General features: G+C 46.0%; 2 protein-coding genes and 1 long non-coding RNA gene across 4 annotated transcripts; 1 reads left to right on the forward strand and 2 right to left on the reverse strand.

Moving 5' to 3' along the window:
• Positions 1 to 35498: 35498 nt before the first annotated feature.
• Mfsd6 (major facilitator superfamily domain containing 6) lies at positions 35499 to 76400 on the forward strand. The gene is made up of 6 exons (XM_038315557.1): positions 35499 to 37093; positions 57638 to 57735; positions 69402 to 69563; positions 70354 to 70452; positions 71802 to 72082; positions 74351 to 76400. The coding sequence occupies exons 1-6, from the start codon at positions 35547 to 35549 to the stop codon at positions 74561 to 74563; spliced, it is 2400 nt and encodes a 799-aa protein (XP_038171485.1). The 5' UTR covers positions 35499 to 35546; the 3' UTR covers positions 74564 to 76400.
• A 2927-nt stretch (positions 76401 to 79327) lies between these two features.
• On the reverse strand, positions 79328 to 99837 carry Nemp2 (nuclear envelope integral membrane protein 2). 2 transcript variants are annotated; one of them, XM_038315383.1, is made up of 9 exons: positions 99711 to 99837; positions 92533 to 92645; positions 90262 to 90493; positions 90070 to 90142; positions 89000 to 89093; positions 87966 to 88080; positions 85924 to 86149; positions 81900 to 82076; positions 79328 to 81468 (listed from the first exon to the last, which is right to left on the reverse strand). In XM_038315383.1, the coding sequence occupies exons 1-9, from the start codon at positions 99805 to 99807 to the stop codon at positions 81330 to 81332; spliced, it is 1266 nt and encodes a 421-aa protein (XP_038171311.1). In that variant the 5' UTR covers positions 99808 to 99837; the 3' UTR covers positions 79328 to 81329. The 2 variants fall into 2 exon arrangements, with proteins under 2 accessions (XP_038171311.1, XP_038171310.1); XM_038315382.1 differs by having other exon boundaries at positions 90226 to 90493.
• Positions 99838 to 113902: 14065 nt separating this feature from the next.
• On the reverse strand, positions 113903 to 133828 carry LOC119803938. The gene is made up of 3 exons (XR_005283761.1): positions 133713 to 133828; positions 116535 to 116647; positions 113903 to 114300 (listed from the first exon to the last, which is right to left on the reverse strand). It is a non-coding gene; the product is annotated as an uncharacterized LOC119803938 (long non-coding RNA).
• Positions 133829 to 144179: the final 10351 nt, after the last annotated feature.

Here is a 144179-nt window from a genome sequence, read left to right on the forward strand (position 1 = left end):
ATACAAACAAGATACAAGCAGGGTAAGACGGTTTTGAAAATTTTCCTGCCTCTGAAAATGGTCTGTCAGTTACTCTAGGCATTAGCCAAAGTTGATTGCCCCAATAATGTAAATGAAACTTTGGGTGATTGCCCAGGTAGCCAGTTGTCTCTGTCATTTCTCGCACCTTTTGGAAGTTGCTTGATTGTGCTTTCCTGTTTACTCAAGTAATATTATTTCTCTTCTCAGGTCTTTGATGGGGTTGAAGACTAGACAGTTGTAGTTACTTTCCTCTCATGACTTAGCCAAGCTATTTTTATATAAGACTTAGACTCCTCAGGATAGGATAACTATTGAAACATTTCGCGTATGTTTCCTGCTTGATGTTGTTCATGCTGGTTGTAATTCTAATTCTAATACTTAATATTTGTTCTAATTGTATATAGTTTTGTATTAAGCTTATTTAGACACAAGGGGTGGTGCTGTGGGAACTCCTTCAGCCAATAGCCTTTAAGATACTGACCCACTTTGGGCATCATCTCATGTACTATAAGCATAAATGTAAAGTGTGTGCGGGCCCCTTTAGGCTGCTGGATTCGGTTCTAGGTCCCTGTGCACCCAGAGGACTGCAGAGCACTACTCTTTCTGTGAGTTTACCCCCTAATTAATAAACCTGTTATACTCCATTCTGGGCTAGTGTGGAACTCTTTTGTATAGCAACAGACCAACACACATATAATGGCATGTTCTATAACCAGTACAAGGGAAGAATTGGATCTAAATGCATTGGCAGGAAAAGGTTCTCATGGTACACAGTATTGCTAAGTGAAAAAAAGCAAGGAACAATCCAATTTAAATTATTTTAAAAGTAAATATTTTTAAAAGTATAATTATGACTACCATGGTAAATATACCAACATTAGGAATACAACGTTATCTTCATTGTTGCTATTGATAATCAAAGTTGAAGCGATTACTGGCAGTTAAGGGTGCATGCTGCCCTTGCAATGGACCTGAGTTTGGTTCCTAGCATCTACATTGGGTGACCTTCTTCATGACTACCTGTAACTCCATCTTCAGGGGATCTGATGCCCTCCTCTAGCCTCCAGAGACAACTGTGTAAACATTCGTGTGTGTGTGTGCAGTATGTGTGTGTGTGTGTGTGTGTACATACATAATTAAAAGAATTAAACATTTAAAAAAAGGAATTACTTTTATGGCTAGAGAATATAGTAACATGAGAGTTGATAAACATTTCATTAAATGTAGTAATGTTTGGGCTACAAGTTATACATATCCTCTGGACATAATTAGATGAGAGTAGAGACTTTGTCTATTTGAGACACGGCTGTGTTTATGGCACCTAGACCAGTGTGGTGGTTTGAATGAGAAGCATCCCCCAACAGGTGCAGACATTTGAACACTTGATCTCTAGCTGGTGGTACTGCTTGAGGAGATTAAGGGAGGTGTAGCTTTGCTGGAGGAAGTACATCACTGGGGGACAGGATTTAGAGGAAGTGCATCACTGGGGGGAGGTTTTAGAGAAAGTGCATCACGGGGAGGGCAAGCTTTAGAGGAAGTGCATCACTAGGGGGAGGTTTTAGAGAAAGTACATCACTGGGGGAGGTTTTAGAGAAAGTACATCACTGGGGGACAGGCTTTAGAGGAAATGCATCACTGGGGGGAGGTTTTAGAGGAAGTGCATCACTGGGGGAGATTTTAGAGGAAGTACAACACGGGGGGGGCAGGTTTTGGAGGAAGTACATCACTAGGGGAGCAGGTTTTAGAGGAAGTGCATCACTGGGAGAGGTTTTAGAGGAAGTGCATCACTGGGGGGAGGTTTTGGAGGAAGTGCATTACTGGCGGGGCAGGTTTTGGAGAAAGTACATCACTGGGGGGCCAGGCTTCAAGGGATCAAAGTTTCACGTCCATTTTCAGTTCTCTCTCTCCTTTGCGTTTGCAGGTTAAGATGTGAGTTCTCAGCTTCTTGTTCTGCTACCATCTCTGCTGCTTGCTGCCGCACTTCCATGCCACCATGGACTCTTCTTCCCCAGGAACCATAAGCCATGATAAATGCTTTCTTGCCTTGGTCACGGCGTTCCATCATAGCAGCAGAGGCGTGACTGATACATACTATGTGAGTTATAAAAATAGGTGCTTGGTAAATTCTGTATTGGTTGAATGAGTGAGTGACTGAATAAGTAAATCAGTCAGTGAACAAATGACTCCCATCCCAAAGTATCTGATAGAAACATTAAGACCTGGAGCTCGTTTCCATATCTAATTATCTCCAAAGACTTATTACGTGTGAAATTATGGCAGAATATTTTAAAGAGGACTGTTTGAATGTGGCCAAGTACTTCTCTTCAAGTAGGTTTCTGAACTGCACCTGAAACATTTGAGAGTATAAGTTCCTAACTACCACAGACAGTCCATCATGGCTGGTATCACCATGCATGAGAATGGACCACAAGATATACAACGAAGCCCACTTTAAGAGTGGGGGAAGGGAGCCGGGCAGTGGTGGCGCACGCCTTTAATCCCAGCACTCGGGAGGCAGAGGCAGGCGGATCTCTGTGAGTTCGAGGCCAGCCTGGTCTACAAGAGCTAGTTCCAGGACAGGCTCCAAAGCTACAGAGAAACCCTGTCTCGAAAAACCAAAAAAAGAAAAAAGAAAAAAAAAAGAGTGGGGGAAGGGAAAGGAGGGGTGCACAGACCTGTCTGGAAGAAACGTGTCTGGAGAGAGGGAGTGGGGCGGGTGGGTGTGTCCGCTTTTAAAAGTAGTTCAGCACATGCATATAGGGGCTTACACAGCCACGCCACGCGTGTGTATAAATTACATGGTCACGCTGTGCATGCACGTAGATTGCATAGGGCGTAAGGTGCTAGGGTGACTAGGCAGTTTGCCTGAATGCTGATGGCGCATGCGTGGCTGTGGGACCCTGGAAATGCTAACATCTGGGATAACTAGGCAATGCCTGAATGTGGATGGCCAGGGGATCCCGGATGTGGCGCAGACAATCACAACAGCCAGTTTCTTCCGTGTCCCGTGACACCAATCTTTCAAAAAGGGATGTACCAGAACTCTCAGCACCAACAAATATTACCTAAATAATTACTCAGTTATTGATATTTCATCATTTATTCACTGTCAATAATGAAAAGATTGCTTGTTATTTAAGGGTGAAAACTTTGTTTCTGTTTTATTTATTTTCCTCTAAAGCCAGGCCCTCTAGTGATCCTAAATTCAGTAGAGAGCTGTTTTTCCATCCTGCTGACTGAAGACAGAATAAAGATTTTTTTTTCATACTTTCTATGTGCTACTCCATAGAAGAATATTAGCATCCCAGCCAGGCTTCAACAATGCTAACACAATAATCTATTTTTGCTGTTGAATTATAAATGCTTTTATATTTTAGGTATAAGTCATATGCTGGATCTGTGTTGAAAATCCTTTCTCCAATCTTGCCTCTTCATTTTTATAATATTTTGTTTTGAAATGCAAAACTTTTTATTTTTTTTAATGGCCTGGTTTATTATTTTCTTCTGTGTTCTATATTTTTACAATCTATTTAAGAAAATTTACCACACTGGGCATGGTGATCCATGCCTTTGATCCCAGCATGTGGAAGGCAGGAGGCAGGTGGATCTCCATGCATTCTAGGCTAGCCTGGTCTATATAGTGAGTTCTCGGACAGCCAGAGCTATGGAGAGAGACCATCTCAACAAACAAACAAACAAAAAGAAAATGCATCAAATTAAAATATTTTTCTACAAGTTGTTATATTGGGACTAACTTTGAGTGAAATGCAGATGATACGGGGTGGGGTCAAATTTCACCTTTAAATGGGCTATCCAGTATGTCAGCATCTATCTTGAGAAGTTTCTCCTTTCTCTTCAGAATGGATCTGTGGATTAGACGATTGGTCTCTAGTGTGTAAATGTGGGAGGTAGTGTGGCCTTTAAGAGATGGGACCTAATACAAGCTAATAGTCACTGAGGGTGTTGCCTTCTGCAGGATGAACGCCACTCTTAGGGAAACCTAGTTAGTCCGCATGACTGCGGATTGCAATAGAAGATCAAGATCAGTCCCTACCCTGTTTGACTCCCTGTCTTCCCAGGTAACCTCTCCACACCCACTCTGTCATTGTGAGGTCTTTACCAGAACCATGCTGTTTACACTCCTAGCCCTACAATGGTTGTCTTCAAACTCTCAGAGACCCATCTGCCTCTGTCTCCTTACTGCTGGGATTAAAGGCATGGATGCCATATCCTGTTCAGCCCAAACTCTTATAGTTCTCTTATTTTTGTACCCCGACCACTCAGATTGCAGGTTATATATTACCATACCCAGCTGATTGTTCATGATAAACCAAACTTGCATTTGTGGCACAAACACAGTAGGTCATCGAGTGTTGTGCTTTTAGATGCATTGGCGAAGTATATTTTCTTTAAAAATTGTTTATAATTTGTATTTATGCTGTGGATATTGGCTTAAGATTTCCTTACTTAGGATAGCTTCACTGGGGTTGGGAGTTGTGAAAACAATGCTTGAAGCAAGATCTAAATTTGAAAGTGCCCCTCCTTCTCAATTGTCAGGAAGTGGTACTATTTCATAGTTGAGTATAGCAGAACTTGGCAGGGAGAGCGTGTGGGCTCGGTGTCTTGGGGAGCAAAGGTTTATGTGAACACAACCTCAGTAAGAAACACACCTGCTTTTATGATGTTCTGTGTTGTTACAGTAGCTTCCCCTTATGGTTTACATCTCTGAGAAAAAATGTGCTCATTACACCTAGTTTAATAAAGTTAGTTCTGCCAAATTATCCATGTACTTCTTAATGTTCTTCCAGAGGATCTGCAGAGATATTCTCCTTTATTTCCATTGACACTTTCTCTGTTTTCTGTCTTATCTAAGAAGTTTGCCAGATGTATTAATCCTTTCAAAATACAGTCTGTAAGTGGAAGTTTCTGTCTGCCTGGTCCCAAAGAAATACACAGAGGCTTATATTAATTATAAACTGTTTGAGCTATTAGCTCATGATTATTATTAACTAGCTCTTACAACTTAAATCAATCCATAATTCTTTTTTTAAAATATTTATTCTGTATACAATATTCTGTCTGTGTGTATGCCTGCAGGCCAAAAGAGGGCACCAGACCCCATTACAGATGGTTGTGAGCCACCATGTGGTTGCTGGGAATTGAACTCAGGACCTTTGGAAGAGCAGGCAATGCTCTTAACCTCTGAGCCATCTCTCCAGCCCTCAACCCATAATTCTTATCTATGTTTAGCCACAAGTCTTGGTCCCCTTTTCTCAGTGCAGCATTTTCATCTTGCTTCCCTGTATCTGGGTGGCGACTGCAGACTGAGCCTTTCCTCTTCCCAGAATTCTTCTAGACTGATCGTCCCACCTATACTTCCTGCCTGGCTACTGGCCAATCAGTGTTTTATTAAACCAATATGAGTGACAGATCTTCACAGGGCACAAGCAACAGCAATAGCCCCTCCCACAGCAACAGCCTCTAACTTGATTGACTTGGCAAAGAGTATGTGATATCAAAAGTATAATCTATGTACTTTTAAAGTTCGGATGAATTTTACGTAAGTTAAATAACTTGTACAGAAGAGATGGCTCCATAGTTAAGAGCACTGGCCTGCTCTTCCAGAGGGCCCACATCCCATTCTGAACCCCCTCATGGCAGCTTGCAACTAACTGTCTGTAACTCCAGTCCCAGAGGACCTGGCTCCCTCTTGTGGTCTCTGCAGGTACCAGACCTGCATGTGGTGCATGTAGGCAAATAGATAAACTAAAAACTTTAAAACTGAAACAGCTTTTCTCTGTCAAAGAGCCTCTTTTAAGAGAATGAAAATGCGGGGTGCAACGTGGGAACAGACGCCTGAATGACTGAGGCAGGAGAATTGTGACTCTAAGGCCAACCTGAACAGCATAGGCAACATGGAAGCATGGACTTTGAGTGGCAGAGGCAAAACCACATGGCTAGAAGAGGAATCACATCCAGAATGTCCAAAGACTGCTCAGCAACAATAAAACCACAAACACCCAAGCTGAGCGGTGGCGGCACGTGCCTTTAATCCCAGCACTCAGGAGGCAGAGGCAGGCGGATCTCTGTGAATTCGTGGCCAGACTGGTTCTACAAGAGCTAGTTCCAGGACAGGCTCCAAAGCTACAGAGAAACCCTGTCTCGAAAAACCAAGACAGACAAACAAACAACCACATAAGATGAATAAATATCTTAACAGGCACATTACCAAAGAAATTTGTGTCAGATAACATCTATGACAGATGTTCAGTGTTTTTAGTTTTTAGGGAAAAGCAATTAAAGCCACAAAGACAAGCCACGCTGTCCATTCAAAGTGCCAAAGTTAGAGCACAGTGTGTCACAAGCGCTGCCAAAGGTGGGAACTGGAACTGCCCTAGATTCCCCGAAGGATAAAAATACTACGGTCATTTTGCCAGGTGGTGGTGGTGCACACCTTTAAAGCCAGCATTCAGGAGGTAGAGGCAGGAGGATCTCTGTTTGTTAAAGGCCGGTGGTCTACACAGTGAGTTCCAGGACTGTTTAGAGAAAACCCATCGGAAAAAAAACCAACACCAAAACCAAACCAAAACAAAATCAACCAAGCAATCAAACAACAAAAACCCTACGGCCATTTGAAAGCGTCTCAGTGTTTCCCACAAGTTAAACGTAGATCACTACCTGTCCTCTTCATCAGTGCTGTCGTTAGGCATCTACCCACATAAATGGGAAACATTTTTTTTTTTCCCAATTGCAAATGTTTCCAGAAGTTTAAGCAATAGTGAAACACAGGGGCCCTTCGTGAAATGAAGGCACGGAGAAATGGACTCTATTCACACAAAAGAATATTATTGACCAATAAAGAGGAATGAGGGCTGAGTCCTACAATATTATGACATGTAATACATACATCCATGCCAATAAATCATAAACGGGTAATGCTAAGTGAAGACAGTCACACCCGTTCTGCCTGAGCCCATATATGTGTCTTTCTGGAAAAGGCGACCTACTGAAACCAAATGCCAGGAGTTGGTTGCCAGGGGTGGGGGTTGGCAAAAGATGCCTCCCTCGGAGAGAGTAGTATGACGGCACCCTGTAAAAGGCAGCCTTTGCACAGCAGAGAAGCAGGAGGGGTGGGAGGAGCCCTCTTGTAAGATATAATCACGCGCTGGAGGGTGGAGCCCCGGTTTGCTTAGTCACCGACTAGAACGCCTTCTCTTAATGCTGTTGCCTTGAGGATTGTTTCAACATGACATTGGGGAAGACAGACACAGCATTCAAAACGTGGTTGTGACTACAGTGGACACACTTAGGTCACAGACGCTTCATCTGGGGATCAAGATTAAGACTGAAAACTGAAAACATTAGGGGACTTGAAGTGCCTGTCTCTGACAATGACGCATCTGATTTGTGACGTGGCCTCCACTTACCAGTGAGAAGTAGCGTTTAACTTGAATTAAGGGTCACGCTACAAGCTGCCTGTCCAGGGTGTTTTATAAATACTAAGGCTACAAAAGTTGGGGATGACTGGGGTGCTGCTGCAGGTTCGCTGACTAAGGACGCTGCAGTGCTTTGTGGAAGCATGCTGGAGGACAGTCCTGTGCATCCAAATGGGGTCTGTCTGAGGGTTGCATTCGTTCTCAAAGACAGCTTGGAGAGTGCTTGGTACTTACTCATAATAGTGCAAACATGCAAGCCGGGTGGTGGTGGCGCACGCCTTTAATCCCAGCACTCGGGAGGCAGAGGCAGGCCGATCTCTGTGAGTTCGAGGCCAGCCTGGTCTATAAGAGCTAGTTCCAGGACAGGCTCTAAAAAAAAAAGCTACAGAGAAACCCTGTCTCGAAAAACCAAAAAAAGAAAAAAAAAAGAAAATAGTGCAAACATGCATGTCTGATAATTTTATAAATATACTAAATATACTGATATAGTATATTTACAGTATATACTGTATATATAGTATATATAGTATATAGTGCATTTATAGTATATGTATATAGTATATAACTATAGCAAATATACTGATAATTTAGTAAATATACTTGCAGGTATATTTGACACAAATTGATATACAGGTACAAAAGATACAGATAAGGATTCACAGCAATATTACTTGTGATTGCCAAAGTATGAAAATAATCTAAGCATTCATCAGCAGAAACTGATGGTGTGCAATCGTGTGTATTGGGAACTAAAAGAAAACACACCCGAGAGAGAGAGAGAGAGAGAGAGAGAGAGAGAGAGAGAGAGAGAGAGAGCATTGTATTTTTGAATAAAACACCTCAAGGACTCAAATGTGTCCATATTCTTTGATTCTGCTTATACAGTGCTCCCACACCAGCAGGGCAGATCCATGAGGTTAGAAATCAAGAAATCAAGATGATCATTGTCTTGGAACAGCCCCAAAGGGATGGTTTTGGATGCTGATAATGTTAGATATTTTGCTATTGTGGAAAGCATGTGATTTTATTATAGCTCCCTGAACTATAATAATCTTTTTTTTTTGTTTTGTTTTTTTGAGACAGGGTTTCCCTGCATAACAGTCCTAGCTGTCCTGGATCTAGCTCTTGTAGACCAGGCTGGCCTCGAACTCACAGGGATTCACCTGCCTCTGCCTCCCAAGTGCTGGGATTAAAGGCGTGCGCCACCACGGCCTGGCTGAATTGTACTCTTATCTGTGCTTTTCTGAATGTTTTCTAGAATCTAATAAAATTTTAAAGAAATAAATATAAACAACATATTAAATGACACGAATATATAACAGTATATTCATATATTATAGAGATATTAAATGTAAATAAATAAAAACTGTAGCTGAAATATTTCTGGTTGTCTTTAGTTTTGTGTGTATACCTGCGAATATACATTAGAGCATACCTGTATATATACATGAGAGTACACGTGTGCACACACATGAGAGTGCATCTGTGCATTTACATGGGAGGACACCTGTGCACAAACACCTGCACATGTACAAGGGAGTGCACATACATGAGAGTGCACCTGTGTATATGCCTAAGAGTACACCTGTGCATTTACATGGGAATACACATGTGAACATACATGAGAGTACATGTGTGCATATACATGAGAGCACACACACATATATTTATATCTATATCTATATCTATGTCTTTATCTATCTATCTATATATATATCTGAGAGTACACATGTACATACACATGGAGGTACACATGTGAACATACATGAGAGTACATGTGTGCACATACATGAGAGTACACCTGTGCATATACATGGGAGTACACATGTGAACACACATGAGAGTACATGTGTATATATATGAGAGTACACATGTACATACACATGGGAGTACACATGCACTTAGAAGTCCAAGATCAGCTTCAAGTGTCTTTCTTCCATCACTCACCCGGTTTTTTGAGTGTTTCTCACTGAACCTGAAAATCATTGATTTAGCTAGTCTGGCTGGTCACTGAGCTTCGGGGTCCTTCTGTCTCCCTCAGCACTGGGTTATAGTTGTGTGACATCATGCCCAGCATTTAGAATGGGTTCTGGGGATTTGAATTCAGGCCCTCATTCTTGTGGCTATCAACCTACTGGGTGAATCATCTCTTCAGCCCCTCTTCTTTTCCCTTTCTCTTTCTGTCTTTTTTAAAAAAATCTACTTTAGTCTTGGTCTGCATTGGATAAATGTAAGACTGGGAATAAGGTAGCCATCATGAAGAGGGTTGCATTGGGCCTGGAGTCAGACAGATGCATATTTGTGTATGTATGAATGACCACGAGCAAGCACTAAACATGATTGATGATTTTATACATCATATTCTAGCCACAAGGGTCAAATAGCTTTTCTTAGGAAGGAGAAGAAAGTGCTGGAAGTGCTATTTTAAGAAGTGGATGTGTGTACATATCTCAACATATGCTACCTTCTGTCATATTAGTTAGAATTAACTTAGGGATAGTCACGTTCCTGGTAGTAAGTGCCAAACCTGTATACAGAAGTAACATTATTTTATATTTCCTTCTGTCTTCACGGTTAACCCTCTACCCCATTACAGTAGATTAATTATTACTTATGGGGACCACGGCGAGAAGACAATAAGTGCCGTATGATATGGAAACGGACTAGAAGTAAATGAGAAAAAATGTTCTAGAAAATATATAAAGAGAATTATACCGTCAACCTGTTATTCGTTTTAAAATCTCTTATTAAACCCACACACAAGGTATTTTATTAGTCCAATGAAAACTCTCCATGTCAAAGCAATCGCCAGTCTTATAGTCAGTGGTAATGAGCACACCAGCAATGACAAGGTACAAGGAGTAAATATTGACCGCCTTGTACGTTTACAATGGAGTTTTTAATTTAAGAAGACTTCCTAAAACAGATACGAGTATTGAGAAGTACCAAGTTATTTTCTGTTTCGTGATACAACCGCCTTTCTAGAGACTCAATACAACGAAGCAGAAATAAATCGAAATAAAAGATTAAAACAAATTAGTCTTTCCCCTCCTGTTCACATCTAATGTTGCCTTTAGAATCCATCCAAGTCCTCGAACCCAGTGGCGAGGAGGATGCAGCTCACACTCTGGGGCCACAGGGAACAGCCTCATATTGCCAGTCACTGGATTTATGAATTTATTTACCCATCACTCAAACGATGCTCATATATCTGCCACCATGCCCCCAGCCCCTCCCTCCAAAAGCAACCAGTGTCCTGAGTTTGCTGTTTGTCTGTCCATACCCTTCTATGCAGCTATAGGAGCACACTCCAATACTCAGACTCTGAAGCCAAACACTGTGAAGCCAGAGAGCCTCAGCCACACTTGCAATCCAGTGCACACGGGGGTGCTCACCACACCGAGTGCCTGTTCCCCTCTCCTTCCATAGTACAGGAGTCTTAGCCCTGTTCATGGCTACTCACTTAAAAGCTTTATTTCACCATCTTCCTTGCAGATAGATGTGTAACATGAGGTCCTGCTTGTTGGGGGTTTCTGTCCTGCCCAGTTCCCACAGCCGGTAAATCCCAAAGAAAATCACACAGAAGTCTACATAAGTTATAAACTGATTGACCCATTAGCTCGGGCTTCATATTAGCTCTTATAACTTATATTAATTACCCCATTATTCTTATCTATGTAGCCACGTGGCTCAGTACCTTTTCCAGCAGGGCAGGTCACATCCTGCTTCTTCGGTGTCTGGACAGGACTACGGAAAGAGCTTCCTTCTTCCCAGAATACTCCTGTTCTCATAGCCCTGCCTCTACTTCCTGTCTGGCTGTTCCACCTATACTTCCTGCCTGGCTACTGGCCAATCAGCGTTTATTTAAAACATAGTTGACAGAATACAGATTTGTCCCGCACCATAGATGTGACCATACAACAAAGCCTTGGAATTTAAACCAGCAATACACAACGTTTGCTCATGCTCTTCCCACACTCCCTGAACATGTCAGGAACAGGCAAACAGTGGTATCAGTTTGCTCCTGGGTTTCGGGGATATCATGGTAGATTTTGAGGTGGAAATTTTACACTAAAGATTCACCAAAGCAGCATAAATCCCTGTACCATCTACCTATCTCTAATCTCATGTAAAGGAGAAGTATTCTTTATCCTAATTAAACCACTGTATACATGCTCTACTGGGCTACCTGAAAAATGTTGAACAACTTTGAAATGCTCACGGCTCAGCTTGGAAGTGAAGTGATTACAACATGACATTTGACATGAGCCATGAATTTGAGAACACAAAGCAGATGACGCCACTGAGGGACAACAAGGGGAGTGAGTGTCGCGCTTCATCTGGGATCCGAAGCAGGCACGGACTGAGAAGCACCAGTTCTCAAAGTACCTCTTCTCCGGGCTTCCACGGCAACATCCTCCCAAGTGTCCTCCTGCTTCCTGGCTGATTATTTTTGGTTTCTTCTTCTGTGCCAACTGACGAATGCTGACCTTCCTCAAGCTCTCTTAGTACAGTCTCTCTAAATGCTTCTCTTCACAGATGTGAATGGCGCCTCAGCACCAGTGACGGCCAAGGCTAGCCCTCTCTTCTGCGCTCTGGACTCACGGGTTCATTTCCTTCTTCCCTGCTCCACCTGCATTTCAAACTGCTTATGTCAATTGTGCGTTCTCTCACAGTAAAGGTTATCATCATCTACGCAGTCGTTCCAGCCAGAAACTTGAGTCATACCTGACAGCTCCCACACCCGGCTTGTCACCAAGCCTGTCCATGGACTCCTGAGACACTAGGTCTCAGATCCAACGTCTTCTCTCCATCCCTGTGCTAGCTCTGTAGACCACGAGTCTCTAAACCCCTCTCTATTCCTCCACTACACTGTAGACCACGAGTCTATGAACTCCCTCCATCCTTCCACTCGCTCTGCAGACCATGCCTCTGTGGACCTCTCTCCTTACCACTGGATACTTTCTAATTGTATCGCAGTCGGGGAGCACCCTGCCCGCAGCAACAGCAGCTATGTGAGCTCCTCAGCAGCACACCCCGCCTCCTAAGCATCTTTTACCAGATTGATTTGAATTAAAAACTTTCCAATGTTTAGTGGGAGGCATTCATGTCTGCTCATTCCAGCCACTGCCTTACCCCCCCCCCCCCACTCATCTCTGCAGTCTATTTCTCATGTGACCCCGGCTCTTTTCACTTCCAGTCTGTTTTTTTTTTTTCTATGAAGAAAGGTCTTTGCAGAACTCTTCCTGATCACCTCTGTCTTTGTTTCAGATCTCAACCTAATGTCACTTCCTCATGACGGCTTTCTTTTTCCTCGAATCCAGATTATATCCCTCTGTTTTCTCCTGGGTAGCTCCAGCTTGATTGTTTTTCTAACTGTTGGTGACTTCTGGTTGATTCTTAAAATTCATTCTCCCTCTCTTGGGTCTCAGTAGCTTTCTCTTAGGCACCCAGTCACTCCGATAAAGCTGGTTTGTCTTTAGCTCCAAGATGTGGCCATGTGCCTGAATCCCAGCCAACGGGAAATGAATGAGCACAACGGAACACATCAGGAGTTTCCCATTAAGGGATGGGAATTACAGTCTTTATACTCCATGGGTTGGAAATGTGATCCTAAAGGCCAGAGATGGAAATTTAGGTTTGTTATGGGGATTGGAGGATGGCATTGGGAGCAGTTCCTCTATAGGAGAAAACTACTCAAACCTATTTAACTAATAGATTTTATAGATGTTTGTTACAGTAGAGAAGGTCGTTGATGGGTTTTAAGAGGACCAGAGTCTCATGGTAGCATAGGCAAAGCCAAGGGTGCCCTGTTGGTGGTATGCAACCTCTAGGGGCTATAGCCCTGAAGGACAAAGGTTTTTAAGTACCTTTTGCTTGCAAAATAGAATGGTCACTACCAAGAGAACACAACCAGCCTACAAAATCCGAGGAAATAAAACATAAATGAGGTATATGCAAAGGGGTGAGACCAGAGAGGAAGAGGAAGACCCAAGGCTTGTTAGTGACAGGCCTTGGAGGAGGAGAGCCGTGAGAGGGTGGGTGGGTGGGAAGAGGAGCAAGAGAACAAGGAGGGAAAGACATCAGGGGCCAGTCACCCAGCTACACAGCAGCCACAAAGAAAGAAGGAAAGTAAGATATACAGAAATAGAGAAAGATACAAGTCCAGGGAAATAAGCTCCACTGGAAGCAGAAGCCAAGAGCAAACCCAGCCCCGGGAGCTAACCCAGTCCTGGCACTGGCTTTCCGCCAGGAGATTTAAACATTTGGTTTTCCCGAGTCTTTCTGGGGAATGGTCTGTGGGTCAGCCGAACTGGTTATGTGTTGTATGAGGCTAATTTCTCACACCCCACAGACTGGTTACCCCACAGGAGGTAAGAACGTCTGTGTGACAGGGTTTGCAGAGGCACATCACTTTTGCTTCACGCATTTTGTGGTTTTTAATTGATTTTATTTATCTTACTAAATGATTAAGAATATTATTATGTTTATATATAAATACATATTCATATATTAATATATGTTATCTAAAAATTAAGAAATTTAAATATGACCCAGGAGACACACCGTAAAAACTGGTAAAAAAAAAAAAAAAAAAAAAAGCATTGTGGCTGCCAGGAAAAACAAAAACCAAACTTCTGCTCTTACAAGGCCGATTCAACAGTACTTTCTCCGGTGGAGGCCCTCAAGACTCATCCTACTGAAAGGGAGATGGCGGCTTTCCTTTCAGGGCGGCTGGATTTCACTCTTCAGTCTGGGGCTGCTCTTGTGGATCCGGCACACGCCCTTTCTCCTTTCTACTCCCTGCCTTTCTGTTCACACAACAGAGGACCGGCTGCAGTCAGATCTGTGGCCAGGGTGCTTGCCTGCTTACCTTCTTGCTCTCTCTCTCTTCCTCCCTCCCTACCCCCTTCCCTTCCTGTCTTCCTAGTTGCTTCTTTAATGGCTGGACAGATCAGGAGACTGATAAGTCTCACGTGACAGTCCACCTGGGTACCTGATGGTATCCACTTCCACATAGTGCCCAGGGGCCCAGGTGTCTCCAGGCCACATGAGAGCAGATCTGCTGTACCGAGTCCCATAAACACCTTATTATCATCTTATAATTTTCCTCTGAAACCCTAGCAGGCACCACCTTCGTTAAACTTCCGTGTCTCAGCGTTTCAAGTGGTTTTACCATGAGGCTGGTGTGCTGACCATAGGAGCTGTCCCTGGACAATGGAGCCAGGGCGGGCATCCAGCAACCGTGTATTTATAGTTTTTCCTAAAGAGGACTCCACATTTGAAGCACCAGGGCCTATGAAAATCTCTTCAGCCACATCTCAGGACCACAGAGCCTGGATTTTCTTCCTCTTGTTAGTAATTTTGAATCCAGTTATGTTAACTTTTTTAGCCTCATTTTGTTGTTTAACATCAGATTAACATGGCTTACATCTATAGGATTAGATGGTATGTGAACATTGCTTCACATATAAGAAATCAACGTTTCTAAATGTGAGCTGCCATCAGTACTGGCTTTGTGTGAGCAGGCTCTGGAATGTTCTAAACCCCATCACAGGCAGGCATATACACCTACCAAATGAAACCTGTATACAACCCGTTCTACTAGCTTCCCGTGTTTAACCAATGATACAACTTAATTCTGAGCGTGACACCTGCGGTTAGGTCACCTCTTCAGCAAGGTGCCACGTGTTCAGCTGCTGGCAAAGGGTGCCTTAGCTGTGCCCGGGTTCCAGGAGCTCTTGGAGCCTCACCTGCCTTCCTTCCCAACCCTTCTCTGCAGGGTCAGCAGAGGACAGTCCACCTAGGCTGTGCCTAGACCCAGGGACCATGCATCTCATCGGTGGTGATAGCTTTGAGTGGGGCCCCTATTAAATGCTTGCGAACTGACAGCCGTCACCATTCCTAGGCCATGTGGTCATGTACTTTGGGCCTCAAGTCCCCTCCAACACCCCGTGCCGATCCAATGATTGGGGAGCAGAACGCGGCTCAGCAGGAGCTGTTGGGTGTGGTGGGATGGGGATGGAGAGGGATGGGACATCGCCCACTTTCCTCTTTCCCCCTTCGGGGACGTGCCACCTTAGCGGGCTGGATCCTGGGTCCCTCAGGGCGGCCCCAGAGGGCGGGAGGCCGGGGAGGAGGCGGCCGACGCATCCGCCGCCGCAGGAGGCGGAGCGCTGCACCTGGCGCCCGGTCCTCCAGCTCAGCCCTGAAACGGGTCCAGCCGGTCGTGAGCGAAGGCAGCGGCGGCGGCGAGGCCGGGCCCTGGACCCGAGCGGGAGGAGGAGCGGACAGAAGGTCGCGCGGCGGCTGCGCCAGGCCACCGCCGTCGCTCGCCCCACCTGACTCGCATCCAGCCGCCGCGCCTGCCCGCCCGCCCGCCGCCGCTGCAGCCCCGGGACAGGAGCGAGCCGCCCGACCGACATGCTGCGCTCTGGCCCGCCCGCCGCCGCCCCGGAGCCCCGAGCCGCCGCCCCGCACCCCGGGGACAGGGCTCCCCGCGCCCCGCGCAGCTGAGCGCCGCCAGGTGAGTGGGCCGGCGCCACCCGGGCTCCCGAGCCTCTGCCGTGCACCTGCTGTGGGGTGGGCGCCGCCCGGCTCCCGAGCCTCCGCCCGCTGCCCGGGCGCCGCCTGTCATCCTCGGGGTGCAGGGCAGCGGCGCGGCGTCCCCCGCGCTGGCAGCACTTCCGCAAACGTAATTGGAGTCAGGAAAACAAAGGCGCTGCCCGGGAGCCCTTGCCCGCCGCCCCAGCTGCTGCAGAAGGTGGGGGCGCGGGTGGGCCTCTCGGGTCCCCAGGCTCGTCTCAGCCCGGCCCCACTGTCGCCCTGAAGGTAAACATCCCCAGGAGAGGGGGGAGGCGACAGCGTCCCCACGGCCGGTGACAGGGACCTGGCCCCTGAGTGGCAGGCAGGAGGAAACTGACATTGTCTGCCTCCCACGGGAACAGACACCTCTTCCCGGGGCTGCTACCTTCCTAGGAGAAATGCCCGCGTTGTGCGTGCTGCCTATTTTAGGCTTGGGCATAAGTCCCTTCCTAAACGGAGGTTACCTGGTACATTTCCGTCTTAGGAGGGTGAAGAATTCAGATGTGGCCCCTCCCCCTCTCTATACCCCATCTACGTGGTCTTGCCCGTGGGTTGTTACCCTTGAGTCTGACTCGCTGTGCATTTTGCTTTTCCCACATGCCTGAAAAACCACAACCATTTCCTTTCATCCTAAAACATTTAATAATACTTCTACATCCACCGGAACATACCTGCCTATCCGTCGTAGAAATAACCTTGCCTGGAGTTGAAGTTCAACTCCCAACTGGTGTCTACATAGTTTTGTGTTCTTGGGTTGTTACATCATTCCGGGCCGCAGGTTTCTCCCATGTAGAAAGAAGATGGATGGATAGTGTAGCAGCCGCATTTCCTTTTACTTTTCTGAAAGTTCACGATGTTATAGTGTGATGTTAGATGTGGTTGGAAGCAGGTAGCCTCCAGTTTATGTGTGAAAGGAGGGGAACATTTGGCAGGTCCGTGTACTGCGCAGAACATCGCTTCCTTCAGCTGCGCAGAACATCGCTTCCTTCAGAGCCTTCGCTAGCCAGCTAAAGGCGTATGCATTATTGATGGTCTTGTGAAGAAAGCCGGGAGGATAGGATCCTCTGCCTTGGGAGGCTTGGCTCTGACACTCAAAGCTGCTTGTCGTTAGTATCTGTGGAAGATTTCTCAGTTAGTGATGAGGAAGGGCGAATGGCCCTTTTCACAGGTTACTTAGGAAAAAGTTGAAACATTGTTAATGAGCTCAGTGTAAGACACACTTGGGGAGTGAAGAGAGTCTTATTTCTATAATGAATTAAAACTATTAAGTATTTTACAGTTACTTATTTCCCAGGCCGTCTCTCTATAAAGGTAAATATAAAACAAGAAGGCTGATTAAAACAGAGACTAAACAGGACCAAATAGCACATGTTTGGTGGTGTGGATATTGAATCACCAACTCTGTCCACCATACACACAGACACACATACACACATAGACACACACACACTCATATATATATATATATATATATATTCTGCATTATCAATAGTTATTCTTTTAAAAGCTACCACCCTGAAGAGTTAATTTCCAAATCTCTGTACTGGTGTCTGATCCCTAATTTTTATGCACCATGAAAGGGAAGCTCAGAGAAGTTATGCAACTTAGACCAACCACATACTCAATAAGAGGTGGAGTTAGATTTGGCCCGTGCTTCTGGCCCCAAAGCATAGGAAATTTCCACATGGTGTCCCTCCCTGATCAGGATCTACTAAGTGTCACCATCTACCTAGATGCTTTCCTTTGCTTCTTGTCTTTCAACACACGTGTATTAAGCATGGTACCATTTACCCATACAGAACAATCTATGTATTGATAACGGATATAAATTAGTAACTTTATAGCGTTTTCCCCATTTATTCCTACCGCTTTTGAATTAATTACAGGAAGTGGTAAACCTTATTGCCAAAGATGAATTGAGTATTAGATCAATAGGTTCTTAAAGTTTAGTTCTGATCTTCAGCAAAACTTTAGAGCTCATCCAGCAGGGAAATCGAGAAATGCGACGCCTGCGTCTGCTAGCTGCACTGGTGTGTTGGCGTAAGAAAACTGGAAGCATATCAAGTGAAAAGGCAGATTGCAGACCAGATTTATATTAATTTACTGAAACATCAGTATTGGTATATATGGGATTCCTTGTCCTCAAACTGTTGAGTGTAGTTACCTTAAAGTGGCGGGGGTAGAGATATAGTGGTACTTTTTCTTTTGACCTTAGGAAGTGAAATATGGGGTAACAATTGGGAAAAGCACACGTTCTTTTGTTATATAAACAAAAAGGGGGAAAGAAGAAGGGAAATAATTCACTTAAGAGAAGACTGGATGCATCTAACCGCAGACTGGATGCATCTAACCGTCACATACAGTGGTTTTAGGAAAGAAAGATGATGTCAGGGGCAGAGATGTTCTGAGGGTGGCCAACTGCCCCTTCCCAACATTGGCTGTGGCATAGTCTACAGCTTGCTGGCTTTCGTGCAAGGAGAATGCTTTGGTGCATCACACTGGCATGTCAGAATTCCTTTCTGCCAGGTCTTGCTTGTGACTACAATTTTGTTTTCTCTCTTGGTGGAGTGAATAGGTTGATGGGAAGTGTCAGCTTGCCTGCTGTGTCACCTCAGGAAAGTATGGCATGAGAGAGGCCCTCATAAAGTGCCGTTTCAGGAACAGCAAGTCACCGTCCAGTTTAGCCTGACGCACGCTGTGTATTTGCTAACACTAATGCAGCCCCACAATTCTCCCTGCTCTTGTATTAACTAGTGTGTAGAATTCTGAAAAGCCAAAGCATTTTCCTGCTCAGAATTAGAAATCCAAAGCAAGACACATTCACTCTTCAGATACAAGAAGACATATCACTCTCTCGCGTTTTCTGTGTGAAGAGGATCTGAATGATCTTGGTTCGTTAGGATGCAATGTTGCTATAATGCAGTCTGGCAGAGGAGTTCCTTGTAAAATTGCTTTGTACAGGAGCTGTGCTGGCTGTTTTAGGCATCATGTAGCATTTCATTTCAGGTTTTCATTGTGTTTCAGGCAGAAAGAAGTCTGCCAGATGTCGGGGTGACCAAGCGCAAAGAACCACCCTGGTTAAGGCCAGTTTGGGTAAAACTTTCTTCCTTAGGTGGACCGTTCATGGCATTTCCTCGGGCACAGTACTTTTAGGTTGCAATGTGAACTTGGGGCAGTAAACACGCCCCAGGGGCTCCACCTGGGACATTCCCTTTGGGTTTGTAACTCCTCCATGTTTTGTTACCCAGAGTTGGCTGTCTGGGTATTCAGTGTCCTGGCCTTCAGTGTGTGAATATGGCTTTTGTGCATCTTGCCCGTTTCCTTGACTCCTGACTAGCAGGTTATCAGATATTTAGACTCATTGATGCTCTGCCCTTTCTTTGGGGCTGATTGGGTCTCTGTATCTGAAAGATGTGCATTATTTTGGAAAATGGCATAGTCTCAATCCATTCCACTTTTGGAAACTAGCAGGGTCCTTTGCTGTGGCAAATGATGTTTGATTTGTTGGTGCAAAGGCCAAAAAAAGAAAACGAAAATAAATATTTAAAATGTAGAACCCAAGCCTTGAGTTTGTGTCTGCTATAGATATTATACTTCTAGTTACTACTTTGTATCTCTAAAGTCTCTCTCTCCTAGTTACTACTTTGTATCTCTAAAGTCTCTCTCTCCTAGTTACTACTTTGTATCTCTAAAGTCTCTCTCTCTCTCTCTCTCTCTCTCTGTGTGTGTGTGTGTGTGTGTGTGTGTGTGTGATGTGTGTGTATGCGCGCGCGCGTGCGCACATCCCTGTCTTCGCCCAATAAGAACTAAACCTGCATAGCCTGCTGTGAGTCGTCCACAAAGCCTTCTGCTTTGGTTCAGTAAAATGTAGGCGTGGCTGAGCTGTAGGTGGTGCTGATGGAGCTAAGAGCATGTCCAGCTTTGGCAGTAAGGAAAAGAGCGCGCTGTTGCTTACAGCTGCTGGCTCTGCCACATTTTAGGATGGGGTGGGGTAGGATGAAATAATGGAGCAAAGATGGAAGATGCAATCTACTAGAAGAGCCATGTTCAGGAGATGTGAAAGGGAGTGAATTAGGATAGTTTTCTTGCCATTTCCTCTGAGTGTGTTTCAGAAGCGGGGAGAATAATTCCGGGAATATCTGTAATTAGAAAACAGGGGAATCCAACTCTGAATGGTGGAAGAAATGCATAAAAGTATTTTGAGCTGTCTGAGCTGCAGAGCGAGACAGGAGAATGGGAGGGAAGCTGGGAACCCCATGAGTCAGCTGTGGCCAGAGAGAGGCTGCTGTGGCTTTGATGGGGAGACAAACGAGAACTAGAAAGAGGAACTGTTGCTGCCTGGACTAGCCTGATTTGTGGGTGAGCCAAGCCAAGGGAAAGTGAGTGGCGAGTCTGGACTGGTTCCCTCCTGTGTGGGAAGCTTCGGTTGGGTCCCTTCAGCTCTTCATGTGTTCAGTTCAGCACCCTAGGCTGGGCCCAGGACAGAGAAGCTTTGCTCACACACAGCAAAACACAAATTCCCTACACTGAACACAGAAATCCAGAGCGAATAACGTGGCAACGCTACTGTCTATGACTCTAAAGAGTTCCCTGTTCTTGGCAAACATGGTTTGATCCTGAGGCTCAAGCACCTAGGGCTGTTGGACAGTGAGTGACTCTTCAGGTTGTCCACGGTGATGTCTGCACTGTGTTAGTGGGCAGATGTAGATGTGCCTGAACGTCGCCTTTGTTATGGGAGTTTAATGACTAGACTTCATTTTCATACTTGAAAAAAGAATATATATATACATATATATTACTATTTTCCAAGTTATGATGCTTCATATTAATGGTGTAAGATCTCCAAGTGCAAAGCCCTTGGGACGGGCCCTTTGAATGTTTTTTTTTTCAGGTGGCATAAGGCATCTCTGAGCAATAGACATCAGTTTGGCAAGTCCCTATGATTGTCTGCCATCTCTAGAATTAGGGGTACCCCGGGTGTCACTTAGATGCCTTGTGTTTAAAGCAAAGCAAATGTATTTGAAAAGTGGTAAATGTTCATTAAAGAATAATCTAGCCACTCTAAGGGGAAGCAGTCCTTTGAAGGCTGATTTCATCACCCACAGATAACCCTTATAACAGTTCCGTGTTTCTTCTTCAAGTGTCATCCTAAAATACATCTTATCTGAAGACTACAGATTTATAGATTAAAAGTGACATGGTACATAGGGTTTGTTCTGGTTTTTTTTTGTTTGTTTGTATATGTTATGCTTTGAGTTATGTTTTCCCATGATACGGATATATGATTCTAATTTTTCTTTTTCTTTTTTGTTTTTCGAGACAGGGTTTCCCTGTAGTTTCTAGAGCCTATCCTGGAACTAGCTCTTGTAGACCAGGCTGGCCTCGAACTCAGAGATCCGCCTGCCTCTGCCTCCCGAGTGCTGGATTCTAATTTTTCTTATACCCTAATTTATTCCTGCTTTCCATTGCTTACTGTGCAAACCGTTGCATTGTCTACACTGAAATTGTTGCTTTCCAGAAAATTCTACGCTTCTGTTTATGGTGAATGAGAATGCTTGCCAATCCTCATCTTCACCAGCATTTCACAAGGTACCGCTAGGATTATATATTCAAACTTCTTCTCTTTAGCACGCTAAGTAATAAGCTTTTGCTGAAGGTTATTGGATCATTAGAGTTGATAGCATGCGATCCTTCTTAGTGATCTGAACTTGAACAGCACAAGAAGCAGCTAGACAATTTTAAACGGCATGTGGAGTGTGCTCAGGGCACACACATTTCTTTTAGACTATATAAATATACTATACTTAATATATAAATAAATATATATTAATAATAATATATTATATATAAATAAGTATATATACTTAATATATAAATAAATTGACTATACTAATAATGTATTTAGTAGACTCAACTAAAAAGGATTGGTAATAAGTTCATGGGCATAGAAAAATTTAAATCTTAATATCTATAATCTGGTTAAATTATAATTTTCCGCCGGGAGGTGGTGGCGCACGCCTTTAATCCCAGCACTCGGGAGGCAGAGGCAGGCAGATCTCTGAGTTCGAGGCCAGCCTGGTCTACAAGAGCTAGTTCCAGAACAGGCTCTAGAAACTACAGGGAAACCCTGTCTCGAAAAACCAAAAAAAAAAAAAATTATAATTTTCCCAAAGGTGTATCCGAAGCAAGTGCTTCTGGTATCAAGTCTGTTCCTGTGGAGAGACGTGCTTTCTTTAACCCTTCACATTCTGATACCAGTAGCCACATGATGACACCAGCCTTTTAAAGAATAATCACTTATTAAGAATCCAGTGTAAATATACTATTAGTCTATGTCTAACATAGTTCTGTGAGTGGTTATGTGACTGTACCTGAACTTGTTTTTACTTTCTAGTGTTGATAGTTTGTGTGTGTGTATGTGTGTGTGTGTGTGTGTGTGTGTGTGTATGTGTGTATGTGTGTATGCTCTTGGATCCATATTTCTACCATATTTATATTGACTTTTTCCTTTTCTGAGAATATTGGGCCAGGAATTCCTTGTGCAACTCTGGCTGAAAGAATTCCTTTAGCTAGCTTTCCAAAGCAACCTGTCAGTCACTCAAACTGGACAGTACTTGGTCTTTTTCAAAACTTATTTTCATTTTATGTAAATTATCTCAGCGGTATAATCAACAATTATTTATTAAAGGAAAATATTCTGTAAAGCATTAAACAATTGCCTCAATTCTAACTCCTAAAAATTCCTTTTCGATTTCCATAAAAGATTTTTAAGGTCATTTTTATTTTCAGTTTACTGACAACCAAACTTATAGTCAGTCACTGGGACTGTAGTGTGAGGAGACAACTGTCAAAGGAGCGAGCGGTTAGCCCTTGACTGGGGATGGGGGTCAAGCTCATCCTCCCGGTCCTCCCCTCCCCCTCCCCCTCCCCGCCTACCAGTTCTGTTGCTAAGAGGAAATGGGAGGGGGGACTGAAGCCACCAAATTCCCTGAACTCCCCCCCACCACCAGCACCATTACCACCAGAGTGTGACACATTTGTTTAAGTCTTTCAGAGACCTCTGATCATAACAGTGGTATTTGGAGGAGGCGAGGGTCCCTGGGGCCCTGCTGAGGGGCTAAGTAGAATCCCTGCTGAGGGGCTAAGTAGAATCCCGAGTCTGGGAGCTTGCCTTGGTGAGATGCATTGCTGGCACCTTGGCATATAAAAGGGAAAGGGTTTCCCTTTAAACGCCTTTAAACACTGCGTGCTCTATCATCTTGGTCCTTTGCACTGTTAGCTGAGTAACCTAGGCACTCCTATTTGTAATGTTATTTCCTTGAGGAAATGGTTTCTAAGCGCCAGGGCAGTGGCTATTGCCACCCCTGCCTATTCGCTTGGGTGGCACAGCACAAACAATGCCATTGCCACCTGGCTGGTGATTGTGGTTGAGGAAGAGATCAATACAATTTGCTTCTCCTTTATAAAAGCCCTGGAATTCCTCTAAGTCGCTACATTGTATTTCTTATTAACAAATAAACACACAGGCTCAGCCACCCGTGATTTCTCTGGAGCCCCTATTGCATTTTTCCATCTGAGAAATGGGAAAAACAGAAATATGTTTTCTTTAAAAGGCTCTTCATCTCTCATGTGATCGTCTCTTTTCCTTTCTGCCAGGCTTGTTTTACAAGGAGACATTTATTTGAAAGAAGGTGATGAGATTCCAGCTTCAAATTTATATTCCAAATTATCCTAAGATACCTACACGCAGACTCAGCCAGACGCCTAAAATGCGTAGTCAGGGATCCGTTTGACGATCTGAAGGACGTGAACTATAATTTCTTTTTAATTGATATTTGTTTCTCCCCATAAAGCAAAAATTATGTGGCTGTTTGTTGCTCCCGTTGTCCTCTTAGCAGATGGGAGAGAACTGTTAGAGATTTAAAGCCCTTGCTTTCAGATTTGTGATGTCACAAATATGCCAGGTGCTTCTTTTTGAATGAGCAGCTATTTTTGGCCTGAAGACATGTCTTCTTCCAGTCTGTAATTCAAGGGTGTTCTCTGAGAGCTAGAACCCCATTGCCACCTTCTAGGCAGTGGATGAGGAGGCTGATGGAGCAGTCAGTGAGCATCATGGGTAAAATACCAGCCTAGTTCACAGGGAATGCCAGGTAGATCTAGAATGTCCACTTGAGAAGACTACGTTTAGAGTAACTGGGAAGTCGATAGAATATCATGGGCTAAAACTGCAGTGGCCACTCCACCACTGAATGAAAAAAATTGCTGTTTCCACGCTTAGCTTCAGTTACGCCCTAAAACCCTCTGGTTGGCTTGGGTTGGTGTTTTCATCCTCATCTTACCAAGAAGCAAAGGAGGGTTAAAGAGACTTCATCTTATCAAAGCCGGAATAGCTGGGATTCTCCTGTGCTGTTTTCTAAGCTTAATCTCCGATCACAAACCTTAAGGAACACTAAGAGCATCTATCGCCACTGGGAATAGCCAAGTGACAGACGTAAAGGACAGTATGTGACGTAGGAGGTCCCTTTCTTCTGGGTCTGTAGTCTTGTGGGTAGGGAGGAGAGCCGTGGAAAGACAGCAAGTGGGATTGCCGGTAAATCATGTATTAGCTCAGGCGTGAGAACTGCATGTGTGGAAATTAAACGGAGGAAGGTGAGAGACGGCGTCCCAGTATAAATCCGTTTCCTTGCGCTAACAACGGCTGCATCAGACACAGTTTACAAACAACCCTTAGTCCTAAAACATCCTAGCATATCCTTTAGATCCTACTCAGTCATAAGACCCTGCTGAAATAACAGTTCAGACGGTAGAATGTTTGCAAAGTCCCAGTGTGGCCTTTCTACTCCTTGCCTCACTCCAGCTGAGGCTCGCCCTTGCTCTCTGCATAGGGAAGCCCCGCATGTTCTTGCGGATCCCAGGCACAGGGCTAAGGTCTATCTCACTCTCCCGGCTTCCCCGGGGCAAAACCCTTTGTTCCCTTGTAGCGGGAGAGACTGAAACTTTGGAAAGTTAAAGCTTTCCTGGGGGCTTTGGCGGCTGTGATTTTAGTCCCTGCCCATCTCAGGCCCCGGTATCAGCATCCCTGCCCTCCTCCGGAATGAGTTCGCGCCTGTTTCAGCTTCATGGAGAAGCTCCCTCACGGGGCTTCACCTCTGGGCCTGCACCTGCCTTAGCATTTGAAGCAGTGTGTTGGGACAGGGAGTGCTCCGTGTCTCTCTCCACTGGACTGGAAAGCAGGGACTATACGACTTCCACTGTGTAAACCGTGGGCCCCAAAGTGCCTGTCCACTTGTCCATCTGCTGGTTGGTGCTCTGTGTATATCGGTTAGGTTGAGAGAAAAGAAAGGATGTCCATCTTTTCCGTCTTTAGTACTGTGTTTTGTGTTGTATTGCCCTTCAGTCTGGTATTCAAGCGTTCTGTAATCTGTCCTGGTTGGCAGCCGCACCATACTCCGTAGCCCTGCTGTAAATTCTATAAGGAACCTGGGTTTCCTTTCGGTTCCTATCCGGGAACTTTTCTCTCTCACCTTTGCCTGAGATAAGCCTTAACTATCGTTCAAGGTTCAGTCTTAGTCTCACCTCTGCCTGAGATAATCCCTGTCTTTCAAGGTTCCATTTAAGTCTCTTGTTTTCTTTCTTTTTCTCCATTTGATATGCTCCTTTGTTGTGTGTGTGTGTGTGTGCGCGCGCGCGCTTGAGTGGGTGTATACATGTGTGCATGTGTGTGTACGCATATGTATATGAGTTTGTATGTGTAATTTTATGTGTGCATGTGTGTGCACATGTGTATTGTATGTGCACATGTGTGTGCATGCGTATTGTATGTGCATATGCGTGTGTATGTAGATGTATGTGTGGATGTTCATGTGCTTATGTGTGTGTAGTCATTGAGCATGGTCCTGTATCACATGGGATATTTTATGTAAATATTACACATAATGTATTTTGACCATGCCCCCTCCGAAACCCTTGTGCCTTCCCTTCTTGCTTCTTTCCCCTGCCACATGCTACTCTCTTCCCCCTGACACTTCAGTTAATGCTTTTATGTCATATGCACGCATACAATTTTACGTATCTATATATAATGTAGGAGCCCCAAAGAGAAGACGTGGTAGTTGTCTCTCAGTGACTGACTTAATTTACGTAATATGCTTATCTCTGCTGAGCCCATTTTTCTGCAAAGGATGTAACTCCATCCTCCATTATGACCGAATACCTTTTCCTTGGGTATTAATCCCGTACGTTTTCCGTCCCTTCCTCTGGGATGGACACCTCAGTGGGTTCCACTGCTTAGCTATTGCAAACGATGCTGCAGTGCACCTTGCTGTGCGGGTGTCTCTGTGACGGCTGACCGGGAGTCCTTTGGGAGTGGTATATATAGTTAGGCCATGTGGTAGAGCTAGCTACGGTTTTATGGTGAACTTCCATACTGATTACCGCTGTAGCTGACTAGTTTATACCCCACCAGCAGTATGCATGGCTTCCCTTTTGCTCATTTCCTACCTAGCATTTGCTGTTTGTTTTTGGAGGCAGGCTGTCCTGAAACTTTGTATGCAGAGCAGACCGGCCTTGACTCACAGAAGTCTGCCTGTGTCTGCCTTCTGTGTGCTGGGGTTAAAGGTGTGTGCCACCGCCCCTTGCCTCTCTTAGTTTGTTTTCTTAATGACTGCCATGCTGGATAGGGGAAAATGGACTCATAACTGGTTTTAATTTACATGTCATCTCATCAATAAATATTTTTCATTATTTATTGGTCATACTATTTACTCTTTTCATTTGCCTGTTTATTGATCGGATTGCTGGAGTTCTTGTTTAGGATTTTGAGTTGTTTCTAGATCCAGGTTTTGGTGTCAGAACTATAATAGAGAAGACCGTCCCACGGGTAGCCTTTTACACCTCGTGCTTGTTCTGCGGTGCAGAAGCTTTGCAATTCCACAACTCCATTTACTAATTGGTGGTAGTAACTACGATCCAATCTAGAAAGTCCTCTTTTGCACCTCTAGCTTGTGCTGTTTTCCCTCCAGCAGTTAAGTTTCAGGTCCTTTGCTCCTCTTGTAGCTGATTTTCGTTTACAGCGAGGGAAGGATCCAGCTCAATTCTTGTGGGTGTAGGTATTCCGTGTGCTCAGCACTATCCTGTGTCTTTGTCAACACTCAGGTGACTGTAGTTGTGTGGATAGTCCCCGAGTCCTACATTCCATTCCATTGCTCTGCGTGTCTGGTTGTGTGTGTTCGTGTATGTGTGTTTGTGTGTACAAGTGACAGTACCATGCTGTTTTTGATATTATAATTCTGCAGTATAACAAAATTAGGTAAGTTGATGCCTCCAGGATGGTTCTTTTAGTCCAGGATTACTTTGGTTTTTGGGCATTTGTGCTTCCATCTTAGTTTTTAAGAAATCTTCCTATTTCTATGAAGAATGGCCTTGGGGTTTTTGTAGGGATTGCATTGACAGTTTACACTGCCTTACGTAGCCTTAGCGCCTTGACAATGTTAATTCTTCCAGTCCGTAATCATGAGAGGGCCTTATAGTATCTTTAGTTTCTTTCTCCAGTGTTTCAAAGTTTTCAGTTGTAAATATGGTTGTTTCCCCGATTTCTTCCTTTTATGCCTCCCTTTGTTTTTTTTTTTAATTTTATCTATTTATTATGTATACAATATTCTGACTGCATGTGTGCCTGAAGGCCGGAAGAGGGCACCAGACCTCATTACAGATGGTTGTGAGCCACCATGTGGTTGCTGGGAATTGAACTCAGGACCTTTGGAAGAGCAGGCAATGCTCTTAACCTCTGAGCCATCTCTCCAGCCTTCCTTTTAATTCTTAAAAACATTTATTTGTGGGGCTAGAGAGATGGCTCAGCAGTTAAAAACTGGGCACTATTCCAGAAGGCAAGAGTTCAAGTCCTAGCACCAACATTGGCGCTCCAATCGCAGGAGATCTGGTACTGGCTTCTGACTTTGATGTGCACTGCATGAATGTGCATCTATCCAGGCAGACACTTATACACACACAATGAAAATAAATGAAATCTTAAAACGATATTAAAAAAAAACCTGTGTGTGCTTGATGTAGGAGTGGGCCATGCATGCCATGGAATACAGTGGAGGTCAGCGGATGGCTCTTTGAAGTGGGTGGGCTCTTCTCTCTCTTTGCATGGATCCCAGGGATCAAATGTAAGCCATCAGGCCTGGAGAGAGAGCAAGCACCCTCCCCACTGAGCTGTCTCACCGCCTCCTGATGTCTTCCCTCCATGTTTGTTGTTGGTATGTAGGGAATCTGCTGGTATTTGAGTGTTGATTTTTGTCTCCTGCCACCATTTCTCAGACCTCAGAGTTTTCTGCTGGTTGTCTTTGGCATCACCGATATATAGAATCATGCAATCTGCAAGTAAGAGTATGTTGCAAATCCTTCATTTTCTTGCAAGCTCCTGTCTGAAGCGTGAACTGTTTACTCAGGTTAGGTAGTTTGTTATTGCTCATTCATTATGCAGCATGATGTTGCTTCTATTTCATTACTGTTCTCAAATGTCTCTTAACTCTTTACATTATTTAATGTTTCCCGAGTTTAAGGCTTATCTTACCTACTCCAAAACATGGGCATTCCTTTGGCACCTTATTGAATAGCTGTGCAGTGCATCTAGAAGTAGCACCCGGTAAGAGCACAGACTATCTGAAATTAGATCCATCTCTTCAGTTGGTTCTGGGTGTGTGTGAGCTGGGGCGGGCTGGCTGCTGTGCCTCGGTTTCCTTATCCACAGCAGGAAAGTGGTCACGTGTACTCTGGGAAACTGTGGTGGAGATTGAGTTAAACCTCATGAAGCCATGACAGGCGTTGTGCTGTGGTTAGCGATAGTGATGGTAACCAGACACTCTGCTGCTAATTAATGGGTGAATACATCACCCTGGCGGAGCAAGCGCAAGTTATGGATCTGTTTGTCTTCTCACAGACAGATTTTGGTCAGGGGTCTGGGAAGGACTTTCCAGGGATGCTGGGGTGGCAGGTTCTGGGAGGAGCCTCGATCCCTGTGCAGTGTTGGGCAGCTCTGGGAGCCGGGGCATAGATGCTGAGAGCCTGGATGACCCAGCTGGAAACGTGAGGATGGGCATTGTCCCTTAGCTTGACTCAGCCCTCAACGTCACATTGCCTTGGGAAGAAGAGGAAGATCCTCAAACAGCCGTTCTCTGGGCTGTGCTTCAGTGCCTTGGTAGTGTGGGCTCTCTTTCTTTTGTATTTGTTTGTCATGACGTTGGCTGAATGGGCAGTGGCTACTAAAGCAATCCTGATCTTCAAAGATCTGTGGGATCGATATTGCGTGTGTGCCTCTGAACACGGCTCTTCTGGAAAAGGCGAGGGGTTGAAGTGACTGCCCTGTGGCATAGCCTCATATGTATAAACATCAGAAATCGGAGGCTGTTTTGCTGTGCTCTCCCCTTGCCTTCTCTGGTAGCAAGAAATTGAAGAGGCCAGTGGCTGAGTTCTGCTTTCCGACTGAGGTTGCTCAAGGACATCTTGAATGGGTCTACTAGGTAGAGCTGGCTCTCAGGGTTCAGGACATAGGTGTTGCACAGCTTCTGCTAGGTTTCCAGGTGACATTGAGTCATGGTAGCAATGGCACAAGAAACAATTCTCTCCTGTGTTAACCAGGGGGTATTTACTCTCCTCCTAGACAGCTATGCCACCGCCACCCCATATACACTCTGCCATCGTGTTCATGAGCCTGGCCTTGTGAGAGTCATGCTGAATCATGCCTCTTTTATAAAGCTGATTCTACCCCCTCCCAGAGGTTTCATGCTTATAGCGTATGTTTATGGACAATATAGATTTAAGCCACCTTAATGTAAATAACAAACGAAGGAAGCTATCTATATTAGCAAGAATGATTTCACTGCCTCACATCAATAATTCAGAAATCCCTGCTGTAGGAATGACAGCGGTGTCGGAACGGTAGGAGGGCTGTGTTAGATTTTCACAGTGTGGTGTTGATTACTGGCGTTAAAGTCTCCTGGGTGAGAAAACGTTCAGCCTTCTAAGAAATAAACAAAAGTCAACCTTACACAGATGGCAGTCCTGTCCTTGAGAAGGTCTGTGTGTGATTTCCATGTATAATGTCCAGGGAAGCAGCAACGGCCAGAGCTGTCTCAGAGAGGAGTCGGATGGATCTGTGTTGGCTGACCCAGAACTCACAAGCTGCTGTCACAAAGCTCCATACATGGGCTGGCAGCAAGGTTAATTTCTCACGGTTCCAGAGGCCGGAGACTCGCAGGTCAAAGTTCCCAGTGAAGACTGCTTACTGACTTCAGTCAGCCATGTTCTTACTGTGTTCTTACCTAGCCTTTGCTCAGCAGGTGCCTTTGGGAAAGAGAAACCTGTTCTGTTGTTGGCCAGAGCTGTCCTCTCAGGAGGACCCCTGTCCTGAGGCACCACAGTGGTGGCTAGGGCTTCAGCCTGGGAACTTGGCAGGGAGGTGCCAAGAGCTGTCATCTTGGGCTCCTAATAGCACAGTGGCCCCTCACTCTGAACCTCAGGCGCTTCTAACAGTCTGCGCAGTTGTCTCATCTGTACTGCGATGGTCAGATATAATCTAATTCAAGGTCCATTGCCTCGAGCAAATCTTCATTTTATTAAAACGCGGACATTGTTCCTGGCTTGTTTCTTTGCCCTTGGTCCCGAGGTCGTCACAGGTTTCTCCATGACTGCGTTCTGTTTCCTCAAAACCCAAGTAGGACATGAAAATATTGTCTGAAAACAAATATCCTGGAAAAAAATACCTAGTGCTGCGTGGCTTCAACCCCAGCACTTCGAGGGCAGAGTCAGACAGATCCCTGTGAGTTTGAGGCTAGTCTGCTCTATATAATGAGTTCCAGGATTTCCACGACCACACTATAAGGCCCTGTCTCAATAAAATAAAATAAAATAAAATGAAATAAAATAAAAACCAATGTCCTGAATTTAAACTAAAATAGTTTATTTATATTTTAGATCAAAATTCATGTAAATATTTCTGGATGTGCCTTTCATATAGAAGAAAGTGAATGTCTCTAAATGGGACATTTACTTAGTTTTTTTGTTTTGTTTGTTGATTCTTTCTCCATTAGTTAATACTGGGGAACTAGTTAACCATGGGCTTTGCTAGTGGGAGAAGCCTTACAGAGCTTATAAGTAAAACCACTGGAATCAAGGGGAAAGAGAGACTGGGAAGTCAGTCACTAGGGCTGAAGCCTGCATCCTGCCATAGGAATTATGTCTGAGCATTGGCCCCTCATGGCCTCTCTCCAGAGGACTGGGTGCCCTCCTCTGACCTTCTTGCCAAGGTCATAGCAGTCTTTGTTGGGGGAAAGGCTGCTCATTCGTTCCCAGCTGCCCAGACCACGAAATAATTACTCAGAAACGATATTATTTGCAATACTGTTTGGCCAATAGCTTAAGTGTATTTCTAGATAGCTCTTATATTCTAAACTAACCCATCTCCATTAATCTATGAATCACCACGAGGTCGTGGCCTACTGGCGGGCTCCAGTGGAGGCTACATGGCACATGGCTTCTCTACCTACTCTCTCTCTCTCTCTCTCTCTCTCTCTCTCTCTCTATATATATATATATATATATATATATATATATATATATATATATATATATATATACACATATACAGGACTTCCCTCCACAAAGGGCAATTACCTAAAGACAACTGAAATCTGATTAGAAGCCGAGCAATGAAATATTTTTATACAAGTTTGAAGAAATATGTTTGGTCGGTGACAGAGGTAGTTTACTTAACATCTCTTGAAAGCCTGTTACTTGTAATTTATCCATAATAGTATAAGCACTGTACCCATGGATGGGGTTATATTTTGACACGTATGTATATTTTTAAATTTTTGGATCAAAGAAAGCATTTCATCGGGTTTATGGCTCTAGAGGAGGCTCCCTCCATCCATGGGAGTGGAGCAAAGGCATGGATGGAGGTGGGAACAGCTCAGAGTGTGCATCTCCAGCCACGAGCAGGAGGCAGAGAACACAATGAGAAGGACACACAAACCTCAAGCCCAGTGACACACCTCCTCCAGCAAAGCCATTCCTACCTCCCAATCTTTCCCAAACAGGTCCAACTCGGGACCAAGTATTCAAATCGATGAGCCTATGGGGCCATTTTCCTTCAAACCACATTCGTTCTGTAGGTGACAGAGTAAAAAGAGGCCACTCGCTCTGCCGGGCAGGACCTCTGATGCAATTCCAGGCGTCACTTCTTGTTCCCTCTGCTTCTAAAGTTATAGCTCTTCAGTCTATCTGTGTGGATACCCTAAGCGGTTTCCTGTGTTTTAGATGTTTTGTAATGATTTTTATCTTTTCAAATGGTTATCATTTTTTTTAAGGTGGAAACATTTGGTATACTGTCTTACTGCCTTTTTATTCTCTGAATGGAAAATCCATTTTTTTAATCCTTTAAAAGATTTTTATCCTTTAAAAGAAAGCTGCGTTTTCTTTTGAAGTTTTAGAAGTGAACATATACAAGATTGCTTGTCTTGTGTTTTTAAAGTAGATAGCCATAAAAACCCAAAAAAACTGCTTGGACTTTTGTTTCCTTTCTGGATTCTCCTCTGAGACATAACATTTTATTTTTTCCATGTTTTAGGTGATTCTTTGGGTGCTCTGACTTCTGGGCCTTTGACTGTAGGTGAGTCTCCCACTGAGGAAGGTGTGGAGCCTTGCTGTCTGCGACTTCCTGCTCTCCCAAGGAGCTATTCTAATGCTGTCTGTGTTAGTGTGACTGGTCACCCGAGACACGTAGTGAACTGTGGTTATTCCCCAGTGCCATGCAGCCTTTGTTTGTTTGTTAGTTAGTTTGTTTTCTGTACTTCTTACCAGCTTATCCATAGACTCTCTCCTACATATCTCTTAGGACCTGCCGAGCTGTATTGGCGTCCTTTCGACCAGCAGATTTGCCCACGTAACCTCCCACCTATCTTGATTGACTCTTGGTCCTAGGGCGTCTTGTCACCTTCGTCCCTGTGTTTCTGTTGCCTTCCTCTCATACGAGATCAATTATTTCCTGTATCCCATGCCCTGCCTGCTCTCTCTTGATTACTCTCCTTGGAATGGCAGATCACAGCCCAAGAAAGGGATGGTGCGAGATTAATTTTGGGGGGATATTACATATGTCAGTTCATTTTATTTCATCACTGTCGTGTGCCCCTTAACCCTCCAGAGCTTAGGTTGTGGCTGCTGAGTGTACCTGTGCACATTTCTGTGCGCGTGTTTGTTTACTGTCAGTTGAAGGGGGGGTTAGGGAAGGGAGCGAACCACCTCTGTTCAACCCAGCCTATTCAACCACCTGTGTGATATAACGCTCCATTTTAGGGACAACAAACATGTCTCTCCAATTTGAGCTGAGACAGCAAAACAGTTCAGGAAGGGGAGAGGGGTTAGTTGTGCTTTCCAAGTGTGACTGAAGCTGCTGAGCTGAAGAGGAGAAGATTTTTAAGAGCCAAAGAAAAATAACAGCACTGCCTTGAAGACAGTCTGTCACAGCCAGACCGTAAGAGGTCTTTATCTAAGGAAAAAGCAAAACTTTTTCTTTGGGTACTAAAGAAATTTTGGGAATGTAGCCCAGTGAAAGAGTCCTTGCCAAGCATGCGCAAGGCCCCAGATTCTGTCCCCAGCACCACAAAAGGGCGGGGGGGGGGGGCAGGCAAGACCCAGAAATGAGCTCTTTCGCTCAGGCTTATAAAGCCTGCAGGATTGGCAAGTGTATGGTTCTTCATGCTGCCAGGAAGAGCCATAGTCACTGATGGGACAAGGTGTGTCTTGATAACAATACCAGAAAACCCATTTGGGTACATCCCCGAAGGCCAGCGGTTTTGGAGGTGTTTCTCCTGCAAAGGGACCTGTGATGGGAAAAGCAGGGTTTGGGGTTAAACTGTTCTGTCAGGGAGTCCAGCACTGCTTGCAATGATGTACCTTTAATTCAGAGTTCCAGCCCAGTCTACAGAGCAAGTTCTACCTAGCGAGATGCTGTCTTTAAAAAAAAAAAAAAGTTTCTATTGTCTATCTGGGAGCTTTGTAGAGAGCTAAAGCTGTTTACATTCACCCAATTCTGGAATTTTTTTTTTATGAATGTCAATTTATATTGGGAAAAAAGGTAGGAGCATCGCTTGGGGCGGCGAGTGGAGGTGATGTTTCTCGCTGCCGGAGAAAGTTAAGGGACATGAAATAACGGCAATGAGCGCCCCTTTTAGCACCAGACTGTGCAACTGGAGGGCACCAAGTTTAGTGTGAGCCCAGTCTTTTGACTTCTTAATGATTTCTGTAATAAAAATAACAGAAAACTATGGGATGTGGCATGGTTCCTATAAACTTCTACCATTGACATATTGCTAATCTTTCATGTAAAAAAAAACCACCCTTCTCTTTTGATTTATTATGTAACATGTGGTATTTGACATTCTGGTGGTGGAAGTGTCCAAGATTTGGACACCGTAGCATGACCTGGTTATTAACACATGTGCTGGGCTACATTCATGGCTATCCAGAAACACATGTAGCCCATAGGCTGCAGGTTGTATACTCCCAGGATTGTATGACATTATGGGTACTGACCCTATAAGGTAGGGTTCAAATCCAGGCTCTGCCACTTCTTAGTTAACCTTTCCGGCCTCATTTTTCTCATCTGTAAAGTGGACAAAGCAGTAGGCATGTTGTAATGAGTGTGAATTAACACACGTAAAAGTCTTTAAATGTTACCTGGTGTAGTAAGAGCTCAATAATTTTTTTTTTCTTTTGCAAACTACTAGAAGGTTGGAACTACATCTATTCCTATATGTATGTCTTGCAGGGGACCAAACCCAAGGTCTCACATACAGTAGTCAAATGCTTTATCGTGGAGCTATACAGAAGCCCTCAATAGACGCTCCCTGTTTCAGGTTCTACTCTCTTAAACTCAATCCCTGCATGATACTGGAGAGCATTGTGTGCAATGTAGGTGTTGGCAAGGCTGCTTCCATCCCGGATGCCTTGCCAGCAACCAGCTCCAAACAGTGCCCACAAGAGTACTTCATTTTTGAAAGAGACTTATGTTATCTTTATTTATGTGTATGTGTGTCTCTCCAGTGTGCGCACATCTGGCTATATATGTAGATGTATGTATGTGCTTGTGTGTGTGGAGGCCAGAAGAGGGTGTCAGAGTCCTGGAGCTGGAGTTACAGATAGTTGGAAGGGTTGTGAGTCACGTGACCCAGGTGATGAAAACTGAGCCTGGGTCCTCTCTGAGAACAGAAAATGCGTTTAAGTACTGAGCCATTTCTCGGTTCTCATATTTAATTTTTTAAAGCAGTTTTCTTGGCCAGCATGATAGGTGATAAGAACTTTCTCCACAGTTGGGATTTCCTCATTTCTAGGCAAGGGGATGCTCTAATGATTTCCCCCTCACTAAATGTCTTCCATTTCGATTTACAGGTCACCGTGGGTCAGGATTCCGGAGGTCTCAGACCCTGATGGGAGTGGTAAGCCATGGCTGCAGATGATAAAGTTGCTATCCTAACTGACGACGAAGAGGAGCAGAAGAGGAAGTATGTCCTTGCTGATCCTTTCAATGGCATCTGTAGGGAAACAGAGCCACCTTCCAATGAGACGCCCTCCTCCACAGAGACTTCCGCCATTGCGGAGGAGGAAATAGACTGGATCGAGAAACACTGTGTGAAGATAAACAATGACCTCCTCATTTCCAAGGTGTTCTATTTTTTCTTTTACTCCGCCTATGGCTCTCTGTACCCACTCCTGCCCGTGTATTATAAACAGCTGGGAATGTCGCCCAGCCAGAGCGGACTGTTGGTGGGTATTCGATACTTCATTGAATTCTGCAGCGCCCCCTTTTGGGGCGTAGTTGCGGATCGTTTCAGAAAGGGCAAGATTGTCCTCCTCTTCTCGCTTTTGTGTTGGGTTTTATTCAACCTGGGCATTGGATTTGTCAAGCCTGCTACCTTGAGATGTATACCAAAGATTCCCCCCACAGCTCACCCCACCAACGTAAGTCACCTAGTAACCATCCTGCCAATGAATTCCTCCACCGCTGCTTTCTTTACCACAGCACCAAAATCGCGCGGGAAAAGGGACCTGCTATTGCCGTCTGAAAAAGAGCCCAATGTCTCAGACACAGCTCTCTTCTCGACGGCTTTGACCTTGACCAGTGAACCCACGCTGCAGCCCCAGACAGGGGAAGCCACCCACCATGTAACGGACTTGATTTTGAACTCCAGCACAGTGACTCCTACCCCGACAGGAAACACCACGGAGACGACCACTGCTGTTGTCTTTACCACCACCAAATCTTTACCGTCTGACCAAGTCACCCTCGTTTACGACCAGCAAGAAGTCGAGGCGATATTCTTGGTTATCTTGGTGGTTGTCATAATAGGAGAATTTTTTAGTGCCTCTTCGGTCACGATTGTAGACACAGTAACCCTCCAGTACCTGGGGAAACACCGAGATCGCTACGGGCTGCAGCGCATGTGGGGCTCCCTGGGCTGGGGCCTGGCCATGCTGTCTGTGGGCATCGGCATTGACTACACCCACATAGATGTGCTCATTGACGGCAAGGGGTGCAAGCCCCCCGAGTACCGCAACTACCAGATCGTCTTCATCGTCTTCGGAGTCCTCATGACCATGGCCCTGATCGTGGCCACGCAGTTCCGGTTCCGCTACAGCCACTTCAAAAACGGCAGCGACAGTAAAGGGAAAGAGGTGGAGATCCCACAGGTGGAGAGGGACAGCTCCACCGAGTCCTCGGAGGAGACCCCGACTGCGGCGTCCCACTCACAGGCCTTCAACTTCTGGGACTTGATCAAGCTGTTGTGCAGTGTGCAGTACGGCTCGGTGCTGTTTGTCGCCTGGTTCATGGGCTTTGGATACGGCTTTGTGTTCACCTTTCTCTACTGGCATCTGGAAGATCTGAATGGAACCACAACCCTCTTTGGGGTCTGTTCCGTCCTGAGTCACGTGTCCGAGCTGACGGCTTACTTCTTCAGCCACAAGCTTATTGAGCTGATTGGCCACATCAGGTAAGAGACTGCTTCCTATTGGCTGTTCCTCAGAGACTGGCTTTCCCATTGTTTTTCTCCTTAATACTTCCAGGGTTTATACTCTGACCGGGTCTAGGGGAGATTGGAGCTTTCTGCTGCTCCTCTTCCTTCAAATAAGAATAAAGGAAGCGAGGCATAGATTTAGCTGGATTATCCAAGAAACAAAAAGGAGGCCATAACCACCAAAAGGCATAAAGGCTACACACAGCTTCATACTAAGGGACTCCCCGGGAGTCTCAACTTGGTGAACCCTAATCTGTGGACCTCGAGTGCCTGCTCTCTGTGCCACTTACAAAGGATGACTTTAGTGGGGTAAAGTGATTGATTTTCTCCAGCCTTTTTATATTATTAAATATTTACTTGTTTCTGGATTCTGACGGCTCCCTTGGGGTACGGTATCAATGACATAGACAATAGGAGTCGGGAAAAAGGCAAGCAGAAATCTTGTTTATTGGAAGCAATGCGGAGAGCCCATTACATCCCCTCCTCCCAGCACTCAGCTGTGTTCCAACCTGTTGACATCACGTGGTTCCCCTCATTGGCGAGGCACAATCAGGACTTCTGACAGCGCCTGTTTCTAGGCTCCCCAGGCAGACTCTAGGCTGCCTCTTCTCTCAGCCTTGTAGACCTTATCTTCCTACACTTACTGACACAGAGCAAGGGAATATGGCATATAAAGAAGACAGGGGCTAGATAGGTAGCTCAGTGATAGAGCCCTCGTGACTGGGAGTCTTGATCCTTAGAACTGCCAGGAAAATAAACAAAAAAGAAAGAAAAGGAGAAAAAACCAACTGTTACACCATAGTCTTCTCATCCATGATATTACATGGGAGAGATTTTTATATATTTCCCCCAATTACCTTACATTTTGAAGTTCTGTGTGCCTCAATGACATGGATTATTTAAACATCTTCCTTTGGCCCAAAATTTTTTACATTATCCTTTTAATTAAGATAAAAATAAACCTCCTACTTTCTCTGTAGTGCAGTGTTTGCTACCATTAACATTTCTGTAAAGGCAGATTGAATAATCCCTTACATCATAGTCTTCCCTGCTCGAAAACATGGTGCGGGAGATAGTAACACTCTGCCTGTAGAGAAGCGTGACAGATCTTGTCCATAAACTACTAAGCTGACCTCACTAACAACACCTGTGTGTTGTGTGTCTGTGATAACCTTCAGATCTGCCGCTGCCATACGAAATTACAAAATATGAAAATATTGCAAAATGCAGTATCAAATATGCTGTTAAAATATGAAATCACAAAGGAGCAGACCATGGGAAGGCTTGGATAACAATGGCGTTGATTCTTTTCAAACTGAAGAAAGTGTTTTCTAGTTTAATGTTTCATAAGAATCATGCTTCCCCCTCCTCCACCCTACCCCCTAGTCCTTGTGAATATTTTTCCCTGTTTGATTTTCTCCGTGAGGTTGTGTCCTGCTCATTTCCTTTCTCACATCTTTGACCTCCCCTTGTCTCTAAAAGGCAGGCACTGTGTAGATGGCTTCCAGACCTAGCGTTCCTGTGGCTGAAGTACCACAAGCATTCATAAAGTCACTTAAATAGTGGGGATGAGGCCACCTCTGTACCTTGTGCAAGCTGTGCCTAGCACATTGCCCTTTACGAATCTGGTCTCTGAAGCCTTGGTGTGGGAGTGAGCCCTGCTGCCAAAGCATCTCTTGAAACAGCATTTTATTCCTAAGGCATGTCTAGTTAGGTGTCAACAATGAGTGGAATTTCCAGACAGAATAATTTAATCAGCCAATAACAGTTGAAAACAGTATAAAGTATACGCATATTTTAAAATAGCTATACAAGGCCCTTCTTACATCTAGAAAAATATGTCTGTCTATATGAAATATGTATTTTCTTTTTAGATTTTTCATTTGTTTATTTTCTAGTACTGGGGATTGAGCCCAGTATCCCACGCATGCTGGCTAAGCCCTCTACCACTGAGCGACACCCCTCAGGCCTTAGATACATACCTTCTGTAACAAAATTCTGGTCAGTTCGCTGTGACTTTTGGTAATTAAATGAACTTGCACTTATATTATTATATTCTAAGTAGTATTAGTAGCTACTTAGAAATCTACAGTTCACATAACGTTAACTTTGTGGTTTTAATTACTAAGAACATCTTCCTTTTCTTGCTGAACCATGTAACGAAGGAGGTGGCTCATGTGGTCTCATAGCGCTCTCCAGAGCTTTGAGGATTCCATCAGTATCGGGTCATTCCCCCCCATTTTGCTTTTAAATTCTGTCCATTAAAATATTAAAGAACCTTGAGGGATAGCTCAGTGGGTAAATGATGCATTTATTAAATTATGGTTTAACAATTAAAAACTAAGACTCAGATATCGGGGTAACAACCTGAATGATCAGAGAAGCAGCGAGAAGCAACCAGTGACCTCCGATCTCTGCTGTTCCTCCATTCAAAAGGCTGGGACCCGCTCTAAGCCCCACTCTACTACTTCCTGTCTCTCTCTCTGTCCTCAGTCCTCCAAAACCTCTATGGTTAATTTTGGTCAGCTAGCAGCTAGCTCTGCTCTCTGATTCGAAGAAAACTTTATCGTCAGAATATCATCAAAATATCACACGACAGGTAAGAGTTGCTTTCCATGCAAGCACCAGGACCTGAGTTTGAATTCCTAGAACCCACATGTAATCGGGATGTTGCTGTGTGTCTGTAATCCCAGCACTTTTACAGGGAGGTGGGAGGAGGGGCCGAGAGAAGAATTCTTGGGGGCTCCCAGGCCAGCTAGCCCGGAGTGCAGAGCATGGAAAAAAACAGAGATGCTGTCCCAAACAAGGTGGATGGTGACGCTGGGCACCTAAGGTTGTCCTCGGACCTTTCCACACATACATAGCATGCGAACATCTGCATCCGCACGCATGAGCGTTCGCACGCTCACACACATCAAACCCAGATACACAGAACACAATACTGCTGGAAACGTCCACACTGGTCCTCAGAGACAGGGCTGGTTCTGTTGGTGACAACGTAGAGAGTCCAGTCAGGTGATGATTGTCGAGATGCGGGGCTTGAAATGCGTGAGGATGACGGCTTCAGCTTCTCATTGGAGGGTCAGACATGAAAAAGCCTAGGAAATGACCTTTCAAAGAATTCTAGACTTTGTATAGAACCATAAATCTATGTTCCCGGTATGTTTCTGAGCATTTTGATCTTGTGTGTGTGTGGTCTACATATAAGTGTGTTTGCTTACAAGTGGAGACTATGTTAGTTGCCATCCACATTGGTTCTCTCTCTCTCTCTCTCTCTCTCTCTCTCTCTCTCTCTCTCTCTCTCTCTCTCTCTCTCTCTCTCTCTCTGCCTCTCCCTCCTCAGTGCTGAGAGGCGTATGCCACCATGTCAGCTCACCCTGTTTTTTAAAAAGAGGGTCCGTGTCTGACCTGGAATTCACCTGGAATTGGGCTGGCAGGCCAGAGAGGCCCTGGCATTTACCTGCATCTGTCTCCCCGTTGCTGGAATTACAAGCGGGTGCCGCCGTGCCTGTTTTTTTTTTTTTTTTTTTTTTTTTTTTCTGTGGGTTCTGGGGATGGGATGTACTTGCAGGTATTGCACCGATGACCAATCTGTCTCTCCAGTCCTCTATTGTCATAAATTATTTATAGAGTTTCATAATGAAGGAGAATTCACACAAGAACATTTTTTTTTAAAAAAAAGAAACTACTTTTGAACCACTTAGTAATTAAAAAGTTCCACAGCTGTGCACAGTGTTTCAAAAAAAAAAAAAAAAAAAAAAAAAAAACTCAACAGTCTAACACACACAGTGAGGCCCAGACTGTGACCTTGGGTTCTGCCCTCAACAGTCTAACACACACACACACACACACACACACACACAGAAGCCCAGACTGTGACCTTGGGTTCCATCCCCAACCAGACTGTGACCTTGGGTTCCATCCCCAACAGTCTAACACCCACAGTGAGGCCCAGACTGTGATCTTGGGTTCCGTCCTCCTTCAGAAGGTAGCTTTGTTGGGCAAAGAAGATGATTCTTAATATTTGCACTAAAAAGTTCTTTTCTTTTTTATTTGAAATCAGAAGACTTTGGAATTTGCTGTGAATATGTTTCTAATCCCGTGTATGTAAGGATGGCTTGCTGGAGTTGAAGCTATAAATACATCTTAAGAGAATGTTCACCTTGATGAATATTTGAACAGTGATGACCAAAGAAATCACAGTAAAATCATTGTAAATTTATAAGCCATTATTAACCCAATGTTTGGCCATCACTTAACGTTTTTCTATTTAAATTTATTTTAATTTTAAGGGACATACGAAAATCTACTCAATCATATTGCCCCCAAATTATCATATTTAAGGTCAGTACTGCCGTGCAATATTATCTAGAGGGAAGAAAATATTACCTATTGTTTTCAATGTACTATTACCTAATACTAGGTACATATCCCACAGGCTAGCCAGTCAGTTAGGGAGAGATGACACAGATAGCAAGAGAAGCTCCAAGCTCCTGCACAGAGCCAGGCAGGACAGGTAGGAAGGTGCCAGCCTGCACCTGGCTGGGGACCCTGGGAAGGACACACAGTGTACTATGCTCACTGTAGGAACAGTAGTCTAGAAGAGGCAACATGACCTCTCCATGAGTAGATCTAGGTTTGGCTGTTTGCTTCCCATCTTTTTCCTTGTTTCTACCCATCTCTGAGTGCTCCTCAACCTGATGCCTCTGATGAGCACCCGTTCCCTAGGCAACGCTTCCTGTGATGTGGGTCTTCTGTGGAGTTCAGCGAATGTGTTGGTTCTCCACCAGCAGACTCACCAAGAGAGCATCTGTAGCTCCCCATCCCCAGGCTGCACCCAGATTAGGGACATCAGACTCCAGTGTGTGTGTGCGCGCACACCTCTCCAAAGTCCCTAGAGGATTTCCCTGTGTAGCCACTGTTAAGAAATGCTGGGTGCATGGGACGCATGGGTGACAGAGAGAGGGGAAAGATCCAGGACATTTTCCTGCCTTCCCAGATGTGTAGCATGGTGGTACAACCTTTGGAGACTGCCTCTTAATCCTTCCAAGTGGTCCTCTCCTAGCCTGCAGTGTTTTTCACATATGCTGTGCTAACTGGTAGTCAGAGAGATTGCCTCCCTAGTGAGTTATTCCACTGACCCCTAGGGGCCTTTTCAACACTAGAGCTCTGCCCTCCTGTGTTAGACCTGGTCATCTGCCGTGTGGACCATTTCTGCCCTTGCTTTGCCTGGTCACGTAGGGCTGCTCACAGCAACCACGTCTTTGGGCTTCTCCATTTTCTTCTTCTACCTCTCAACCTAAATACTCGGATTCAGGCAGATTAGTGCCTGTTTCTGGGATTAGACACTGGCACGTCCAGCAGCTTCACGGTCCAGGGGAGAATGAAAGTCCAATTTCCTTCTTTTTTTGCCACCCAGAAAAGGTCTCACTGTGTGGCTGGCCCTGGCTGGCCTAGAACTCTGTCTGTACACTAGGCTGGTCTCAGACTCACAGAGACCTGCTGCCTCTGCCTCCTGAATGCTGGGATTCAAGGCGTGTGCTACCAAGCCTAACTAACTCACTTCTTACTCAAAAAGCAAGACAATGGTGAACCTTAAACAACTTCCACTTCCCTTCTAAGTTAAAGGAAAAGTTCTTTAAAACAAAAACAAACAAACAAACAAACAAAAAACACTTGTGGGCTCGCAGGATGGCTCAGCAGGTAAGAGTCTGCCACCAAGCCTGACAACTGAGGTCAAGCACCAGAACTTACATTTAGGGAGAGAATCGATTCCTGCAAATTGGCCTTTGCCCTTCACATACACAGTGCATGTGCATGTCAACCCCCAAAATTAAGAAATATGATGCATTTATTAAAATGTCTGGTCACAGCAAAATATTTGAAAAGACCTAAGTATGTTTGAAATTGTGTTGTTTTATGCTAGAGGATCAAGTGTTACTCTGTAGTATTTAAAATAATCAGTGTAATTGTACAATTTGGCTGAATAATTACCGGGGCCTTTAGAATCGCAGGTTAATTGGATGCAGATTAATTGGTGCTAAATGGGCCGAGGAGGCTGTTGCTGGTACGAGCAACGGGAATTTTCTCTGGAGGCAGATAGGGATCCTAGCGAGGTTCGAGGCAAGCAAAGTTTCTGCTTTCACGTGGGATGGCCGCTGACTTGTGTGGCCTGCAGCAAACTCTGAAGCTGGGAGCCTGCTGGGAAGTTTCTGGAAGAATCCCTGTGAGAGGCAGTAACTGTTTGGACTACAGAAGCAGCCGCTGCAGAAATCGAGAGGCATGCTTTGTGAAGGTGACTTTGACGGGCTAGGTCAGTAGGTAGGAGGTTACAGACCCGGTGTGTCCAAGTGGGCTGTGGTGGTTCTATAAAGGGAACCCCCGAAAAGGGGTAGAGTTGAGGAAAAGGTGACACCTCATGACATGACTTTAGTGTTGGAATATTCTCCAGGGCGCTGTGTAGCACAGAGCTGACTACTGTAATCTTGGACTTGCAGATCTAGGACGTTTTAAACCAGAAGCAGAGATAAGATCACTAAGCAAGTCTTCTGGGCTCACAGATGCAGTGGGCTGTGGAGAACCAATGACAGTTCTTTCCAGGACAGCATTGCGAACTTGTGGCGGCACTGAAGAGTTGGTCCGTGGCTTCTGGTGTCAGTATGTAGTGTTTGGGGGCTGTGCTGGGGACTTTAGGTAGCTTGCTTCCACATCTGGAAGGAGTTGCCCTTCAACCACTGTCTAATACCACGCTGAGAGCCAGTGGCCTGGTTCATGAAACGTCGCTTTGTAGCAAATGCTAGCACCGGCTGAGTCAGGCGGCCCCGCTCAACCGGGAGCCGCCACCTGACCCTGACAGTATTAGGCAAGTTAGAAAAATTTTCTGCCTGTTGTGTCCCCTGCTGATGGGCGTGGAGTTCGTGCCCGTCTATTGAGAACGTTTTATGAAGGCCAGATGGGACAAGATGGTTTCGCACGGCAGTGACTGGTATAGTCAAGGAGTTCAGCTAATTTTTAATAATTTATTTGCCCCTCTTCTGTTAACTTTCTCATTACTGCATGGCCCGTTGGCGCTAATCAAAATGCAGACAGTACTATAAGATCAGCAATGTGGAGTTGAAGGAATTGGCAGAGTCAAGGTGGATGGGGCTTCCCCAACAGCTTACGTCCTCCTCAAACATCTTGGTCAAATCAAAACTCTCTTTTCCTACTAATGTATGGTGGCTGTAGGTTGCCAGATGAAGTGCAATTATATTGAAATGGCAGAGAGAGCAGTGACTGGCATAGCCGTGTGTGTGTGTGTGTGTGTGTGTGTGTGTGTGTGTTTGCCTATGTTTGTGTTTGCTGGTGTGTACACACGGGCATGTAGAAGACAACGTCAGATTTCCTTCCTCAGATGCCTTCACCTTGTTGGGAAGGCAGGGTCTCTCAGTGACCTGGACCTAGGCTAGACTGGCTGGCCATGAGTCCCAGGGAGCCGCCATCTCTGGGGTACCAAGTATGTGCCATCACACCTTACGTGGGTTTGGGGGACCAAACTCAGCAAGTCCATTACCATCTGAGGGGCCTAACTGCTTAAGGGAGTCAGTTCTTTCCTTCTACCACGTGAACGTTGAGAATCAAGCTCGGGACTGGGTCGTCCCAGCACTCAGGAGGCAGAGGCAGGCGGATCTCTGTGAGTTCGAGGCCAGCCTGGTCTACAGAGCTAGTTCCAGGACAGGCTCCAAAACTACAGAAAAACCGAGTCTTGAAAAAACATAACAACAACAACAACAAAAGCTTCAAACTCAGGTCCCTCAGTCTTGTTGGCATGAGCTCTTGCCCGCAGAGCCATCTTGTTGACCCTAGGCGCCTTTTCTAAGACATTTTTCTTTTCCAGAAACAATAATACATTGTGCTGAACTTGAAGGGAACTGGAGTGGGAGGCTCTGCTGTTAGCTAATGTTAGCCAATGTTCCTCGGACCTGTGGGGACAGAACTTAGAGAGGGGTTCAAGGGCTTGCTGGGCAAGTATGAGGACTTGAGTTCAGATCCCCAGAGCCCGTACAAAGCTAGAGACGACAGCACACGTCTGTAATCTTCTACCATTGAGAGGCAGAGAAAGAGCCCCTGGGAGCCACCCAGCCTGGTGTATGCAGTGGGGGGTAGGCGCCCGGGAACCCAGCCTGGTGTAAGGATTGGGGAGTACCCAGCCTAGTGTAGGGACTGGGGTGGTACCCAGCATGGAGTATACAGCGGGGCTGGGGGGACACCCATCCTGGCATATGCACACACCCCAATACTTATTCATATAAAAATGATGTACAATTACACACAAGCACACACACACACACACACACACAAGTTCCACTATCACCATGGAGCACAAGAGTGAGTGGTGCTTCTTTAGTTCTCCCACCATTGGTACCATGATTAGCATGATCCTAGGTGCATAACAGAGAAAGCAATTCATCTCATTCCCTGTGGTGACTTAGTGCATACGATCATATTCCTATCCCAGGGGCTCCGTTTTTAAAAAAAATCCATTTTCAGAGTGAGTTGGGGGAAAATGCTGTTTTCACTAGAATAATTCTTTTAGAGCCCTACATAGAGAAGGAGTTTATGACTTTTACCAGTTTTTCTTTAAACTTCAGATTGCAGAACTGCTATTTGAAAGTAGTCTTCTCCTTTAGAAAGGAGGTAATTGTTCACGGAGATAGAGAGCTTGTATTGAACACAATATTGTCAGGGAAAATGTTACGCTGGTCCCCACTTGTTCAAAGGACACATGCATGAGTATCTTTCAAAATGTCTTTGTAAATTCAGGTAACCCCCAACACACAAGAGCACTCTCCAGAAGGGATACCATCCCCACACGGTCTTCAGAATTCTCCCTGCCTGTGATAAGGTTGGCTTCCCCAAGACCACGCTAAGATTTAGCCTCGTCTAACTTCCTCTGGGTTGTGATCACAGAAGTGTGTGTGATCTGATCAGAGGGCCAGACTGAGGCAGAGCCCTGCTCCCTGCAGCTGAGGACCCTGTACATCTCTGGCCTCTCTGGCAGCACATTCTGCCCAACAGAAGGCAGGCCAGAAGCACCTTCCTGTTCTGAATCCTGCTGCTCCACTGGTAACCGTTCCCTCTAGTTCCGGAAACACTAGTCCATTGAAAGGTAGCTCTAATGGACAGAAACTATCTCACTTACAAAATCTGCCTAGGCAGCTCAGCAGGATCTGATATGACTTTGAAAGAAGACTTGGTAATGACAATGCCGTTTCTAAAATCGAGAGGGGGACGGGATGCATTCCACTTGTAAAGAAGCCTGTGAGCCACAGAACACTGAAGATGGAAACTCTGCAGCAGCTGGGGCTGCGTGGCCCGGACTAGGGATTGGAGGAGCGCAGGGCCCTTGATTCCTGGGGAGAGTGTGTTCCTGGCTCCTCAGCATCTGTGGCTTGTCCCTAAGGTGGAGCTTCAGTAGTAAACAATAGAGCATCATGGAAGACTGCACTGATTCTAGTCTTAAAGGAACCAGGACTTAGAAGGTCAGTGGTATAGGAAGCCAGGAATTTGGGGGTTAGGTATATGGTGACTCCCAGGACCTTGCTGGCTTACGGGGGCCACTAAGGAAGATCATGAATACACCATCAGTCCATTGGCAAAAGACCCATGCTTAAAACATAGTCCTGTTTCTGAAGAAACCAAACAGACCCCCTCCCACTGTGTGTGTGTGTGTGTGTGTGTGTGTGTGTGTGTGAGAGAGAGAGAGAGAGAGAGAGAGAGAGAGAGAGAGAGAGAGAGAGAGAGACTTATAGGCACACAAAATTAAAGGATATTTTTACTTATAAAGTATCAAAATATCATTGCAAACGGGTGGGTCTGAGACGGAATTATTAGTAGGTTAATAAAAGGAGATTGGAATGGAGCCAATCAGAGCTTCTCTAATTAGAACCCACAAAGTTAGTGACGTGGGAGCTTTAGTTTTGTTTTTACCCGAGTAGCTGGGCGAGCTTGTGAGACTGGCTCAGAACAAGGCCTTCCCCAGCGGATCTTCTTTGTTAGTTGTGCAAACTGGAGAGCTTTGAACAGAAAGTGAGAACAGCTCTTGGCTGTTCTTTGTCTCACCAAGCTCAGTTAGTGCACAGAAGATACAAGAGCCGCATTCTGTAAGGCATTCTGCACCATAGGCCTCAAAAAGGAAAGGAAAGAAAAGACCAGGCAAATTGTTTACATTCTCTTTAGTGGCATTTCTGTGTGTGTGCATGTGTGTGCATGTGTGTGTGTGTATGTGTGTGTGCGCACATGCGCACATGTAGAGGTCAGAGGACACCCTCTGCTGCTGGTCCCTGGTGCTGTCCAGTTTTCTTTAGACAGACTCCCCAAGTTGGCTAGGCTTGCTGACACACAGACTCTGCCTGTCTCTGTCTCCTTAGCCCTGGGATTACACGTGGGAAGGTGTGCTACTGCTCCTGATGTTTTGTTTTGGACTCAGGCCATGCTTCCGAGGCGAGCGTTTAGCCAATCAAGCTATCAACCCAGCTCCCTGCGTGCCATGTCCTAAGGCCTTGTGAATGTCAGCATCCCTTTCTGCAGTGACTGCGCCCAACACAGCTGTACTTATAGCTGTTATTATTTCTGTGGGGGTTGATTTCTATTTCTCAGTTCCTATCCAGTTCTGCCTTCAAACAAATCAATATGCACACACCTAGGAAAAGCTTCTTAAGAGTTCTTTCGAGTTGAGAATGCTATTGGCAAACTGTAAGGAGTCTCAAAAGTGGAAGAATTTGTGATTAGAAACTGAGAGGGATCAAAATCAATCAGGTTCTGTGTCCTTTGAAAGAGCATCTTTCCAAAGAAAAATATCTGTGTATTCCATCCCAGCCGCTGGGCTAACGTATTAGCAAGAGGGCACTCAGAACCGAGCTATTTTGTAGCTCAGAACAAAAGGCCTCTGTTTTGGGAATGAAAATGAGCCCAGGGTTTTCGGTTAGCTCGGCTTTCTCTTCCACCTTCGGCCGCTGGGTTGACTGAGGCAGTCGGAGGAACTGACCTGTCTCGCTTCCGCAGTGCTGGGACTGGAGCATCATGCCCTGTGTGCTGCACACCCTGTGCACTGCACACCCTGTGTGCTGCACAACAGGGTGGCAGCAGGGTGTGCACTGACAAGAGGGAGGACTGTCCCCCCCATGCTTGCTGTGTAGACGATCATGGTGGGGACCCATCTAGCAGTCCGTGGTAATCTTAAGTGACATTCCCAGTGACTGAAAAATTGCACTTTAAGGTAAAGGAACAATTACACATATGCAAAAGAAACATGTGGTCATGCATATAGGTTTACTGTCCTTGTCTTCCAGTGAAAACAGAGCAGCAACATTCGGCACAGGAGAGCCAGAAGAAGGAATTGCGTGCAAGAGTTAAGTAGACTAAATATGTCAGCATAGAAGGCTCTCAAAACACAAAATTGGGTAAATGTCTGAATGATATATGTTTTAATACATTCATGAAGGTTTTAACATAAATATTAAAAGTGAAACATCTTCATGGGTACACCAATATAGTTAGAAAAATAGTGAGTTAAGAGAGACAGGATGCCTTCTAAATTCTTAGGAGATCTGGATTTGTTTTGACAAGACAAAGAAAAAGGAGCAGAGAAAACCCGTGCTGTATGACAGTGTCCTCTTTAAAGACAGAGGGAAACAGGTCCTAGGGTTCCATTTCTTGGTGCTCGGTGGTTTCTGTATCTTCTTTTTGCTTGTATTTCCTATTTATTTTGAATTGCTTGTCTCCTCATAGTGGATTGATATAACCATCCTACTACTGAAGACCCAAATACATGTATGTGTCTAAGTCATTACAGCTGTGTTTTAACAAGACAAAGTCATTCATATGACATTCATATCAGGTAACCACTAGGAAGTTTTTATGCTTACTATATTCATTGCCATGTGTTTTCCTGAGATCACATAAGCATACATGATTAAAAATGTGCTTCATAGGATTATCACAGCCTCTGGCTCTATTTTCTTTTTATTTAACAATGAGATCTAGTCATATTTATTATAGCTAATAATTTATGTTCTATTGTGTCCCACAATGCTGATTTGAGCAGTCATTATAGTAGTTATTTATAAAAGGGGACTGGGTCTGTAGTGTGGCTGTTTAGAATGTTTAGAGATCGGTCTCTAGCACAGGGGTGAAATAGAGGATGTGGGGGCCAGTTTCCCAATGAGGATATAAAAAAGCCGAGTGATGTCCGTGTGCCATACATTTCAGCTTCGCTGATCACTGGACAGTGTCTGAACAGCTGCTGGATTATCTTGATTGACACAGTGTCAATCCAGTGCCTTCTTATTAGACAAATTAAAAGCCTACGCTAATGAAATTCCCACATATCTATGGAAATATTTAGTGGGTTGCAATTATTTAATTTAGAAGAGAAGAAATTTCCTAGAAGCTTATTTTTAATATCTCTCTCCAAAGCTTTTCTAACTTAAAGAGGGAAAAAAAATTCCACTTTTATTTCTGGGATCTTAAGAGCTATGCTTTGGTTTTGTTCTACTGAAAGCATGTTTGGAAGCATCTACAGAAGGTAACAGTGAGTAGTAGATCTTTGCTTTCCTCTGGCGTTCTCAGTGGAAGATGAGCATTTGATTAGACTCCCCTGGGTTTCATGACTCTGGACCGTGCTACCGTGTGTGTGTGCGTGTGTGTGTACGTGTGTGTGTGTGTGCGTATGCGTGTGTGTGTGGGGGGGGGGGTTGCGTGTGTGGTTGTGTGTGGAGGTTGGGATGCTCCGTGAAAGCGTGTTGGTTCACAGCCCTGGGTTGCCACCATGACCAGGCATTCTCTTTAGGAGACTGGGAAAGAGTAAAATAGATCAGCTTCGGCTTGGCTCCAGCTGCCAACCTATGTCCTAGATGATCGGCCCTCCCGTTTGCTTTTCCTTTCCTTGGTTTTGTGAAGTTTCCAGTCTGCTGTGGATGGAACGGGGCAACAGCTGTCCCTAACTTTGCAGCATTTCTCAGAACCGGCGAGATAACACATAACATTTGCTAAGGCTCAGCTGGGAACACGAAACGGTATTGTGACTGTTCTAAGTTCACTTCTTGAGCAAATATTGTTAATCAATACACAGTCCCGACAGGCAGTTTCTTAGGTGTGGGCATATGAACACTGTAATAAGACAGACAAACAGGCTTCACGGGACTAATGTTCTGTTGCAGTGGGCCATAAAGAGCAAACATATTATCTTAATCTGTTGATGTGATATAAAGCAAAATAAAGCAGGGTGAAGTGAAGGTAGGCGGGTGGTTTTAGTGTGGGTAGGCGGTGCAGGGCGGGGGGGCTTTCTCCGAAGAAAGGGCAGTGGAACTTAGTTTTTTGCACGTGAAGATTTGGGGGCCAGAAGGAAATCCAGAAGGATGGCTTGAGAGTGGCTAGGAACAGGAAGTCAGCAAAGTGGGTGGGCGGGAGGCCGGCAAGGTCTGAGTATCTCAGTATAACAGTGACGGCGCTCTTTGGAAGGGAGTTGAGTTTGAGTGGGGGAACATTAACTGACTTTTCTTCCTTTTAAAAACGGTTTATGCAGGGAAGTGTTCATGTGCACCTGTTGGTGTTTATGCCTGTGTGTCTGGGCATGTACGTGTGTGTGCATTGGGAAGCCAGGGGTTGACGTCTGCTGCCAGCCCCATGTGCTAGGGTGACAGATGCACAAGACCACCCTTGGCTTTTACACCAGTGCTGGGGATTCGAACTCATGCTTATGCAGCGGGTACTTCATTTACCGAGCTATCTCTCTCCAGCCCCTTTTCTTGAGTTTTACAGAACAGTTGCTTGGTTGATAGTTTTAAGTATTTACATTGTCATAGTTCTAGAAAGGCCTATTTTACTACGTTCTTTGGATTTCAGAGAAATTACCAATTGCTGTTTTTTTTTTTTTTTTTTTAGTGAACTACAAGTTGATACTTCATGTGCTCTTAATTCAGTTGAAAATTTTTGTTTTGCTTTCAACAGCCGCAAGATTTCTGAATCGCCCTATAATCCAGAGCATAAGAGAAATATAAAAATATAGTGATAATCTCTCATTGTGATAAAAATATAACTATAGGGTAAGGCTATGAGACTGGGGGTGCCTATACTACGATCTGTGTGCTTATTACATACAAAGTGCTTTGCAGAAACGTGCTAAGTGCTTTCCCAGCCTGCTCTTACATAATCCTAATAGTCTCTTCAGTTACATGTTGCTGTGTCTAAGATGAGAACTGTAATGGTTAATGCCCATGGTGACACAGCTCATAACCAACAGATATACAATGTGTGTGTGTCCAGCCTTTGATATTGTGATATCACCTTCTCATCTATGTTGAGGAGCTTCACATTAAAATATTAAAAAAAAAAAACTTGTGAAGAAACTTCTTAACCCTCTCAGTTAGTCAGTGGTTTTATGACTTTGTGTTGGGGCATCCTAGGGACCCTGGGTGTGTGTGGCTGTTGGTTGTACGTGTCTGAAAACCTTCAGACTTCAAAGCCCCGTTCTCGGCTCTCAGTTTCTAAGTTCCTCTATGGAATCCATCCTTACCGCTGTTTTCTTTTCTTCTTGGACGGAGCGATGTCTGGAACAGCTTCAGTTCTCAGGCACCTTCCTGATAGAGAATTGTGCTGCCCTGGGCTAGAATTGTGTCCTCCCCTGAACTTAACGGTTGGCACCTGAGCTGCCAACGGGATGAAGCCGCCGCCAGGTTCCTAGGCTTAGACGAAATCATGAGAACATGGGATTGTTGCTTATCGTTTGTGGTGTGAGGGAGCGTGTGCTCATTTTCACACTTGTTGGTGCCTCCCTCTCTCCTCCCCCCTCCCTTCCTCTCTACATCATTCTCCCTCCACCTTCCTTCCCTCTTCATCCTCTTACATTCTGCCCATTTCCCCCCTTCCCTTCCACTGTCTGTCTCTTCCTCCTGGTCCCTTCTTTCTCTGTAATGGAAGGAGACTATAAAGAAGTGGACAGCCACTTGCCAGCTAGTAAGAATTGCCACCAAACACAGCCGTGAGTCCCCTGGCCCCAGAACTGAGAAATAAATGCCTTCTCTCTGAGCCACCCAGCTACCTTCTTCTGGCAGACTGAGAAACTTATCTAGGCCTCTAAATAGGGTCAGGAAGGAAAGCCTGGCCTGGGTGTGGCGAGCGGGGTTTTCAAACACACTCCCAGCTAGGGGACACAGTAAAGGAACTCACGGCTCAGCTCAGCGTAGTGACGTAACCATGGCAAACTTTTATTCTTATGCCTGTATGCATTCTTGGTAACATGTACATTGGTTCGACACACCTTCTGTGCAAGCCAAAAAAAAAAAAAAAAATCAAGTCAGATTTGTTCCAAATCTTCTTTTTTGGGGGAGGAAGGGAGTGAGACCTCAGACTGGATCCTATGGTCATTTATTCAAGTCGGTCATTATTATCAGTGTAATCATAATAGATGGAATTATGATTTCATTGTGGTTACTCAAATTGTTGATAACTACTATGATTCTCTACTTAAGTTATGGCTATTAATTGTATCATTCTTGAGTTGTGTGATATTTTGTTAGAAACCCGTTCCAAATGCAGGTAGAAGGTTATAACGTATTTTTGAGATGAGACTTTAAGGTGGAGGTGTGTGCACGCATGTGTGTGTGAGTGTGGCGTATGTGTGTCTGCTTGTGTGTGAGAGAGAGAGAAGAAGAGAGAGGGGCTTCTCTTAGGTAATGGGAGAGTTACAAGTCGTCTTTATTATGGGGATTCAAAAGGGAATGGAGGTTCAAAGGGAAAACACAACCCCACAGAACACAAGACAAGGTGGAAGCCGCCACGTGTGAACAACCAACAAGCTCGCTTTTGCTCTGACCTCCCAAGAGAGCGAGAGAGACCGCTCCTCTCTCTTACAAGAGATCAAGTCACAGCAGACAGAAGTCAAGCCCCAAGGCAGGTACCCCCCAAACTACTGGCGGAATGAATTCCCACAACCTTCCCTAAAGGGTTGATGCAGTGGGGATTAGACCTAGGAGCAGGCTGAGTACTTTGCCTGGCTCGCTGTGACCTGTTCCTACCTCCCGTCTTCTCCCACCATGTTGGCTGCAGTGCACAGAGCTGCTCCCAACCCAGCTGCACAGTGAACTTCTGAGCATTGTCTCTCAAAGCCAGTTATCCAGAGACAGTCTTCACTTGGCCCTGAGGTAGCAGGGAACCCTTCCTCAGTGGGGATGGCCTCTGGACGCGATTGCTCACATGGCACCATTTGCTGTGGCGTAAGCTTGCATTTGGGATCCAGAATCTTGGACCACTGCCGGGTGGCATTTGCTTTTCTGCTTTCCTCCTACCTGGTCTTCTCAATGATCTGTGAAAGTTGAAAATGTCAACGGTTCTCCAAAGCCAACACAAACATCCACCCAGCTTCCTTAAGCTAAATACACAGCTGTGTCCTGTGCAAACACATTACCGTGCTAGTCTGAGGCCCAGGGACCCACCTTGCCGTACAGAAACAGCACCTGGCTGTTAAATCCAGCTGTGACTTTGTGGCAAGACCCCCCTCAGCCCTCTCTTGGCTCATCTGTCAAATGGGCTGCTGGAGCAAACACTGGTCCTCCCTTAGTTCACTCTGGGTCTAACCTTACACTTTGGTTTGGGGAGATCATGGCAGACCTCCCCTCCCCGGCTGCCATTGTCCTTTATTTTCCACGGTGCTCAGATGTAAGCTTTCGCTGGTAAATGAGAATGATGGTCAGTCTAGCCAGTGATGGGGATGTGGGTGTGTGGCTTAGGGTAGCAGTGCCGGAACCTACTGAGTTTCTCCAGAGCTAGCTGACTTCAGTGGATCTTGGTACCCAAAGTCTTATGCACGTCTCCATGTACGGGCTCCGGCAGAATGGTCAATGGATGTTCTTGCTGAAGGTTTGGCAGGTGACTTCTGCTGGCTTACATTCTTTTCTTTTATCCGTTCCACATGTATGTGTGGTGAGGGGGACACATGTGGAGCACACATATGGAGGTCAGGGGGACAGTTTAATAGACTCAGTTCTCTTCCCCCCACCATGAAGGATCTGGGATGGAGCAACGCTAGTCATGCTTGGTGGCAGGCACCTGTACCAACTGGGCCATCCCTCAGGGCCTACACTTGCTCTTTACAGGCCTATTTGACCCACTGAAGGGCCTCTTCAAGTATGCCCGTGCCATGAATGCATCCACGTGCCCGGACCGTACTCCACGCTAGCCAAGCGCGTTAATTAGGACTACTGATAGAAGCCTTTCATTTCGTATCAATTGGTGGAAAAATAAATATCAGTCCCCCAGATAAAGTAAATGAGCAAACACATCTGGATTGAGCCGTACAAAGTGCTAACAGTCCTCCGCACAGTCCCGGCCTCCGCCTCACTGTAGAGTCCGGGATACCAGCACTGGGCCATTGTCTGTGGTTAGTCAGCAGTGATAGACTCTTGAGGAAGACAGGCATTCCCCACATGGAATTTTTTCTGCATGGTTTGAGAGGAAATGTATAGCCTCAGGACCCTCAAGGCCGGCTTCTCATCACAAAGGATATTTATTGGCCCCAGAGGGACAGAGGGCATGGAATAAGAGACAAAGACGGGATAGAGGGCAAGAGAGATAGAGAAGGGAACGAGGAAGAGGGGACAGAGGTATTTGTCCTGGAGGGACAAAAGGCTGCCTCCGGATAGAGAGGAGACGGATGTGGCACATAGGAAAATGGCAGTTTGTAAAGGTTCAGGCAGAAATCCCGTGTTAGGATGAGCTGTTTGATTTTAGCTGAGCATGTCAATTAGGGTGGCCTTTGACCTTTGACTGCTGGATTCCAGTACTTTGATAGCTGGACCTTGGTAGTCAGCCTCAGGAGGAGGAAGAGGATGAAAGAGGAATGGACTTTGGTGTCTAGCTTTAGGAATGTAAGCTAATGGTTTCTAGCAAGGCAGAGGGAACAGGGAAGAGCAAGGCCTGCCAAAGCCAGTTTGCCACACTCAAGCCAGCCCGCGTCCCTTGGTGTTTCAGTTGCCAATGTCCGTCCGGCATAGGAGGAGGCATTTTTTTTTTTTTTCTGGGCTATGAAAATTCCTACACGGCTAGTCTCATTTTTTCTTCTTTATATGAGCTCCTTTTTGACCTAACAGACTACACGTTATGACTTTAGAACCACAGGGATGAAGGAAAGGCTAAATTGAATTCATAGCAATTAACTCAGCTTGTTGGTTGCAGTAAAAACCTCACGGTCCCAGAAGCTACACAGTTATTCTTGTGACTTGGGGCCCCCCTGCAGAGAACCTGGAGGCTATGGCATAACATACCCTTCCCTCTGGGCTGCTTGACATAGGCCAAGAGTTTTGGACTGTGTCCTGGATAGATTAAACTTTCATGGCTCAAAAACATGGTTGAAGATAGGCAGTATGGGTGTTAGGAAGGTGGCTTATCAATTGGTTTATGATAGGCTTATGGGAGATATTGCTGGAGATGGAGATGGCTTGATGGGCATGTCTATGGTTCTACCCTCCCCCCCCCCCACACACACACACACTCGGCATCAGAACCAGCCTTGGAGGTTTCGAAAGCACCACACCTGGGCTGTAGCCAGGGCGCTCTTTCTCGAGATGGATCTTGACATCTGTGTTTTGGCATTATCAGAGCAAATTTGATATAGCCAAGGTTAGCAATTGCTAAGCTAGGCCAGCGGTCAAGGCTGCAACCTGAGGGCCAAACTGAACCTACGTCCCTTCTCTTTGTATATCCCGTGAACTAAGGAGAATTTCTACGTTTCTTAAAATGGCTGAAACATTAACAAGAAGAATAACGTTCTGTGAAATTGAATTCTAGTCTCGCTGAAACACCGTGTGTAATCGGGGGGCCGCTACCACACCACTGCAGTGGAGATGAATGGCAGTGGACCGTGGCTCAGAAAGCCTAAACTATCTACTTCGTGTTCCCTATGCTCCTCCTTCAGTTAGGTCCAGTGGAGGCCATGCACGGGGCTGCTTTCAAACTCCAACATGAAGTCAAAAGGCCTTGTGTGATGTGCTTTGTGCTTCTGCAGTGGGGTCTGCAGCTAATTTTTTGTGTCATTTTTTTTGTAACCGAGAGAAGCTGGTAGATTGGTAGCAAGTTTGGTAAAAATAATTTTTTTTAGCAGGCACGTTTGAAATATATGCTTTTATTCACCAAGCTCCATAAGTATGAAGACTATGCTATCCATAGAACTCGATGACTCAGGCCTCTATGTCAAGAGACCTTCCTTGAGAACCCTAAGTTCCTCCCGGCAGTGTGTCCCTTCCCCCCCTACCTTTTCACCTTTTCTTTGTCTTTTCTCCGTCCTTTTGGTTCAGATTTAGGATCACTCCCAACCAGGGACTCAAGAGCAAAGTTAAAGAAAAGAGAACCGTGTTTAGAAAGACGTAAAAACACAGTTGAGCAGGACGAGGGCAGCCGTTCCGGTTGTTGCGTGGGTTTTCTTTCGCCTTTTGGTGTTCATCAACTTCGATTGAGAAAACGTGAAAAGTGGGGCTGGAGAGATGCTCAGGGGTTAGGATCGCTTCCTGGGCTTCTAGAGGATGCGAGTTTGCTTCCCGGCAATCATAATTGGGCAGCTTACAGCAGCCTGTAGCTCCAGGTCCAGGACCCTCTTCTGGCTTCTGAGGGTCCTTGGATACGCCCCCTCACTCCTTACCCCTTCCCTCTCTCCGCGCCCCCCCCCACAAAAATAAATAAATAAACAAAGGAAAGAAAGTAAAAGCCTTGACGTTAGGGAAATGGTCAGAAATGAGAGGAGGAAGGAGAGGAAGTGCTCCTTGTCACCAGTATGCGCTGAGAAGCAGCCACCCTCGGGACCCAAGCTAGTCTCACGGCTCTGGTCTACACTCATTTGGGTTTATACTTAAATTTTTTTGTGGCAGTGACGTTAAGGTTGCTGTATACCTCCCTGTTTTGTGGGAGTTTGACATCGCATGTAATCTCTAAAATGATGAGCACAAATCAGTTGAACTACTGGGAAGACATCGGATTTATTGCTCATCATTCGTGGTTGCCTCCCCCCCCCCCCCCCCATGTGAATCTCATGAACCTCTCCGGGGACCTGCATCTGTAACCTATGCTGAGGTTCCCATTCTTACACTTCCCCCATCCACCTCAACCTCCCCACCCAACATTGTGAAGCGGCTGCAGTGCCAGGCATATTTATGCGACAGTCACCTGGAGAGAAGCCAGCACCGTCATCGCAGCTGGCTGTGCGCCCAGACACTCTGAAACAGCATCCGTGCTCCCGCTAATGAAGCTTCGGGAAGGGCACCGCTGGCTTTTCCATTAAGCATAATGGGACAGTAGCGGGCCCATGTGGTCGGTGCAGTCTCCTTCCTACACTGGTGGTTAAGTTTGCCCACGAGCCTTCCCGTGCCTAAGTTTGGAACATGCCCGTTTAATCATGAATGGTTTGGGGAGTGGAAACATAAGTAATATTCAGGATGATGTTTCCCACCGGGGCCTCAACTTACTTTCCCGCGTGTTGTGTTTTTTCTCTTCCAGGGTTTTGTACATTGGCCTGGCCTGCAACACAGCTCGCTATATTTACATTTCCTACCTGGAAAACGCCTGGACCGTTCTCCCTATGGAAGTTCTGCAAGGTGAGCTGATGCTGACGCGCGAGAACATCTTTGCGGCTCCGCCCCCGTCCCGATCTTCCTACCAGGCTCTATCCCGGAAGGGAGGCTCCACAGCTCAGAAGAGGGCCGGTGTGGGTTCTTCAGCTGCTCTGGCTGCCCTCTTGTGTTGAGCCAAACAAAGCTGTTTTTTTTTTTTTCTTCCACACCCGTGTGTTTACACAAAGAAAAGGGAACTCTGAAATAAACTGTTCTGCTCTGCTGTTAGGCAGAGTCCTCCAAAGGTGGTTTTAAAATAGAAAAGGATGTATCTTTCAAAGGCTAAGGTTCTTCTGAGTTCTTTTCTTTTTAGATTAACTATACATATGAGACAATATGACTCTAGTATTTTATCCCTTTAGGTATTTTTATTGCATCTGGTGACTGATAGCAGAAGCTTGAGAGCCACATTGCTGTTTTCCATGAACCCTCTGAATCTTTACCCAGACGCGCCAGCCTGAGTTCCCCCTGTGGCCCCAAGGACACTGTTTCCTGCCGAGGCATAAATCTGAAAGGTTTCCTGAGAGGTTCTCAGCATGTGGATTAAGAATACTTAAAGATGGGCCTGCGTTCAAAGCTCCTTGCTGTGTTAGTGTACACGATCCCTTTTAGATTCTAAAAACTCAGCGAGCTTATTTAGTGATTGGCTTTGTGAGTAGATCATCAGGACAAGGTTACTGGAGTAGACTGGCTGGTGACAGCCTCCGCCCCTAAGTGCTGCACAAAACGTATAGTTCCATCAGCTTAGATGGTACTGGTTCCTCACCCAGGGGATGTGAGTGCACTTAAGCCAGGATAATGTCCCATCCGGATTCGGATTCATAGTTACTCATCTAAGTAGACTATATAAAACCCATGCCCATTTACTGTAGCCCCTCATCACCATGAAAAAGTACATCCTCAACCAAAGGGCACGTATCATTTATAGTCGCATAATTACAGAATTCAAAAATAGACACACTTTAAAGGTGCTTTTCTCAGATCTGATATAATGTGTGACTAATAGGAGAAAATGTGTTTTGAAATATATATATGTATATGTACAAAATTGGGTGTGTAATAACAAGTTATTGTTTGTCACCAAGTAAGCTATTGCCTATAGTAATTAGAACCCTGGAAGGGTTTGGCAGTGAAGGGCGTGTCTCAGCATATGTCACCTGAGAACCAGAAAGCACTAAACATGAGTAGCCAGGGAGTCTCAGTGATAAGGATATCCCACTCTGAGGGCCTGTTCGCTCCTTGTCTTGTTTAATAATAGCATCGTTGTCTGTTGCTATATAAGGGGATGAAGACTCCATAAAAAGATCTGTGTTCCTACCAAAATATATATGTTGCTATAAGAATATAAAAAGATGTATATTGCATATACACTAATGTCCTATTTTTCCCTTTAATTGGAGATAGAAAAGGACAGTTTGCATAAGAGACTCAAGAAAAATAAAGAGCATTTTTGGATTGGGTTATTCTGGCTCATACCTGTAATCCTAGTACTTTGGAGGCTGAAGCAAGAGAATTGCTGTGAGTTTGAAGCCAGCTCGGAATACAGTATGAGATCCTTTGTCTAAAAACCGAAACAGACAAACAACAAAGACATTGGTTCGTGACGTGGTTGAAGGGACAGCAGAAGAGTTCCATCGGGGAGGAAAACAAACGTTCTTTGTTCTGTATTTAGAAATCCTTCTGTTGTTCTAAATTCTAAATGATTTTCAAAGATGTCGGAGGTGAACTGAGAGCCGGAGGCAGTGATTACAAGTGAGCTCAGGCGTACGGTATCACTGCTGTCCTGGAAGCCAGACAGAGAAGTGTGCACTCGGCAGGGAGAAGCTCGGTGGAAGGAGCCATTAGCTTTGCAGAAGCAGGGTCTAGAGGCCTGAACGTTTTTCTTGAACAATTCTTTAAGCTCTGGTCTGAGCTGGAATCCAAAGGGCCGCCATGTAGCCCTATAGAAAGCAGCCACCTGCTATAGAGCAGCGCTGTGGGCCAGAGAGTAGATGGCAAAAGTCACACAGCACCTTCAGGGTCACAAACACCGTGCTGTGCCCAGGGCTGGATGGAGTCGCCATCATAAACTGCCTGCATCTGGTATGCACCGCCAGGTGTGCCATATGGGAGCTAGGCGTGCTCTGAATCCAACAGGAATTCTTCCTGGGGCCAGCTAGGGCTTACATTTCCGTGATCACTTTCGTGTCCTCTGTGCCCATGGAAGCTCAGCACGGATTGGACTGCCTCCCGGCCCAGCAGGGGATTCTTCAGCTTAGCTGCCCCACACCCGCTCTTTCTAGGCTGGAGAGCATGGCTCCAGTCCAGGCAGAGTGAGTGCCCGTGTTCCGGCTGCACAGCATCCTTGCCTTTGAGATGTGCCATCCCCAGAAGGCAGTGGCTTATCCCTATGAAACCAATCCACATAACATCGCTGAATGGGTTGGTTTGGGCATCTTTGATTCTGCTGCCTGTACTGGTTTGTCCAAGTGACTTATAGTCTCTGACCTTAAAGGAGACTGTGCTTGGGATGTAGTCAAGACAGGAAATAATTGTAAGGAAATACTGATTACAGGACAAAGCCCCAGGTTTGAGTCCCAGCACTGCAGGGGAAAGAAAGATACCCCTCACTGGGGCTGTGACTTAAGAGGTACCAAGGTCTCAGGGAGTGGGGAGGCTGAGGCTGGGTGATAGTTCTCATCATTGACTGTCTGGACATTGAGCCTTCGTGATTTGCTTTTTAACCAGTGTTGCATGAGAGCCAGGAGAGTCTTCTTTAACAAAAAAAAATATCATTTGTATATGTGTGTAAGTGTGTGAGAGAGAGCGTCTGTGAGAGAGACGGAGTGTGTGTGTGTGTGTGAGAGAGAGAGAATGAGATACACACACAGCACACACACGGGGGGCAGGGGTGTGGACGTATCTGGGTACACTAGCAGCGCGTGTTGAGAAGTTAGTTGTAACTCCCAGGAGTTGACTTTCCTCCTTCTGCTGTGGGCTGCAGGACTCAAACCCTGGTCTCCAGGCTTTTGTGGCAAGCACTTCTACCTACTGAGCCCTGTCTGGCACATAAAGTAAACAAATAACTATCTGTCTGTCTGTCTGTTTTCGTGGAAGGTCAGCAGTTAGGAGCACTGTCTGCTCTTCCACAGCACCCAGGTTTAATTTCCATAACCCAGGAGGGCACCCAATCATCTGCAACTCCAATCCTGGGGGACGCAGTTGCCTTCTTCTGGCTTCCGCAGGCAGCAGGCATGTGCATGGTACACAGATACACATCTAGGGAAAACACCCACACGCATGAACAAAAAAACATGTATTTAAGGAGAGTGAACCAGACAGGCTGCTATGTCTGAAGAGCTTCCTTTAAATATTTATTTTTATTTATGTGTGTATCTACATGAGTTTGTGTGCACTGTGTGTATGCGGGTACCCACAGAATCTAGCAGAGGGCACCACCTCCCTGCCCCTGGAACAGGATTGAGGTGGTTGTCAGCCACCCAATGGGTGTTGGGAGCCAGTCACAGGTCCAGTGGAAGAGCAGCCAAAGTCCTTCACTGCTGAACACCTCCCAGCCCTAAGGACAGCCTTTTGAATTGAGTTTCTGGTTCTGGCACAGAGAACCAGATTTGGCCAGCCATCCAGTAGAGCAGAGAGGAGACGGATGAGAAGTGGCTTTTCTGTCGCCAGTCACGGGGCTCGAGCTGACCTTTATGGCCTCGATCTGTCTCGTGCAGTGTGGTAGCCAAGTGAGTCTGAGCTCTGTTTCCTCTCATTAGGATCCGGAAGAACACAGAGGAGCCCTGTAAAATGATTAACATCCAGGCTTTATCTAGACATGGCTTCATCTGTTATCTATATTGGAAAATTTCTGCCTGGCTTAATCTTCGAAGAACATGTAGTTAAACGCCTGCATGTAAAAATGCGTGGATAAAAGACTTTACGGTGTGACTCACTGTGTCGCGGTGCGGCTTCCATGACGAGACCTCTCGCCTCTTTCTTTTTTCCACTTAAATTTTATTTTTTTTTTATTGGAGGGGGGAAGGGTGGAATCGGGAGGCGTGGTGTGAAAGACACAAAGAATAAATAAAAAGAAGATCAAACCATAACCGTGGGAGACAAACCAAGTGCACTGGCATGTGAGGGCCAAGGCCCCATTTCACAGTTCCTAGAAGTTCCTTTAAGATGTCTCCTTCAACGTGGGAGCTCTCTTGTCCATCTGTCTTCACCTGAGATGCTTCTGGTCTGAGGACTCTCCTCCGGCAGTTGCGCCCCACACGTCCCTCTTTCTAAAATATTTCCAACCACGTGGACTGTGACATACTTTAGGACTCAATTGCTTTCTCACTTGTTTCCAAATACTAGTTTTGCTTCCTTCGTGCAACCTCTTGAATAAAAAAAAAAAAAATCCATGCCTCTACCAAATTCTCCAGACATGTATACATAGAAAGATACCGATTTTACTGCCCTCTGTATCTGTACTGGGGTTGGTATTTTCTAACCACCCGGATACATAGCTAACATAGTTCTCTCTTAAAAATGTGTAAGTGACAGAGAAATTCTGAGACCCAAGATGCTGTTCTCTTTCTTGGCCGATGCCTTGCTGTCCCTGGCACATCTGATGAGAGACACCAGCGCATTTCACTCATGAGATTTCTGTAAGTTGAGGAAACCATGAAGTGCTGCTGTTTGCTTTGCAATCCAGTTCCCTGCTAGTAAGCTCTGTGCCCTTTTTCCTCCTCCTCCTCCTTTTTCTCCTCCTCTTCCTCCTTCTTCTCCTTCCTCCTCTTCTTCCTCCTCCTCCTCCTCCTTCCTCCTCCTCCTTCTCCTCCTCCTCTTCCTCCTCCTCCTTCCTCCTCTTCCTCCCTCTTCCTCCTTCTCTTCCTCCTTTTCCTCCTCCTTCCTCCTCTTCCTCCCTCTTCCTCCTTCTCCTCCTCTTCCTCCTTCCTCCTTCTCCTCCTCTTCCTCCTTCCTCCTCCTCCTTCCTCCTCCTCCTTCTCTTCCTCTTTCTCCTTCTCCTCCTCCTCTTCCACCTTCCTCCTCCTCCTTCTCCTTCCTCCTCCTCCTTCTCCTCTTCCTCTTTCTCCTTCTCCTCCTCCTCTTCCTCCTTCCTCCTCCTCCTTCCTCCTCCTCCTTCTCTTTCTCTTCCTCTTTCTCCTTCTCCTCCTCTTCCTCCTCCTTCCTTCTCCTCCTCCTCTTTCTCCTTCTCCTCCTCTCCCTTCTTCTTCCTCCTCCTCCTTCTCCTTCTCTTCCTCTTTCTCCTTCTCCTCCTCTTCCTCCTCCTTCCTTCTCCTCCTCCTCTTTCTCCTTCTCCTCCTCTCCCTTCTTCTTCCTCCTCCTCCTTCTCCTTCTCTTCCTCTTTCTCCTTCTCCTCCTCCTCTTCCTCCTTCCTCCTCCTTCCTCCTCCTTCCTCCTCCTCCTTTGCCATCATCAACCTGTTGTTATTGTCATCATCTTGTTCTTATTCTTTTTCCGAACGTCTGTTGATGGTGGTGGCTCTAACTCTGGCAGGCTTGCTAGCCACCTTCTGTTTTCTTCTCAAAGGCCTACGGCTTTTCCAGTATGCCTCACAGTTAGTTATGTCTGGACAGTACAAAATGAAATACTACCTCTCCACCCAGTCCGTAAGACTTCCCACATTCACTCACCCCTCTTTTCTCGGATGCTGGAAGCTGGGGCGATGGGACACTGAATTGGGTGGCCTGCAGCTGGGTTCGTGAATGCCTCTGTGGGGCAGAGCTGCTGACCTTCGGTCTCCTGCCCATCGGATCCTGAGTGAGCAAGCGTGGAGTCTGAGGCTTGTTTGTTATGCCAGCTGGTAACTTAATTGTTGCAGGTACTGTCTATTGCTTGCCCAGCTGAGACCTTAGGAAAAGAGAGCATTCTTCTACTGAGGTTCACCAGACTGAGCTTTCAGAAGCTCTTCTGCGCCCACAGTTGAAAGTCATGCTGGACTAAGTGGAACCCATGCTGTGGTTCCTCCTGGGAAAGATCAGCCATGCCGATTTTCTGAAGAGGGGCTAAGGAAGTGGTTGTGTCTTGTTCAGCGAGTGTGCACAGATGACAGAGGCAGAGAAAACAGAACAGTATAACTTCCCAGGTTTCTGTCACTTCTTACCCCTCCCGGCCATGACTTTATTTCCCCGAGTCAAGCAGCATTGTACAAATGTCTGCTTAGGAAGGGGTCCTTGCCCCTTCTTGTACATTCTGTTTATTGCAGTAGGTCATTATTGTGGGCCAACTATTTTGAATGAGATGTTTTAGAATATTATGAGAATTCCCTGGATGTAAGGAAACTTTGGAACATGCATGTTATGTCAGCTCCTTAGGGAGGGACCAAGGCAATAATGCTCGTTTCTTAACAAGGTGCATCTGTGATCGTGTTTGGTATTATCAGCAAAACCTCCCAAAGGAGATTAACTTCTGCCAGTCCTCGAGTAGTTATTGAGAGGCCATGTCACGGAGCCTTTACACACTTAGGTGCATTGGAGTGAAGCCATGCCATGCAGCATTTACACACTCAGATGCCCTAGAGTGAAGCCGTGCCATGCAGCATTTACACACTCAGATGCCTTACAGTGAAGCTGTGTCATGGAGCATTTACACACTCAGATGCCCTAGAGTGAAGCCGTGCCATGTAGCATTTACACACTCAGATGCCTTAGAGTGAAGCCATGCCATGGAGCATTTACACACTCAGATGCCCTAGAGTGAAGCCATGCCATGGAGCATTTACGCACTCAGATGCCCTAGAGTGAAGCCGTGCCATGCAGCATTTACACACTCAGATGCCTTACAGTGAAGCCGTGTCATGGGGCATTTACACACTCAGATGTCTTACAGTGAAGCCGTGTCATGGAGCATTTACACACTCAGATGCCCTGGAGTAAAGCCGTGCCACGCAGCATTTACACACTCAGATGCCCTGGAGTGAAGCCATGCCATGCAGCATTTACACACTCAGATGCCTTACAGTGAAGCCGTGTCATGGGGCATTTACACACTCAGATGTCTTACAGTGAAGCCGTGTCATGGAGCATTTACACACTCAGATGCCCTGGAGTAAAGCCGTGCCACGCAGCATTTACACACTCAGATGCCCTGGAGTGAAGCCATGCCATGCAGCATTTACACACTCAGATGCCTTACAGTGAAGCTGTGTCATGGGGCATTTACACACTCAGATGTCTTACAGTGAAGCCGTGTCATGGGGCATTTACACACTCAGATGTCTTACAGTGAAGCCGTGTCATGGAGCATTTACACACTCAGATGCCCTGGAGTAAAGCCGTGCCATGCAGCATTTACACACTCAGATGCCCTGGAGTGAAGCCATGCCATGCAGCATTTACACACTCAGATGCCTTAGATTCCGATCCCTTCGATCACATTGTTGTCCCTTTGGCCTTGAACAAGGCTAATCTCTCCGTGTCTACCTTTCTTTTTGGAAAATTTGGGGGAAAAAATAGTCCCTGTGGTTTGGAGGAATATCCGGAAGTCTCCGTAAAACAGCGTAATTCCCTGTAGAGAAAGCTGCCGTAACTGTGCTGCTAAGTGGAGTCTTACATCCAGGTCGGGGCAGTGGAAATAGGATGAAAATGCCCATCCCATGAGGCCTCAGAGCTAATCCCGACTGACCCAGTCAAGCTAGGAGGATTGAGACACCAGACTTGGATGTGTACCTGCCTGGTCCCTGGGTGTCATTCACTGTCACTCAGCATTTTTATCGAACATCGACTGTGGGTCTGGTGCTAATTACTGTCAAAGGACATCAGAACATTTCCATGGCAGATAGCCAAGGAAGGGTGAGCATTGAGTTCTAGCAGAGGCCATCTGGCTCCCTGGTCACTGCCACTACGTGGGAAGAAACATCTCTTTATGTTCTTTTCATCTAACGGCACAGTTATATAATCTCTAGGGATTTAAAACTCTGTAACCCTCGTAGAGAAAAGGCTCAGCGGTTAGGAGCGCTTGTTAGTTAATACCCGCCAACAAATTCTGAAAGTAATTTAAGCATCTGTCTGAAATTATATGCTGGAAAATGCCTTCATTTTCTTGTAAACCAGAATTTTAGAAAGCACACGTTTGAAGGAGGAAGGGATGGGACGTGGGGCAAGCGGAGAAAGAGAGGGAAGGGAAGAGGGAAAGATGCAGGCTGGAGACAGGGAAAGAGAGTGGGCTGGTTATTAGTTAAATATTTTCCTGTGTAACCAAGCCCTCCTACATAGGATTATTCAAGACTCATATATGATCTAAAAATCACAACCAAAAATGTAATCTAATGTTGTGGTCACATACATAGCCAGGCCTATTATCTATCTCTACTCCTAAGTCCTGCAACAGATGGCTTAGACATAGTCATCAATAAAGTTAACCTATGACCATTTGATAGGGTTTTGGATCATTGGGAAACACTTTTTAAAGATGAATCAATTTTCATTCTACTATTGAATCTAATTAGTTTTCTTTGTCAATATACTTCTGAATTTTATTCTACTGATACTCATAAAAATAATATAGGCATCTGAAAAAGAAGCCAACACCATCTTTAATAGCATAAATGAAAATATTCCCACTGTGTACCACTGTATCAACATTCATATCTAAGACTCTGACTAGGTATTATTTAATTCTGCAAAGACTGACGGTATCTATAGTGTTGCAGTTGCAAGTAATTTTTTAAACATCTGTGGAAATTAAGTGTGCATACTATCAATAACTATTCAGTCAATATTTCTAGTTAAAAATTAATCTAGAGCCGGGCGGTGGTGGCGCACGCCTTTAATCCCAGCACTCGGGAGGCAGAGGCAGGCGGGTCTCTGTGAGTTCGAGACCAGCCTGGTCTACAAGAGCTAGTTCCAGGACAGGCTCCAAAGCCACAGAGAAACCCTGTCTCGAAAAACCAAAAAAAAAAAAAAAAAAAAACAAAAAAAACAAAACAAAACAAAAAAAAATTAATCTAGATGGGTTCAAGGATGTAGCTCAGGGATAATGTTTGCCTAGTGTGTACCAAGGCTGGATTTAACCTATTCACCAAAACAAAGCAAAACAACAACCAACCAAACAAACAAACAGAAACCCAAATCTACTTCCTTGAAATGGTGAAGGAAGCATATATGAAAAACAGGAAAATTATTTTAATGTTTCTAAGTTAATGATGAGACATGCAATCTAACATGCAAAGTGAAAACAGAGTTTATCCCTTTCTGGGCCTCCTTAAGCATGGCCAGCCCACGTGACCTTTTTAATTGCATGCCACACACTGTGAACTATGATTTGCCGTTTCGGCGCTGGGCATATTTGTATTACTGTAAATACAGATTTGTGTCTGAGATATGGCTAACTTATTGGAAACAGTGCAGCCCTGCTGGGTTTTCCTTTTCCGAGTATGACCACAGCATGACCACAGAAAACCCTGCTGTGCTCTTTCTTCTGAGCCTAGGAATGGCGTGTGTCCCAACAGGGCCGAGCAGAGGACTCAACATTTCTCCAAAGATACGTAAATGGCCAGTCAGCACCCAAAGGTGTTCCACAGTGCTGGCCAGGGATGCAAGTCAAAGCACAGTGGGGTGCTGGTTAGGACTTGAAGAAAAATGTTTTTAAAAGTTCTGTTTAGAAGGCAGAGAGGCTGGCGAACTTGAGATTTCGGGGTGGGGGAGAGGAGGATATGGGAAACCACTGATCCTCTAAATGCTAAAATCAACAAGCACCACCTGAACTGGAGAATCCACTTCTTGCTGTGTAAATACCAGTGTACACGAATCTACTTGAAGACACTTAAACATCAATATTTAAGCAATGTTTTCATAATAACCAAGAGGTGGAAACAACTCAGGGAGACAGAGGAACGATATGTGATCTATTGTGATGGACTAGCATTCGGCCTTTTAAAGGACAGATTCTTTTCATATTACTTTTTGTTTTGGATAGTTTCCTGCATGTGTGGTGTATCCTGATTATGCTCTCTCCATCCTGTGTTCACACGCCCTCCCCCGCTCAACCTCATCTCTGCCAGTCCCTTTTCCCAGGCTCATGACTCTTGGTTTGGTTTGGTGACACACTGAATTTACTCAGGGCCCATCTGTGTGCCATCTGGACTGGGAGGGGTCATCAGTGTGTGCCTAGCTGCAACAAGGGTTCCCCTCCGCCTGACTCTTATCAGTAGCAAGCACTCAGGTGTGAGCGGGAGGGCCCCTGAGCCTTCCTGGTGTATTCCCGACTGTGAGGGGCTCTTTCTTAGGCAGCACCACTGTGTTCAGAGCAGCTGCAAGCTCACGATTGCCGCAGCTGCACCTGCTGCAGAAGGCAGCATCCTGCTGTCCTAGAGGCTTAGCAGCGGTGGCATGCTCGTCGTATTTAGGGCTTACTGCCTATCACTTATTCTCAGCGCGTTGACCTGCCATAGTCTGCCTTCACCGCCATTCACTGGAAAGAGGTTTCTCTGATTAAGGATGGTAGTAGCATTTCTCTTCGGGTAGAGGCATAATATTGATTGAGGCAGCTTGACACTGTGGCAGCTTAGCTAAACAATCGTGTGCAGTTGCCCCTAGGATCTAGAATCTTCCCAACCATGGTTTTTTGACCATGTGTATAGCACCAGGTTCCCCATGAATCAGGCCCCAGATCCAAAGAGCAGTTGGTTACATTCATAGTAGTCCCATGGCTGAGCAAGTGGGCACATTTTCCTTGGTAGACTGGACCTGTAGATTATAGGGTTCACAGCTGGGTACTGACATTTTCTCCCCAGCAGCCTGTGGACTGGAAAGGGAGAGAGGAGGCTTTCAGCTCCTCCTGGCGTGATTTCTCTAGCCATGCATCCGAGGTTGTGTGTGGTGTGTGGTGAGCCACCGAACATAAGCTGCAGCGTGGGCAGACCTCAGTGACATTATGCTAAGTGAGATGCACCAGACACATAAATACTGTTCTGACTCTACTCAGGAGACCCAGAGTCTTCACATCCCCGGGGATGGAAAGAATGGTGCTTGCTAGGGAATGAATGGCCTGAGGGGGGTAGCGGGTGCGGTGTTTAAAATAAAGAGATGGGTAATAGTGACTTCAACACCGGGATGCTACTGAACACCTAATGCTACTGAACCGTACGTTTGAAAATGGGTAAAATGATCATCAAACATGCATTGCATGCTCGTATGAAGAAGGACGCTTAAAAGAAATCCCACACTCGCTCAGAATTGAGTACAATAAAGGGTTATTTATTTAGGGGTAGACTCACAGATCAATATCCTCTGCCGGAACGGAGAACAGCAATGGAATCCCGCAGCTAGAAAAGAGAGAGCAGATGTGTACTTTATACATCGGCATAAATAGAATAAGAGGCCACGCCCGAGTGGACGGGTGACTTAAAGGCTATTGGCGGTAGGAATTCCTACAGCACTTGTATGAAATTCTCAAAGCATAAAAATACTGTATTGAAATGGCTTAAATGACACGTTGGTTATGTATGTTTTGTTATAGAACATGTATATGTGTTTAGATATGCATAGTCTATATTATATATAATATACCATATACAATATATATTATATTAATATATATATACATATATATATATATTATAATAGGTCCTTTGTTTAGGAAGTCGTTCCCATTGCAATCCAATGTGTGATGGCAGGGATGCCGAGCAGACGCTCACGCCCTCTCCTCCTCTTCTGCAGGAGTCACACATGCGGCCATCTGGGCGGCGTGCATCTCGTACCTCAGTGCTGCTGTGCCCCCCGAGCTGAGGACGTCCGCGCAGGGCATCCTGCAAGGCCTTCACCTGGGGCTGGGGAGAGGATGCGGCGCCATGATCGGAGGCGTGTTAGTCAACTACTTTGGTAAGAATCGCTTTTCTTTTGTTCCTTTCAGGAAAGTGGGTTTTTTTCTTTTGATTTTTCTTTTCCAGCCATGCCGGAGTTGAGCTTCAATATCCCTGTCCTCTCTTTTCACACCGCACGGTCGTCATAACTGTAAAGCCCATGCTTAGGTTGGGAAGGTGGTTAAAGCCAGCTCATAACACACTCTTATGGCGGGCGGCCTAGTGGTACGTTACAGCAGCCGCAGAAGAGCCAAACAAACGAAGAAGCGCATGTGGCTTTAGTTGTCAGGTCCTGGGCATCAGCTGCTCATGACACAGAAGAAACAGAACCCATCACTGCAACCCAAAAACCTTTAAGTATTCACCGGTCACTTAGGTCGTCCCTGGTGCACACAGACGACATCACCGCCAGTCTGCTGCATCCCTATCCGACAGCTGACAAGAGCCAGAGTACTCTGGTCCCTGGGATGGAGTGCTCAGTCTTCTATGTATGGCTCCGGGGCTGTGCGAATTTACAGCTCTATTTACGTGAACGGTGGTGCTGTTTGTTAGCAGGTTGCTAAGTAGTCCTCAGGAAGACAGCACCACAGAGTACCGTGCAGGGATGGGAGTTACTCAGACAGGCCTTCCCTGAGCAGAACGAGCACCAGGGACTCCTGAGGCCACCTTGTGCTCTCCCATTGCAGGGAGCTGACGGGCCACTGACTAGTCCACTCAGTGAAGCTGGGCTTCTTCTGCCCCCAGATGTTAGGCTAATAAAGGTTGTCGCGTTTCCTGGGATTACCAGGCCTGCTCTGCTTGTTTTCAAGGGGCTGCTGCAACCTTCCGGGGGATTGGCATGGCCTGCCTGGTGATCCTCCTGCTCTTTGCCCTGATCCAGTGGCTGGCAGTGCCGGACGAGGAAGAAGGTGAGCATGGCCTCTTTCCTTTTGTTCTTGGGGGCAAGGATGGAGGGGTAAGGGTTTGAAACTGGGCTTCTCTAGGTAACCCAGACCAGCCTTGAGTTAGCAATCCTGCCTCAGTCTCTTGGTGCTGGGACTACAGGCATGTGTGAGCTAGCCTTGGCTCCATTTCTTCTTGGCGCTGGGATTAAAGGCATGCGCCACCACCACGTAGCTTCTGGGTTTTGTTTTATGTAACAGCACAAGGTGCCGTGGGAGTGTGAGTTTTAACCTCCCCCAAATTCTTATGAGCGTTAAAATTTTTATTTATTTATTTATTTATTTATTTATTTATTTATTTATTTATTTATTTATTTATTTATTATGTATACAATATTCTGTCTGTGTGTGTGCCTGCAGGTCAGAAGAGGGCACCAGACCCATTACAGATGGTTGTGAGCCACCATGTGGTTGCTGGGAATTGAACTCAGGAACTTTGGAAGAGCAGGCAATGCTCTTAACCTCTGAGCCATGTCTCCAGCCCATGAGCGTTAAAATTTAAGGCAAATACATACAAGGCTGTATGGTAATTTACCGCTAGGGTGAGGGGTGCTCTTCCTAATCTCCATGTCTTTACCTTCATTAAAAAATATGTCTGTTGATACTTCCCCTGAAAGGCATGGCCTTTCTTGAAATCGTCATACAGAAAGGAAGGAGAGGCTGGTAAAGGAACCTGCTGCCAAGCCTGGAAACCCGAGTTCAAGCCCAGGGACCTACAGGGTGGAGGCAGAGAACCTGACTCCTTCAGGTGGCCTCTCCGGCCTTCACACGTGTTCCACGGCACTCCCGTGCCCACAAGTACTACACACACACACACAAAAAAAAAAAAAATACATTTTTTTTTTAAAAAAAATCAATTCTTTTGACATCTTAGTTGTGAGCCTAGCCTTTAACATCTGAGCCATCTCGCCAGGCCTGATTTTTAAAAGATTAAATTAAATTAAAGGGAGGAAGGCGACATCAGACCGAGATGACTGAACGCATAATGCAGAGCTTTTGACGATAAGCTCACAAGAGAATGTACATGTTCTTGATTGTTCCGTAGCCCAGCACAGAGCTGGTCATCTTGGGGCCTCCATCCTTCCTACAGCCCTGGCCTCAGGGCTATTCTCCTTCTGGAAAGAGAAAACAAGGCTCGTTACAGAACCTCAGAGGAGCGTTTTGAGCCTCACTGAGCTTCTCAGGTGGAAGCTTGTGGGGGTTGTTCTCAGCCTTGGGCCACGGGCAGAGCACCACACAATGCCAGGATCATTTTTCTTTGTTTTAAATGTGTAGAAAAGGCTGAAAATAATCTTAACATTTACTTTTCTCTCTAGACAAGACAATGTTGGCAGAAAGGATTCCTGTTCCCTCTAGTCCTGTTCCCATAGCAACCATCGACCTGGTCCAGCAACAGACTGAAGATGCCATGCCGCGCATCGAGCCCAGACTTCCGCCCAAGAAAACCAAGCACCAGGAAGAACAGGAAGACGTAAACAAACCAGCCTGGGGGGTCAGCTCCTCCCCCTGGGTGACCTTTGTGTATGCACTCTACCAGGTGAAGGAGATGATCCAACTGACAAGAGACAGCCGGGCGTCGGAGATCCAGCCTTTACAGGTAGCCTCTGCTGGCCTTGTACGCTGTCACTCCCTCCTTAGTCCTCAGAACGCACGGAAAGCCTGGTGGAAAACAGACACGCAGACAGAGGGTTCTAGTCGTCTGGGGTGACAGTCACAGAAGCTCACCAAGTCCCCCAGAAAGAGAACTTGCTTCATGGAGCTCAGAGAGGCTTCCCAAAGGAGTTGGTGATTCTACAAAAGAAAATGTAAATCTATTCCAGCTTTGCATACTTTCTCTTATGTTCCAACAGTAGGAAACACAAGCTGCAACCAGAAGATACAGCTCTTACGTTTGGAAGAGCTTATATATCTATAATTTCAGACTTCGAGGGGGATCATTACGCATACCAGCTGCTAAATTAACCTCCTAAATCTGTCTGGTATGGTATCTCTGATACCCGACTGAGTGAAGTGTGGTTTTGAGAGGCCTCACTAGGGGTAAAAGCAGAAAAGCAGAGTCTTTTTGTCCCTAAAGAGCAGTCTCTCCCAAGAAAAGTCAGATGGTTCTGATAAAATCATCAATTATATAAACAAAGCCACTTCCTGACTCTGGAGAGAGAACTTGGCTCTGTGGACAGCTCGGTCAGAGCGGTAGCTCTACCTACCCCCCATGGTACATTAACCTTTCTCTTTCCTTGATAAGCAATGTCAGCTCTATGTTTACAGTAGCTTAAAGGACCCAGAGGAGGAGGTCAAACAAGATGATGGCTCAGTGGGTGAATGCACTTGTCACCATGCCTGATGATCCCTGGACCTGCGTAGAGGGAGGAGCAAACCAGGCCCCCATAAGTCATCCCCAGACGTCCGTATCCACTCCACGCCACACCTGCACACACTTTTAAAACAAACGAACAAGCCAATGTGATCTTTAAAAAATAACCCAGAAAGAAAAAAAAAAACAAGAGGGAAAATAAACAGTAATTTCTTTTTTAAAAAAAAAAACTCACAAACTGCAGTTGACTAGAGACATGGTTCGGCCAAGGCCACTGCTCTTGCAAATGACCCGCCCACCCTTGGTTCTCAGCCTCCATGACAGGTGGCTCACAGCTCCGAGGAATCTAATGACCTTCATGGACACCTGCAGTCACATGCAGGTACCCATGTACCAACTTAAAACACACACACACACACACACACACATCGAGCAAAGACAAGTCTGTCAACTACCCTAATTAATCTTGGCTTTATAAACTGACTGTAAAATCATTGCACAGTTTTAGCAAAACTGACACTTTGCTGAGAGCCACAAACACATCATTGTGTGCAAAATCCTCCTAACTCATTTGTGGGGAGCCCAGTCTGGGCGTGAGAGATGGGGAGGGACACCCGGAGGTTCCATACCTCAGAGCAGGAAGGTGAGACAGGGAACGGGTGCCCTGCAACCGGGAGGCGATGCTTCAGTACTAGGTGAACGCACCTTCATTCTCACAGATGCCCACTGCCTTTGCAGCACAAAAGCTTGCGTTTCCCCTCCATGAAATTCAATTAATGTTCATTAAAGTAAGAGTTAAAATGGATAAGAACTAACAGCTATGGCATAGCGTTGTTATGAAGAAATTATATTTCCTTCCTAAATGGAATGAAAGAAAACATTTTAATCCAACCATAGGAAATGGAGGTGATGTGCACCAATTTCTAAAAGCCATGCCCCCCTCCCCCGACTTGGACCCTCGCTGGTGGCATCTTACGGAACCGTACTTGCGTGTCTGCTCAGTTCCCTCCCCGTTGGCCTCACGGAGCGTCTTCACACAACCTGCTCTGTGTTCCTTAGCTTTCAGTATTTATGTGCACATCCCCGCATGTACGTCAGGGCTCCACATCTCGGGCATTCTTTGCCCGCTGTCTTGAGGCTGAGGGCCCTCCGTTGCTCACCTCTAGACGGTGCCCCCACCCCCACCCCCACCCCCGGCCCTGGAGGACTGCAGTCTTCCCAATGACTGGCATTCGGGCATCCTGTGGCCCTGGCCCTATGACTGAGTGTAAGTTGTTTGCCTAGTGATGACTAGAGCACCGAGAATGACGTCCCTTTAGCCATAGGCATGTCTGCTTACAGTGTTTGTGTTTTTCATGCGGCTCTGGCAGTTGTACCTAGGAAAGGAAACGAAAGGTAAGATGTCTATCCTGACCCTTCATTCCTGCCTTGGTTCCGGAAGTGGGGCTTTACGAGAGATGGCTGTACGTTAGCTTTTCCTTACTTGAAAGTATGTATAACGGGTTGGCTGTATTCTTTCTCGTATACTATGGCACATCTGCTTTTTCCTTCCAGGGGACCAGTGAGAATCGGGAAATTTCCGCAACTGGTGGAGCCCAGCGTGTCCCCTGTGAGACTCGCTCTGACCCACCCAGAAAACAGCCCTTCCCGGACACAGCAGCATCTCAACCATCTCAACCGCAGCCCAGCCCCGTTCATCCCAGCACTGCCCCCCACGTAGAGGAGAGTGGGGAGCAGCAGGCTCAGCCCACTGCAGGAGAACACTGAAGGGCCCCGATCATCACCCACCCTGCATGGCACCAGACACCTCAGTCAGGACCCAGAGGGCGAGACCCTCACCCTGGACATGCCTCCCCGAGGGGAGCACCACACTGCACATGCTTCTAAGTAGCTAAACTCATTACTGTGGAACCACGCACACACGAGCTACAAGCTACAGTCCTGTAGAGACTCAGAGCAGTGGTGGGTGAGGACTTCCTGCTCTCAGTGGGTTAGGTCTGAGCTAACGCCTCTGCCAGGGTCTGAGGGTGGGAAGTAGAACTCACACCAAGTAAGGTGAACGAACAGGTCTCCAGGTGACCCGTGACATCAACTCCCTCTTCTGATTATTTATTCTTAATATTGGGGTCTCAGTGCAAAGAGAGATGACGATTGTATCTATAAATTTATTTGTCTTGAAGAAAAGCGTTTTAAAAGTTAGAAGACCTATTTAAAAGGGAACCAGATGGAAGTTGGTAGAATATATGCTTTTTTTGTTGTTGGTTGTTTAGAAAAGTTCAAAGTTTCGCTGAACTTTGCACATCTCTAGCAAATATATTTTTATATGCATATGGTATGTAGGGAAGGGAGGTCTCGTAGCAGCAGAGCTGTTACGACTGCATAGAGTGGAGCTTTAAAAGGCCTTTGTCTCAGTGGGCTGGGAGAATGAGCAAAACTGAGAGACTATGGCAAAGAATCCCTCCAAGTCATTGTCCCAAGACTTGGTGGACGAGGGTTTTTCAGCGCAGACCCTACTGCGACAGCCTGTCGCTGTCTCACAGCGACTTGGGTTCCTCACTGGGTTCCTAAGGATCCCTTACGTTAAAACTTACTATCTACAAAGAGAAGGATAAGATTTAAGTGCCTGGGGAGGGGACATTGTGTTCAAAAGTCACAGATTAGGTCTGTTTTGTGAAGTAGTAAATAAGAAGCCAGGACGGGGAATTGTGGGAACCAGAAAGACTTATCTCATGACTTTAGAAACAAATCTAAAGTTTGTTCTTCTCCAAACCGTAGTCATACACTGGAGCCTTTAGGTTTGGGTTACAGCTACACCCTTCACCACCAGACATCGGGCTTGCAAGGAAAGGAGAGGCTGTCTGAAAGGCCGGTGGAAGGGGGTTGTGGCTGTGGCTGAGCAAAGGGCAGCGAGGACGAACTCGAGAGAAAGGTCAGAAATGGAAGGTCGCCTTCACCTCTGACCCTGAGCAGACAGGGTCGGCTTCCCCAGGACGGCTCTGCCTGCCCCACCTCTAGGAGGAGCGCTCTGCACCTAGATGACGCAGCTTACACTGATGGGAAGTGCTAAGCAGGTGGTTATTTTTTGCACTTGAACGGTACTGTACCTGTCAATCACCATGACTCGTTTTAAGTGACCTTTAAAATCGGACCGATTTATTATGTTCGAGTAAATTGCAGAAGCCAAGCGGGAGCCAGACTGAGCCCCCACCGATGAATGTACAGCATGTGGATTTGTAACTGACAGTAGGGAGCCAGAACCTCGTATCTTGTGTTTACAGCTCTGATCCGTTTCTTTGAAAAGCCCTGCCGTTTTGGAGATGCCCAGTGGACGTGTTGAAATAAAAAGTAAATACCATTTTTAAATATTTCCTAAATGAAAACCATGTGACCAAACAAGTGAAAATCCTCTGCTCTGTGATGAATGACCCCAAACTCAACATGCCTTTGATGCACAATGTTTACTGTGAGCGTTGATCCAGCGCTGCAGGAATTTCCAGCCTTCTGAGCTGACACCTTCATGAGTTTGTGGATCTTGTCACTTTTTTCTTCCTGTCCTAAAAGTGCCATACACCACTTAAAGACATTAAAGTGAATTCAAAGTAAACCTGATTTGAGAGTTCTATAACCCTTCAGGGGATCCCCGGAAACACTCAGGAGTGTCAAAGCCCAGGCTGGTAATCACGGCTCTAACGACTTGTCCTATTTCCCTAGCGTGCAGGAACAGTTAGCCGGGTTCTGTGTGGACCTTTAGTAGCTCGCTGTTATTTGTAAAGCCGTAAGCAGAATAGTAGTACGCTCCAAAAGACAGCATACCCACAAAGTCAAAGCCATGGACAGTGTGACCTTACTGTCCTAGTAACTCTGTTGTGGTGGCAGGTGTGGTCGTTTGCAGCTGTTCCTGGGACCACGTCCGAAGCACCCCCCCTCCACAGCGTTAAGCGGAGCACCTGCAGAAACAGAAGCTCACCCCTGGTTAGCGTTTGCTGTGCTGAGCTAATCATTCATGGTACACAGCACCACCCTCATTCAAAATAGGAGATTCCGAGGCTAGCAGAGCCTGTTGTGGGATCACAGCCAGAGCCAGGACTCAGGCTCCAATCTTGCTGACAGCAGCCTGCCTACCACCTTCCCATCCTCCTGGGGGGAGGGGAGGCACCTTCCCATCCTCGGGGGAGGGGCCACCTTCCCATCCTCCTGGGGGGGGAACCTTCCCATTCTTGCGGGAGGGGCCAACTTCCCATCCTTGTAGGAGGGGACCTTTCCATCCTCGTGGGAGGGGCCACCTTCCCATCCTCGTTGGGGGGACAATCCTTCTGGGGGGCACCTTCCCATCCTCGTGGGAGGGGCCACCTTCCCATCCTCGTTGGGGGGACAATCCTTCTGGGGGGCACCTTCCCATCCTCGTGGGAGGGGCCGCCTTCCCATCCTCGTGGGAGGGGACAATCTTTCCATCCTTGTGGGAGGGGAGGCCACTTGTTACTTTCATGAATACAAGCCACAGTCCAGCCCTAAGTCATGTGTTCCTGAATCCCATGTGTGCTTGTTTCTATTCTGGACTTCTAGACATTCCCTAACACATTCAAACTCAGCATCCCAAGCGATGGCCTTGCCTAACAGAACTTCCAGAAGGCTGTAGAATTCTCTACTTTTGCGGTACCAGGACGAGTATTAGGCGCCCATTCCTCTTACCTTTGACATGTGGCTCGTGTCTCTGAAGAACTGGATTCTAATTTTAAACCTCTTCCTGTGGTGTGAACTGCCGTACTAGACGGCATACGGCCAACGGGAAGACATCACCTGTGGGAAGTTTCATGGCCTCAACTACTTCTGCAAGGCCACTTGGACCCGAGTTACTCTGTGAGAGACGATTACAGGAAAGGAAAACTGTGACTACCCAGCCAGTAATCCTCCTGCCTTTGGTGCGCCGAGTGAGAAAAGACAACAGGCTCCACCTGAAACTCTCAATCACTCACGCTCTGTTTCTCCAAAGCTTAAAAAAAATCCCCCATGTGAAACTTCTGAGCGATGAGGCAGCTGGGGAAGTGACGCTTCTATGAGGAGAGGATAAGGGGGCTAAAGAAACCCTTCTCAAATCAGGAATGACACAGTTTGTGCAGGAGCAGCTGTGGTTTATACAGGGAGTCACTCGATGCTGTCTGGGGAAGGGTGAGCCAGCCCCGCTGAGCTGAGCGTGACTCCCATCTGCCCTGGGCAGCGAACCCACTTGTCCCACTGTGGCTCGACAGAAGTCCCAGTTCTAAGGTGGCGACTCAGAGACCTCAGTGCTAGGGTTAAGAACGTCGGCTCTGGGGCCCAGAAGTCTGTCTGGCTTGAAGTGTCGGCCTTAGGGCCGCCTCCGTAGAACCAAGGTATGCGTGAGAGACTTGGTGGTATAGACACGGGTAAATGTGCCTTCTGAGACAGAATCCGCTACCGTGTCAGGCTCGGGGTCTGTCTCTTGTGCCGGCTGTGAAAGGCTGAATGGACTTCAGACTGGCTAATGGGATGAAAGTTTCCTGGAGAATCAAGAGTCGGGCGTGAGAGAATGAAATGGCACCTCACGTGTCCACAAGTGCCACCCAGTAGGGAGTCTGGCAAGGCAGCTTGTTCACAGGGCCATCGACGCGATACATCCTGTGTTATCCGTGCCCAGAATCCCAATTCTAGTCAGACAGAGAAGCTAATCCCAAAGGTTACATCTCTCATTCTGAGAAACCACCAAATAGATGACAATGTCAGATCCTATTTGCATTGCTATTTCTTAACATCATCTCTGGATCTTAAATTATGTACACATTCAGCCAGGACAGGCTCTAGAAACTACAGGGAAACCCTGTCTCGAAAAAACCAAAAAAAAAAAAAAATTATGTACACATTCAGATATATTGCTGTACTCCATCGGCTATTCCAAATTTTAATATCTTAAATTCCCAGATATTTAAAAAAAATTACAGATTCAAATATTTTTGTGTTACACAGACACTCCCCTAAAATTCAGCCCTAAGTATTATTGGCAAACTACATAACTAATTCACAAAGTCTTTTTTTTTTCTCTCTTGTGCTTGTAAAATGTGTTTTAAAATTAACCTTGGAGGGGCTGGAGCTCAGCGGTTAAAATTAACATTTAAACGATCCGGTTTTAAGCAAGGCCACCTATGCTGCTTCTCACCCACACATTTGGTGTCGAACAGTCCAACCTGCCTGCCTGTAACAGGAAGCCTTTGCGGGCATCTCCTGTTAGCGAGGGCACAACACTGGGTTCTGTCGTGTGTAAGGCCACACCTGCGAAGGTGTGAGACACAAAACCAGCTGCCACCTTCCCCTGAAGGACAGAGCCATTGGTTGAGTGGTCATCACGCGGTCTAAGACCTTCGGAAAGAGGAGGGAGGGCAAAGGGGACAGGATTGGAGGACAAGCTTGTGGGATGGGGCCGGAATGGCGACGTAACAAACACGGAATCAGAGGCCAATGGCACAAGCCACCAAGGGTGTTACCAGAAATGCTTTAATTGTTTGGCCTCTCACAGAACAATTTGACAGACCCATGATTCCTTCCAAAACTGAGCATGGAAACAGCATCCCAAAAGACTGCCACTGTGTTCACTGTGGCTGCAGGGGCTCGCCGCCATCGGAGCTGCTTCCTCACTGCGCAATCTCCTGTGGCTCAGGAGGGCGGAGCGGGCGGGCGCAGCAGTGGGTGCCGCGGTGTCAATCACACACAAACACAGTCGATACTAGACAGACTGCTTAGTGAGGGGTGAACACGACCATGCACAGCACGGACACGCCTGACACGTTACAATATAGCACCAATAAATGAAGGTACAGAAAAGGAAAGCCTAAGCTGCGGCCAAATCATGCTAGAACGCTTGTCTGTACCAGCAAGACGGTCAGGTGCCAAGATGAACGGAGGCACACTCTCTGGCAGTTTTGTATAAATAAAGCTTTATTTTATGCCTGAGTGTTCTGCCTGCGTACATGTAGGTGCGACACACGCATGCCTGGTGCGCCTGGTGCCTGCGGAGTCAGAGGGTATCAGATCACCAGGAACTGCCACCCAGGTCCTCTGCAAGGCAGGGAGTCCACTGAGCCACCTCTCTCCACACCGCATTCTTTGGCTTTTTAAAGTCTGTACAGGCACAGACTGCCCTGAGTAACATTTCTGAGGAAAGGAACAAGACTCCTAATGTTAAATGTGTCTGTAGAAAGCAGGTCCAGGAACACTAACGGACTGCTTCAAGAAGATCATTTGAGAGTCAATCGAGAAAGTTCCACAAAGTTCACAGCTCTCAAGGAATGACAGTGACCACTTCTTATGTTCCCCCTCACCACACCTTTCTTTATATAGGATGGCTTCTCATGGTTTTATCATTGCAGCACAAAACAAAGACAACAAAAACAAGCCTGCACTTGATCCTCAGAGAATCAAGCCAGCGGCTCCTTCACAGAATGCTTGCCGTAGTCAACCCTTAGACCCGTTTCTGCTCCTTTCTTTGCAGTCGAAGCAGTTAGTGGCTCATTTCACGCTGGAGTTTATCATGGATCAAGAAACAAACACTTTTCTCTCTATTAAAAAAAGAGTATCAAAATCTGTTTTGTGAGAAACCATCGCAAACATATAAAAGCAGCTTAAAAAAATAAATCTCAATGTCACAAATGGCTACCTGCTTTCAGATTTAATATATAAAAGTACAAAAATTATAGTCTGTCTGCATATAAAATCTTGTGAAAACATTAAATATAATCCTAAGATATGTCTTTTTTCCGTTAGTTATTAAATAGCTAATTGGTCATTATTTTAAAAAGAAAGCAACATAGACAAAAACGGAGGCACCAACACGGTGGGGCCAAGGCTGCTGAGGACAGAGCCCTGACCCTCCGTCTGAAGATGGTCATCCACCCGAGTCTCAGGATACACCAGGGCTGGCGCGCGGCCGAGGCTGCTGAGGACATACCTCTCAAACCCGAACCTCCAAGCATGTTCTAACAATTATTCATCTCATGGAAAATGGTTTCTGGTCAGTAAGTCTGCGGCCCTGGTGCACGATGTCTGCCATTCAGACCCACGATGCCTTCCCTGCACTGAAGATGGAGAAACCTGCTAGGTGCGACAGATTCTACCATGCTGGCGCGGGGAGCCGTTATCAGCCCTAACTCGTACCACGTGGAGGGCACTTTAGAAAACACTGCTATCAAGAAACGGAGAGAGAACAAGGCAGCCTTTTGAGCCAGCTTCACGGCATCAAGAGAGAAGCCAGAGCCCGGTGCTGGGATGGTATCTGACCTTGCTTACTGTCCTAAAGGAAAGGTCCTACTGTTCTAACGAAAGTCGTCTTCATTTGGGGCAAGTGGCGGTGATTCTTAGGGTCCTTATGCCACCTATGGCACAGTCAGCGGGCTGCCGGAGGTGAGTTCTCTGCATGCGTGCTTCTTACTCGCATGGCTTGTTTCCCTCAGCGGTGCATGCTTTTCCCACTGCCCACTGTACGAGGGTCTTTGCCTTTCACCCAATCAATCCCTAGTTCACACTGAGGTCAGCTTGCAGGTTGACTGTCGGCCTGAAGGCTAAAGAGCTGCTCTTCCAAGAAGGCGCCCCCAAGGCCATACTGCCTCTCGTGTGTGCTGACTTCCTCGGGGGACAAGTGGCTCGCTCCGAGAATAAAGTCTGCAAACCTGTGAAAGTTTAAACAGGGAAGGTGGTCGGTCACAGAGGTTTATCTGAAAGACAACGTGCGCCTCGCTGCTTGTCCCCTTTAATGGAGCCTGACTGTGCCGGCTGAGGAAGGCATTTCCACCTGGACAGAGACGAGCTTCTGTGAGTTCACAGACAGCTGTGCAGGGAAAGGGGGAATGTGTGCGGGTTTCTGAGGCCCCACCACAGCCGGATGCATCCAGTCACTCACTCATCTCTTCCCTGCCCCTTGTGAGTGCGGTGTGATGTTTATACCTCAGTGTCAATGCCTTGGCCCCATATTTTCTCAGGCCTTAGAAGCTCCCCCACAACTCTGACGTAAGGCGTAACCAAGAGAGATGGTTGCTGCTCAGCAGAAATGTGGGATTTCCACACCGCTCAGTGCATGAGCCAAGGCCAGAGCAGGACTTACTTTTTAGGAGCCTGGAGCCTGGAGACGGCCAGCCAGGAAGGGAAGTCGGGCCGGCAGCAGGCACGGCGCAGTTCCTCCAGAGCGCTGGCTGTTTCGGCCTCAGCTTGCTCCCTGTACTCGTCCTCGGTGAGAAACTTCACCACTGGCGGTTCTGTTGAGAACCACGGCCTCATTTTCCTAAAACACATGACATCTGGTTGTCAGAGTCCCGTCCAATCCAGTCCTTATGATGTAAAAATACACGTCTTAGACATTAACAATATTACCTCTGGACTCCTTGTACAGCACCCTGTGCGTTCCACCACCCTATGACTGAGGAGCGGGATCAGGCAGAGGGGCTACTGTCTTATCTGACCATCATAACAATTTCCTAAGGCTTCTGAGAATCAGTTTCTGATTGAGATGTTGAGAATAACTTTTTTTTTAGTGACTCCTAATCATACAACTAGACAACAAGCCTGGCTCCCGTGCTCTTTGCCTGCTGGTTTTCTCTGGCACAAACAGAAACAAACTTTTAGTATGTCCTTTTATGGAGATCAATGGGGACATCCACGGCTCGCTACAGGAAGCCGGGCCTGTGGGCTATTGCTCCATCTAGTGGTGGAGCCACCGACGCACAGGGCGGAAAAGAATTTATTATTAGTTAGTTCGTCTTTGGCTACATGTGCACTACGAAGCCAGGGACTAGATTTTCTTTCGCAGTCAGAAACGTAATAAATATCACAATAATATAGCCATCTGTACTTAGGAACTCAAGATGCCAGTAAGGACATATTCGTGATACAGTTTCAAATAACATTTGTTGGTGAGCCTTAAAAATGTCTTCAGATCCACCTCTCACACGGACTTCCAAGGGTTAAAAACATACTTTTTTTTTTTTCCTTGAGGGCTGAGACCGTCAAGGTCTCTTCCCTTTGAAGGTTGGCTAATGGTTGATAAGCTGGACTGAGGAACCAAGGACACTGCTTCTTTCTCCTCTTCTGAGTACCTGGCCGGGCTTCCTACAGGAAAACCCAGACTCTGGCCCAGAAAACCAGGACACATCCCAGCTTGAGGGTGCACTCACAGCCTGAACTGGCCAATCCCTCCCCAGTCCCATCACGGTCTCATGAGTTACTGTGTACATGAAATGGGACATTCGTACAAATTGCTCAGCAGCTAATCAAAAGAACAACTAGTACATACCATTAGCATATATGTAATATGAAAGCAGTTTTTTACAAACCAACGAGTCTGATGCAGACGTCAAGGCATCCTTTCTCTGGTCTATTTAATTTGTAAGTTCCTGCTTTAGTCCCTGGTTTTCATAGAACTATTCTTTTGTTGTTTTTTGTTTGTTTTTTTAGATTTACTTATTTATTATGTATACAGTGTTCTGTCTATTTGTATGCTTGCTGGCTAGAAGAGGGTACCAGATCTCATTACAGATGGCTGTGAGCCACCATGTGGTTGCTGGGAATTGAACTTAGGACCTCTGGATGAGCAGTCAGTGCTCTTAACCTTTGAGCCATCTCTCCAGCCCTCATAGAACTCTTCTTTAGAAAGTAACCACTGTAACAATATGCATGGATTGTTACAGAAAGCCCCAAGGATGAATAATGGAGCCACCAGCTAATGACGAGAGCACACTTGCTACTGGTAAGACAGCTGGGTGCCAAAGGGAAAGAGAAAGGAGCTCTACCCAGGGTGCCTTGGGCCACAGCCTGGCAAAGATGGTGGCCGGGAGGCTCTGTAGTGGCCAGCCTCCTCCTGGTAGAGGGACCTCTGGTGATCCCAGAGCAGAGCAAAGATAGAAGCCCCTGGGCTCTCGACCTCCCACTGGCACTGCGACCTTTCAGCCTGCAATTCCCCCTACCTGGGCACCCTGGACTGGTACTGATGCTTGCGCTCCAGTGGACACTGCTACACGAGCGGCCACCAGGTCCATCCACCCTGTTACCATGGAGTCTCCTTCCTCACAACCGTGTACTAGACATCCATTAACCCGTTTACCAGCCTTCGTCTCACTTGCCTACGTGTCTGCGTGGACCACAGCCGTGTCTAAGACTGTCTTCCCCTGCAGGAGCCGCCCGGATCACAAACCCCCTATGCCAGATAGCAGATGGGTCTGTCCCACCAGCCAACAACTGCTCGCTGTCTCATCTCTCAGGTGTGCTTTCTATTTTTCATCAGATTAACTGCCAGCATCTGTACTGTACAGTTACATCTGAATTCCCGTCTGCATCTGCAGACTGACAGCAGCGTCACATCTGCACACGGCAACCATCAGCTCCTCCTGATTTTAACTACTGCCTTTGCGGTGGGGCTGCAGAGTTTCCCACAGTGCCCTTGGCCGCCCACTGCTTCGCCCCTGCCTGGACCCGAGCGCCTGGATTTACACATTCTGTGTAGGCAGGCACCAGGGAGAACTAACGGAAATGCAAATAGGTTGGGCCCCTATCAGCCCCCATATGAAGAACCAGTCTAGAGCCCTCAGTGCAGCCCATGGCTGCATCCGGCCAGAGCAACACCTCACTCACTGCGCCAACGGCACCGTTGCCTGATGATGGCACTAGGTAGGGCTTTCTCCGTCAGGAAAACCCTCCACATCTGTCCAGGCTTCACTCTGGGTCATTAAGAGTCAACTAAATGAAGTTATTCCCAGAGTAACACCATGTCAGTCCCTGAGCAAGCTTTGTTTTCACACCTATGGGATACTTGAGTGCGGGGACTGGAGAGGCGACCCAGTGGTAAGAATGCCAACTGCTCTTCCAGAGGACTGTGGTGTGGCTGCCAGCTCTCACATCAGGTGGCTCACCACTGCCTGCTACTCCAGCGCCACAGGATCTGACGCCCTCTTCTGGTCATCTGAGGTAATCACAAACATGGCAGACGCATGCACACACGTGCGCACACACACACACACACACACACACACACACACACGTCTTTTAAGGCAAAAGATATCGAAATGCAGGCCCGTATCTGCACACGCACACCACGTGTGCACACATACCACACACACACACACACACCACGTACACACACGCACGTACACACACGTCTTTTAAGGCAAAAGATATAGAAATGTATGCCCGTATCTGCACACGCACACCACGCGCGCACACATACCACACACACACATACACACCACGTACACACACGCATGTGCACACACACGTCTTTTAAGGCAGAAGATATATTAATGCATGCCCGTATCTGCACACGCACACCACATGTACACACATACCACGCACACACACATACCACGCACACACACACACACACTACGTACATGCACGCACATGCGCACACACACACACATATACGTCTTTTAAGGCAGAAGATATAGAAATGTATGCCCGTATCTGCACACGCACACCACATGCACACACATACCACGCACACACACACACTACATACACGCATGCACGTGCACACACACACTACGTACACGCATGCACGTGCACACTCACACACGTCTTTTAAGGCAGAGGATATCGAAATGCATGCCCATATTTGCACACGCACACCTCACTCTCACAAGCAGGGCCGGGCACAGATGTACAGACCAAGGAAACACATAACAGCATTGTGTCAGCGGAAGTTACTGTATCTTTCACAAAGCCTAAGCCTTAAACTTAAAACCTAAAACAAAGCCAGCCTTTAACAAAATGAACTGAGTAACTCCTTCCAATCACTAATGATACATTTTCTGTTAACTCTTATCCCATGGCACAATTAATATCACTACAGCAATCTTGGTTCTAATGAAAAGAAATCCGTGATAAAGGTAGAAACTTTAGGCAGGGCCCACACCATTTTGCTGATTTTAGTGAGGCTCTAACTACTGAGTACTTGGTGTCAGAACCCAATGGAGATGGCAGCAAATGCTTAGAGCTCTTTTTCCTCCTGTGGTTTCAGAGCGAAACCTCCAGACTAAACATAATTACCCTTACGATGTAACCCAAAGTATCTCTTAGAACAATAAGTAAAACAGAGAACTCGGAATGTCAGAGTTGGTAGCAATAGAAAAGATACCCACCACCTGAGATAGCTGAGCGCTCTCAGCGGATGGCGCAGACTCCGGGAGAACAGGAGGAGGCCCATGACGACGTAGGCAAACTGAGGCACGGCTACACCCATGTAGAGCAGGACCAGGGAGAGGGACCGCAATGTCCACATCAGAAGGCCTCTGCTCCACTCACTGGCGAGGGGCCCATGCCAGTAGCAGGCGGCAAAGCTACAAAGCCCAACCACCAGGAAATAGCCTGGAGACACAGAAGAAGGGCGAGCATTGAAACGTGAACCCGAGAACTGATGTGGAAAATCCGGCAGAGCCCTGACTGAAAAATATCTATCAGAAAACCTTTAATTTAAAAAATTAAGAAGAAATAAATTTCCTTTTCCTAGTGGAGGCCGAAAAAAAGTGCCTACTGCCATCAGTCCTTGTACGTGAGCTCTCAGGCTGACTCCAATGATGTATTGTGATTATCGGTCTGGCAGCATCCATGTGCATGTGGTACCCACAAGGCCAGAAGACGCCGGTGCCCAGGAAGTGGACTAAGGCAGTCGTAAGCTAAGCCACTCCAGTGCTGGGAACAAACCCAAGGCCTCTGGGAGAACAGCAAGCACTCCAGACCACTGAGTGGGCGTTCCAGCCCAACAGGCTGACTTGTAATAACGTAAGATACATACTGATCATTAAGATAACATATAGTCAGATCTTTTAAGCCCACTATCCTAAGTGGACAAGTGGTTCGTGGTTGCTATGGTCGGAAGTGAGCCAGTGGATTTCACACTTTATTTTTCATTTTTCTCCGCACTAACGGAGAACGTCATTTTACAGAGGAGCGGTCAGGCAGCCACACTCAGTCCATAGCTGCCAACGGGGTGACACCCTAGCAGTGCCATCAGATGGGACGTGCATGCAATGTCTAATGAGTCCTGCCACAAGCGCTCACTTTGTTTCTAAGCACACCTTGAGATTCAGTTTCTTATTTGCAGTAGATATGGAGGAGAAATAAAAGCGCTAAATGATGCCCCAAAATGGGCGCCACAAAAATCCAGAGACTGGACCTTGCGCAGGCTGCCTGGAGGGGCTTCTCCAGCACACCCCTGTGATGAAGGGAGCCATGATGGGTGGTGAGAGTTACCGGGCCTAACAGGTTCTGCGCCATGTCCAGGCTAGACATCCAGGCAGCAAGGGTAACTCAGATCTTAATATGACCCGGGCAATAGGTGATTCTATGCAGTTATTAATCTTTAGCATTTACTAGTGAGGTTAAGGTTATAACTCAGTGATACACAGACAGCGGGTATACATGCCATCCTGGGTACAATCCCTAGCACTAACAACAGCAATTAATAGTTATTTGGTCATATAGAAAACGCTCTTGCTTTTTTGGAGACAAAGAGTAAAGAACTTAGAGGAATATTTCATGTTAGGAGTAAATTATAAATAATTTAATATAATAGGAAAGGAGGCTAAAAATAAAGTGTTTAAGAATGAATTGCTTTTGTTTTAGCAAGATTGTCTTCGTGCATGAAATCTGATATTAATGGGATTCCAATTCCCATTATTTCCTAACAAAATCGAAGAGTTTTTGTACCATAAAGCAGGGGGATTAAATGGTAATCTGCTTTCTGTTTCTGAAAAGCCGAGCTTTCGTTGGCTACATTTCCACCTTTTATGCAGAACACATGAGAGAGAGAGAGAGAGAGAGAGAGAGAGAGAGAGAGAGAGAGAGAGAGAGAGAGAGAGAACTGGGAGGTGACAAGGGACAAGGAAGCCCCTCGTGCACTGTTCACACCAGAGCCTGGATGTGGCTGAGCTCGGCCACGGTTCTGGAGCGTTTTTTTACTCATCCGATGAATTGTACAATAAACTAAGGTTTACAGAGGAAAAGAGTTCAAAATGGGGTAGAAATGAACTAAAACACCAACTACGGCTATGCAATAAAGTATTATTTTTAGTTGCTCCTCTCCTTAAATCCTATCAAAATTTAAGTGGGTGGGAGCGTGTGGGCCGTCCTCCGCTGGCGCTTCCCAAGCACGACAGAGGATCCGTCTGTGCCCGTTACCTACCTAATACGTACAGTCTGTGTCCACACCACAGCCTCTTCAGGTCTTCCGTCAGCTGGAACCCGACATAAACTGAAGCAAACCAACAACCAATCATTAGCGCCCCAAACGTGCTATACTGTGTGTGGAAGAAAACAGCAACACGGTATATACATATACATATATATATATACACATATACACATATACATATACATACATATACACACATACACATACATACACATACATACATATACATACACATACATACATATACATACACACATACATATACACACATACATACATATACATATATACATATACATACATACATATACACACATACATACATATACATACATACATACATATATATACATACACACACACATAGGTTCATTCACTCTCACAAAAATAGAAGCAAACAAATTCTCTGTCCTAGAAATGTGTAGTTCAGGTCGAAGTGAGGACTTCTCTAATCTCTCTGTGTCTCGCTGTTCAGGGTGCGGTTCCTCTCACGTAAGGGCGTAAGGGCATGCAGACTTGGGCCCCACTGCGGGACCAGAATCTATATTTCAACGAGCCCCCCAGCTGGCTAGCACGTGTGTTAAAGCTGGAGCGCACTACTGAAAAGTATAAAATGCTGGCATTTAGAGCTTTAATCAAAGTTGCCACAGAATGACAATCATGAACTAATATTAATTTGTTCTTCGGGGCATTATTTTATCAAAGGTGTAGAGGAGAAACAACAAGAAAAAAAATAGAAGTTGCACCGCTATTACGTAATGCCCCAGAGACTCAGGGCTATTCTCCTACGATACAGTTCATAAAAGGGTACAAAAATATCACCAAACGATATAATCCTATATATCACAAATAAACACAAACTTGTCTTTTCAGGAACAGACAGACTTTACGGTCAGCGTACACAGCGGCGGAGCACACCTGAATTAGGATGTGTCACAACGGGAGTTAACTTTTATTCACTTTTCAATATCTGTAAAAGCTTGGATCCCACTTTCTACTCATTCGCGTATAAGATACCTACCCACCTTTGGAATGTGTCTCTTAGCCATCAGAAGGACAAAGACTAGTGTCATGAGCACACCTAACACAGTACCCGAAGAGTAATAGAAAACAGGGCTTCTGTCAAGACAGAAAAAAGTCACATCAACAACAAGCGCATTTTCAGTAAAAAAAAAAAATCATAACACTTAATGTGGCAATAGTAGTCAGTAAGGCATATTTAGAAAGAAAAACTCTAATCACGTTCCACACATTTTAAATTGAAATCAGTACTTGAAAGTTTCAGTCAATAGGCTGCCGTTAAATGTCTGAGTTACCATCTATAATCAGAATGTGATCCAAAAATGTATGTACCTGTCACATAGCAAGCACGTGCCTGAGAGCTTCCCACGGATCCCCAGATACCCATGAATAAATCTTACAGAGGAGGAACCCGAGATACCAAGAAGCTAAAGGGCTTTTCCAAGTGTGGGGGCTGCTGGAGGACCCAGGACGGCAACCCCGCTCATAGGCGTCCAGGCTTTCCTCTTCCCGCTACAGATCCATCACCGGTCAGAAAAGCTGGCCCACAGCACCGCACACACCTGACCACACCCTCAGGACGAGCTCAGAAGTGAACAAGGCTGAGGACGATGGAGATTACGGGTACGAAGCAGGCCGGGCAGGTTAAGAAGTAAATACTGGCAGGAGAGTGGCTTTTAAATACAAAAAACAAAATAGCAGGGCAACGTGCATCCAGAAAGCAAGTATCTGTCATGTCCAATATCCGAGTAAAGGCAGCAGGCCCCTAGCAGCAAAAAACCTGAGCACGAACCTTAGCATTCACGAGAACGAATCAAGTGATGCTGGACGTGTGTTCTGTAATCAACAAAACAGGAAGAGTCGTACCAAGTTCACATCCGTGAACTAATGTACGCAAGCACACTCTGCGCCATGCACGTATCTCCAAAGATTCTACGCTGCCTTCGGCCCTGTCATTAGTAAATTCCTGAGGAGTCACAGACATGCAGTGGTGTACAAACACTCAGCACAGAGTCAGAAAACAACGTATACGCCTTTGAATTAGACCACTACGGATATAAAAATGGGCACTTACTGGCTCAAGGTCTTTGCAGAAAAGAAGAGGAAAATGCCAGCCACAAATAGAAGGAGGAGTCTGAGGTCCACAGCTGGAAAATAAAAAGGTGCAAACAGCACAGATATTTCGCGTCAGGTCTACAAAGTCACGGAAGGAACAGGAAAGTCAACTTACTGAGTATCCAGTCAGCTCTAATGGCAACAGACTTACTGTTTCGGTCCACACTCACTATGTAGGTCGACACCCTCCCGATGGGGTTCACGGAGAAGCATACGGTTTCTCCGTATGGACTGAAGACCATGATCAGTCCCTTAAGCTCCTCTGGTGCCCAAAAGTTATGAATTACACATTTGACAAATGATAGAATGGTTTCCGGATGCTGGCAATTGCGACTTCCCGTGATGTACACAAATCTGAGCAGGCCAGGACTGGCGACGGTCACCTACAAAACAGGAATGGGTCAGTCCAGGTGGAACCAAAGCCTTCCCCTTCGCTCAATGCAGAAATGGCTGAGGGGAAGAAGGCTCCAGTGCGCAGGACAGAGATCTGGATCCGCACTAGTGCATTGGTTTAGATGCCTTGGGGAGTGTTCGCTTTACCACGTGACAGGGCACCAGGCGGTAGTCCCAGCACTTGGGACTCGGAGGCAACGGGCCACAAGTGTGAGTTCACGCTGAAGTTAGCAACATGGAGGAGCTAGGAACCTCGGGGTGCAGGTCTGAGTGACCGAAGTGGTCGGAGATGGGAGAACGGCAGACACCAGCTTTGGAGAGGGATTTTATGACAGTGAGAAGCGGAGAAATGAGAAGAGCTAGAGCCAAAGAGGGGGCTTTATAGGAGCCGTGCAGCGGGGAGAGAAGTAAGTGCCGCTGGGCGGAGGAGGGTGGGAGCCACACACCTCCTCCAGGGCGGACATTTCGTCCCTGTGAGCCGACAGGGGGGTGTTGAGAAAAGAACAAGTATGCAACCGTTCCTGGTTCCATTTTTTTCCTTTTTCTTTTCCTACACAACCACCATCTTTATTTTTACACTTTTTAACTGAAAATATTTTTTCCTCATCCAATATATTCCGATCATGTTTCCTCCTCAACCAGCTTCTCCCAGATCCTTCCAACCCACCCAAATCCACACCCTTTTTCTTCCGGACTAGAAGAGAAACAGCCATCTAAAATAAATAAAGAGAGAAAGAAAGAAAGAAAGAAAGAAAGAAAGAAAGAAAGAAAGAAAGAAAGAAAGAAAGAAAGAAAAAACTCAAAACAGAAAAATATACCCTAAGAAAGAGACCATGAAAAACATATAGAGACACACATTCATACAAATCCCATAAAAACACAGAATCAGAAAACAGGATATAAGCAAAAGACCTGTAAGAATAATAACAAAAAATATACCCTATAAAATTATCGTTGAGGTCATTTTGTGTTGCCCATCTACTGCTGGACATGGGGCCTGCCCTGAAATGTGCTTTGTATAGCCAGTGGGACGCCACTGGAGAAAACTGACCCCTCCTGTCCACGGCTGTCAGCTGGAGAGCGTCTCAGGTGGAGACGGGCTTGTGCACACTTCCCCTCTCGGTGCTGGGACCCCGCCTGGCCCAGAGCTGTTTCCCTGGTGTTTTCTGCCCCTCTGGCTCTTACAATCTCTCCACCTCCTGTCCCTCAGAGGGTATTTTTTCCATTTTTTAATGAAGCAGAAGGATCGTCAGCCAAGAATGAGATGGGAGGAGGCGTCGGAGTTGTGCAGCCGTTTGGAGAAAAGAGCTGAGTGAATGAACAGGGGTGCGAGGGACGGATTACTGCAGCTTTTGTGTCCCAGAAGCTCCCGGGGAAAATGTACAAGATGCCGGGCGTGGTGGCACCAGAAGCCGCATGAGCCTCGAGCATCTTATTCTCTAGGAAGGGTACAAGCTGACGTCATGTCCTGAGATGGGGCAGACTATCCCTCCGCCTACCGCACTCCTTACCCAGACCACCCAGTCCCCGTAAGTGCGCTCATCACTTTTTATTACTGCCTCTTTGTGTCCTCAGAGCCGTGGTCCTCAACCTTCCCAGTTCTGCTGCAACCCTTTAATACACTTCCCCGTGTGGTGGTGACCCCAGTCATAATATTCTTTTCACTGCGACTTTCTAACTGTAATGTCACCATCGTTATGAGTCGTACTGTAAACGTCTGTACTTTCTGACGGTCTCAGGTAACCCCTGTGAAAGGGCTGTTTGACCTCCAAACAGGGTCGTGACCCACAGGTTGAGAACCACTGACTTTGATGGCCTATTCATCAGGAATGGTCAGGGGAAGGCCTGGGCAGCTATAAAGAGGAATTCACGTCTTCTCCCACATAACACCTCCTTGAGCCACCGTATGTCCCCCGAGTTAGCTTTCATCCTGATACATCAGCTATGAGTCATACCAAATATATCTTTAAATCCCAAAGTGGTGCATTTTAATTTTACACTCTACGACATGATGTAAAAGTAGCCTAACCTGCACCGTTGACCACATGTATGTCCACTGTATTTGCTCTTGATTGTAGCAGTAACAGTCTGACATAGATGTTTCGATGAAGTCGGCTTCCTTCAGAGATTTACATCTAGGAGCTGAAAGATAAAAAGGAAAGTAAACTTAGGGTTTCCTAAGTAATTGTTTTTTTTTTTTAAGTGTTCAAAGGGAGGTTGTCATAGTTTGTAGTATTCTATGACCAAAAATTCTTCTACATGGTCATTAGAGACCTTCATTCTTCCCAGTCTAGCAAGCGTCTGTCTGAAGGAAACACACCCAGAGTCAACACTGTTAGGTCACACGTGACCATCATACATGCACGGAGAACAGCGTGTCTTTGGTCCAAGAGTGGATGGCAAGAGTTAAGGGAAGCTTCTTAGGAAAGAAACACCATCAGAAGACTCGAGAAAAAGTTGTAAGCAACAAGACAGTATCAGGACCCAGAGACAACCAACATGAGCGTCACTGGATGAGCGAAGTCACGGGGGCTCAGCTCAGGGGTGAGGAAGCAAGGAGAGAGTGAGCAGATGCAGGAGCCATTGGGACACCTCAGCTGGAGGTAAGCAATGGCCACGTCTACATAAGGAATCTGTACTTCACCCTGAAAGCAGAGGACAGAGGACTTCAGGTAAGAATCAAATGTGGCAGGAAATGGATGATGGCATCAAAAAGGGCTCCCCTCAACCGTCAAGTCAGTTCTGGGCAGGACAGTCACCAATTACCAAGCAGAGGCACCCACAACGGGAGGAGGCATCTATCATCTCTAGGCCCCGCAGCGAGGAGAGGACCCAGTTTCTTAGGGTGTGAACCAAAGAGGGGGAAGATCAGCAAGAACTCTTGGGGAGAGAAACTGACACACTTTGGAGAGTCGGTGGATAAAGGAGAGGAAGACGTGAAGGTTTCTGGATGGTGAGCTTCTACCCCGTGCTTATGGAGAGGTAGGGCTCTGAGAAGGGGAGATTAGTTCAGTTCTGGACAGACTGACATACAGTCAATTTTCACATGGTCTAAAGAAGATGGAGAGAGAGTTCTACAGCCAAGATCTTTGGCTGGAGCCAAATAGAGACGTGTAAGGCTTAGTGTATGAACAAATAACACGGATATAGCATTCAGCATCGTAATCTGAGGGGGACAGGTCCTCTAGTACCTGTGATAAATGCAATAAAAGATTTAAAAACAGGGTTCGCGTTCTGAGACCACTGCTGTGTGTAAATTTGAATCAAGTTCTTTGGAGTCTAAGACAGTGTGTCAAAGAGGAAGTGCCCCTCAGGAATAGGAAACCAGAACAGGGAATACCTGTGGCTACCCAGAGAAATAAGCCCTTTGCCCTATTCAAAGTACAATTAAGGGAATCGGAAATGAAGCTACAATAAACCCTTACACCAAAGTTTGGTAAGGACGAGGTAGCCATTGCTACTAGTTGATCATTATACCCATTTAGAAAATAATGTTGAATCAACTCAACAGGCGCCTGCCTTGGCCTGGAATATCCTTTGTGACAGGCTGAAGCGAGGACGGCCATAGTCCCACCTCCTAAAACAGCCGCACCAGAGCGACAGCTTGGTTATATAACGACCCAGGACATTCTATTGTGACGGATGACTCCTTTCATTGTTCCTCTGAGCACAGTGATGAAATCATCCACAGAGCCCAGGCTGAAAACCCAAGAATCTAGGTCAAGAGCCAGGTTCCAAATCAGTAAGAGGACCCTTGGGAGACTCTGCTAAGCACAGGACACCAGCAGTTAACAATGTAGGGTATACATAGATGCAAGACCCCAAAGACAGCAGAACCTGTGCTGTGAACACGTGGGGCAGCCAAGGTGGAGGAATCCGTAGGCACAGCCGAGATGCACACAGCTCAAGCCCAGGGGCAGCGGGCCCAAAGGCACAGTCTCAGGACAACGAATGCCGGCAATTAGCTGTAGAAAAGGAGGTCAAAGAATGCGACCCAAAACTAGGAAGTGCTCGAGCAACTGTGAGAATACAGTGGCACACCTCGGGAGCCCTGCCAGTTGAGCCAGAGGACCGAACGGAAGATCTCAGGCCCGGCCTTCCCACATCACATGCTCTCTACCTCCTGCGAGGTCTCTCAACAGGACCCAGAGCTAAACGGGGCAGCTGGGACAGAAAACTGTGTGTGGTGAATCCCTGAGAAGGGATTCATTTATCACTGGAAAAGAGCATGTCCCAGCAGGGAAGGTGAAGGGTACAGGGTCGCAGGTTCACAGCCCTAGCATCCCAGAACTTTATAGATAAATGCCCATTCATGGTCTGGCATTTTGTCACCAGGAATGCTTCATGCTATGGGGATGGGGGTGTGAGGGGGTTCTTAGAGATGCCTCCAAGAGTTCTCCCTGTAACTCCTCTCCTAGGGAGCCTCATTATTTAAGGGCTGAATTAACTCCCACAGCAAGCTTTGCATCTGTGGTCTGTAGAAGCTTCTCCTGAGAGGTCTGAACTTGTAAACAAAGGCTGCTATCATGAAGGCTTTCCAATGGGCCCCAAGACTGTCTTCTGCTGTGGGACAATGGTCTTTTATCCTGTCACTTGTATTATTTTTAATAATAAAACTCTGATTGGCCAGTAGCTAGGCAGGAAGTAGAGGCGGGGCAATGAGAATTCTGGAAAGAGAGAAGTTTCAGTCTGCAGTCTTTTTTTTTTTTTAAAAAAACTTTTTTTTTATTATGTATGTATTTTTTTTAATATGTACAGTATTCTCAGTGCTCTGCCTGCAGGCCAGAAGAGGGCACCAGATTTCATTACAGATGGTTGTGAGCCACCATGTGGTTGCTGGGAATTGAACTCAGGATCTTTGGAAGAGCAAGCAGTGCTCTTAACCACTGAACCATCTCTCCAGCCCCCAGTCTGCAGTTTGCGTCCTCTGCATCTGAGTCAGTCTGCAGTCTTGACTCAGATGCAGAGGACGCAAGATGTGACTGCCTCACCAAAAAAGGTACCAAGCCACGAGGCTAACACAGATAAGAGTTATGGGCTAATAGAAGTTATATGAGTTAATAAGAAGCCTGAGATACTAGGCCAATCTGTTTATAATTAATGTAGACCTCTGTGTGGTTTCTTTGGGACTGAACGACTGTGGGAACCGGGCAGGACAGAAAACTCCGTCAACGGTCTTGTAAATCACTGGACATCTGCAGCTCTTCAGAGCAAGATGGCGTGCAGAAATATAGTGCCATAGCATGGATGTGGGCGCAAAGCTTCCGTTATGCAAGAATCATCCATTTTGTACTTAAGATTATTCCAGTTGTTCTCCCTACTTCTAGAACTAACCCTCCCCATTCCACCACAACCTTTCTTCCAATAAAACGTACAGGCCTTTTATAAATAAAAGCATCCCTCAGGGCCCATTATACCTTCTAATCACTTCTGCTGACACCGTGGAAACATCTACCCTTCTTTCGAAAGGCCCAGGTACCTCTACGGCCTCCTCTTCCTCAACCTCTCTCTCCTTGAGGGCTCCAGTTGTACCAGTCCACCGACCCTCCTCAGAGTATCAGCTTAGTCCTGCCTCTGGTCTCCTCGCCCCGCAGCTTTCTTCCCCCAGATCCTGGCGGGACTAACACCTGTTGATAGCTGGCATGTTTGCCCAGATGCCACCTTTTGCGGAAGGCCTTCTCTGAGCCACGGCAGAACTGCGCTCAGCTACTTTCTGCCGACAACAGATTTCACCTCACACGTGAGAACGTCTTATCTCACTCTCTATGGACTTACTGAATCAGGCAGTGTTCAGGCTCTTGTTGTGTTGCAATCTGAGAGGATTAGAGGATTACCCGAGCAAGCTTAACCTGGCCAGCGAAAACAACCAACTTCTGTGAGGAACTGCCAGTACGAGAGGAGAGGCCCTAGGCCTTCCCTGAAAACCTCCAGCACGAGGTGTCACTCCGTGGTCAGCCGGTGCCACGCCACCTACTCCAGAGCCCACGCAGCCAGGGAGCCAAGTGTGAAGTCACCAGTGTTCCCTGAACCACAGGACAAGGCTGGCCACACTAAGAGCCTCTGGCTAAGGACCAGCTTTCTTGCTCCTCCTCAGATACTGGAGGCCAAGAAGTGACAGGAAACTTGGTTTTGACATCAGCATATGCTGTATAAGGGACTTCCTGGTTAGAACTTGTTCTGGATTTCCCCTCAGCCTTCAGATTAAGAAACACGCAGATGGAATTAATTGCATTCCCATAGGCTTCAAGCTGGGCTTATGCGAACCAATGAGACAGAGATCTCATTGCTTCAAATACCATGAAGCTTGTACTGTTCGGCTAATGGGGTGTGGGACTACCATGGTCCTCCTGCTTCTGTGGCCTCACTTTCTACCGTCTCCGTTACCTTGGGACAACATGCTCAAAAAAGAATTAGATCAAATTTCCAGAAATAAGCAATTGATAAGCTTTAGGTAACTGCTGAGTAAATTGATAGTATTGACATATTGTCATTGTCCTAATGTATGAGTCACGGCAGTGAGGGGAACTCAGAGCTCTGTGGTTTCATTCATCTGTTGGGGTGTCAGAACAAGTCCCAGGGGGGCAAGAGCACACTGTGGTGCACACATAAGGTGTGTGCAGCCTCATGTCACCTGCTCGTTATTAAGTCAAAAGCAAATGACTCCTCTCCTGCTTTTCCTGCTTATTAGCCTCCTTAATGTCCAAGTGTGTTTAACTTAAAGAGTTTAGTCAGACATACGGCAAAAATCTCCAGTTAAAACGTTAGGAGCAGGTAGTACTTAAACCTACTTATAGATGCTTCTAAAAATGAAAAACACAAACACTTTTCAAGCCCTAGCAGATGCTAAGCCACTTTCCATATTAAAAAAAAAATAACAATTCACCAGCATTCCTCTGGGGACCTAGGCTTCCACAGTTGGACACCACGACCCCCTGGTGACATCAAGAGAGAAACACAGCAGACACTTAAGCACGCAGCATTCTCTGCATTAAACCTAGACTCGGGTCTTCTGGGACGGGGGATAAGCAGGAGAAATGAAAACGCGAAAAGCCAACAAACTGTCCTTGTGGGGGTTCCAGTGCAACCAAACGGCCCCAGAGGGAGTGAGGATCTTCTTGGTATTTTTGGTAAACTCACATTTTTCAAAGGTGTGAGCTCCAGAAGTGAGGCCTCTCTGGACTAACTCCCATCTGTTGTTTGTTTGTTTTGTTTTGTTTTTTCAGACAGGGTTTCTCTGTAGCTTTGGAGCCTGTCCTAGAACTAGCTCTTGTAGACCAGGCTGTCCTCGAACTCACAGAGATCCGCCCGCCTCTGCCTCCCGAGTGCTGGGATTAAAGGCGTGCGCCACCACCATTTGTTGCTCTTAACAACAATATCAATTGAATATCAATCTTGGTTTCTAGTCCTCCTGCGACATGAGAAGAGGACAGAAATTAGCACATCCCAGCACATGGTCTGATCCTCACTTCAGGAGACATCTTCCCTGCCCAAGAAGAACTTCAAGCTGTGGATCTGAAATGGCCCCTTGTTGGAGGGAAACCTGGGAAAACCATTTCTGGCCCCTCAGCTGAAGGACGGAAGTTTCTGTAGACCTGACCTATTGGTTTCAAACTAAGCGTCATGCTTGACTTGGTGTTTCTCTTCCTCAGACAACTACCTGTCTCCCTTGACAAGTGTCTGCCTTTTCTTCAAATAAGGCGACAGAAGGCTGGCCTCAGAGTGGCTGTTCCTCATGCCATGGCCGTGGGTATGTGCTCAAGGCAGGGTCTTGGAGCAGGGGCGGGCCTCGGGAACAATCAGAGGCAAGCCTCCCACGCTCTGGATGGCTCCTACGTTTTGGTAGGAAGGACCACCAGTGTCCCACAACACCAGCTTCACTGGCTGAAGCTGCAGTTTTCTGTGTTCAACCGGGGTCTGAAAACATCGAATGGAAATTTCCTCCAAACAATACGTCAGCTCAAATAACTGTTTCCACAGCATTTCATTATAACTGCATTTGTAGCAATTAATTTTCTCTTACTCTACTCGATTTGTAATTAAACTTGAAGGCAAGTATGTATCTATAGGAGAAAAAGTATATGTAAGGTTCAGTACTAGCTGAGGTTTCAGGCGGTGCTTTTTTCAAAAATACATTTCCTGTGGGTGGGGGCACATACTGCCTCGCTGTCTTATCCCAGGGTTCCTTGTAAAACCACAGCTTCGACAGTAGCAGCAGCCAACCAAGGGGTTCTCTCACAGTGACACTTAACACTCTAGGACAGTGGTCACCTCCTACATGCATTTAAAGACTCCCTGGAGTCGCGCCTGAAGTCGCCATTTTTCTCAGCTGCAGACTGAGGTTTTATCACCTCGTGGGCATCTTACACTTCCCACGCAGGAAAGTCCTGGTGTGTCTTTAACACAACTGGGAACCGGTCGGCTAGGAAATACCCAATCTGTAAGCCAAGTGTGCCAGCCCTGAAAACCCTTCGCTTGGGTTTTCACCAAGCTGTTGCACACTCGAGGCCACCCTGGTCTATGTAAAAAATCTCAAGGACCACTGGGGACATAAGGTGCGTCAGGAGCTAGAAACCGCTTACTGAACACCCGTTACCCACTGTCTCTGTCTTAGACATCCCACTGACTTTGTCGGTGTGGGGAGTTTATCCAGTTAAAAGTCCCACACTTGATGGCCCCCTTGAGTCCACGGGTGGCTGATGCATCGAAGAATGCAAACAAGCAATCTTTTAAAGGATGCCATGAGCGGTTAAAACAAATGTTAAGTCCGTGGGGGGGGGGGGGGGAGGGTGTTGCTGAGTTTGCAGCTACAACTTTGTAAGCCAGGATCTTCAGCAGCTGAAACAGTCCGAGCAGCTCCCAGCTGCTTCCTATGCACTGGGTTCAGGACTGGGGCATCAGCAGTATTTTCCATATGACCAACCACCCAGGTCACAGCAGCCAATCGGGGACAGAATCCTGGTGTCTCTGAAGCTTTTATCCTCCTCTAGTTTGGGGTTGCATGAGATTTGTGGAGACGGATAAAATAAGATTTCAGACAAGAGCTGGTGGCAAGGGGCCATCTGTGCCGGTGCTCGGCAGCGTGTCCTGAACGAATTAAAACGTGAAGCATCCGGAAGCTCGCACACAGGGGCGGGGACTGACCGCGCCCACGCGTGACTCTGACGCCCAGAAGGGAGCCCCCCACCCCTCGCCCGGAGCCAGGGTTACCTGCCATCACCGCCTCCTCCTCCTGCTGCACCGCGCCCGCGGGCAGAGTGGCCAGGAGAGGCATCCAGAGCACCAGCCACCAGGGCCCGGCAGTCATCACGGCCCGAGCAGCGGAAGTGGCGCAGCCGCCGGCGCGCGGGAAAGCAGAGGCCGGGATGGCGGGGGCGGGGCCGGCCGTGGTCCCGCCCTCCCGCGGTCCGCGGTGACCACCAGGGGGCGCTCGCCCGCCTCCCAGCTTCCTGGCTCCGCGAGGATGGGGCGAACCACTTAGAAAGGGCCGATCTTCGCAAGCCGTCTCGCGGAAATAAAACCAGCAAACCCCACTTAAATAAAAACCAGTTTCTTTTCGTTCCTCCCCTCCTCTCTCTTCCTTTTCTGGAAAAAAAAAGCAACAACAAATTTGGAAATTTCGATGCTTAACTGCTGTATCTAAGCCCACGAACACAGCATCTTTAAAAAATAAACAACAAAAACCCTCAAAAACAAAATCAAAGGGTTATAAAAAGCGCACTATTAATACAGTGTCTCTTTAGGAGGTTTGGAGGTGAAGAGCACTTACTGCTTTTACAGAGGACCCCCGTTCAGTTCCTAGCACCCACGTGGCTGCAGCCCACAGCTGCTCTGTTTGGGGGATCCAGTGCGTTCTTCTGGCTTCAGCAGGCTTATAGTACACGGGTACACACAAGTAAAACACCCATGCACTTAAAATAAGTAAACCTTCTTGAAAGCATGAGATTGTGGTTTTTTTGTTTTTTTTTAAAAAAATCCAAAGATATGGTGAGTGTTCTAAACCTAACCGGCCTGGTCAAGAGTCAGCCTACTGCAACAGTGGACCCTAAGGAACTGGAATCCCCCCCTCAAGAAATACCACATGGGGAGAAGGGAAAGCCTAAAACCAGCGCCAGCCACCAGCAGCAGGGGAATGCTCTTTCCCACCTAGAGAGAGATTCTCAGAATATGGATAACTATAATAGTTCTGCGTTAAGAAGAAGCCTTCCTCAGCCTCTGAAAACCTTTCGGTGTATGGTTGTGGTGGTGGTAGTAGATTGTAATCCTACCATGTGAGACACAGTTAATCAGAAGGCCACCATGAGCCTCAGAGACTTAGGCCAACGCTAGCCCTGCCACATGAGGTCTTATTTCAACCTCCCCCTCCAAACTCCTTCCCTTTCCCACATGCAAAGCTAGAATAAAAAGTTGTCTTCTTTTTCCTAATTCCAGACTTCCACCGACAGCCCTAAACTCAATGAATATAAATCATTTTTTTTAAAAAAAAATCTTCATTTTTCTTAAAGGTCTAAATAAATTATCATCGATTTAGATAACAGAGGTTTTAGCCAGATGTGTATTACTATGTGTGACTTTCAAAACTCAGAATTTTCTTTTAAGGAACTTACTGGGGGGTAGTTTTTAAATTAACCCATCATTACTTAAATCCCAGCACATCTGTCCTTGATCAAATGTTTCTATGAATACCTTTGGTATGCCACCTGCAAGACAGTTGGGTGGGGTTTTTTTTGTTTGTTTCTTTGTTTCTTTGTTTTTTGTTTTGTTTTGGTTTGGTTTTTTGCCCTAACTCCCTTTGGTTAGGTGACTTTCTCGGAAGGAAATACCAGGCAAGACAATACCCTAAAGTCCCTTAGGGCCCACTAACAGCTGCCTCTAGCCCTATCTAAGCAGACTTAAGGCTGAACAGGTTGCTGGAGGGAAGACAAAAAGTGTAGCTCATGAGGAAGTGCACTACACCACTGAAGAGTTAAATAACTTTGCTAATTCATTCAGGCAAAAGTCTGGGGAATGTGAGCGGGCATGGATTTGAAGGGTGTGGGATAATGGTGTGAGGAACATAACCCCGGGTCAGGGTGTTTACTGATATGGGCCCTCTGAGTGGGGAGTCTAGGTTTAACATGGAAGTTTGCACAGATAAAAAAAAAAGTGTCAAAAGTTTGCGTGACTGGTTGGCTGCAGCGTTTGTCAGAAGATGGCCTGTTGAAGAGGAGTTGGAGACACTGAGAGCCCTTGGCTGTGATGATGAAGGGATTTTAAGGCCCAGGGAAATTGCAATGCTAGAGTATTTACTCTGTGTGAAACCCAATCCTCCGCAATGGAAAGGCTCAGAAGACACACCCTTCACTAATCCTATAAGGTGCAAAATGATCAGGGGGCACCAGCTCATTAAGAGCTTTATCGTCACCGCTTCCCTTGTGCCAGATCTGGGGTCGGAGACACTGTTGCTCACTTGGGTGAATTAGATGCCGTGAGCCCCAGAGTAAGCAGGGGTTAGACAACAGCGCCGACCATAGTTACTGTGATGGGCAGCACAGACAAAGAGATGTCCGCCGTGGTCAGCACAGGCAATGCGAATTTTATGGTAGTGTAACTTGTACGTCCCTTTCGTACTGGGTAATTGACCATGGTGTTTCCGGGCATGAAATAGATAAGCCTCCTGCATTTTTGTTTAATCTGTATATGTGGAAAGATTCTCAAACAAATGATTTTTTTTAAAAAAAGCCTACATTTGTGGATTGTGGCCATAGGGACTTTTGGTCTGTGACCCAATTTCCAGACTTGGAGCCAGTTTGCAGACTCAGAACCCCAGAATGAAGGTCCAACTAAGTTCCCCTGAGGAAGGACCTTGGTAAAATACCTGAGTTTTACAGTTCACCTTGCCCCAGTCCTTCCCTAAAGGGGAAAGGTTACTGTACACTGGGGGGAAGGAAGCCATCAGACCTTCAGGGGTCTATTGGATACTGGTTCTGAATTGACGCTGATTCCGGGAGACCCAAGAAACATTGCACCCATCCAGTTATCAGAGAGGCTTACGGAGGTCTGGTGTTAATGGAGTTTTGGCTCAAGTCCTACTCACAGGAGGTCCTGTGGTTATTTCTCAGTCCCAGAATGCTTAATTGGGCTAGCTCCACTTAGAAGTTGGTAGAGTTTTCTCATTGGTTCCCTGGCCTGTGGAGTGTGGGCTCTTATGGTTGAAGAGCTAAATGGAAGCTTTTAGAATTGCCTCTGCCAGGGAACATAGTGAATGAGAAAAACAGCATCAAATCTCTGGAGGAAATGGGTAGTTGAGGAAGGTAGTTACCAATATCCGCTAAGGCCACGTGACCAGTTACAGTAGTAAGGATAGAATCGATTTGAGTGTTTCTGTCATATTTTGGTAAGAATGGATTTGTACAGATATTTGTGTTCTCTTTCCTCTATTTCTTTACCATGTGATACACGATCAATTAAGAGAATATCGGTTTATCATATTTAAGTTTGAGATAGTAAAAGAAGATCCCTCAAGGGATATTGCCACCTATTCTAAATTTATAACATCTTTGTGGTTGTAAAAGGCATAGTCAATTCATGTTAGATGTAACTGTGGCCTGGTTAAATATGTAATGTGTTTACAATTGTATGTAGGATAGTTACGCCATGTTAGGTGCAATTAGGACCCGGTCACTGTTTTCATTTGGAAATTAATCATGGCATAAGAGATATGACTGTGTGTCAAATTCACATTGGATGGATTGTGATGGTTGTTCTTGGTTGTCAGTTTGACTACATCTGAAATTAACTGAAATCCAAGGGGCTAGGTTCACCTGGGAAGGATTTTTTCTTAATTGGTTACTTGAAGTGGGAAAACCCACTTCTAATCCAGATCTGTTGAGATGAGGATATAAAGTATTAACTCAGATCTTTTGAGGTGGGAGGATCCACCTACAATCTGGGCCACACCTTCTGCTGACTGCCTATATAAAGGATAAGGAAGAAGGAGGCTTGCTCTCTTTGACTGCTTGCTCTTACCTTGCTGGTAAGTTTCAGTCCTTCACTGGAATTAGAACCTAACTTCTTCGGGACTGCAGTGTATACCAAAGACATCCAGTCTCAGGGACTGAGCAACTACTGGATTCTTCTCTTGGTAGACAGCCAATGTTGGACTAGCTGGACCACAGCCTGTAAGCCATTCTAATAAATATCCCCTTTCTTTGTTTTATCTTGTTTATTTTTTTTTTGTCAGTCTTGTTCCTGTAGAGGACCCCAGCCAATACTCTAGCCCCTGGAGTATTACAAATAGAACTGCTTTGGTATTCCATCCCATCAAGAATGGCTGTCTTAAGAAAAGAAACACCAACAGATGCGGTGAAGATGCTGGTGAAGATGCTGGTGAAGATGCTGGTGAAGATGCTGGTGAAGATGCTGGTGAAGATGAGCCTTTATTCACTGCTGATTGCAGTGTAAACTGACGCAGCTGCCATGGGTATCAGTATGGAAGATCCTCAAAAGGAATTCTAAAACAGGGCTACCATATGCTCCAACTATACTGAGTCGAAGCCAGAGAACCACATCCGTATTTATTTCTGCTCTACTCACAATAACCAAGATATGAAACCCGGCTCAATGGCCGTCAGCAGATGAACGACTGAAGGAATGTTCATCAGAGATGAAGAATGAAATTATGGCATTCAAGGAAGATGGGTGAAACTGAAGATCATGTATTGAGTCTGTTGGACATTTTATTTAAGATTTTTCTCCACATAATTGCAGAAGGTTTTTATGGAGGAATCTTAACTGGGGTCATCCTTATAGACTCCTGGGAGATTCCCTCGATGACCCTGAAATACCCCTTCTTTCCAGTAGTCTCTTTTAGTACTGTCCCCCCCAACCCAACCTAATTTCTCATGTTCCCATCCTTGCCTGCCCTCAGCTCACTCATAAAATCTCTTTGTTCCCCCTTCCCAGGGAGTTCTGTGCACCCCCTTGAGCCCCCTATTGTTACCCAATCTCTCTGTGTCTGTGGATTATAGTATAGATATCCTTTACTTTACAGCCAATATCCATGTATGAATGAGTATTTACCATATTTGCCTTTCTGGGTCTGAGTTACCTCACTCGGGATGATTTTTTTTTCTAGTTCCATTCATTTACCTTCAAATTTCATGACATCATTGTTTTTAACAGCTGAGTGATATTCCATTGTGCAGATGTACCGTATTTTCTTTATCCATTCCTCACTTGAGGGGCACCTAGGTTGCTTCCAGCTTATGGCTATTACGAGTTAAGTTGCTGTGAACATAGTTGAGCAAATGTCCTTGTGGTATTTATTATGTACACAGTGTTCTGCCTGCATGCAAGAAGAGGGTATCAGATCTCATTATAGATGGTTGTGAGCTGCCATGTGACTGCTGGAAATTAAACTTGGGACCTCTGGAAGGTCAGCCAGTGCTCTTAAGGTCTGAGTCATCTCTCCCATCCCCTAATGCACTTCTAATGTTGTTAATCACATTGCCCTATGATGCTCACCTACTTGAAATTAAATGGACTCTTGCTGCATTCAGCAAAGTCTGTGGAATTAGGTAAGGAATAATAGTAATATTATCATTTCATACCTTTCAATGTTTTCAGTCCTCTGGTGTGACTCACAGGTTCTGCCCTACCGGTCATGTCTACCCGCATCTTGAAGGTACATATTACTGGGGATATTTCTAGCTACCAAAAACAGAATTTGCAGCAAAGTATCTTAAACAAGGAAAATTACTCTGCCCCGTGCTCTCAGTTCAAGGCAAACTGACTTTTTTGTTGTTGTTTTGTTTTGCTTTTTGAGACAGGATTTCTCTGTAGTTGTGCATCCTATCCTGGAACTAGCTCTTGTAGACCAGGCTGGCCTCGAACTTACAAAGAGATCCACCTGTCTCTGCCTCCAGAGGGCTGGGATTAAAGGCGTGCACCATCACTGCCCAGCTGCAAACTGACCTTTTCACTTTAAGTACAGTGTTTACGACAGGCTGTTTCCAGCTTTGTCCCCTACCACTATGAGTCTGTTGGACATTTTATTTAAGATTTTTCTCCACATAATTGCAAAATGTTTTCATGGAGGACGAAAGTGGGTTATCATACAGCTGTGGCCAGATGTGGGAGGACTGGACTATCCTCCGGCCTACCTCTTGAATAAGAAACTTTCATCTTGATCTAAGCTCCCTTTGCTATTCCCATTTTCAAACTACCAGCCCTCATTCTTTCAGGCAGTTACGGAGGTGGTCAGTAGGCGCACCAAGGCAAGTAATTTCACAGGAGACAAAAGCTGGAGAGTAGGAGACAGGGGAGGTCACTATGCTGATTTCTTTCTTTCTTTCTTTCTTTTTTTTTTTTTGAGAGCTCCCAAAACCTCGCACAAATGTGAAAGAAAGCAGTAATCTAAAATCTCCTGGTGTTCGCAGATCAGTTGTATTCATCTCTAACAAATGCATTTTCTATTTTCAAATTTACAAATTGAATCAAGTTTGGAGCTGCCGCTACATCAGTTATTTTCCTTCAGCCGATCTGTTTCCATCCGCCGGCATGACAACTTTATTGGTAATCATTCCACATTATAGGGAGCAGATGTTTGAGATGCTGACCATGAAGAGAAGAAAAATAAACCAAGGAGGGTAGGTTATAAAGAGGAAAGTAAGCGAAAAAGTAGAATCTGTTGAGGGAACGAAGGAAGGAAGGAAGAAAGGAAGGAAGGAAGGAAGGAAGGGAAGGAAGGAAGGAAGGAAGGAAGGAAGGAAGGAAAGGAAGGGAGGGAGGGAGGGAGGGAGGGAAGGAAGGGAAGGGAGGGAGGGAGGGAGGGAAGGAAGGAAGGAAGGAAGGAAAGGAAGGAAGGAAGGAAGGAAGGAAGGAAAGGAGGGAGAGAGAGAGAGAGAAAGAGAGAGAGCACGCAGGAAAACTAAAGAGAGAGACAGGGTGTATGGAACAGTGACTAATTTGGATTGTCTAATGTGAATGTATTCTGCTAACTAGGTCACTTGCCACTTGAAATGATATTGGCAATACGCCATTGAGAGACAGAGGAAGGAGCAAGGAAGCAGGCATTCTGCGTGTTAGAATCTGTCCCTCCTAACCACAGGGCAGGCGTGTCCCCGTGGAAACACACGCTCACACAGTTCATGGCAGGATTCTGATGGCACTCCTTTTTTTTTTCTTTAGCCCACACTCAGAGATAATTTGCCTAAGAAGCTGTCTAAATATTTAAGACTATTTTTTCCCAGCAACAATTAGCATCAAGCTTATAAAAGGTCAAGGAATTGTCTGTTTTGCTTTGAGACAGGGTCGCTTGGCTATCACCTAGGCGAATTGGAAACTCAAAACCCTCCTGCATAAACCTTCCAAGTCCTGGTGTTTGTCTGTCTGTCTGACTGCTGGCTAGTTGGATCTTGTGTGTTTATAAATGGCTCAGGGGATGGAATCAAGGCCTTTGTGGAGGGCAGGTAAGTGTCTACAACTGAGCTCCAACCCTAAAAAGGAGACTTTTATGTCCTGAGTTTCAAAAGTACTAGAACTTGCAAGTCACGGAATCTTTATAAAGATTTGTTCCTCTGTATAAAAGGTCACATGAGAACAAAGAGGTCACGTATGTCAGAACTGCTTTAGGATTTTGAGATATGCTTTCTTCCTTAAATTGTTCCCTGTGGTCCTTTATTTCCTTAGGTTTTCCTCCCTTTCTATCCTTTGCAAAACCGGGATTGCAAGGACCTTGTACAGGATGCCAGGCAAGCACTCTGCCCCTGAGCTACAGCCCAAGCCTGCTTGCTACTTTCTGTCTTGAGCCAGCAGGGTAAGAGAATCCTGTTGAACGTTTCCCATTGTTGGGACAATCATCATTTTTACTAAACAGATTTTGATTCCTTATTTTTATATCTAAGGTGAAATCAGTAGGTTTCAAAGCCATGCAAAACAAGTGTATACTCCAATGAGCAGAATATGGCAGTCACACTTGCCGTGAACAATGCATCGAGAAACAGGAGTTTCCAGCTCCTCTAGATGCCCCACAAAGTCCCTGAGCTGAGTGGCAAGCCTTTCCTTACTCCACAAGCGTGGCAGGCTCCTGATGAAATTAGACATCTCCTCTGTGCATTTCTTCAGAATTGATTGACCCCAGCCTGTCCATAAACACTGCATTTTGAGTGCTAAACATTCGTATGGCTTACGAGCACCCCACGGTCTAGACTCGCCTTTCCACTATTCCCTTTGCCTTACATTTAGAAGATCTGCAGCCACCAGATGCGCAGCTTCCTGGCAATTGAATCCCATCTTCCTGGGGCAGGCTACACGTTCAGTTGCCCTCCTGCTAGCTGGAGGTTGGGGTCCCCATCAGACAAGAGTTTCCCTCCTTGAAAACTGCAAGGGAAATATATGTAAGTCCCTTGTCTGGTTACTCCAATGGAATGCTTAACAAAGCGATTTTAAAACAGAAAAGTTGATTTGGGCTCACGGCTCTCTGAATACAGTCCAACATGGCAGGGAGGCGTGGCGGCAGGAGGCTGCCAATCACAGGGTGGCGTCCACAATCAGGAAGCAGAGAGAGGTGAATGCTGAGGCTCACCTCACTTTCTCGACTTTATTTAGTCTGAGACCTTAGATCAGGGAATGGCACTACCAAGATTTGAGGTGGCAATGTCTTCCCACTTCAGCTAACCTGATCTTGCTTCCTTGATGATTTTAAGTCCCATCAAGGGGACGATCAAGATGAACCCTCAAAGCATCCTTTGATCAGGAGACAACTGCACCAGCCCAACCTTCTTTCTGTGGTCCGTTAATTTACTGGGGGGTTGCAAAATAGTGCTATTAAAATTCCAGTCATTTTGGCTGAAAACATTCTGTAAACAGGCGCATCTCTTGTCTACCTCTTGACTACCTGGTGATGCAGTTCAAAGGCACAATGCCGCTTTCCTATCCATGCAAATTTTCAGGTAGTAAAATTTCTCCACAGAAGCGGAACCATTCTTTGTTTCTTCAAATCATAAGTTTTCAGCCAATAACAGCTTCTTCTTAAAGCTCAAATGCCCCATCTTTGGACCATAGGGCTATTTTTGAGTTGGTTTCTAGTCCCTTTAGGCCTGGCTTAGTAACTTTCTCTAGATTCTTTGATATCAGGTCTTTCAAGTTTGTTGTAGATTTCATGCCTCAGACATGTATCAAGTCTGTTTTTTCCCCCAAAGTCCTGCTTTCTGTAGTAGGAACTATTAATATAATTCCAAGCCCACAGTCCAGATGTTAATTCTTAGCACTGCTGGGCTAGTTATTGTGCCTGAGGCTCTACCTGTTGCCTACTTGTTGTAGATAAAATTTTACATGTGAAAATGATCAGATTCATATATCTAGTTAAAGTTCAGGACTGTGTATGGTTTTTGCTTTCATTTTTGTTTTATTGTTCTTTTCAAATCTGAATCTCTTTGCCTTCCTCTGAAGATTCCTGCTTAAACGGGACAACACAGATTAGTACTTTAATCAGTGTGGATTATGATAACAACATACTCTAAAATGATTAGATTATAATCAATTAAAATTTACTTTTCACACTTCTGGAGGGAGACAAGTTCAAGAAGGCTGTGCCAATAGTTTGGGCATACGGCAAGGGTCCATCTGTTTGTTCCCAGAAGACCTTCTGTGCCCTCCTGTGGTAGAAGGGTGAACCAGGCTTCCCGGGCTCCTCTAAGGAGGGCACTACTCCTACTGAGCATTCTCCTCTCAGGCCGTAACCACTGCACAATGATGCTGCTTGAGGACATTTTGTATAGGTTCCTAGGTCAGCTTACAAATTTGGTGGAAACACAAACACTCATATCATAGTAGATGGAATAGCTCACGATTCGTTTACTTTATGGTACATTATTCGTACAAAAAGATCAGAATAACAATACAAAAACGCCCTTCACTGAACCGCGGGCATTGCTGTCTTGTCTGGGATGCCCATAACAATGTCCCCTATCATCCTCACTTTTGATTTTGACTAGTATTGATCCTTCTGGTAAACTTGATCTTTACCATATCAACCAGCCACCGCAGTCAGGTCTTTCTGATCAACTTAAATACCTGAAATGCATCCTCTAATCAATTCTTCATGAAGAACTAATAAGAACAATATCCTCCTCTCTTTTAAATATTAATGTAAGTATTGTTCTGTCATTGTGCGCTCACATTTTAGCCCTTGGCTCTCTTAGCTATGTTCTTCCATTTTCTTCTAAAATATTGCCAAATCTGATGATAATTTAGTTTTCTAACCCTCCTAAATTACTTGCTGACTCCCAACAGAATACTTTCTTTTTCTGTAAAGCTTACTCATTTTTTCCTGTCAATCTCTTCTGCTTTAGCTTTATAATCCTCTTGCCTCAGAATCCCAAGCACTAGGTTTTAAAGTGTGTCATCATGTCTGGCTCTGGAATGAAATTTTGGTGTTTGCTGTTCTGGGTCAATAGTCTCAGCTATTTGCTCTACTTTTTCAACATGTGGATTCATATTTATTTTTCCTTAGGAAAGTTTTTTTTAATATAGATTATATTTTTTGGTGTCTGTGTTGTCCCTTTTGCCTGTCTTCATTGATGACATCAGTTATCTATGGGTGACTTTTACTGATTTCATTTCTTCTCGTTCAAGTTTTTTAAAATTTGAAACTGGCTTCTTTACGCCCTATATTTCTCTTAAGCCAGAATCTGTGTTATTTTGTGTGTTGTCATTTTTCTTCTGGTTCAGGTTCATTTCTGAAATGATTTTTTCTTTTATTACTAATTATATCCTAGTTCTGTCGCTACCGCCGAGTTTCTGAATTTCATATTAATGTCACCACAGTGTGAATTCTTTTCTTAATGCATTTGAGCTTATATTGAATTAGAAAATTAAGTTTTGATTTGTTCGGTGTACATGGCTTCCTGGTATATGATGGGTTATTTGGCACTTCTTTTCCCTCAGCAATAACTTTGTTGGATGTGCTGGCCCATGTCTGAAAAGCCAGTACTCAAGAGGCAGAAAGATTGCAGGTTCAGAGCCTGCCTAGGCTACCATGAGCCACCCTGTCTCAAAACAACAAACAAACAAACAAAAATCCCAGAACTGGGGATGTAACTTAGAGACAGATCAGTTGCCCATTATGACTGACTAAAGTCAGGAGTTCTGTCTCCAATTCAGAAAAACAACAGAATACTCCCATCCCTGATGTGGGAAGTCCTTCTGTATATGTGTTGCTTTTATTGCTTAATGAATAAAGCTGCTTTGGTTTATGGCAGGGCAGAATATAGCCAGGCTGGAAGAAATAGAGAGAAGAGGCAGAGTCAGGGAGACACCATGTAGCTGCTGAAGGAGGCAGATGCCATGTAGCTGCCCAAGAAGCAAGAGGTTACGAACCACAAACCTCATGATAAAATATAAAATGATAAAATTGGATTAATTTAAGATGTAAAAGCTAGCTAGAAATATGCCCGAGACATCAGCCAAACAGTGCTTTAATTAATATATTTTCTGTGTGATCGTTTGGGTCTGGGCAGCTGGGAAATGGATGAGCTGTCTCCATTTACAAAATGGTGCTGAAATGGACCAACTACATCCACATAAAACCTGAGAGAGCTTAGGAAGTAGTTCTAGACACAGAAGAACAGAGTTAAGCACGATTTCTGGGTAGCAGCACCTTCTTGGGTGGGCTCTGTTTGCTAGAGGCACGCAGAGATTCCTTTAAGAGCCAGTTTCCTGGTTCATGCTGGCAGCATGAACTCTGGCTCTTTCAGGAGGTCCTGCACGTAAATGGGGTTTGTGAGGAGTGTGCTACAAGTTGCTTACTGGCAACATATACATGCTGCATCCCTGGAGCTGGGGCGAGAACATGGCTCACAGAGGCAGTAAACATACCGCCACCATGTTGAACAGGGAAGAACCAATGCAGAGTTGGTCCCAGCCATGCCCATTGGTCAAATGATTACCGATACTCACTAAAGACAGATTCAGACAAAAATAAATCTTTGAATGGGACACAGTATGTTTAATAAATGTACATAGGCTTGGGAGAGGGAAGAAAAACAGTATAGAGTTATAAAAAGAAGTAGTATCTTCAAAGACACAGTAAAAGTAATATAAAAGATTACAGACAGTCATAGACTAAAAGAGTAAAGAAAAATAAGCCCCATAAAGATGGAATATACACAAAGGGTCTGGATTATATTGTGTTTTCTTTGAATTTTTTTGACTGTGAATAAGCTAAGTTCAGAGAGATATTTCATTGTGTGTGCTGCTAAGCTAAACCAACATATATATTTTAAAGAAATCTTGATTTCAAAATTTGAGTCTAAGGATATGCTACTTTGAAAAAGAGGTTTTGCTTTTGTTTCTACAGAATACCAGAACTCGCGGATTCCTTCCAGGGTAGTGTTGTTTGATGGAACAAGACCTCCCCCCCCCCAAAGGAACCTTAAAAATACTTTGCCCAACACACATCAGGAAGCAGTTTGGAGAAAACTACACCCAAATTCCCAAAATGATTGTTTATAAATGTTTGTTTTCATTTAAAAGGGGATATAATATAGAGAGGAATACTTGGTCTATTGATAAAAATTTAAGGTCAATTTGCTACACTGTGTATATATGTTTCTATTCTTGTTTAAGGTATTGTGTTTGTGTGGTTCATTTAAAAATACAATGCATAGTTAAAAGATACAGATTAATAGAGAGTCATCTGTAATATACAGGGATATATTAGGTAGATCATCAACACATCAACACCTCAAAGACCTACAGAATATGGCATTTAGACATTTTTCAGCAGTGAGACGTGTCTGCTTCTGGCAGCACCAATTACTTCAGAGAGGTTGATGGGCATTGAAGAAACTCATTATGGAATTTGCCTTCAGTGTGACAAGGCTAGCCATTTGGGTTAGAAATGACTCTTGCCTGGACTGCTTGATGGTATGCTGTATGAACTGGACATGCAGAAGCCACAGAAAAGGGCCTGTTTACTTACAGCACCCAGGACCTAAGGTCCAGGGGTGTCACCACACACGAAGAACTGAGTCCTCCCCATCAATCTTCCATCAAGAAAACGGCTCTCATGTTTGCCCACAGGACAGTCTGGCAGGGCCATTTTCTCAAACGAGATTCCCTCTTCCCAAATGACTCTAGCTAGCTTGTGTCAAATTGACACAAAACTAGCCAGAGCACCTTATATTTTCCATTCTAATAATTTTTTTTCTAGAAAAGTTCGTGCAATCCGCTGAACTGCTTGTGCAGCTCCTACAGGGTGCACTTCAAAGTTCTTGGAGGTGAAATGGAGGGAAGATAGGAAAAAGGAAGTAAAACCATTTGAAGTGCAGATTGGCCAGGCCAGCTAATATTCAGAGCAAGACAGGGGCAGTAGGGTAAGCCTAAAATTCACTGAAAATTGCCTACAAATTTCTCATGAAAGGGATCTGGGTTTCTGACTTGAGTTAGTGACCCTTCTATCACTGACAGAAGGAGACACAAAGCAAGTGTGGACACAGATTCCATTTGGAAGTAACTTTGCAGGCTATCAAGAAACGAATAGGTAACTGGACAGGAGGAATGGAGCTCAAGAAGGCAGGAGAAAGAAGATGCATGACTCTTGAGTGTCAGAGCACTAACTGAAGCCAAGACCACTGGGGTAGAGTGCCAAGAGGGAGGTCAGAGGCCCGGGAAAGAATACTTAAACAGGTCTGCCTCCGAGAGGGGGCAGATAAAGAGAAGCCCACAACAGAAACTGAGAAGCAAAGCAAGAAGGTAGTGAGCACCACAGAAGCCGCAAGGGGAACTTCCCAGGGAGGGAACGCTGAAGAAAGGCCCGGTGGTAAGAGGATTCAGCGGGCAGGAAGTTGTGACGAACTGGGAGTTAGTTACAAAGGGCAGAAGGGTGGCTTAGAGAGCAATCGCGGGGCAAGGGGACACCTTCAGATGAAGAGGAGGGTGAGAGGTCCAAGAAGGCAAGGCCTGCCGTTTCCATGGAGGGGGCTGGCACACAGGAAACCCGCAGTTTTATAGAACTGTGTTCTGCAATTCAGCACTAGTCTGTGACTGTGCAACGAAGGGTGTTGACTCGGGACACCATGCAGAAAGCCACCTGTTCTTCCAGACACTCTTCTACAGGGTAAGATGAGGAGGCAGCTCACTCAATCACTGACCACCAGAGTCTTGACCTAACAGTAGTTCCTGCGGTTGCACTAGCAGAAACTACCTTGTGAGGGTGCTGAGGGCAGCAGGCAGACGCCACTTGCCACCTCAGGGGTCTGCAGCCACTACCAGCTCACTCCTCTCAGTTCCTTATTAAGCCGCTTGTGTTCCCGGCTTCTCTAAGGCTCTCTGAACATCTTACCACCACCCCGTTTTCATTGTGTTGAGCACAATCTCAATCCCTTCTTCTATTGGTTGCACCGTGACCAAGGCAACACTTGAAAGAACGAGTTTAGTTGGGTTTACAGTGTCAGAGGATGACAGTCTATGATGGGGGAGCAAGGCAGACGGCTGGAGCAGCAGCTAGGAGCTCACGTCTCACAGGCAGGAGGCAGAGAGCTCAGGAAGCACAACTCAGGGCAGGAAGCTGGTGCAGTACAGGAGCTGATGCAGAGGCCATGGAGGGATGCTGCTCACTGGCTTGCTCTCCCAGGCTTGCTCAGCCTGCTTTCTTACGGCAGCCAGGGCACATCTTCTTCCGTGTCAGGTCTGTGCACTAGCCCCTTTCCACAAAGAGCTGCCCTGGTGGATGAGACCCCTATCAGCCCCACTCTGCTCGCCTTTGGCAAGGTTGTTTCTGTTTAAGGCCACATCCAGGGGGTGCTGGAGACCCGGACTGCAATATATGAATGGAGAGATTACAGCCAGCCACCGACACCAAATAGGTCTACATTTTTAAAATCAAATACAGCGACACAGTAAGTGTGTTGGTTAATGTTCTGCTGCTGTGAAGAAACTCTTACAGAAGGAGACATTTCCTTTGGGCTGGCTTACAGATTCACAGGTTGAGTTTATTGCCATCATGGTGGGACCCAGTGGCAGGCAGGCAGACATGGTGCTGGAGAGCTAGCTGAAAGTTCTACATCTGGAGAGGCAGGCAGCAGGAAGAGAGACACAGGGCCTGGCTTAAACATTTGAAAGCCCAAATCCCACCCCTAGTGACACATGTCCGTTAACAAGGCTACACCTAATCCCACTCAAGTAGTAATGACCATGCATTTAGATCTATGAGCCCGTGGAGGCCATTCCTATTCAAACTACCAAAACTGCGATTAATAGCACACTATTTTTATGAGGTGATAAACTCAGCTCCTTGAGAATCTCACAGGCAGTCAAATTTTGCATTTTTTTGCGATTCCTGAACCATTTTAAAGACTAACAAAGCTTTATTTTTATTTTATTTTCATTTTTTATTCCTTGGTATGTGTACTGTGTTATGTGTATGGTGTATGTACTTTTAAGTATTGGTGTGTGCACATATATATGCACACGTGTGCGCAGGTTTATAGAGACCCAACCCCAGATAGCTTTCCTTAACTGTGCTCTGCTTTTCTCCTGTGAGGTTTCTTGCTGAACCTGAAGCTAGCGCAGTCTGGCTGGCTAGTCGTGGATCGTACCTCTCCAACACTGGGGCTAAAGACATTCAATACAACCCCATTTTACATGGCGTCTAGAAATCGGAACTCGGGATCCTTTGCCAATTAAACCATCTCCCCAGGCCACTTTGTTTTGTTTTAAATAAGAGGACCATCATTTGATTTTACTGTGTATTGTACCCGTTTGTCATTAACTTTGTGTCCATGTCTGGCAGGCGGGAAATTACCAAGTCGCCACACAGCCACGTGGCAGGCCAGCCAAACAGTGGGCAACCAGAGGGGCAGTTCAGCTGTTTGGGGTGAGAGAAGGCTGCAGACCTTCTGGGCAGGGTCCAGTAATGGCATGGACTCTGGCCACGTGGGCACCAAACTGTTGCGGTACAATAGAGTACCACACTAGCCCAGAATGGAGTATAACGAAGGTTTATTTATTAGGAGATAAACTCACAGAGAGAGTAGTGATTTGCAGTCCTCTGTATGTGCTGGGAACTGGAACTGAACCCAGCAGCCAAGAGACCCATGCATGCTTTTTACGTCTGCATTTACAGTACCTGAGACCACACCCAAGGTGGGCCAGTATCTTAAAGGCTATTGGCTGAAGAAGTTCCCACAACGAAACATCTTCATTTAAAAGATGGATTTTAAAGGTAAAGGAGATGAGAGAGACAAAAAGTCTGGGATAGGACTGGCTGAAAGAAAAGAGACAATCCCAACTTTTTTTTTCTCTGTCTGGACACTGGGCTGGCAGCAAGCTCATCTGAAACAGCTCAAAGGGACAGAGGCCAGGCCAGCAGAGATGGGAGTGTTCCTCAGCCAGGGTCTGCCCCATGACGCTTCCTTTCCTGCCAACCAGGAGACTCAGTGATTCCCCTCCCCACAGACCCCACCTTCCTACCGGTCCACAGACCAGAGCAGGGCTTCCTGTTCTGCATCTGGCTGCTTCAGCAGCTCAAGTCTCCATCCACTCAGTTACTTAACTTCTGCCCCCAGGGTTCCCACGCCCCTCCTACATCAGCAGGGTGCTGTGGATTAAGACCAACACCCTTGTAGGTATCCGTGTTTGGGCTTGTGTTGTTGGTGTGGTAAGTCGGCACCTTCTGTAGCTCAGACCAGTGTCGAACTCCCTAGGAGCTGAGGCTGGTGTTAACCTGACCCACCTGCCTCTGCTTCCCCGGGGCTGGGATTACAGCTGTGTACTTCCATGTCACGCCCAGGCGTGCTTTTGATTTATTGCTTGGTTCATCAAACCGTGTAGACTCCTACTCCATGGCCAAGTCCTTCTGAGTCGGCCGTGCCTAACTATATAGCACGTAGGAGTTCATCGACACGGACTATGGCTCCCTGTCTGCTTCGTGTTCCCCTGCTCTTTCAGACTTGAATGGGGTAGAATTTGAAATCCCCTGTGTAGCTAGAAGGGTGGCACTCTCTTCCTGGGGTGTTAAAGCTCATTTTTAGATGGAAACTCTAAGCTCACCTTCGGTGTCCTACATGTGCGCAGAGGCAACTCTGAGGTCACTCTTACAAGAGGGGACAGGCAGAAAAAGGGCTCTGCCAAAGGCACCGGAGTGTGCACCATCAATTATCAGCCTGAAAAACAAAACAAAACAACACCCCCTACACAGGTCAGAAATAAATCATCATGCTAAACCTTTAGAACAACCATCTTGGTAAGTGCGCCTGAACAGCCGGGCTCTGCTTCAGCTTTGACACCCAGCGTTCTAAGGCTTTTGAAAAATGCGTGGACTGTTTCCTTAAGATATTCGCATGCAAAATTGCCAGAGCTGCTTTCTCCGCCCGCCCACACATACCTGCCCTCCGCAGGGCGGGCGGGCGCTGACTCAGCGCCCAGCCTCCTCCCACGCCTGCTGACTTAGTGACCCGCACCCACTTCCCACAAACCCACAGGCTCCTCTCCCTCACACAGGTACAAATATTCACACTCCCACTGCTCAGCAGACGTGTTTTTTCCCTTTAATGACCATTATTGTTTCTTTTTATCCACAAACAAGCTTGACGCAGCACAATGGAGTTATTTATTCTTAAACTGGTTTTTCAAAACTCCCTCATATTCAAAATAGGATTTTTTCTATTTTTGAAAACACCAAAACGTATATACACTGAGTGTTGAACCTTTTTTTTTTTTTTTTTTTTTTTTTTTTCAGGAAGAACAGATGCCCTAAGGTTCGTCCAAATTAAAATATTGTACTCACATTTTGCAGCAAAGGCTGCACCTATGAGACACGGGCTCAGTGAGTGGGTGGGGTGGGTATTTGCCATGGGGGTGTTTGAGCTACAGCTGGCATCTGTAGGCTGCCTGACAAGATTAATTGGCAGCGAACTAAACCAGCACCGTCCAGAGCCAACACCCGAGAGGAGGACCAGCCCACTTGTCAAGCCCTGCCAAAGCCTCCGGATCGGTGGAGCGTGGGCTGGGGGAAAGTAGGGGGGCGAGTCTCTGCTGCCTTTGTGATTTTAAGGCTAGTGGAAGGGCCTCCCCCATTCGCGGCAAGGACTGTCTTCTTTCTTGTGTGTATGTATGATATCTGTGTGTCGCGCCGTGGGCACATCCATGCCACACTGCATGTGCCAAGGTGAGGGGACAACCCCCCAGCCTGTGTCACCTTCCACCCTTTATTTGTAGGGTCTCCTGTTTACAGCTGCTTAGGACAAGGTAGCCGACTGCAGTTTCTTGGGGTAACCCCGTGACTGCCTCCCTCTTCCAAAAGGCACTTTCAGGCTAAAGCGGTGAGCTTCAACATCAGCTTTGGTCTGAACTTCAGTCCTCCCAGTTGTATGGTGAGAGCTTTATCCTCTGAGCCATCTCCCCAGCCCCCACAACAACTCTTTCTCTTTCGGGGTTGATATTATGTGCCACAGGGTGTGAGCATAAGCCATACATACTACGCTATAACTCATCTCTTTTTTTTTTTAGGAGATACAAGCAAAATAGTAGATTCTAAGGAATGCAGAACTGATTTGTGTGTATATATTTTGCTTTACTATTTTTGCTCCATCATTCGTAAGTGATGTGAATTCTTCAGGGTGGAGCAGAGGCCATTTTTCTTCCTCCTTTATCTCTAAGACTGGGGCATGTTTGACATACAGCATCCTGGTTGGGGAACTGGGAAGTGGTTTTTTAACCTGTTTTTTTTTTTTTTTTTTTTTTTTTTCTCATGCCTCAGCTCTAAGGCCAATTTTAATCCCCCTTCTGTTGGTCTGTCTTGTCCTTTTTTGCTTTAAATTCCCATGGATTCGATCTGCTCTCGTGTACTTTAGTGCTTCTCTCTCTTGTATCAGCTTTAAACTTCAAAGTCTTCTTGGCTCCTTGGGACTTTTCAGGCGCAGGTCTGCATGTCTAACTTTGTTTTTTTTTGGTTTTTCGAGACAGGGTTTCTCTGCAGCTTTTTTAGAGCCTGTCCTGGAACTAGCTCTTGTAGACCAGGCTGGCCTCGAACTCACAGAGATCCGCCTGCCTCTGCCTCCCGAGTGCTGGGATTAAAGGTGTGCGCCACCACCGCCCGGCTGCACGTCTAACTTTGTATTTTTATAAAACAAACAAAAACAAACAAACAAACAAAAAGCTCCTCACCTAAAAATCCCCCACCGGAAAAGATGCAAAAGCAAACAAAACTCAAGTGTCTCCTGTCATACTTCACAGCCACCGTGGTGATCTGACTACCACCAAGTTCCAAGGTGCTAGCTTCCAGCAAAGTATGGCAGAATGACCACGCCCATCCTCTCGCTGGGCCTGCAGAGGAGCGTGAGAAGATGCCATCTCTCAGTTAACCTGCTGGGGTCCATGTCTCCTGAGAGTTCCAGTGCTGCCAGCTCGGTTATCAGTGTCGTCATTACAGAAAGCCTCAGAGACGCTTGGTGGAGATCCGTGGACGGTGATCCCATCCTTGTTTGCGCTGAGGTCTTGGAAGGAATCTACAGTTCTCTTGGCATCGCGGTTCTCATGGTAGAGGTTTGAAGGGAGACCTGGCCAAAGCCTTGCGCTGTGGGACTGACCTTACTATCAGTTCTTGGGAGGTAAAGGCAGGCAGAGCACTGTGAGTTCAAGGTTAGCCTGGTCTACTTAGTGAGACTCTGGAAAGAGGGGGAGAGAGGGAGGGGAAGGGGAAGGGGGAGGGGGAGGGAGAGAGAGAGAATGAACCAACTAGCTTGATCTTCCCTCTCACAGTTCCTTCTACTGGAAGGCAACTGCAACCTAGCAAGTGGGCCATACAAGAGCTAGCACCATGCCCCAGAACTGAGCTTCTCAACTGGTGACTTACCACCCTTTAGAGGTCAAACAACCCTTTTACAGATACCCTAACATATCAAGTGTTTGCATTATGACTCATACCAGTAACAGAATTATAGTTATGAAGTAGCAATAGAAATAACTTTATGGTGGGGGGGTCACCACAACATGAGGAACTGTATTAAAGGATCACAGCGTTAGGAAGGTTAAAAACCGATGCCCTAGAACTTGCAGAACGTTGAGGTACTTTTCAGCATGTGTTACTCAGGTATTTTATGACACAGCAACAGAAACATGGGCCAATGTATTTGTTTGGAAAGAATAGAGGAGGGTTAACAGTTCTACTGGGAATGAGAAGCCTAGGTGTGAATAAGAGAGCTAAAGCCTAGGTGTGAATAAGACAGCTGAAGCCTAGGTGTGAATAAGACAGCTGAAGTCTAGGTGTGAACAAGACAGCTGAAGTCTAGGTGTGGATAAGACAGCTGAAGCCTAGGTGTGAACAAGACAGCTGAAGTCTAGGTGTGGATAAGACAGCTGAAGCCTAGGTGTGAATAAGACAGCTGAAGCCTAGGTGTGAACAAGACAGCTGAAGCCTAGGTGTGAACAAGACAGCTGAAGCTTAGGTGTGAATAAGACATTTCTCTGAAAAGAAACTGAGGTCAGTTAGCATTAACCCTTTTGACACAGAGGGAGCGAGGCACAGATTTAAAGTTTGAGATAAATTGAAAGCCTGTGTTGGATCAAACAACCATTTTTATGGCCCAAACACAGACGATCAATAGCCACACAGCCACCTGGGATATGGAGGTTTATTCATAGAAAACCATAGGCAGCACTAAGTGTCTGCTCGCAGAAGGATAAGGGGTGTGGGGTAAGGGGGGGCAGGGAGAGGATAACCTAGCCGAACAGGAAGCTATGCTGAGGATGACCCCGCCATCTCTGCTTTCTCCCCTGGCGCACAATCGGAGCTCTGTTCCTCAGACAGCAGGACCCTTAGGCTGGTGTTTTCCAACTGTAGATTATGAAATCAGCTAGGATTAATGGATTAGGAAATCAGTTTAGAGGATCACGGTGAGCATTTTTATGGGTTGACTTCTCCAGGAAGCAGACTTGGGTGGGGATGGTGTGGAGCATTGAATGCTTGTCCAGGGTTACCCTTAGGACCGGCACCTCTGGAGGGATAACAAACTGTGCTAGCGGAGATGCAGAATGGGATGCAGGGTCTGACTATACCCGGGAGGTGTCATGGCTCTTTGGATTTTGTCCCAGTTGTGGCCAAGAGAGCCAGGGCTTTATCCTCTGTTTTGGATGGGGTCGTGCCCCAAAACCTCTATGCTGAAGCCCCAGTACCTCCACTTATACTACAAGCCTTCATAGGGTGGGGCCCTCATCCCCAGAGATGGTGACCTTGTAGGAGACACACCATCACCAGGAAGCACCCACAAAGGTCGCGAGAGGACACAATGAGAAAGCAGACTGCAAGCCCAGGAGGGGTGGAGAAACCCAAACCACTCACAGCTTAACCTCCCTCTCAGCCGCAGAATCGTGAGCAAATAAAATGATATCGTTTAAGGCAGCCCTGGAAAAGTAATACTTCCTTGATGGGCAACGCCGCAGAAGAGCGGGCAAGGGAGCTGGGCGCTGAGGTGACCCCGGAGTGTCTGACACCGTCTCCCACCTGCCCTCACAGGCAGGACAATACAGCTCCTCACACGGGGTCCTCACAGGCTGGAAAAATACAGCTTCCGCAAACTGCTCAAGGTCCAGATTCACGACAGGCAGGAAAAGCAAATACTGTTTCATGTGTGTGTGTGGTGAGTTAATATTTAGAAATATATTTCACTGCAAAATATTCTACAGTCACTTCCCCAAGCAAGAAATTGGGGAATATTTTTTTTCTTTCCTGTAAAAACTGAACGGATCCTGGGAGGAGAGCAATGTTTTCTCCACCTCAGAGTGACACCTCGCATTCTCTAAAGCCACCTGGCCACACAAGACCCCTCATCGACTGTTAACCCCGCCCCCCTCACAGATATGAGTGTTAGTGAAGAGAAGACTCACATGTTAAAGCAATACTAACTGCCAGGGGGAGTTAAATAGAAAAATGCTGTTTGCTCTCAAAAGCATCCCATTGCTGGGACTGGAGAGACGGCTCTGTGGATTAAGAGTCCCGGATGCTCTTCCAGAGGACCAGGGTTCTGTTCCCACCACCCACAGGGTGATTCACAACTGTCAGTAGCTCCAGTTCCAGAGGATTCGGTGCCCTCATCTGGCTTCTGCAGGCATCGCACGCCCGGTATCTCAGCCCTGGTATCTCCTGTTACCCGCCCATCAAGATGTAGGACTCTCAGCTTCAGCACCACCATGTCTGCCTGAATGCCATGTCGCACCATGAAGATGACGGACTAAACCTCCCAAGTGCCAGCTGCCACCCCAAGGAAATGTTTCTCTTTTATAAGAGTTGCTGCGGTTATGGTGGTTTTTTTCCACAGCCATAGAAACCCTGACTAAGACAGCAGAGAATGAGAGACAGAGACAGTAGGCAGAGGACGAGAGAGAAGGGGAAGGGAACAAGGGAAAAGGGGGCAGGGGTATTTGTGCAGATGGACAAAGGACAGCCTCTGGGTAGAGAGGAGACAGATGTGGCGCGCAGGCAAATGGTGGTTTATAATGGTAAAGGGGGAAACCCTGTGTTAGGAGGAGGTGTTTAATTTGAATGGGGTATGTAAATTAGGCGAGCCAAAGGATTGCTGGTCTGACCTCAGCAGTCAGTCTCAGGAGAAGGGGGCAGCCAAATAAGGGTAGAATAGACCTCAGTGGCTAGCTGGAGAAATGCAATCTAATGGTTTTTAGCAAGGCAGAGGAAATGCAGGAGAAGGGTAAGGCCTGCCAGAGCCATGCTCACTGTGATCCTGCTAGCCGAAGTCCCTTCAAATTCGATCTATAAAGTAAAAATGGAGCGGTCTGATTAAAGGCCAATTAAGAAAAAAGAGTTGAGGGTGTAGCTCGGGCAGAGCATCCCTCTAGCGTCCATGGGGCTCTGAGTTTAATTCCCAGCAGGAAAGGTGGTGAAAATAAAGAATCAATCCCCACAAATTGTCCTCTGATCTGCACCCGTGTATTCCATGGCATGGGCACGCAAGTACACATGCAAAAATTTAACAAATAATGTTAAAAACAGAAAAAAAGAAAAAAGGCACAAGACTCCCTAAAATGACATATATAAGTTAAAAAAAATCATTAAGAGGTTTAGGGCACCCCTTGCCACCGGCAGGAGGGCTTGTCCTGCCTCCCCTGGCCCTGGCCCTTGCCTGGGCAGCACACTCAAGCTGGCCCTGTTGGTGGGCGTGCATTTGACCTGGCCCTGAGGTCAAGAGAGCAGGAGAGCTGACCCTGCTCTCCCACCACATCTGCCCTGTGGTAGCACGGGTGAGGGGAAGGCACCCCTACTCCTTGACTCCCGAGGCAAGTGTGATAACTGGCCTCAGGAGCCTAAGAGTGGGATAGCTAGTCCTACCCCTCACCAACTGCAGCTCTGGGAAAGCGGACCACCACCTGGTTCTGGCGGTGTTGATGAGCCAGTTCCAGCGTGATTCCAGGAGAACCGGCCCTGCTCCTTGTTGCCTGTTGCATTGGGTGAGCTAGTCAGAGCAACCAATGCCTGAGAGCTCGCCTTGACGGCAACAATGCAGGATAACTGGCAGGCTGACCAACCCAGCTGCCACCCAGGACCAGAACCCGGACTGTGAGCTGGCCCACCTCAATATCTACCTCATCTCTTAACTTCTGGAGCATGTGAAGGGGCTGGACCCGCAACCCCAAAGCTGCAGGATCTCCATGACACAGGACAACAACAGAATATCCAAGAGGAGTCCCAGTGAGGGTCCAGTATTGATAGTGTAACAGAAGCCAGGGGCCTCAAACCAGGCCCGTGACTCATTGCAGTGAACATGTATGGTAAGGACATAAGGACTAAAGGGTACATTGTGTGACTCACTGTGACACACAACAGCTTCCAGCCTGAGACTTTTGTCTGTTTGTTTCCTTCTGGTTTTTTTTTTTTTTTTTTGGTTTTCTTTTAAATTTTCTTTTGGGAGCAGGGAGGTTGCAAGGGCAGAGGAATGATACAAAGAGCTGAATGGGATAACGTTGCGTGATGTGAAATCCACAAAGAAAGTTTAAAAGAAAAGAGGATTCGAACACAAAGTTAAAGAAACCTGGTAAAAGTAGAATCCGAGGATAAGTAGATATGAGACTTAGAAAGTCAAGCCAGAAGGTATAATATCTGAGTTGGGGAAATATCTGAGAGTAAAAGGAACTCCAGAAAAAGAAGTGTCAGACAACGAGATAGTAAGACCATTGCAAAGTTCCTAGAAACACATTCAGAACTGGAGGCTACAGCCTCCCAGCTGGAAGTGCCTAGCGAGAACTTAGCGTATCAAATTTTAAAGTGCTCACACCTGGGCTAATCCTGAAGGAATAGGAAGATAACGCCAAAGCCCCTGGAAAAAAGAATAAAGGATGAGTCTTCTGCTCAAAGGGGTCAGAATGCATCAGACTTTTTGACTTTAGTACTAGATTCGAAACACAAGATATGCATAAAGAGAAACGCAGCCAACGAATCAATAAAATATGAAAACAAAATAAAGAGATTTCCTGGCACAAAAGAAATCAGAAATTTCACTTTTCATGCATCCTTTTATGGGAGACTACTCAGGGTGTGATCTAGAAAACTGAGAAAGAAAAAGCAAAAAGAAGAAAGACGTAAGACCCAGGAATTTTGGGGGGGGGGCGGGGAAAGGGCTCCATTTCATTGGGGGGGGAAGGGCTCCATTTCATTGGGGGGGGAGGGCTCCATTTCATTGGGGGGGGAAGGGCTCCATTTCATTAGGGGGGGAAGGGCTCCATTTCATTAGAGGGGGAAGGGCTCCATTTCATTAGGGGGGGAAGGGCTCCATTTCACTAGAGATGAAGATGGGACCTGGACGGTCATTGCGATGGTGATTTGCGCAAAGAAATTCTGCAAGTCTACAGAGTAAGAAGTTCATATTGATGCAGAGGGGTACAGGCGGGTAATGATGTCTCTAAGGAAAAAAAAAAACGGGACACAAAGAATGCCCCACAAATCTACGAGCAGGGATCAGACTAACATTCCTGGCAGAGAGGACACCGGGCACACGAGAAAATGAAACACAGACAGAGACACAGCTATTAATTGCAGAGAAAAAATCGAAATGCCCACCATAAGGGCCATACAGTAATAGCATAACGTGTGCCTTAGCTTGGTCAGTATTTACATGATCTTAATTAAATGTTCAGTTAATCAAATGTTAAAATCGAAATGCCCACCATAAGGGCCATACAGTAATAGCATAACGTGTGCCTTAGCTTGGTCAGTATTTACATGATCTTAATTAAATGTTCAGTTAATCAAATGTTAAAATCGAAATGCCCACCATAAGGGCCATACAGTAATAGCATAACGTGTGCCTTAGCTTGGTCAGTATTTACAATGATCTTAATTAAATGTTCAGTTAATCAAATGTTAAAAGCCGGGTGATGATTTGGGAAGAGCACTGTGGTGCAAATACATTTGGGAGGGCAGGAGAAAATGAAGTCTACGTCTGTGTCTTCCACTGCAGGAAGTTGTGGTCATATCTAGAACGAAGCAGTAGTTAGAAATGCGGACATAAACGCAAAGAAACATCTAGAAGCGTTGAGTTGGCCTGGGAAATGCAGAGGAAACCAGAGCTATCGAGCAGGTTGTTCAGAGACCAGGCCGTTCTTTTTGTTTCGTTCCAATGAGCAAGTGGGATCTACAACCAGAACAATCAGAACACGAGAATATGAACAGTGCTGTAAAGATGACTGGATGTACGTATTATTTTGGAGATATGGAGACAACCATCCCAAAGACCAAGAGAAGTGGCTTCCTTTGTGCGCAGAAGGAGTTGGTCTTTCCTATAGTCATTACTACGCCATCCCCGACCGGGAGAAGTGTGCAGGGTCTTCCATGCATGCTGACAATCTGTCAAGGGTTTGCATTTTAGCTTTACTCTTTGCAGGGTTCTGGTCTTTAAAATCAGTAACATTTTCTTCAGGAGAGAAGGGAATAAAGAAGCAAATGTCTTTGGAAACCCCTGGTAGATTGAAAATGATCCAGGAGGGTTTTTACTTTGTTCTTCTCCTGGGCAAAGCCTGGTTTTCAACAGCCTGCACTTAAGTTCTATGAAGCCCCTCCCCGAGCCTCTATGAAGGTTCTCCCCTAGCCTCCATGAACCTCCTCCTCTAGCCTCTATGAAGCCCCTCCTCTAGCCTCTATGAGGCCCCTCCCCCAGCCTCTATGAAGCCCCTCCTCTAGCCTCTATGAGGCCCCTCCCTAGCTTCTATGGAGCTCCTCCCCTAGCCTCTATGAGGCCCCTCCCCCAGCCTCTATGAAGCCCCTCCCCTAGCCTCTATGAAGCCCCTCCCCTAGCATCTATGAAGCCCCTCCCCTAGCATCTATGAAGCCCCTCTCCTAGAATCTATGAAGCCCCTCCCCTAGGCTCAAAAGAATACCAGTCCTTGAGGATGGGAGCCTCAACAGTCACAGCAGACTCAGACTACCTACCTCACACAGGGGGCGACTACGGGCAGTGACTCGGTCCCACAGGACAGGGTGCCTCCGTAGTCCCATTCTGGTGCTAGAAGCCCAGAGTTTCTGAAGAACTTTAGGTCCCTGCCCCAAGATAGAGCGTAAAAGTACTGATTCTGCTGTCAGAGAAGAAACACACAGCAGCGCCAGGAGTGTGCAACACTCCAGGCAGGCAGATGCTGTCGCCTGAAAGGGCCACTCCCTACCTTGGTGGGCCTTGCCACACCAATTAAAGCAAGCAGAACGGTTCTTTAGACGGGTCGCCCTACTCCGATGCTCCTAATCTGTGACGAGCCAATATTAAAACCAACGTGGTCTTTGTCAGCTGCTTCCTTACTAATGGGTACAAGCACATGTTCCTATGTAAATATGCATGTGGCTACACATGTGTGTACGTGGACTTGTGGGCACAAGACACGCAGGCCAAAGAGCAACATCCGCTGCATTCCTTAATCATTCTCTACCTTGCTTTTTCGAGACACTATCTGTTCTGGTTTGCTTTCTGTTGCTGTGAGAAAATCCCGGCCACACCCAGTTTGGGGCGGAAGAAAGGGTCCATTTCAGATTGGACTTTTTAATCCACCATCAAAGAACGCCAGGGCAGGAGCTCACGGCAGAATGTGGGTGCTAAGACCGCAGAGGAACACTTTTTACTGCCTTTCTGTCCAAGGCCTGCTCAGCCTGCTTTCTTAGACAACCCAGGACCGTCTGCGTAGAAGTGCCACTGCCCACAGTAGGCTGGGCCTTCCCGCATCAATCATGAATCAGATTGGCCCTGTAGACATGTCCATGGGCCAATCTGAGGCTCCGTCTTCCCAGCTGACTCCCGTCTGGGTCAACTTTACAAAAGTAACCAGCATGGCTGATCCCTTTGCTAGCCTATCACACAAACACATCCACATTGAACCACAACCTTTCCTTGTTTATCCCCAACACGGCATGCTACTGCCACATACAAAACATTGTATAACTTTGAAGGCCCCACAGTATTTTTAAACATTCAAACACTTTTAAAGTTCAAAGTCTTTTAAAAATATCCAAAGTCTTGTAACTGTGAGTTCCTGTGAAATGAAACAACAGCAACAACAACAACTTAAATACCTTCTTAGTCTAAAGGGAAGAACAGCGGTCTAAAAACAATCACATTTGAATAAAACCGAAGTCCAGCAGTGTCTGGCATCTGGGACTCAAGCACGAGCCTCTGAGTACCAAAGGGTGTAGACGACATCCTGCCACCCCCACACAGCACACGGCTTGTAGACTCAGCTCTACTCTGGGCTGCAGCTGTCCTTGGCGGTCACCGCACGGGCTTGGAATCTCGAAAATGTTGGGATCCCCACCGCAACTTAGGCTGCACCTTCCCCGGTGGCCTTTCTTGGCCTCTTCAGGGACTCTGACTCTCCCCTTCACGCCTTCAAATTAAATAGCGCGTGGAAGACTCTTCCACGCCACCAAGTTCAGCTACCAGCTTGAACTCCAGCCTTTGCCCCATGGGACCACAGCACTGACCCTGAGAAAATACTTCCCAGAAGATTTTGGCTCAGTGATGCTGGTCTCTTATTAGCTGCAGCTGTTTTTTTTTTTTGTTTTGTTTTGTTTTTTTCTAGTTCCAGCTAGCCCACATCCACTGCCCCAGGAAAGCATAGCTTTCCCCTTTACAGATTCTTATCCAGTCTCTCACATGAACAGGCCCGATCGCCTTTGCACAAGCCAAGCTTCCATCGTTTGCACTGTTCTCAGCATTAACTTCCATGTTCTCATAAAACAGTTTTTTAAACTTTAAGTGCTCAGTGGCTTTCTCAGCCCGAAGTCCCCAATGCTTCCATTAATCTTCCCTAGAACAATACAGAGCCGTCAGAATCACACACCTCTTTCCGATAGTTCTGCTTTACTTAGCGTTTCTGTTGCTATGACAAGACACTGACCAAAACCAACTAGGGGAAGAAAGGGTTAACTTCATCTTGCACTTTACGGTCTACTGTTAAAGGAAGCCACCGTAAGGACCAAGGCAAGAACCCAGAGATGGATCCGGAACAGAGACCACGAAGGAACAATGTTTAATGGCCTACTTGGCTTTCTTTCTTTTTTAAAGATTATTTCATTATTTTATGTGCATGAGTTTCTTGCTTACATGTATGTTTGTGTACCATGTGTTCGTCTGGTGTGCACAAAGGCCAGAAGAGAAAGTTCTATTATCTGGAACCGGAATTACAGGTATTTGTGAGCTGTCACGTAGGTGCTAGGACTTGAACCCTGGACTTCTGAAAGAGTCATCCCTACGGCCCCCTCAACTTGCTTTCATGTATAACTTGGAATCACACCACTCACAGAGGACTGAGTCTTCCCACATCAATCATGCAGCGAGAAAATGCCTTCCAGATACGTTCACAGAGTCATCTGATAGAGGCAGTTCCTCAGCTGAGATTCCTTCTTCCTAATGTTTATAGCTTGTACCAACTTGACAAGAACTAACCAACATGCTGTCTGAACCCGGGGGCTCACTGATTGGCTAGACTGGACAGCCGAAGCCAGGGATCTGCCTGTCTCTGCCCCGAACAGTGCTGGAATTACAGGTACACGTCATGTCTGGCTTTCTATCTGGGGGCCAGGAATCCTAAGTCAGTTCCTTAGGCTTCTGCAGCAAGCACTTAACTGACTGAGCCATCTCTCCAGGTTTTGCTTATGACATTTTAAAAATAAGTGTAGTCATCCCTCCTTCCACATCCACTGACTCAATCAACAGTGGAAAGAAAATATTTGACATCTTTTTCTGAATATTGCTCACCTATCATTGGTCCCTAAACAACACAATATAGTGGCTAGTTTTGATTTTTCTTAGGTATTACAGTAATCTAGACATGGTTTAAAGTATGTGGAAAGTAGTACATCATTGACTGAGGTTTTCTGTCCTGCCCGGTTCTGGCAATCGTTAAGTCCCAAAGAAATCACACAGAGGTCTACATTAATCATAAACTGATTGGCCCATTAGCTCAGGCTTCTTATTAACTCTTATAACTTATATTAGTCCATTATTCTAGAATATGTTAGCCACATGGCTCAGTACCTTTTTCAGCGAGGCAGTTACATCTTGCTTCTTCTGAGGCTGGGCCAGGACTGCATCCTCTTCCCAGAATTCTCCTGTTCTCATTGACCTGCCTCTACTTTCTATCTGGTTGTCCCGCCTATACATCCTGCCTGGCTACTGGCCAATCAGCCTTTATTTAAAATATAATTGACAGAATACAGACCATTGTCCCACACCAGTACCTAAGTTATATTTATATACTCCATCACTTTTTATGAAGAAACTGGGAATATGTGGATGTTGTTGTCCATATGGTAGAAAGGGGGTTTGGAAAGGAGGATGTCTTGGAACAAATTCCCTAAGTACAGAAAGATGACCATACCAGGGCCCACATCTTCCAAGTCTAAATGGAAATCACACAGCACCAGGTTTATGAATGGCCTCTATGTTTATGAATATGCTTGGAGGAACCTCAGCAACAAGTAAGATGAGACTCCAAGATTGCCTAAACAATTGATCACTTCTCACCTGCAACTACATTGTTTAAGAATACCCAAGGCTATTATGGTGCTTTCATGATTGTCAGAGGTTCTGGACACTTCCATCTGTTTCTCTTCTGAGTATACTTGGGGAGCACAGGCTTGTATGCTCTCGCCCCAAGGGACAGGATAGAAGAGAAGATAGAGAGACTTCCCACGAGCATCATTGTGCTTTAACTTAAGATGCATGGAGTGGACCTTAGTCACATGACTGAACACAGCTACAAGCATGGCTGTGAGCTGTGACCTCCAGCTGGATGGCAGCATAGTCAGATTAAAACAGTTCTGTTAGCTTAGAGGAGAATGGAAAATGAATATTTGTGAGGCAGCCAGCAGTCTTTGCATGTTTTAGTAACTGCTGTGTAATTTACTACAAACAAAGCTAATCTGCCAATCCATTATTCTATATGCAGTTCTAGGCTAATGTAAACGTTGTGGAAGACCAATTAGCAAAATCACTGTTTGGAGTCTTGATTACATATTTCTCGTGAGATCTAATAATTTATGCATTGTTCAGTGCACGTAGGGAGTAAAAGCTAAACTTTTAAAGTTTACTCTATGGTTGGCTGTGGGAACTTAGGAAAATTATCTAAACATTCAGACTTGGTTTTCTTTTCTGTATGATAACTGTGCCTATGTGAGAGGATTTGGAAGAGTAAAGGAGGTGATAAATATATTATGTAGATAAGATTGGATACATTCTGGGTGCTATGGCAATAAGAAATATGGATCAAATACTGTCTGGCCTATCTAAAAATTTCAACAAATTTAGCTATGGCTTTTTCTGTGTGTGTGTGCAGTGTATGTGCATGTAGTATGTATGGTTTGTGTGCGTGTGTGTGTGTGGTTTATGTGTTTGTATGTGGTGTGTGTGCAGTATATGTGTGTGTGTAGTGTGTATGGTTTATGTGTGTATGTATGTATGTGTGTGTGGTGTGTGTGTGGTTTATGTGTGTTATGTGTGTGGTGCATGTGTATGGTATATCCGTGTGGTGTGTGTGTATGTGTGTGTGTGTGTTTGTATGTATGTACTCCTGTTTGTATGCATGTGAGGATACATGAACCTGGAGGGACAGATTGATGTCGGATGTCAGGTATTTTCATATATATATAAATTTTTTTTTGAGTCAGAGTCACTCACTGAACCCAGAGCTCATTGATTGGACAAGATTAGCTGGCCAGCAAGCCCCAATAATTTTCCCGTTCCCTGCTCTGCAGGTCCCTAGTTCTGCAGCTCCAGGGTTGTTGGGGACTGCAGACCACCAGAACCTGGATTTCTTGTAAACAAGTTGTCTTCCTCTGCTCCGGGCAGTCTGCAGCTAGCTGATGGGACCACAGCTGGAAGATCCCGAGAGCTGGGGCGTGGCCAGAGCCCTATATAAGCTGCCCCTGGGCACAATAAAGTGGACGTTCTTGGCATTCTTATTTCAAAGATGTCCCTGTGGCCCCGTCTGACTGTCTGTCTCTGTCTGTGTGTATGTTTTTAAGTTTTCAGCCTAGTTCCCATAGCATGTAGTGAGCAGAGCGCAGGACCGGTACAGGTGGTGTTTTACAAGGGTCACCTGCATGGGCTATGATATGTTTTGTGTTAGAATACCTGCCTAGAATGTGTGACATCCTGGGTCTGATCCTCAGTACTGAAGAAGACAGTGTTTATCCCTGCAGTCAAACCACAGGGCTGGCTTGAGCCAGTAAACACTACATGTAGCATTGTGAAGGAAAAAGGCTATTAGTAAATTATGCAATAATTGGTTTGCGCCTTTCCTTCCTCTCCCCCACTTCCTCCTTTTAGCACACTGTCCTGACAATATGTCCCTCACACAATACACAGTGTGACATCCCCTGTCACCCTGAGGCTGCACAGGGTCTCAGCTACCTTTGCCACCATGCAGCTCGGCACCCCATAGCCTTCTCGGTCAGGTTCCCAAATGACTTCTGACTGTTTAAAAGGCAAAATGCCCCAACTGGAGCAAAAATGTCATTTCCATGTTCTTCTGTGTCATTTTCTGAGGTTTTCCTTAAGTATCTCCACAAATAGGAGAGGGTATGTTTTCTTTTTTAAAACTTTTGGGAACTTGGGAGCCCGCCTCTGAGAGAACAAGAGCATCTAGCATGCTGAGAGACTAGAACAATTAACCCATCCTCTGAAAGGCAAAGCAACATTTAAGATAAGATCTGAGCATGAATAGCATTAAAGCTACACAGTTAAAATGCTTCTCACCTTGTTCACATTAGAGAAATTAGTTTGAGGATATTTTTTTTTAAAAGAACAAATTTGTATTTTGTAACTCGGGACTTCTGACCTATATGGTTCTGTTCGCTTGGTTTTGAGGAAAGGGTAAATAAGGCATAGGGAACACGTGGCATGCCTTGTTGGGTTTTCTTGGTAAATCTAGGAAACAACAGACATTCCTTCTGTGTCCATTATCTGGTTTTTTTGATTGTAAGTCTAACTGGATGGTTGGTCGGTTGGCTGGTTGGTTTGGTTTGGTTTTTTAGGCAGGGCTTGTCTTGTAGCTTTGGAGCCTGTCCCAGAACTAGCTCTTGCAGATCAGGCTGGTCTTGAACTCACAGAGATCCACCTGTCTCTGCCTCCCAAGTGCTGGAATTAAAGGCATGCACCACCACTGACCAGCTCTGTTCTGTGTCCGTTCTCTTGGCAGGGCTGGGATCATGTGGCCATTCATGATTCAACAGAAACCTGGGGAGGAGGCTGCCCATCTCTGTGGCTGGCTGAAGCTGGAGGTGTGAGCCCTGTCCCGTAAAGAAGCAAGGGGGTGCCCTTCTGCCTGCTTCATGGATATGAAAAATAGGGCCAGCCAGAAAAGCTTTCTTTGCTTTTGCATAAGAGATTTTAAAACATCAGGACACACACGGTCTTCATGAAGTACCCCCTTTACATTCTGTAAACTGCAATAGTTAAATCTTTCTGTTGAAAGTATGGAATCTTTCCTGTTCTTTGCCACGACAGAACTTTTCAGGAGTGTACTGCATTTTTTCATTCTTAGGCAATGGCCCTCTGGGGATGAATTCCCAGACCCAGGATTACTGGGTCAAAGGCTGTGTGAACATTTTACACTCTTAGTTTTTGTTGTAAACTGGTTTCTGAGAAGCCTGCGACACACTGGTCCCCAAAGGAAATGTGCATATTTTTTTTCTAGAAATGTGGGTGAGAGACAATTTCACATATCCTTGTAGGTAGATATTTACAGCTTTTAGATCTGACTGGAAATAACGCAGGACCAAGAAGACTTGGGTCTTGTTTGGGTCGAATGTCTTCTTCTGTTACGCTTACCTGTATCGCTGTGTTGTGGGTAAATCCTTATTTCTCTGTGCTTCAGCTTCCTGTTGTTTGTTTGTTTTTATTTTAACGTTGAGACTACAAATATTTCCCTCATAAGATCGTGTGATGATCATTGAAGCCGTTGATAAATATCCTGTTGCTTCACCTTGTCACCCCTTGGAAACATTTCTCTTTGAAAATGGACGAGGCCTTGTGACAGACTTTAACCCAGAAGGTGAAGACTGGAGGACTATATTCCTCTCAAGCATCATCCCATGACTGAAAACGCTCCAGCTAGTACTAGCTCTTTACACTTGAGCCCCAGAGTAAGGCTGGCCCAGAGCAGAGACCCAACTAGCCAATAAAAAATCTGAAACTGAGTACAAAGTGAGTCTTTGGGAGCCTCTGTCATTCCAATCTCCCTAACGGTGGATAGCTTCTTTAGAATCAGCACACACCCATGATGTTGAACCAATGGTCCAGTCTCAAACTACATCCTGGGCAACAATAGCTACCGTTCTGTAAGTGCACCTTCGTGCTAGGCATTTGTATACATTATTGTCACAATGACCATAATGTTGTATATAGTAGAACCCTCTCATCTGGGATTTCATGGGCTGTATTCCAAAATTGTCGGTGGAAATAAGCAACTCCTAAGTTTTAAATAAACTTTGTCACAGATACATGTGCACGGAAAAACATAGTCCATGTAAGAATGGGTACCATTTCTAGTTTCCGGGATCCACCACAGACATCTTAGGATCAATCCTGAAGGATAGCTGGGGACAACTAACTGTATTGTGAAACCCTTCGTTTCATAAAGCAGGTTTGCAGAGCAGGCATTGAAACCCCATGTTTCTCCCCATCATTAGCTCTCTTTCTCTTCCTGGAAGTATATGGCCTGTCTTTACTTGTGATTACTCACCGTGTGGGCTTCTTCGTTTTCATTGATTCTTACAGCAAAAGCTTGTGACGTGAACCGAAACAAATCGAGTCAAAAGGCACCGCAGTTGTACAGCTCAAGCCCTTGCTTGTTCTTTGGAGTACTCGTGACCTGAAAGGCTTTCGTGTTTGCCTTGGCTCCGAGATGCCAGACAACAGTTGAAACCCACGTGTCGTGAAAGAAAAATAAAAGGTTTCCAACACTGAAGGGCAGGGAGTCACAGCAGAGTAAGTTAGATACAGGAGATTGGACATTTTCAAAGTCTAACACTGTCGTTCTCATTTCCCCTCCTCGCTCCTATGACTTTATACACGCCACGGACCATACAGTCACCTATTGAAAGCACGCAATTCAGTGACCTTAAGTTTACCTGTGGGGTCATGACTTCATCATAAAGAAACTTTTGAGCCTTTCAACTTCTCAAAAGCAAGTCACACTTCCCTGTGTTGGCTCCCACAGCCTCCTCTCCACAGGCTTCATTCTGTAGGTGACCTCTCTGGACTGTCTGTCAGTTCACCATGCCAACCAGACCCTCCCCCTCCTGTGCGCCCCACCCAGTTATTTTTACTTCAAAATCTGAGGCGTGTGTTGTAATACACTTTGTTCGGATCGCCAGCCTTACACTCTCCTTGCAATCTAGAACTCCAAATTTTAAAGTATGACTAAAAACAAGCAAACAAGGCAAACAAAACCAAAAAAGATAGCTGGTTAGCCAGTCTGTAGGGTTTTTCAAATTATCCTCTCCCGTTGTTCTTGTGAACCTCCCTGGCTTGTGAGGAACCTCTGAAGAATCAGCAAGAGGAGAGGAACTATGGTTGCTAACTTATGTCATTATGTCTCTTTCAAAAAACAATGCTTTGGGGAAAAGACAGGAGTTAAAGTTCATAATTAAAGAAGGTTATTAACATACCATGTGGAAGTTACAAATTCACACCCCTCGTGAAGAGTTTCCGGCCTACATTTGTTTGTTATTTTACTTTTTTTTTTTTTGATTTTGATTTCTCTCTGAAACAGCGTCTGGCTATTTGCTGTCCAGGCTGGTCTTGAACACGGAGTCAAGCAAACCTTCACCCCTCCCCCAGCTGCGAGGATGCATCACACCTGGCTGGAGCAGTTTTCTACAGCCTTCATTTGCCATGGAAAACTGTAGGCAACTTATTGAGTCAGGCTGTGTCTGTGACTGGGATTCCCAGTACCTGTACCAGGGGGCTGGAGACAATGGCGGCCAGGATCAGCTCCAGCTCTTATGGCTCACTGATGGAAGGGAGTCCTTCAGGGGCTACACATTGTTTTCATTAGATTAAAAAAGAAGAAGAAGCAAAGTGAGGATGGGGGAGAGAGAGAGAGAGAGAGAGAGAGAGAGAGAGAGAGAGAGAGAGAGAGAGAGGGGATTAGTGCCTAGCATCAATATCAATGAATCAGCCCTAGTGCAGGCTCCCGTCCGGTCTCTGCTTGTGCCGTGCTGACGGCTCTCTGTATGTTTTGGAGACAGCGGCGCTAGCAACCCGTTAGCCTCTGGTAAAACCAGTCTGAGGCTCCTGTGAAGCCCTGGACATGTGAGACTGAACAGCACATCCTAAGGCCATGAAACATGTTAACACGGTTGGGCAGTTTATGGCGAAGGGAAAACGGTGTGTGAATAAGAGAGCTGAACGCCAACACTTCCTATAGGGATAAAGCAGGGACTCTGCAGGTGAAAGGCTGTGGTTTTGTTTCTTCATGAGCTCTGCAAATTCCGACTGTGCCCTCATCACACCTGCTCTGTTCCCACGAGGTCTCCCTTCAGCTAACGCTGGCACAGCAAGAACAGGACAAAGCAGCGGGCTGCCAAGGGTAAGGGATTCAACGCGGACAGGACAGGACCCCTCAAGATGCTCTCTCGGCTGTGTTTGGAAATCAGCGATGCTAGTGAACATGCAGATGCTAATGTTGGTGGGATAAGGAGAGTGAGAGAGCTGGAAAAGTGTGTTGGACCCAGGATGCGACGTTCTTAAATGACACATCTATGTGTTAGGATTTTAGTCTTTGGAAAGCGGCTTGTATGCATATCCACACATTCTTTTGGCCTCACTGATTTTTTTTAGATGATAGATTTTCAGTGAAGTCAAAACCGGTATCTGTCTTGCTGCTTAGTGGCCCAGTGCAGTGTGTAGAATATTTCCATCTTGACTTTCATGTAGGAAGTAGTCAGTGTCAAAGCGCCAGCAGGGCCAGCAACAATGGCTCAGTAGAGGTACTGGCGTCCAACTGGTGGGTCACTTGAGGTGAAAGGACAAAGCCCACTCCTAAAACCTTGTCCTCTGACTTCTTCTACTTGCCTTCATAAGCACACACACACACCACACACACACACGTAATTGAAAAAATTAAGTCATGATCCAATAAAAGGACTTCCATTGATGCTTACAAGGCCTAAACTATTATCCACCTCACTAAAAATAACCAGAAACTCAGGCAGCTGTGGGAAGTCATTTGCCTGAGATCACTGAGGTCAAGTCCTAGCGAAGATGTCAGTGTGCAGTGGAACAAGGATGTGCCCCAGAGAGGGCCTGTGTTTCAAGATAGAGACGTGAGAGTCCAGGAAGCTGGAGTGTACTGAAAGCAAATGAGGTTCTGTTAGACCACAACTGCCTGACCCCCCTCTTTCATTGCCCTCTCTAGGGTCTTTAGAGTCTGTTGGTCATGGTAAGCTGAAGGTGAGGGGGTGCCCCGGCGGGAGACACCCTGTGATTCTGAAGAACAGATGCGGGACCTTGGCCACGGTCACAGAGAGAGAAGAAAGCTGGTGACTATTTCAGGGCTGGAATGAATGGTTCCTTTAGTAATTTAAGGAGGGAAAACGAGTTTTTGTGGTTTCCCGAAATAGACTTGCCTGCCAGCAACTTCCCTCCCCCTCCCCCTCGGGCTTACTGCAGAACAGCAGGCAAGCGCATACAGGCCCACAACTTTCCTGCTGGTGACGGGTTACAAATGTGCAGAAGGGGACTGAGAGCCAGCTTTCCCAGGCTGCAGGAGCAGAGTGGGAAGGGTTGGGATGAGGCGAAGGAAACAAATCGATAACGAAGAGGTCGAAGAGGAAGTGCTTACGTGGTGGATACAACCTCCAGGTCCCCGAAGGCTGGTGCAGGGATGAGCCGCAGACAGCCCTGGGCTGCCTGGCTGTGTGGGAGAGTTTGCTACGTGGGTGTGTTGGGGAGAGGAAGTTGGGGGGCATGTGTGTGCTGAATGTCTTAGGGAGGGGTTTATTGATGGAGGCGTGGGAGGGGTGTGTGCAGTAGGGTATGGAGTGCGGGGGCGAGGAGAGAAAGGGAGCCTGGAGAAGGAGGAAGAGGAGGGCTTTTATGGAGTGCCAGAACACCCATTGACCAAGGAAAGTTGCCAGCTGCCAGGGAGTTAGATCCCCTGTGGTGGGAACAGGGCAGCTCCTCCAAGTGGCTTCTGGCCTCTAACCCAACCCCAGGATGTCCGGTCAGATGTTTTACCCATGAAGGGAGGGGCACAGCCTCTGGATTTTCACCACACCCTGATCCAGGCTTTTTCCCAGCTCCTGATGTTTTGGCCTGTGCATTGTGATCACATAACAGTACATATTGGCAGACAGCTTAGGAAGAAAGGCCTGTGGATTAGACATACATTTCAGTCGGGTGTCGGTCTACTATTCGGGGGGTGACCTCTGGATCCATGGTTTGTGCTTGTCTCTCATGTTTTCTAGCTACCCAGAAGGAAGACTTCAGGCCACCGAGAGGAAGACAATGGAGAGTTAATAACCGTACTGAAGCGCCAGTCCAGAGCAATTTTTAATTAGGTTTGAGAAGAACTTCAGCTAATTATAGATATTTAAAGCCAGGAGAGATCGACGTAGAAGGTGGTATGTGTCATTTTATTACACACATTTGAATAGAGCAAAGATCACCACTAATCATGGTTTGAATAGGAAATGTCCCCCAAGGCTGGAGTGGTTGAAGGCTTGGCTATCAGCTCATGAAGCTTTTGAGGACTGAGTTTATCAGCAGGTTAATCTATATGGACAGACACACAATCTGCTGGCATCAGTGGGTCCTGGCCCAGGCGGGAGGCAGGCCTAGGCAGAGGTGCATTGCTGGTGCTCCCCTTGGTGTCCCAGGCCCCTCTGACTCTCTGCTTTCTGATCACCAGAGGAGTGGCACTTTGTGAGGTCAGCTGACATAGACTATTAACCAAGATAAACATTTCTGTCTTAACCCTTTTTATCAGCTGTTGTTTCATAGACTTAAAAACTAATGTCCCCTCCCACCCTCACCCCCAACCCTCACCCCACCCCACCCTCGCCATCTGTGCCCCACTCTGAAGAGGCAGGCCAAGTTGCTCCAGGCCTGACCGGTGAGGCTCTAGGAAGCCTGCAGCATGGCCCACCCGGTAGACCACCGGCTACTGCTTGTCCGGTGCTCGTGACTGGACAGTATCCTTGGCTGAGAAAGCCAGTGTGGAAGCAGACACTGAGGTAGGGACCAGCTTTTTGTTCTGACCGGGCTGTGAAGCACTTCTTAGACAGGAGCTGGTCTGGCATAAAGGTGACAGAGGTGATGTTGGGGTACTGTGGTCTAATTTAGGGAAAGTTTGAAGAAAAAAAAAAGTGGGGGGTGATTGAATTCCACAGGTCAGTCGTGAATGGATTTTTAAGTCCAGAATTAGAAGTTCAGCCAGCTGATAGTGGTATACACCTTTCATCCCAGCACTTGGGAGGCAGAGGCAGGCAGATCTCTGTGAGTTGGAGGGCCAGCCTGGTTACAAGAGCTAGTTCCAGGACAGGCAGCAAAGCTACGCACAGAACCCTGTCTCGATAAAAACCAAAAAGCAAAAAGGAAAAAGCAAGAAACAAAACAAACAAAAAACAAACTAGGAGTTCAAATGTTAAAGGTTCTAGAAAGGGATTTAGGCAGTTTCAGCCACTGAAAAGAACTCAAATTTTGGCCAAGAGTAGAAAGTGAAAGAAAACAGCAACACACCGCCCTAAAAAGCAGGGAGATTTGGCTTGGAGGGCGTTGGGTTGGCCCACTGCCAACAGTAGCTTTACCTTCTCAAAGGGACCTCATTTCCAGGCCAAAGGAGAAGCATCCACTTCCTGGTCTCTGAGGCTGCCTTTTGCAGGGAAAATCCTGTGATGCAAGCCTTTGAAAACCAAGAGCAAAGCTACAGATTTTATTTGAATCGTGTTATTATAAATTATGCCCCAGCAGCGACTTTGTTTTAATTTTCTTATAAACCATGAGTTTGTCTTTTTTTTCTTTTTTTAGCAATTGTTCTTGGTGGGTTTTGTTTTGTTTTTGGTTTGGTTTGGTTTGCTTTGCTTTTATTTAAAAAATTCGAAGCCCGTCAAAGCAGCTGACATGCCAGGAACTGCAGAGACAGCTCAGGGAGGAGGACGCTTGTCCAGATCCGTCTCTTCTCATCCACTGTCTTCCACGTTCTGAAGTGTGTGCTCGCCTAGGAGGGAGCACTAACAGCTCCTCAGGACGTCACCTCCTCTAAGGCTCAGACAGGGGAGACTTTAGGGGCTGGCCTTCCCTAAGGGACGCTTTCAGACCCCACATGTCCAAGCTACCCAGGAAGAGAGTTCTTTCAGACAAATGTGAGGTTCTGTGATAGGAAGACAGATTACTGTGTGGGGAGGGCTTGCTGAAATTGCCTCGGGATTCCTCCGCATCCGACCATAGCCTGGATTTAGCACATGGGGGAAGAGTCCCAAGAATGGACCAAGTCCCGTTCTAACTGATCAGATTCATCAGTCCATGATGGAAGTCTTGGTCCAAAAGGAAGATTTTTGAGGATGCAGAGTAGCTAAGGCTGTTAAGCATCCTCTGGGTTCTTCCCTGTTTCTTATCTCCCAACAGGTAGTCACGAACACACACCCTTGTATTTTAAGCTGTGTTAAGCTTATCCACAACCTACTTCTCCAGCAGCATTGCCCATCTGGACCAAACTAAATACCAAGACTTATTAAAATGTTCCCCAACTTGGCAAAATAGATGTCGTTAAAGTGATACATTTCACTTAGGAGGTCAGTGACCTAGTTTTATGTCTTTGGTATCAGCTGTACTAACAATAAAAGGTTCTATAAGGGAAAAAAAAAAGCTGACTACTGAAATTCTGTCATTATTTGAAGTGGAAGATAGTATAACATGTTACACATGACCCGTAAAACAATCAAAACGCTTTGTGGGTAATTAGAAAGTGTGTCTAAATAGCAAACTGCCTTACTACGTAAAAAGGAGTAAACAAAGCTTGCTGGTCATGCCACCAGAACGGCTGATAGAACTGCCAATGGCTACTTCACACACTTTTCGTTTCTTCTAGTGTCCGTGACAAGGGAGAGATTTTGAGTGTGTACAGTTTTAAATGTGTGCATGTGAGTGTGACATTCGACCAACTCTTTCTTCATGCCCTGCCCTGTTGGAGATGCTCACTGACCTTTGAGTGCCAAATGCACGTGGCTCCTGTAAAGACATGGACCAAAAGGGGATGCATTGAGAGAGAGAGAGAAATGTAATATAATCAAGATAAGCGTTAAAGAACAAGAGAAACTCGCGAGACGTTTCCCGTGTGTGTGGTGTGTGGGTTGGGCCGGTTTGTAATTGGCTCCTAAGAGACAGCTGGTGTTGGGAGGGCCTTCTGTCTATGAGTTGCTTTGATTGGTTAAGGAAGAAATAACTGCTTGGCCTATAGCATGGGAGGAGGAAGGTGGAGTCAGGGAGATGCCATAACAACAGACAAGCCGTTACCTTGGTAACAGCACATTGTGACTTGACAGCAATTGCGGTAGATAACCATGAAAATCGTAAAACGGCATAACCAAGGGCTCCTCAAGCTCACAAAACTGGTGTTCTAATTCGGGTTTCCATTGCTGTGAGGAAACGCCATGTCCCAAAGCGGCTTGAGGAGGAGAGAGTTTATTTCACCTTACGGTTTGTAAGTCTGCCACTGTTCTCCAAGCTGTTTAAACCTGGGAGAAAGAGCCAACAAATGAGGCAGAACCAAAGTCTCAGGCCATGGTCAGCTTCATTCAGAGCCTCGGACAGCTTAATGCTTGGAGTGTTAAGAACGGTCACCCAAGTAGTGTTCTCATGAGTTCAAGCTGTATGTAAGAAGCCACACCTGCAAAAACCATGTTTTTCCACAGAGGGATGGAAGGACGGTTTAAATATTAAATCGGATAACATCAGCAAGCAATAATGAGTAATCTGAAGTAAACTCACTCCTGTTTGCTAAAGCTGGGAGGAGCAGGAGAACACATTCCAAGAACGAGTCCATGTTTTAAAGAAACTAAAGTGACAAGACTCCCGTCCTGTCTTCTTGGAGGGTTCTCACAAGCACTCAGGATTCTCCTCACAGGACTTCATTCTTAGACTGTGTTCTGACATAAGTCCGTCACGGACAGAAGCCACGGCAGGAATCTAGAGGCCAGAGAGGAAGGAAGTGGTAGCCGTGGAGCGTGCTGCTCCCCGGCTTACTTTCTTATATCTTCAGAACCAGCTGTCCAGGTTGGCAGGATCCAGAATGGCACAGTGGGCTGGGCCCTCTTATGTCAGTCACTAATTAAGAAAATGTACTACAGACTTTCCTCTAGGCAAACTTTTTTCTTCTTCTTTTTCGAGACAGGGTTTCCCAGTGTAGCCCTGGCTGTCCTGGAACTCACTCTGTAAACCAGGCTGGCCTTGCACTCACAGAGATTCACCTGTGTCTGTCTCCTGAGTGCTGGGATTAAAGGCATGTGCCACCACCACCACCTGGTACCTATAGGCAAATCTTATAGAGGCATTTTCTCAATTTTGTCTCTCTTCCCAAACGATTCCAGCCTGTGTCAAGTTGGTATAAACCAACGCAACTGGTCGGTGGACATTTACCAGCATACCGCCGATTTGCCCATGCTTTCTATCCACCGATGTGAGATGTCATTGTCTGTTTCGGGGATTGCATTGCAGTAAGACTGAGTCAGGCTTTGATGTGGTCGAAGCAGCCCTCAGATTCCAGGGAAACGTTTAACAGAAGGTCTCTTTCATACGGCAGGCCAGTTGGAGCCTTACCTTTGCTCAGTCACACAGCTGCTACATACTGATCGAGGCCCCGTCTTTTCTATGAAAGGCTTCCTCTTCTACCATGGTGTGAGGGAGAACATTGGGAACTAAGCTGGTTTCCCCATGCTTTGATCTAGACATGACACAGACCATTTTCTACCCATACTCCTCCAGTCAGAACTGCTCACGAAGAACAAGGTTCCCCCAAGAGCATAGGCACAGATGGGCACAGCCGATCGCTCTGTGAGCGTCACTGTATCTGTCACCCAGAGACGTCATCATCTTATACGTCTCTAGGGGAGAAACACTATCAATCAAGTATGGTTTGGAAGAAAACATAGAGATATTTGGATCTGGATTAAGAAATCATTTGTCACTCTTGACCACCAAAGAAGGCAAATTGACTAAAATAAGTTGATAAGCTGTCCTAAAATGCTAATGGATAGTCTCTTCTAGATCAAGTCATGGTATCTGCATTTTTCTGCAAACCCTTTGGCACCAAGAACACAGGGCAGGCAGCATTTCTTCAAATGGAGCTCTTAGACCAAATGAAAACCCTGAAACTTTGAAGCTTCAAGTAGAAAGTATGGTGATAGGCGGGGGGTGGGGGGCTTTTAGATAAGCATTGGCAAAGGCAAAGGTTTTCCCAAAATGGCCCCAGAAGCTGAAGAACCTGATTGACAAAAGGACCTGTACCCAACTAAATGTTCTGTAGAGCTAGTGAAATAGTACAGGCTGAAGAGACACCTACATAACAGGAGGAAGTCTTTGCCAGCTATTCATCCTGCTGGAGATTAATACATAAAGACTAAAAAACACAAACAAAAAAGAGTTAAAGAACAGATGATCCAATAAATTAATGGGGAATAAACTGAATAAATAGCTCTCTTGTTTTCTGAGCCAGGGTTTCTCTGTAGCTCTGGAGCCTGTCCTGGAACTAGCTCTTGTAGACCAGGCTGGCTTCGAACTCACAGAGATCTGCCTGCCTCTGCCTCTTGAATGCTGGGATTAAAGGTGTGCGCCACTCCCACCCTGCTACAAGTAGTTCTTAAAAGAAGTACAAGTGGCCAAGAAGCACGTGAAAACCATTCAGCATCTTTAGCCTCCAGGGAAATGCAAAGAAAAAACTGTGCTAATTCCATTTCATGCCAGTTGAGATGGCAATCAGGATTGGGGGAGCACCAAACACTGGTGAAGATACAGGTTACAAACTGAGAATGAACTTGTCATATAATGCAGCTATACCACTCCTGAGACTATACCCAGAGGACTCTAAGTCAGCACGCAATAGCATGCCCACGTTCCCTCTATCCTTAGTCACGATAGCTTAGTCACGCCAGTTACTAGTTACGCTCTCAGTGTATGAGCGGATAAAGAATGTCACACATATACACATGCAGAATATTAAAAGAAAGAAAGAAGTCACATAATGAAGAGGTCATCGTGTGAAGTCCATGTGTCCGTCAACTGATGACTGGATAATAAAAATAACTCATAATGGAGCATTAGTCGGGTGTTAAGAAGCAGTGGCATCATAAGATCTGCAAAGGCAAACATTCGTCCTGAGTGAGGTAACCCAGACACAAACTGATAGATATTCCATGTTTTCTTTTCTATGTGGGTGTTAGAACTTAGGTGTTTGGCATGTGTACTCCTTGATCACAGAGTTTACTAAGGGACCAGGCATGGGAGAAGGGGGACCTAGAATATAGTAAATATATTCTATATTTACATATAAATATATAAAGACATAAAAGTAAAACTAAACCAGGATTAAATGGGGGGGGGGATGGGAGAGAAGGATGAGAGGGAATGGGAGTAAGGATGACCGACAGACCTTCTGGAAAGCCACACAGAAACCCACCACTGTAGAAGCTTCCTGAAAGATACCAACATGTGAAAGGAACCTAACAGAGTCACCATGTGATGGGGGAGAAAGTGCCTCACCTAGAAATCTCATACCACCAAGTAAAACCTCCACTGCTTGGAAGGGGATACTTCTTGTTGAGCTGTCAGTCAAAGGGGTCCATGGATCTCCCAAGCCCCACAGGCTGTTGTCAAGGTGATTGCTTACTCCCTATGACTGCTGAGAAAGCCCTATCATTGAAGACACCTCTTGCTTAACTCATCAAATGTGGGGAAATGGGGTTAGTGTGTAACTAGAAGCCTCACTTGTATAGGCTAGCATCGTGTTGCTGGAAGAAAAGGAATCACTAATGCCATCCAGTTAAAAAGCCTGTGACCTTCAAAAGCAACCTGCCTGTAAGATATACTGGCACAAATGTTATAGGGGTAACAACTACATCTTAAAATTGGATTTGAAGCCCATACAATGAGATAGAACCACATACCAGACACTTCTAAAGTGACCAAGAACCTGAGACTAGATAGGTCATGA

This window comes from Arvicola amphibius, chromosome 18 (genome assembly GCF_903992535.2).
Source record: "Arvicola amphibius chromosome 18, mArvAmp1.2, whole genome shotgun sequence".
In the NCBI taxonomy this organism is placed as follows: domain Eukaryota; kingdom Metazoa; phylum Chordata; class Mammalia; order Rodentia; family Cricetidae; genus Arvicola; species Arvicola amphibius.

Excerpts from the sequence above, each read along its gene's own strand:
- Mfsd6 (XM_038315557.1), top strand. The coding sequence starts at position 35,547 with ATGGCTGCAGATGATAAAGTTGCTATCCTAACTGACGACGAAGAGGAG. Across the intron at positions 57,736-69,401 it reads CCCTATGGAAGTTCTGCAAG|GAGTCACACATGCGGCCATC; the intron begins GTGAGCTGATGC and ends CCTCTTCTGCAG. Across the intron at positions 69,564-70,353 it reads CGTGTTAGTCAACTACTTTG|GGGCTGCTGCAACCTTCCGG; the intron begins GTAAGAATCGCT and ends CTTGTTTTCAAG.
- Nemp2 (XM_038315382.1), bottom strand. The coding sequence starts at position 99,807 with ATGACTGCCGGGCCCTGGTGGCTGGTGCTCTGGATGCCTCTCCTGGCC. Across the intron at positions 92,646-99,710 it reads GGAGGAGGCGGTGATGGCAG|CTCCTAGATGTAAATCTCTG; the intron begins GTAACCCTGGCT and ends TTTATCTTTCAG. Across the intron at positions 90,143-90,225 it reads TAGAGCTGACTGGATACTCA|CTGTGGACCTCAGACTCCTC; the intron begins GTAAGTTGACTT and ends TTTATTTTCCAG.